Here is a 144,179-nt window from a genome sequence, read left to right as displayed (position 1 = left end):
GTTTCCTGCAAGTCCAACAACTTTACTAAAGTGTGATGCTCTGTAACTGGAGTAAAATACACAGGATTCAGATTTACAGTTCAGATTCTCTTAGTTAAATTCAGTGGTCCAGTGGTTAGCCCTGTGGCCTCACAGCACGAAGGTGCCGGGTTCGAGTCCTGGTCGTCCTGGGCCTTTCTGAGTTAGCATGTTCTCCCCCCGTGTCTGCGTGGGGTTTTCCCCGGCTGCTCCGGTTTCCCCCACCACTAAAAACATGTTCCCCTCCCTCTCACTTAATTGGAAGTCACCTTGCATAAAAGCGTCAGCTAAATGACATGACATGTAATGTAATCTAATGGTTATTTCTATTCTCACAAGTTTGCTCATTTCTCTCTTTCTGTCCCTCTTGTCTCTTCTCCTCTCCCTCAACTTTTATCTCTCTTCACTTCCCCTCGCAATTTTCATGCCTTTGGGTATTTTTTTTTTTTTAAAACTGTTCTCCTCACTTCTCTTTCCTTTCACTCTCTTCTTCGCCCGTTCCCTTCCTTGACTTTCCTTTGATACTTTATCTTCTGTTGTTTCTTGATCCTTCTCTCCTCCTCTTCCTCCATCATGTCTTCTCTCTTCCTTTCCTCCCCTCCCCCTTCTTTTCCCTCTCTTCTCCCCTCAGCCTACATCCCGACGCCCATTTACTTCGGCGCCGTCATCGACACCACCTGCATGCTGTGGCAGCAGGACTGCGGCGTCCACGGCTCCTGCTGGGAGTACGACGTCACCTCCCTGCGCTTCGTCTACTTCGGCCTCGCCGCCAGCCTCAAGTTCTTCGGCTTCCTCTTCATCTTCCTCACCTGGTACTCCATCAAGTACAAGGAGGAGCGGGTGGAGCGCTGGGTCAAGCGCCACCTGTCGCCCGTCGACACCGTGGGCAGCCTCGTGTGTACCACCGAGGCCCACAAAGGGCCACCGCGCCCCGCTCCTGCCCGTCAACATCCCCCGCCCCACGACCCGCGCGGACCTTAAGCAGACGCGCATCGGTCCCTCAACCGGCCGGCGCGTCAAGCACCCAGAGCTGCCCCGGGGACGAACTGAAAGCAGTGAGTCCTCCCCCGGCGGCGCCGCCATCGCCTGCCGCGCCGCCTGCCCCACACCGGCCCGTTCGCTGGAACACGTTTCGGTCCGGGTCTGAGCTCCAGAAAGGGAGGGTGGGTGGTGAGGTGAGGCAGGTCTCCCCCTCTGACATCTGTTTTTATTCTGAAGTCCAGTCAGCTGATTTTTTAGCCAACTGTCAAAGGCACCCAGTCATCCCGTGGAGGTCCTGCTCTCATCTCATCCCTCTCGTTAGCCAGGACAACGATCTTTTTTTGCGCTGGCTTTTAAGTTCTGTCTGCATCACCGGCCTCTGTGGCTCAAAAAAACTATCAACTGGGCGTAAAAAAAATAATAATAATAATTTGGGAAACCAACCAGCCCTGGAGTCCCTCATCCGACACGAAGGATCTGCTCGGTGGGTGAAAAATGTTGAAAGCGACCAGGTGTTTTTCTTTGTGATCGGTCAGCAGGCGGACAAAGGCTTAGCTTCCCCCGCTTTGGATGGAGGAGAATTCATCGCTCAAAAAAAATTAAATAGATAAAAAAAACACCTTCCACCCCCTGCAACCCCACCTCCCCGGCAATATGTGCCTTCTGTCACCACTGTCCTCAAATGTACAGTAAACAGGCAAACACACTGGACGTCCCTCGGACTGAACTGTAGGAAACTATAAGTCCCCTGAACGGGTACCTCAGTCCTCCTGAGTCCCTCTCACATCACTGCTGTGTGCTTCTTCTTCTTCCTCTTTCATTTGCGTTTTTAATTTCTTCACCGTCATGCGAGTGATTATTGTTTTCCGGACACTGCATATCAGCGCTCTCATGGAACAAAAAAAAAAAAAAAAGAGAAAAAAAACCCTATGGAAATGTGATAACACTTCACTCAAGTGTTAAGAACTGGAAACCGATGGCATGGTGCTATGTGATAAACCTTGTTTAGTGTCAATTTTTTCCCCCTGTTCCTTTGCTTTTTTTTTTTTTTTTTATATAAGGGTTAAAAACATTTGAAAAGAACCCAACTGGACAACAGGTCACTGGGCTAAGCAGCTTGGCACGCAGCGACTGCATTCCTGTGCGATGCAAGGCCTTTTGTTGCCCCCCTCCCTGACACAATGACAGAGTATTACCGCTGGAAGTCGGATTGTTTGGCTTTCGCCAGCTCCATACAATGCGTCCATACATCCGAGCCGTTCCCCCCCCCCCTGACTCAGCCCCGTGATGAAGTGGTTTAACCTGAAATGAACAGGATCGGCACTTTCCTCCTGATGGGAAGAGTCACCGGGGATATATTCAACAACGGAAAATAAAAAAAATATTTCAAAAAGCCACGCTCGGAGACGTTTTTCCGAGCTCGGACTGGGAAAAGTGCTCGGGCATTCTCCACGGACTGTGTTTCTGACTCTTTAGCGGAAAGACGCAGCCAAGAATTTACCAACGGCAGCGCCGACGTTTCTACCGGACGCGTAGACAAGACGAGCAGTCGACCGTCGTAGTTGAGTCGTCTGTTCTTCCTCAGCTCCGGAGACGAAGGCTGCTGGTGAATTCCGGGGATGGTTGATTCTCAAGTCCCAATGATTTATGGGTAATGGCTGAATAGGCTTTGCAGTTTTTCTCTGCCACATATCAGACCAGACAGGCAAACACTTTGCACGTTAACAGTGTGGAAAGTCCAAAAGATAGCAACAGTTTCCAGTTCGTGAAAACGTTGAGACATTTAGCAAAAAATCACTCTGATTACGCTTTAAAGTGAACCAACTAATCTACAGAGAAACGGTCAAAAAGAAGTGAAAAAAATGCCCGTCACACATCACGTTTTTGTTCAACTAAATGAGATGAATTCCCTAAATAAGACGATCGGTTTTCAGTGTTGCAGAACACAGAAAAGCAGCCAATGCTCACATTTTGAGCGGCTGTACATTTTAAACGTTTGAGGTTTTTTTTGCTTGATAAATGACTTAAACCTTCAATCGATGATCAGAAATGTTCATTTAAATTCATGGTTAATGGTTTTTAGCACTAGCTCACAGTCCCCAGTTTAGGTTCCTGTAGTCAAAGAACCTAACGTGCAGAATACTTTTTTCGCTGCAGACATTTTAACACGCAATTATTAACACTGGAATCTCATCGAGACACGCAAACTTTTGACGAAGGAAATGTTACCTCAAGTTTCATTTCGTGAGCTGTATGCTTTTGATTTGAACTGTTCTGTAGTTTGCAGTCGTGTCACACAAGACTGTTGTTTTGCCAACTGCTAATTCCAACGGCATTAATGAACTTTACAGCTCAAAAATGTTCTACCAAGGAAATATATTTAAAAATAGAAGACCGAATCGGGCATCAGGACATTTTTTGAAATTTTCTCTATCACTGGCAGACTTCTTTTCACTTATTTCAAAGCTCTAGTGCGTAACTTTTTGATATTAATGAACGTCTGTTACATTCAAGCCGTCGCCAAATGAGTTGCTACAAAGCTAATTAAGACTCTCAGCTCCACACAACTCTCTCTGTATATTTCTCAGTGTGACTATGTTCAGAAGATTGTGGTGTCCGGTGACTTTGGCACGCAGAAACTCGAGTGAAGATAATGACCCCTTCTGAAGAGTCCATCATGTTTTTTTAATCCTCCGTGTCCTCCTTGGCTACTAGCAACTGTGTGGAGGCTGGTGTGAGATCACAGAAGGCTTGTATCATGTGGACGCGCCGACAGTGTTGTCATTACTTAGAATTCCTCATGGGGGGCGACAGAAACTACGCACTATAGCTTTAAATTAATTAAATATTCAGGATAACAATAACAAACAAAAAGGACTTTATAAGACATTTCGTTGCAGTGACACAAAATCCTCTAAATCTCGTAATTTTTCAAAGGCAGTCTCTTATTTTGAAAAGGAAGTGTCTACTCAAAGAAAGCAAGGATGCTTTTTAATTGTCGATATAAAAAATTCAATCACATTTAAATGTTTTATTCTAAAATGAGTTATTAGTTGGTAAAGTATTGAAATTTTGGGATTTAGCAGCCCTATGGAAGCAAAAAAAGTGCCGTAATAATTAGATTTCTTTTATAAGCAACTGAATGTGTGATTGTGAAATTGAACCACTACTAAACACTTTAAGTTAAAATACCGCTGAACTCATGGCACTAAAATACATTTTTTTGTGGTTTTGGCTTTGCATAATTCCTAGCGGTGCAATTTAAGAAACCTCATTTTATTTTTCGGGTTCACATATTCAAGTAACTTTAAGGGTAGCCCAGATGTTTTTTTGGGGGGGGTTGGTCTCTAATTTAAGCAACATGATTTTGACCTTAATTGAAAGTTATTGAATTAAGAGGGGACTTTAAACCACATAAATTCAGGAAAAAATAAATAAAAATGTTTTTCAAAGTAAAATATTTCATGTTCATATTTAAATTTTCAATATTAGGTATTCACTAATGGTTCCGTTTCACAGTTACATAATCAGGTAATTATAAGAACAAAGATTACCATGGCGATAATCTGCCTCCACTGTGGCTGGGGGTGCTGAACAATGTTGACTTCATGTGACAAAACATTTCATGTGACATTTTAAAGTATTAGTCCAAGGCATTTCTGAGCTGTAAGAACTGGAGTAAAGTACACAGAATGTATTTTTAACATAAAGCAGTATTATGTCCTAATATCCGTGTTACAGCAGTGTGGAATCTGCCCCGCTTACCCCAAATCTTCAGATGTTACTGAAGACACTTGTGTTAGGGGCCGTCCTGCGCTAGGGACCGTCCTGTGTGACATGTGACTACCTGATGCAGTAGTCCTGATGTGTCGCTGTCCTCTGCTGGAGAGAAATAGAGCCGCATGTAGAGAATTCAGCCAACAACAGCTGTGTTCAAAACCGTTCCCTCATTCACTCACTCACTATTCCCTATGTAGTGTTTATTAAATCGTGAACTGAATAGGGAACGATCAAACCAGATTTCGGACACTCACATGTGTGACGGCATCATGTAAACAAACCAAAACAAAAAATACTTCTTATGCGTCTCTGAAACAAAGCGAGCACCGAAGGAGAATAGTAAAAGGTTGCACGTTACATTTCCACTGTTTAGATACGAAAGCCCGCTCCATTGTTCCTTTACAGTTTTTGCACGGACTTCTGCTTCTTCTTCTCCTCCAGGAAAACGTGCCCGCGTTGCATTGTGGTATACGGGAGTAAAATGTAGGGTACATCGTATGTACACTCACATTAGCAGTGCATTGTGGGTATTTTATAGTGGACTATATAGTGAATGAAATTAACCGGAGAATTGGAACACCACTACCAAATGGCGAACATACTCTATATACATACTATTTCCGTGATAGGGAACGGTTTTGAACACAGCTGACATGTCTCAGATCAGCGTTATTGTGGAAGCCACGCAACTTCTAGGCAAGACCCGCCCTTCAATAGCATTCACGCGCTACCATTGGCTAGGCGTCCATGCTTACGCAAGGTAACGTAACCCGATATGTACAGGTCCAATCCCCTGACCAATCGGCTATCCTAACCCTAACCACTCGAGGTCAAATGCCTAACCCCAACCAATCGGGCTGCTTCGTAGGGCGGGAGTTACGTAATGAAGTTGGGATCCATAATAACGCCTCAGATCAGTTTACTTCGGAAGCCGAAGCTGGGAACGACGTCACACCCGAGTTGAATGCGTTCCATTTACAAGTCGGATTTTCATTGTTTTTTCGTTAGCTCTAGTCAGGTTAGCCACTGTTAGCAATGCCAGTTTATAACCACGCATGACACTGTTTTTTGTGCAAACAAACAGCGTAACAACATTGTCCACCGATAGAAGACGGACAGCGTACGACTGATTTTAGTGAGACGCAGATGACACAGAAGTGCTGATAACTGTACGTTACTACGGCTTTCTCAACTGGAACAAGAGAAAGAAGACATATATTTGTGATGATTTGTGATAAAACAACAACCAAAACAGTGTTTACATTACAGCTTGTGTCTCAGACAATCAGTACTTTTACATTTCTTCGCTGTCGGGCAGAAACCGTGTAGCTCTACGTTTCGTTTTAATATAGTTTTTCATAAATCAACGCCACTGGTCACCCTTTACGTCTGGCAAATATTTAAACCATGACGAGGCGATTTCATCTGACTTTGTCGAAGGTCTAAAATATTTTCAGTGTGTTTTTTTTCATTGAGGCAAAGATTATTATACAGACAGTAACGTAATAGAATCAGTGCTCAATTTTTGTAGGAGAGTGAAACTAAGATTACAAACACCAATCTGTTTATAGAACATTTTGGTTAATAAAAATACAGAATTAAAACAAAGAACCCAAATCAAATGTTTCCTCAAAAATCAATGGTTTTGGATATACAAGGTTTTCACCCGACAGCGACGACTTGAGACGTTTGAATTGATGTTACATGAAGATTGTTGACTATTTTCACCATACATTCTCTGGATTAATGGGTTATAGTTTTGTGTTTAAAATGTCGGGGGAAATGCCTGTTACAATGTCCCGAAGCTCAAGTTGATGTCTTTTTTAAAAATGTCTTTCTTTTTCTTTTCTTTTTTTGTCCGACCATGAGTCCAAAACCCTAAAAATATTCAATTTACAATCCTAGACGAGAAAAGCCAGAACACCATTGGCATTAGAGAAGCAGTAACCAGCGATATTTTGGCCGTTGATTATGAGATAAATCCTTTTTTTCACACTTTTTGAAAACATTTCTGAAATCCTTGTAAAATCGCTTAATCTGGTTTTTAAGAAAGTAGATTCAAACCAGTTTAACTCGCTGCGATCAAATAAAAATGGGTCAACACTGTACTGTTACCCCAGTAGTTAACATTTGTAACCAATATAGATACACAAGAGGAGTTATAGTTGACAAATACAGTAATACACACTTAAAAATGTCTTCACGGCTGCCTATGACTACATTATAGTGGGTTATAAATGCTTAATAATACAATTCAGGGGTTTCCCTGCCATCATAAAGGCTGATTTATGGTCGTGCGGAGGCTCCACGCAGAGCTTTCGCTGTAGCCGACGTAAGGGGCCTGAAGTTTATAATTGTGCGTTGGTGTGTGCGTCGAGACGTGTGTGTGTGTGGTAGAGCGAGGGAGAAGTGAGAGAGTGACGGCGATTAGCTTATGGGCGAGTAGCGACTCTAGACTCATAGTGAGAGAAAGTGTCTCCCCTGTTCTTTCTGACCACGGTGGGAAATCTGGAGCAGGAGAAGTGAACCCTCTCCTTGATTTCATGTTGTTAATGGAGAAGGAGAACCAGGAAATGAGTCGGGGGGGGGGGGGGAGCACGCGTCTTGTGAAACGGGATAAAAAGCGGTCTTTGAGGATTTCCGAAATGTCTTCAAAAGTGAAAAGTGTGCATGGATTTTCAGACTTTGAAAACACGTTGAAATCTCAAATGTTAAAGTGCTCATATTATGCTTTTATCCTTTATTGTGTTATATATATATCTTTTTTGTGCACGTTATAGGTTTAAAAAGCCCAAAGTCCCCCAAAGGGACTTACCATCTCCAACAGAAAACACTGTTCACCAACTGCTCCAAACAGCTCTATTGTAGTCCAGCCTTTACTTCAGAGACAAACGTGGTCACTTTGGAACACGTTACGCTTAATGCTTCGCCTAGCTGCTAGCCGCGCCCTCATACTCTGCTTCGACTGGCTAGTAGTCTTACCTAGACTGTCAGACCCCTTTGCTTCTGACTGGCTAGTAGTCTTACCTAGGTACTGTCAGGGCCCCCTTTTTTGTTCTTCGGACACGCCCTCATACTCTGCTTCTGACTGGCTAGTAGTCCTTACCTAGGTACTGTCAGGGCATGCCCTCATACTCTGCTTCTGACTGGCTAGTAGTCCTTACCTAGGTACTGTCAGGGCACACCCTCATACTCTGCTTCTGACTGGCTAGTAGTCCTTACCTAGGTACTGTCAGGGCACGCCCTCATACTCTGCTTCTGACTGGCTAGTAGTCCTTACCTAGTTACTGCTCATGTGTGACTCCCAACAAAGATGTAACAGAAGTGAGATGCCTCACTCTGTAGCTAAAACAGAGAGCTCAACACACAGGGTGAAAAGAGGAGCTGCAGCAATGTGCAGCACAAAAACAATATGGTGTTTTTTGAAAATTAAACCATGTAAACCTATTCTGATATAACCTCTAAATACAATTATGAACCTGAAGATGAGCATATTATGAGCACTTTAAAAACGATTCCAACGTGAGAGACCCATCGTGGAGCGCTGCTGTCGTGACGCGCTTCAAGGCCACAGCGAAACAAACGTTTTCTAAAGTGTGACGCGCGACGTTGGAACGTTCCACAGAGAAAGATTAGAGCTCACGTCCGTCTGTCTTTTGGTGTGAATTTTTAAGATGACAAATGGGGAGGGTAATAATCGTACATAACCGGTCAGTCAGACACGCACCATTGAATTAAAAAAAAATTAAAATGAAAAAAAAAGAAAGGTCTGAGGGACACAAAAGAACCTTGACGCATGGTTTCAGTACTCAACACAGTAGAGACAGTAGACTAGAGTAGAAAACACACACACACACACACACCACATTCCATTTTCATGTAAAAATGCGAAAGACAACGAGTACAAAACTGACTCCAGTGTTGATCCGTGTAGTGTTAGCGAAAGCACCGGGATGCTCCTCATCCTCCCACGTCCTGTTTCTCCGTGCCTACCTTCCACTGTTACTCTTTCGGTTGGTTTGTCTGTGTGTCTGTGTCTTTGTGTGTCTGTGTGTCTGTGTGTCTGTGTGTTTGTGTCTTTGTGTCTTTGTGTGTTTGTGTGACACTCCTCTTCAGCTGCCGTTTCAAATCCCGAGCGACGCTGAGAGGATGAAATGTTGAGTCCACCTTCCCCGCTAAGCTACACTCCGGGAATCCTAATCTCATTTCACGCAATAACGAGCCGCTGTGAAACGTCTTGATGAGAAAAACGACCCAAAACCAACAATTGCGCCGGTCCGTCCGTCTCGCCAAACTTTCGGACTTCTCTTCCCGGTTTGTTGCTTTCAGCTCCGAGCTCATTGGTTCCTACCGAAGACCTAAATATCTTGGGTTACACTTTACTTGAAAGTAGATACATAAGAGTGACATGCCACTGTCATGAACGTGTCATAAACATTATAAACATGTTATGACATAACGCTTCTTTTAGTAAGTGTCATTCGGTTATGGTTAGAGTTATGGTTAGGGTTCATGTGTTCATGACTGTGTCATGTCACTCTTATGTAGATACCTTCAGGTAAAGTGTAACCTAACCTTTCCCTAACGTAATCCTTGAAGACCTTGACTCGGTCATTTCCTGAAGCAGCTGGCGGCTGGAGGGAGCAGTGCGTTTATTGGAGGACTTTTCCCCGCGGCGGACTAATCCACATTTGGTCAAGCGTCAAAGTCTCGAGTCTAGGGAGCATTCCCAACATCCTCCCTCAACCATTCATTTTAAAACCCCAACTTCTGGGACCCAACCCGTCAGTACAAAACTTGTATCTTTTGATTCATTATTTATAGGGATGCACCGAATCCAGATTTTTGGGATTCGAATACCGAATCCCCTGGTTGAGATTCTGCTGAAACCGAAACCGAATCCTCCTCCCATCCTCAGTCCATCAACACAGTAAACCCATTAATGGAGGTAATGTACCTGAAGTTGCTGCATTCTGGCTGCTGTCTGGAGACTCCTTCACGCACAACTCGTATTCTTTCGGATGTTTCGTACCAGAGGTTGTAACAGGCGGCCATGTTGTGTATAGTTTAGGGTCCTCGCCACCACCAGACAAATCGGCGTTGCAGATTGAACATGTAGCTGGACTTGAATGGTCTTCTTTTGACTGAAAGTACTGCCAAACAAGACGTTTTCTGCTCACCAGTTCCATCTTCACTTTCTCACAGCCTACTGCGTTGAAAGTTCCACCTACGTAAACACCTTCCCGTAATCAACGGCAGCGTCGTTACGGCGACCAGCGTAGCGCAACCGTAGGGTTCGGTTCGGCAAAAAAAAAATTCTAAGGTTCGGCAGAAACCGAGCCCCGTCAAAAAGCCCAACATTCAGCCGAATTCGAATCCTGGATTCGGTGCATCCCTGATTATTTCACATTTGGTGGCTCAAACATACTCATTATTTTGTCGCTAAATGAAGCTGTAAAAGCCGTATTTTGGCATCATTTGTGTTTAAACCCAACATACCCTAAAACTCCCTCAGCAGTCGACAATAACGCTAGAAAAAATAACCATCTTCAAACTGCAGTTATGACATTAAGCGTACAGTCAGTCGCGCAGGCGGTCTCAGTATTTCATCCTCTGGTTGTTACTGGTCTCTGAATCCACTGATTGTATGGAGTCCAGCTCCAGGGTGTTTGTGTCCCTACTTTCTATCCTCCTTTCTCCTCCTCTTTGGGTCAAAGGAGGGATTTACCTCCATCCGGTATGTGGTGCAGTCGTTTTCATGTAGTGACGTGGCCTCATTTCCAGACTCTTGACTTCAGACACAAAGACTCCGTATGAGCTCCTTCAGGCTGATGTAGGTTAGACTATCCTCTGTTTACTTTCTTCTTTTCTTTTAAAAATCAGCATTGTATTTATTTCAAAAGGACAGTGTTTTTGACTGGTGAGAGGCAACATGTAGATGTGTGGAGACACGGTTTACAAAATGCCTTGGATACTTGACTTCTGTCGATTAAAAATGTGAAAAAATAATAAAACGGTATTACAGGAACTGCTGGTCTGTGGGTGTGATTTTGTGTGTAAGGTTGACGCGTTGCTCCCCAGTGGTTGAATATGAAGGGAGCAAAGATAAACACTATTATACTTCAAAGATTAACTTTGACATTGAATCACTACTGATCACTACTTGAAATGTTATCCAGTTAGGTTCTATGATTTTGTTTATTTAATTAATTTGAAAAAGGTTTGTAGATAAAGAAGCAGGATGAAATGAATAAATCGTTCCTCCCACTTTTCAGATTTTTATTTCAAAATGTTTTTTCAAAGTCTGTGTATCTTACCGAAAACTAAATAAAATGGGTCATAGTATAATATGTATAGTCATGTGTGATAGTACATATATAATTTTTAATTAATTTTTTCGACATACTATACTATGACTTTATTTTATTTTTCGACATACTATACTATGACTTTATTTTATTTTTCGACATACTATACTATGACTTTATTTTATTTTTCGACATACTATACTATGGCTTTTTTTACTTTTTCGACATACTATACTATGACTTTATTTTATTTTTCGACATACTATACTATGACTTTATTTTATTTTTCGACATACTATACTATGACTTTTTATTTTATTTTTCGACATACTATACTATGACTTTATTTTATTTTTCGACATACTATACTATGACTTTATTTTATTTTTCGACATACTATACTATGACTTTATTTTACTTTTTCGACATACTATACTATGACTTTATTTATTTTATTATTATTTTTATTTTGACATACTATACTATGAATTTTTATTTTATTTTTCGACATACTATACTATGACTTTATTTTATTTTGACATACTATACTATGACTTTTTTTACTTTTGTCGACATACTATACTATGACTTATTTTAAATTTTTCGACATACTATACTATGACTTATTTTATTTTTCGACATACTATACTATTACATTTATTTTATTTTTCAACATATTTTAAATTTTTCGACATACAATACTAAGACTTTTTTTACTTTTGTTGACATACTATACTATGACTTATTTTTTTATTTTTCAACATACTATACTATGACTTATTTTAAATTTTTCGACATACTATACTATGACTTTTTTTACTTTTGTTGACATACTATACTATGACTTTATTTTATTTTTCAACATACTATACTATGACTTATTTTAAATTTTTCAACATACTATACTATGACTTTTTTTTACTTTTTTCTACATACTATACTATGACTCTTTTTTTTTTCAACATAATATACCATACTTTGATATAACATACTATACTTTTTACTTTTTGGCGACATATTATACTATGACATTTTTATTTTTCGACATACTATACTATGACTTTTTTTTAATTTTTCAACATACTATACTATGACTTTTTTTACTTTTGGCGACATATTATACTATGACATTTTTATTTTATTTTTCGACATACTATACTATGACTATTTTATTTTACTTTTTTTTTATTTTTCAACATACTATACTATGACTTTATTTTATTTATCGACATACTATACTATGACTTTATTTTATTTTTCAACATACTATACTATGACTTTATTTTATTTATCGACATACTATACTATGACTTTATTTTATTTTTCAACATACTATACTATGACATTTTTACGGCACTCAAAACGCAGCATAACAAATACGTTTGTAAATTAAAGCACAGGCTTCAAAAGATGAAACGTTAATGTGGGCTAGTCGGACTTACGAGTTATCCATCACGATGCAGTCACAGATTCACAGAGATGTTCTGTATTAAATATGTATTTAATTATTATGATACAATGTTTTATTAAATTCACGTAATGTTACTCTGTGAATACTTCTGTTCTCCGGCTTTTAATCCACGCTGATTTCCCATTATAGGGAAGTAAAGTTGGCGTTAAATTACATCCTAGGTGCTTTTAAAAATGTCTTAAAAGTCTTAAATGTTACTTGGAGAACCGTGGAGGGACCCTGTTTTAGATGAGTGCTGTGCGTGGGATCAGTTCATGCCGATGTGAAGAATGGTTAACGTGGATCCATCATCATCATCATCATCATCATCATCCTCTGTTCCCGGGGGCGGCAGCAGCTCCAGCCGGGGACCCCAAACTTCCCTTCCCCCAGCCACATAGCCAGCTCTGGGGGATCCCGAGGCGTTCCCAGGCCAGGGTGGAGTGCTCAAACTACTTAAACAGCTATTTTGGATGTATTGTTTCTGTCTCTGTATTTATTGTTTATTCTTATGAATGTTAAATATGTTTTTGTATGTATACGAATACCATGTAGGGTAACTGGTGTGGCAATAAACTCCTTTTTGATTCTAATTCTGATATACACTCACCTAAAGGATTATTAGGAACATCTGTAAGATTTCTCGTTAATGCAATTATCTAATCAACCAATCAGATGGCAGCTTCTTCAATGCATTTAGGGGTGTGGTCCAGGACTAGACTATCTCCTGAACTCCAAACTGAATGTCAGAATGGGAAAGAAAGGTGATCTAAGCTGCTTTGAGCGTGGCATGGTTGTTGGTGCCAGATGGGCTGGTCTGCTCAGTTATTTCTAGGGTTTACAAAGAATGGTCTGAAAAAGGAAAAACATCCAGGATGCTGCAGTCCTGGGGGGTGAAAATGCCTTGTTGATGCTAGAGGTCAGAGGAGAATGGGCCGACTGATTCAAGCTGATAGAAGATCAACTTTGACTACTGGGCTACACCAGCAGAAGACCCCACCTCATCTCCACTAAAAATAGGAAAATGAGGCTACAATTTGCACGAGCTCACCAAAATTTGACAGTTGAGACTGGAAAAATGTTCCCTGGTCTGATGAGTCTCGATTTCTGTTGAGACATTCAGATGGTAGAGTCAGAATTTGGCATACACAGAATGAGAACATGGATCCGTCATGCCTTGTTACCACTGGGCAGGCTGGTGGTGGTGGTGGTGTAATGGTGTGGGGGATGTTTTCTTGGCACACTTTAGGCCCCTTAGTACCAACTGGGCATGGTTTAAATGCCACAGCCTACCTGAGCATTGTTTCTGACCATGTCCATCCCTTTATGACCACCATGTACCCATCCTCTGATGGCTACTTCCAGCAGGATAATGCACCATGTCACAAAGCTCACATCCTTTCAAATTGGTTTCTTGAACATGCCACTGAGTTCACTGTACTAAAATGGCCCCAACAGTCACCAGATCTCACCCCAATAGAACATTTTTGGGATGTGGTGGAACGGTAGCTCCGTGCCCTGGATGTGCATCCCACAAATATCCATCAACTGCAAGATGCTATCCTCTCAATATGGGCCAACATTTCTACAGAATGCTTCCAGCACCTTGTTGAATCAATGCCACGAAGAATGAAGGCAGTTCTGAAGGCGAAAGGCGGTCAAACACAGTATTAGTAGGGTGTTCCTAATAATCCTTTAGGGGAGTGTATAATCTCTCCACCTAGTCATGGGTCTTCCCCAACAAAGTAACCTAAGGCATTGAATGAATTCCCTGTATTTTTCTGTCATATTTTCAGGGCTCTTAGTAAGAGAAGCATTCTCAGCATTTCAGTTCATCATCCTGAAATAAATGGAAGATGTTTTCATTGTGATTGTGTGACTTCTTTCCTTGCCTATGTCGCCAAAAGTAAAAAGATTCATAGTATAGTATGTTGAAAATTTTAAAAAAAAGTCATAGTATAGTATGTCGAAAAATAAAAAAAAATGTCATAGTATAGTATGTCGAAAAATTTAAAATAAGTCATAGTATAGTATGTCGAAAAATTAAAAAAAATGTCATAGTATAATATGTCGACAAAAGTAAAAAAAGTCATAGTATAGTATGTCGAAAAATCAAAAAGTCATAGTATAGTATGTCGAAAAATCTAAATGTCATAGTATAATATGTCGACAAATAAAAAAAAATGTCATAGTATAGTATGTCGGAAAAAAAAAAAGTCATGGTATATTATGTTGAAAAAAATAAAAAAGTCTTAGTATAGTATGTCGAAAAATAAAAAAAAAAGTCATAGTATAGTATGTTGAAAAATTTAAAATAAGTCATAGTATAGTATGTCGACAAAAGTAAAAAAAAGTCATAGTATAGTATGTCGAAAAATAAAAATGTCATAGTATAATATGTCGACAAAAGTAAAAAAAGTTATAGTATAGTATGTCGAAAAATCAAAAAAAGTCATAGTATAGTATGTTGAAAAATGTCAAAAAAAGTCATAGTATAATATGTAGAAAATTGTAAAAAAAAGTCATAGTATAGTATGTTGAAAAATTTAAAATAAGTCATAGTATAGTATGTTGAAAAATAAAAAAAAATGTCATAGTATAGTATGTCAACAAAAGTAAAAAAAGTCATAGTATAGTATGTCGAAAAATTTAAAATATGTAGAAAAATAAAAAAATATAAAGTATAGTATGTTGAAAAATAAAAAAAAGTCATAGTATAGTATGTCGAAAAATTTAAAATAAGTCATAGTATAGTATGTCGACAAAAGTACCAAAAAGTCATAGTATAGTATGTCGAAAAATTTAAAATAAGTCATAGTATAGTATGTCGAAAAATTAAAAAAAATGTCATAGTATAATATGTCGACAAAAGTAAAAAAAGTCATAGTATAGTATGTCGAAAAATCAAAAAGTCATAGTATAGTATGTTGAAAAATCAAAGTCATAGTATAGTATGTCGAAAAATCTAAATGTCATAGTATAATATGTCGACAAAAGAAAAAGCATTCTCAGCATTTCAGTTCATCATCCTGAAATAAATGGAAGATGTTTTCATTGTGATTGTGTGACTTCTTTCCTTGCCTATGTCGCCAAAAGTAAAAAGATTCATAGTATAGTATGTTGAAAAATTTAAAAAAAAGTCATAGTATAATATGTCGACAAAAGTAAAAAGAGTCATAGTATAGTATGTCGAAAAATAAAAATGTCATAGTATAATATGTCGACAAAAGTAAAAAAAGTCATAGTATAGTATGTCGAAAAATCAAAAAAAGTCATAGTATAGTATGTTGAAAAATGTCAAAAAAAGTCATAGTATAATATGTAGAAAATTGTAAAAAAAAGTCATAGTATAGTATGTTGAAAAATTTAAAATAAGTCATAGTATAGTATGTTGAAAAATAAAAAAAGTCATAGTATAGTATGTCAACAAAAGTAAAAAAAGTCATAGTATAGTATGTCGAAAAATTTAAAATATGTCGAAAAATAAAAAAGTCATAGCATAGTATGTTGAAAAATAAAAAAAAGTCATAGTATAGTATGTCGAAAAATTTAAAATAAGTCATAGTATAGTATGTCGACAAAAGTACAAAAAAGTCATAGTATAGTATGTCGAAAAATTTAAAATAAGTCATAGTATAGTATGTCAAAAAATTAAAAAAAATGTCATAGTATAATATGTCGACAAAAGTAAAAAAAGTCATAGTATAGTATGTCGAAAAATCAAAAAGTCATAGTATAGTATGTCGAAAAATCTAAATGTCATAGTATAATATGTCGACAAAAGCAAAAGCATTCTCAGCATTTCAGTTCATCATCCTGAAATAAATGGAAGATGTTTTCATTGTGATTGTGTGACTTCTTTCCTTGCCTATGTCGCCAAAAGTAAAAAGATTCATAGTATAGTATGTTGAAAAATTAAAAAAAAAGTCATAGTATAATATGTCGACAAAAGTAAAAAAAGTCATAGTATAGTATGTCGAAAAATAAAAAAGTCATATAATAGTATGTTGAAAAATCAAAAAAAGTCATAGTATAGTATGTCGAAAAATAAAAAAAGTCATAGTATAGTATGTCGAAAAATAAAAAAAGTCATATAATAGTATGTTGAAAAATCTAAAAAAGTCATAGTATAGTATGTTGAAAAATGTCAAAAAAAAGTCATAGTATAGTATGTTGAAAAATTAAAAAAAAGTCATAGTATAGTATGTCGAAAAATTTAAAATATGTTGAAAAATTAAAAAGTCATAGCATAGTATGTTGAAAAATAAAAAAAGTCATAGTATAGTATGTCGAAAAATTTAAAATAAGTCATAGTATAGTATGTCGAAAAATAAAAAAAAATGTCATATGTCGACAAAAGTAAAAAAAGTCATAGTATAGTATGTCGAAAAATAAAAAAAAGTCATAGTATAGTATGTTGAAAAATGTAAAAAAAGTCATAGTATAGTATGTTGAAAAATCAAAAAGTCATAGTATAGTATGTTGAAAAATCAAAGTCATAGTATAGTATGTCGAAAAATCTAAATGTCATAGTATAATATGTCGACAAAAGCAAAAGCATTCTCAGCATTTCAGTTCATCATCCTGAAATAAATGGAAGATGTTTTCATTGTGATTGTGTGACTTCTTTCCTTGCCTATGTCGCCAAAAGTAAAAAGATTCATAGTATAGTATGTCGAAAAATAAAAAAAAATGTTATAGTATATGTCGACAAAAGTAAAAAAAGTCATAGTATAGTATGTCGAAAAATAAAAAAAAGTCATAGTATAGTATGTTGAAAAATAAAAAAAAAGTCATAGTATAGTATGTCGGAAAAAAGAAAAAGTCATAGTATATTATGTTGAAAAAAATAAAAAAGTCTTAGTATAGTATGTCGAAAAATTAAAAAAAAAGTCATAGTATAGTATGTTGAAAAATTTAAAATAAGTCATAGTATAGTATGTCGACAAAAGTAAAAAAAAGTCATAGTATAGTATGTCGAAAAATTTAAAAAAAAGTCATAGTATAATATGTCAACAAAAGTAAAAAAAAGTCATAGTATATATGTCGAAAAATAAAAAAATAAGTCATAGTATAGTATGTCAACAAAAGTAAAATAAGTCATAGTATAGTATGTCAAAAATTTAAAATGTCAAAAATAAAAGTCATAGTATATATGTCGAAAAATAAAAAAATAAGTCATAGTATAGTATGTCAACAAAAGTAAAATAAGTCATAGTATAGTATGTCAACAAAAGTAAAAAAAGTCATAGTATAGTATGTCGAAAAATTTAAAATGTCGAAAAATAAAAGTCATAGTATAGTATGTCGAAAAATAAAAAAATAAGTCATAGTATAGTATGTCAACAAAAGTAAAAAAAAGTCATAGTATAGTATGTTGAAAAATTTAAAATATGTCGAAAAATAAAAAAGTCATAGCATAGTATGTTGAAAAATAAAAAAAAGTCATAGTATAGAATGTCGAATTAATAATTTATGGTGGGGAGACCTTTATTTATCCTATGAGAAGGAAAACACAGATGACATTCAAAATATATAAAAATATAATGGAATATAAAGCAGTAAGGGGGCTTTCACATCAGGGACCTGAGCCCGGATCACAAAAGTTGACCCCAAAGCAAACTGAAGTATTTCCATTGTATGCTACTTCTAGGCCCAGCAGGATTACTCTACCACATGTAATGGATATATTTCATTTCTTTTGCCGCTTTAGATTATTATAAAATTGGCCATTTTGCATAATGCATACGTTTACTTTTGGTAATCTGACTGTAGTAAGATTTTTGACTCAGGACTTTGAGTATTTCATAGTGTCTTACTGTATTGCTATGTCTACTTGAGCTGAGTACTTTGGCGAAGGAGAATGTGAACGCTACAAACCAAAAAGCAGAATAAAGTATACAAAACACACACACAAGATTTCACATTTTATTGATTCTATTTTACAGACAAGCTTTTCATAAAAGCAAAACCACTTGGCTTGCAAGGCATGCATGAATATATTTTTACATATACATGTGTTTGTTTCTCAGCTCGTGGAGCTCCCTCTGTGTGGACTAGCAGCGATTTAAGAGCAGTTAACAGCTGACACAGAGCAGCTCAAACCTTCATGTTTAAGTGCCGCACGTTTTATGGCTCATTTAGTTTTAAAGTTAAATAATACTTCACTCTTCCAGGAGCAGGCAGTTTTCTTAAAATCTCCACACAGTTGTTTCACCTTCATTTTAAAGACCTCGAAGTAGTCAGATACATTTCAGAGTTACTAAACACAGTAAACTGTTAATATTTCGTCTCGTGTTCGCTACAAACGTGATCCATAAGCTCAATACTGGCCGAAAAAAAAATCATCTCTCTCCTTTTTTAAAATTTTTTTTTTTTTTTTATGCAGTCTATCGAACAAGCCTTTTTTTTTTTTTTTTGCGTTTACAGTGACTTCAAACCCAAGCATGTACAAATGATCCACGAATTAAAAGTAAACATGACATTGGAAGTATAAGACATTAATACCTTAGAGAAGAAATAACTGTGTAAAAAAAAAAAAAAAAAACACTGAATTATGGGTTCGACACTGAAAATAGATCTCAAATTTATTGACTTAATTCTTATTCAAATTCTTCCCATCTGAGACACGTGTCGTTTTGTGTATAAATATCCTTTCATATTTATTTCCCTCTAAGCTACAGAATTTAATTAAATGTGAGGGAAAAAATAATAACCACCCTGAAAACGAATGAGTCGTGATTAATGACGTTGCTTTTTAAGCGGCGCTTCTTCCAGTCCCGGGTGCACATGCAGCAGGCCGATAGATCAGAAACAGGTGCATCGGTGAGTAGGAATATACAGAGACGTCTTTGAGGCGAATCCAAGCTGAAACGGCAGAACGCGTAAGGCAGAGAGTCCCCTCAGTAGTACAACGGCGCTTTCGGAAACGGATATCCTGAGGAGAAGAAAAACAGGGTTCAGATCCTGACGTTAACGGCGTCATCTTCAAGGAGGACCCGTGACTCTCCGCTGCGTACGGTTTACCTGTTAGCTCGCTACTGGATGAGTCCTATTTCTGGATCGTGTTTGTCGTCCAGCTCCTCGTCAGAGTCTGAACACGAGAGAGAGAGAGAGAGAAACAAATCAGTGTTCAGAATCCAAATCTGGTCACGTACAAGGAGTTTGCTTTGGTGTTGTGGTTAGAGATGGTCGGTATCGGCTCCGATACTGCCTAAAACGCTGGTATCGGTATCAGGAAGTACTGGAGTTCATGCACCGATCCGATACCACGTAATAAAGCCCTAAAGAAAATCTACGTTAAAGTAGTTTATTTATGTTCTTTTTCCGTTATTACCGACTGTCAAACTGGAGAATAAAAGAAAGTTCTGTAGCGTTCATGTTTGTGTTTGTTGATGTTTCACAAAGAGTTTAACCTGAGACAGACCGACAAAGATAGAAATCATATCACATCCATACAGAGATAGTAGTATACAGCTGTTATACATCATATCACATCCATACAGAGATAGTAGTATACAGCTGTTATACATCATATCACATCCATACAGAGATAGTAGTATACAGCTGTTATACATCATATCACATCCATACAGAGATAGTAGTATACAGCTGTTATATATCATATCACATCCATACAGAGATAGTAGTATACAGCTGTTATACATCATATCACATCCATACAGAGATAGTAGTATACAGCTGTTTATACATCATATCACATCCATACAGGGATAGTAGTATACAGCTGTTATACATCATATCACATCCATACAGAGATAGTAGTATACGCGCTGTTATACATCATATCACATCCATACAGGGATAGTAGTATACAGCTGTTATACATCATATCACATCCATACAGGGATAGTAGTATACAGCTGTTATACATCATATCACATCCATACAGGAATAGTAGTATACAGCTGTTATACATCATATCACATCCATACAGAGATAGTAGTATACAGCTGTTATACATCATATCACATCCATACAGGAATAGTAGTATACAGCTGTTATACATCATATCACATCCATACAGGGATAGTAGTATACAGCTGTTATACATCATATCACATCCATACAGAGATAGTAGTATACAGCTGTTATATATCATATCACATCCATACAGAGATAGTAGTATACAGCTGTTATACATCATATCACATCCATACAGAGATAGTAGTATACAGCTGTTATACATCATATCACATCCATACAGAGATAGTAGTATACAGCTGTTATACATCATATCACATCCATACAGAGATAGTAGTATACAGCTGTTATACATCATATCACATCCATACAGAGATAGTAGTATACAGCTGTTATACATCATATCACATCCATACAGAGATAGTAGTATACAGCTGTTATATATCATATCACATCCATACAGGGATAGTAGTATACAGCTGTTATATATACATATCACATCCATACAGAGATAGTAGTATACAGCTGTTATACATCATATCACATCCATACAGAGATAGTAGTATACAGCTGTTTATACATCACATCCATACAGAGATAGTAGTATACAGCTGTTATACATCATATCCATACAGAGATAGTAGTATACAGCTGTTATATATCATATCACATCCATACAGAGATAGTAGTATACAGCTGTTATATATCATATCACATCCATACAGGGATAGTAGTATACAGCTGTTATACATCATATCCATACAGAGATAGTAGTATACAGCTGTTATACATCATATCCATACAGAGATAGTAGTATACAGCTGTTATACATCATATCCATACAGAGATAGTAGTATACAGCTGTTATATATCATATCACATCCATACAGAGATAGTAGTATATATCTGTTATATATCATATCACATCCATACAGAGATAGTAGTATACAGCTGTTATACAATCACATCCATACAGAGATAGTAGTATACAGCTGTTATACATCATATCCATACAGAGATAGTAGTATACAGCTGTTATATATCATATCACATCCATACAGAGATAGTAGTATACAGCTGTTATACATCATATCCATACAGAGATAGTAGTATACAGCTGTTATATCATCACATTCATACAGAGATAGTAGTATACAGCTGTTATATATCATATCCTCACATCGCATCAGGGATAACAGTATGCGTAATGTGGCTTTACACACAAAGTTAAAGTGTTATTCCACTTTGTCAAAATAGTTGAAAAGTGTACCGTTTTCTCCAAAGTGTATACAGAATTATATATCGAACTATAGAACCGTTAGAACCCAAACGATGCCCAACCCTAGGTAAGTGTGACATATTTTTAGGGTTCATGTCGGTGTGAGTGAACAGACCTGCCACGGACTCTGGTGGAGAGTAGAACTGTCCGTCAGATAAAGGACCCGGACCCAGGGGAGGAACTCGCTCCGTGGCGTCCATGATGGACTGATATCCTGAAACACACCGAGGAGAGAAGAGCATGAAGAGCAGCTTCTCTAACAGCAGGAGAGAGTCAACAACTACTTCACCATCTCATTAACCTTATTAACTCCTCCCTCATGGGAGATGTGGCCTATTTCATCTTTTTATTACTGCTTGCTACAGCGTTGCATGGTTGAACGGTGTGAGGAGATGGCTCGGCTCTGTGCTGCTCGGCTGTGTTCTGGTGCTCGCGTGGCTCCTTATACTGAATGGGGATGCTGTTGATGTGTAACCGTGCTAATGTCCTGCTGCTTCCTGTCAGCTCTGCATGGATAACTGAGAAAGCTTATTTGTTGCTCTAGCTGTCTGTGTGGTGTCTTGTTGACTTCTGTCTGTATAGTTTAACCTGAACTGATGTCTTCCTGTTTCCTGTTGCTCTGGTCTAAAATCATCTGGCCAAAGGACTACAGTTGAAAATTAGCCGGCTGGCTAACACTGGCACATTTACAGACATGTTAATTAATGTGTGTTGTCCTTTATAAAATAAAGAATAACAATAAGAATGGCGCGATCACTTTCCGCTGCCTCAAGATAGCAATAGTCCCAGAATGCACCTGAACACACCTCCCTGTAAGACCAGCACGCCCATGGGCCAAAGATGGGCGCAGGTGCATTTGCTATTTAAACGACATGGGCGCTGGACGGGAAATTGACAACTGCGTCGGTCTTAAACTAGCAAAGACACTTGCGCTGGGCTGCGCTGCGCCGCGCCGGGTGTGAGATAGGGCCCCATGTGGACACAGACTTCTGCAGAATTTTAAACTAATAAAACTAACGAAAAACCCAGAATGTTAACACATCTCCGAGCCAAGCAGAAAAACTAAATTAGTCCACTAAATTACGCAGATTTTCATTCTGCATCACCGCTGAAAACTGCCAAAAGAAACAGTAACGGCAGTAATAACAGCAGTAATAACAGTAGTAATAACAGTAGTAATAACAGTAGTAATAACAGTAGTACCAGCATTAATAACAGCAGTAATAACAGTAGTAACTGCAGTAATAACAGTAGTAACAGTAGTAATAACAGTAGTAATAACAGTAGTAACAGTAGTAATAACAGTAGTAACAGTAGTAATAACAGTAGTACCAGCATTAATAACAGCAGTAATAACAGTAGTAACTGCAGTAATAACAGTAGTAACAGTAGTAATAACAGTAGTAATAACAGTAGTAATAACAGTAGTAACAGTAGTAATAACAGTAGTACCAGCATTAATAACAGCAGTAATAACTGCAGTAATAACAGTAGATTATTAGCGGAGAGAAGAGCTGCGTGACGGTGACTCACGGTTTTCGTCTTCGTTCTCCTGAGGCAGAACCTTGAAGTCGAGCAGCCATGTTTCTATCCAGGCCAACACGAAGGAGATGATGGGCAGCAGGTACCCAAAGGCCCCCTGGGACAGCAGCTGCACACAGAGGAAGTGGAAGAGGAGGAAGAAGAAGAAGAAGTTTAGCTCTAGTTTTCAGGACACTCTCCATTAGGGCTGGGTACTGACTTCAATACTTTTTTAGGCACCGACAGAATAGCCTCTAAAGTATCGAGTATCAGGTGTGTTCTCGAATCTCTTTGGTTTTACTACGATTACATTATTTACTAAGGGATTAGTGTTTAGGGAGCCTTGCTGTGCTGTTTGTTCAATAACATCTATGTATGTATGTATGTATGTATGTATGTATGTATGTATGTATGTATGTATGTATGTATGTATGTATGTATGTATGTATGTATGTGTGTGTTAGAGATGCACCGATAGACCGGCTGGTGACCGGAATTGGCTGGTTTTCACGTGCTCGGCCATGACCAGCAGGTCAGTCTGACATATGCCGATTTCAAGTTTGTAATATGCAACACCTGCAAGGAAAAAGTAGGGTGTGGAGGGACGACACCAAAAACCAAAAATCACATTTTTTTAGTGCGATATTGGATGTGAAAAGAAGGAAATGGTTTTAACATTGCTCTTTAGAGGTGTGTGTGAATTTCCCACACCAGGAGTAATTTATATAGTTCTATTTCATAGTGATCCATTATCTGTCCAAACACGTTCTCTGTTCTGTGCAAAATGTTCTATTAAAGAAAAGATAGAAAATAAATATTTGTGTGTGCTGTAAAGTGGTTAGAAAAAATGAAATCGGAATTGGGTCTTTGTTCAGCTGGCCTAACTCAATGAAAATCGGAATCCGCCTAGAAAGTTGTAATCGGTGTATCTCTAATATGCGTGTGTGTGTGTATGTATATACATGCATGCAAAAAAAAACTACCTAGAAATGTGTCTTTTTTTTTTATTATTATTATTTATTTTTTTTAATCATAGTTGGTCAGTCGACTCTTACCTTTGATAAAATGACTTTGACAATCAGGAAAGCACAGCTGGCTGCAGTGGTGATCTGTCCAACAGAGGAAACACGGAGTAGAGACACTCGTAGTGCAGAGGCGCGAGCATCACGTTTTTATAAAATCACAATCAACATTAACCGTTCCTTTGTATGTACCATAAGAGAGAGGAAACTATTATATATCTAACTATAAAATCAAGGACACTCTGTGAGTGTGTCTTTCAAATGATTACATATATTACATTTATTTCAATGAGTGAATGATTGTAAGGCCCATGGAAAGTTTCCCAATGGGGACATCACAGTATATCATATCTCGATCCGGGACCTTAGACGGATAAAAGCACCAGTACACAGAAATACAGGAAACCCTGAACCCCTCATTTACACCCAGGTAATCAACAACAACAACAGTGTTGGTGTCGGACCTTTCACTGCATATAAACAAATACTGACCCCTCTTAAAAAATGAAAGTTCAGTGTTCATCATAAAAAACTAATCTCATTTCAACTACAGCTGTATGAGTTTGTTTCACCCAGCAGCGCCCTCTGCTGGCACAAAGAAACACTTTCATATTACAGTCTTCGAAAACCAGACAAGACAACTTACTGCGATGGCCCACCAGTGGCGAAGCTTACAGACGGCGTACGCCAGGATGAGAGTGGCGAACCTGAAAACAGCCAGGAGCTGAGGGAGGGAAGACGGGAGGAAGAAGTTCACGTTAAGGAATGAAAAAAGGAAGCAATGACAGGAGGATAAATAACGCAAAAGAAACGGAGAATGTATGAAGGAAGAAAGGACAGGTAGGAAGAAAAGGGGAAGATAAGAGAAAGAAAAATAGAAAGAAACAAAATAATGAATCTATTAAATATGTTCTTTAAATAGAGCCCCCAGAAGTACAGAATATTGCACATATTTTATCAACATTATTATTATTTATTGACTAATTTATTTATTTCTCCACATTCCTGGTCACAGTTAAAGTGCTCATATTATGCTAATTTTCAGGTACATAATTGTATTTAGAGGTTATATCAGATTAGGCTCATTTGAAAGCCATGATGTCTCTCTCTCATGGGTGGGCCAAATTCTTTGGGCGGGCACAGCAGAGAAAGGGGAGGTAACCTTCCTCCTTATGACCTCATAAGGAGAAGATTCCTGATTGGCCCATCTGAGCCACTGGGGGACCATAGGCAGGCTGGGGGAACTCATATTAATGTTAAAAAAACCTCATGAAGTGACATTTTCATGCCATGGGACCTTTTAGAAAACACAAAAAAGGACAAAAAAAAACTAATTAAAATGTGAAGGAAAAGTAAGAACTTACAAAGATGTCGAAGAAGGAGGCGTGGTAGTCGTAGTGCAGGACTTCTTTCTCCAGCTGCTGCTGAATGCCGCCGTTCACCTGTCAAACACAAACCACCGATGAGAACGCTATCTGAAACAGATGAAAGGGTTAGCCTCCATTTAACATATGTTGAGTCTCTTTAAGCCGTGTGTTGTCTTCCTGTCCACTGTGCAACTTAAAACTTTTCTGGGTCCAAATTTTTAATTGAAACTTGTTTTTTGGGTCGTCACTATAGCTTTGGTCAGCTTTTTTTTTTAAGACTTTTGTCCGTTTTCTGGCGTTTTACAAGCGTTTACGACGTTTTGGGTCACTTTTTTCGATGTCTTTGTCGATTTCTTCTGCACCTCATTTGAAGTTTTTGTTTTTTAATCCCACGTTTTAGAAGCTTTGTCACTTTTTTAACGTTCTTTTATCATTTTTTCCCCCCAAATACTATAAATTGAATGAAACACCCAAATTCAATGAAAGTAGTGAGCTGATCAGTTATTTTACTTGTGAAGAGTGTTGTATGGACCTTTAAGCCAGACTCAGTGGGGAGTCAAACCGAAGCAGAGGGACAGACACAGAGCTGTAGCCGAGCCAAAGTAGAACAATTTTTAATTCATTAACTTTATCGTTTATCAGGCAAAATAAAACGCTGATACAGATCATCTGAAAGCCAATAATCGGATAGGGCCAATAATCAGTCCATCCCTAGTTTTGGGCACCACCTAAGCCAAATTCAATACCAAATTACTTTTCTCAGATCTAATGATTGAAGTTGTAGGTGGACTTCTTTAGTTTTGTCTTTTATTGAGTGTTGTTTATTTACTATCTGCTTTATTTCCCCCCCCCCAACGTTTTAGACACAGAGTTATGGTCCAAAATGATGTGAAATTAACATAAGTAACATTTTCTTGATGGAGGACCCATAAACCCCTAGCCAAATGTCTGCACCTGAGGCTATATTTACACGGAAAAGATCTCAAGAGAAAACGCAAAAGTGGCGTTGCGTTCTCACTTTTTTTTCCGCGTTTAGACGAGCATTTTGGGGAAATCTGTGTGCATATGGTGACCCAAAAATGTGTGAAATTCGATGTGGTATGCAAACCAGGCGGCTAGGTGGTAGTGTAAAGCACTGCCGCACAACACCACCACTAAGCGCCTGCGTAGAACCTTCCTTTTACTTCTCTCCCTGGTAGCACGAAACCAAAACATGGCGAGGCGAACAACAAAAGCTGACAATTTTGGACAGACGAGGAGGTGGAGTTATTGCTCCAAACAATGCACACACAGCGTTTTTTACGTGTAAACAGGGCCTAAGTCTCCCGGGGGAAAACACTGGATGCCTGCGTCCCTTTTGGTGCATTCATATTTACTCTTCATCCTGTATTTCATTCTGTACAATACTCTGCACTTTTTGCACTTCTGGTCACATGCCGACCTGCTTCTCGTTGTCTCAGTACCTGCACTCTGTGCACTAGCAGTAAAGTTGAATCTAGTCTGATAACTCTATTACTTGTGGTCTCATGCACAATTTTATATTTGTTGCCGATTGTTTCCAAACCTGACCCTGGTCAGAACAGAGTGACGTCACAACCAAACATTTCACAGAGCTCACATTTAGCGTCACAGGTAAGAGAGTAGGGCTGCACAATATATCGTTTTTTTTTTTTATCGTTATCGCAATATCAACTGGTGCAATATACACATCGCGAAAAGCTGCAACATATCGCGAAAGACGCTGTGTTAGTTGAAAGAAAATATCTGTAGAAAATTACAGTTCAAAAAGATACTCATTCTTTTTTAGTGGTTCCTTTGATATTCAATTCTATGTTAAATTAGTTCAATAAAATAATGTTGGAAAACATTTCCTTTCATTTGTTTTAAATTCAACAAGCACTTTGTTGTATTTTAGCAGAATACTGAAAGCAGCAGAAATGCAGAACTGAGTACACTTTAATATCTGTTTATTTACTGCAAGAAATATCCTTATCGCGAAATTCAACAACCTTATCGCATATTTTCCTCATACCGTGCAGCCCTATGAGAGAAGAAGCCAGGCAAGTTTACAAGAAGGCAGGAAATCCTTGAGCACACATTTGAGTTGCAGTCCAACAGGTTTAATAGTGGTTTTGATAATGAAAGCTCCAGCGTTTGGATTGTGAGCACAGTTACTGTTCACTGGTTACTGTTACTGGTTACTGTTCATAGTTACTGTTCACTGGTTACTGTTACTGGTTACTGTTACTGTTCATAGTTACTGTTCACTGGTTACTGTTACTGGTTACTGTTACTGTTCACTGGTTGGAATGTTTCCAAATACAGTAACACAAAATGTACTGTACTGTATGTGCTTCAGTACTCAAGGTTCACTTTCAACTGGAGCATTCTGGGAATGTGTGTCACAGTGAAATCACTTCCTCCCTCAGGGCAAAATGTTTTATAACCTTGATTCACTGCTTGAGCAGTATCTGCCCTGTTTGTGTTCGGCCTCGACAAAGTTCAAACTAAAATGTTTGACCGTAAAGCCGTTACGGTGTGTACAGTTGTAGCTATATAACTTAAATTTGAGGGTGGCTTATCTGGTAAAGTGCTACATAAAATACAATGACTCATGATGAACAGGGTCAGCCCGATTCTTTTGAAAATACGTGAAAATGTTAATGTTTGGCTAATGTCTGTCTGACATTGTGTGTGCACAAGCCAATATGGTGGCATGCAAATTTCATATGTGCACAGATGATGTTAACACTGCCCTTTTTTAGAGCCTACTGTACTCCACTCTATACAGCCAACTTGTGGTGCAGCTATAGTTAGGGAAAAAAAGAGAAAGAATGTGAGTGATATGTTTGTGACTAGTAATGTTCCCACCATTCATGCTGTGTTGAGACATTTTATGTACAAATGTATGTGTCGCTTAACTTATTCAAAAAATATAATTAGAATGGCTTTAACTGAGCCCACGCAGAGTGACACAAGGCACACTTCTTGCTTTTGGAAGCACTGTATGTGCTTTGATCTTATGAAATTCAATTCATACAACTTTTTTTGTCTTGTCTGTGTTGTTATGTTACACATGTTTACACTGATATGGACCTGTGTGTCTGAAATAAAGCTGAATTGAATTGACAACTACTTTACAATTCTCTCTTGTTACAAGTCTCCCTACAGCCGAATTAAAAACCCAACTAGTTTCCCTTTGACATTGTGTTTTTGGCCTAATATTATTAGTGTCTGTTTGGAAATGAAAGAATATTTAGCCTCAACATGGCCATTTCAAAACCATCCACCCAAACACCCACCTGTAACTAAGTCTCTTAACATTGCCATCTCTGTTTAGGGGTTTTAAAAAAGCATAAAATCAAAATGGAAACTCTCATTACCTCTGAGCCAGGCATTCAGTGTGTGACACACATCCACAACGCAAACAGACGTCTTACATTGAGCTCTATGATCCAGAGCATCGTGATGAACAAGAGGTCAAAGGTGACGAAGAGGCAGAAGGTCCTCCTCACGTCCGAGATGCACTTCTTCTCCCCAGCTTCGTACGAATCCCCTCTCGCGCAGAAGGGCGTGCTGTTGTTGGACCCGGGCCCCCTGCCGGTCAGCCGCGAATCGGCGCTACTGCTGCATCGGCTGTCCATCTCTGGTCTCAACCCCCCACCGACACCCCCCCGAGAAGAGCCAGCGCCGCCCTGCTGGTCAACAGAAGGTGCACTCTGCTGGAGTCACAGGAGGCGGGACATTGGAACAGGAAGCCAGGCCGGTTTTATAGGATGTGGACTCACTCTTTGGAGGTTAACTTCATCACTGCATCTGCAGGAAGGAAGACACAAAAGGTTAAAAAAAAAATGATTTCACAACGACAGATTTACCCACTTTACAGCAATGTTTTATTTCCGGGTTGTTCAGGTGCCACCGGATGTCCCTCTTTTCGGCCGGATGTCTGTCCCTTTCCTCTGTCTCTGTCATAGGACTATGGTTAACTTAACCATAGCAACGGACAGAGCTGACCATAAACCGTAAACAGGCAAGAGGCCGTAAACTGCGTTAAAAACTCAGATTGAGACACATGTTCCGAATGCGCTGTATCTGTGTCTAAAGAATGCCTCTAAAACCCGAATAATACCAGAACATCCCGTACGTTTGAATCCGAAAATGCTATATTTGGAATATCCAACCAGAATAAGCCGTTTACATGACCATGATCAAATTCTGAATGTCATATTCAGAATAATAGTGGAACATTGGTGTGCTTTGCAAACATACTCACTGATGTTTCTTTTAATGTTGGTGACTAACTGGAAAAACAGATGTGTTACATGACCCGAATAACAGAGTTTATATTGGTCTGGGTGCTATGACCTTAGACCATAACCTCCATAACACTTGTCTTTGTTATAGGAAGTGAAACTAGTTGCTCTTTTGCACTAACTGTAAGTCACACATGCAGTTTGGTTCCAGCGTTATTAGCTGGCTGTGTGGTTGGCTGCACGTGATCTCATGGTTTTCATGTATATTGTGCATTATACTCTAGTAGAAAATCCGCTTCATCTCAGCATTACTTTGAATAGGTTTTCAGAACTACGTGACCATAAATCCATTGCAACAACTCTGTAAGAAGAAGTAATTATTAGAAAAAAATTTACATTTCCAACTTGACAGCACACAGATTATCCAGCTGAACACCTAAGCGTAGGACTGCATTTTGTAAATGATTAGTAAACTGTCCTGAGGTTTACTGGACAGCGTCAACGTGAGCTACTGAAACTTTTTATCAAAATAGGAAGGCTGACAAATAGCCAACACGCTGTAACACATGTCAAAACAAATACTGTAATTTCCCCTGAAAGTTTCACCAGCTTCCTCTTCACATTCCTTTTACACTTTTTGTTTATCCTGATTAAACCGTTTCCTTTTTTGATAGCTCTTTTGAGGCTTTCTATGACCCCCCCCCCCACCCCCTCAAAAAAAAAGAATCTCTATTTCACAATACAGGTATTACTCAAGCTTTTATTTTCTCAGGATATCTCATGCAAGAGAGACAACATACACAGATGTATACCACAAGAAAGTATCCCAAGCAGTGTTTCCTCTATGTTGATTTGACCGTGGTGGCCCCCCCACGGCAACATTTCTGGCCCCCACAGTATCAGAAATAGGGCTGCATTGTTAGAATGTCGGAGAACGTTTGTATTTTAGGTGCATCATTTACATTATTTACATGCTGAAGTAGTTACACTGCATTAAGATAATGTAATTAATAGTGGGTTTATGGTTATTAGCTACAGAATGCTTAGCCTATATGTCAAGATCAAAGTTGGCCTATATAGGAACTCAAAAAATACAGTTCAACCACAACTGAAAATATGCCTCATTGTGTGTGTGAATAGAGGGGAATAAATATATTAGTTTGTGTTGCAGCAAAGTGTCAGGACCGTTTCATGGGGGGTAAAAAAAATCCTAAAGGAAACACTGCCAAGTAAAGTAAGATCACAACAAGATTATTATTTATAGCTATAAGCTAATAAAGCTTTAAAATCCCTCAGAAGAATGAGTGCCTGTAATTTCAAGATGTGGTGCAGTTTATTGCACCATTACAAGAAGCCAATCTTTCACAGTTCAGAGTTAGGTATGAGGTAGAGCTGTAATCGGGCCTTAAAAGTTTGGCCCGACAAGCGGCCCGACAAGTTTTTTGATTGACAGCTTTTTAAAAGCCCGAACCCGTTTACAGCCCGACATTATTCAAATGTGTGCACGCACACACACAGCTCTTTTGCCTTTTGTCAAGAATCAGTCATTTATACACTGGCTCATTATTCTCAGTATGCACGTGGTCAAAAGTTCTCCACACCTCAGACTTTGCTTTCTTGCTGGTGCAACAAAACGTAATCGCCAGAGGCCAACCTCAACATGCAAAAGATTACAAATAAAAATATCACGGTGCAAATCCGCCATCATAACGATGCGCCAAGGTCCAAACGCGCCTGGCTTTTAAAGGGAACGGGAGATGACACTCATATAGGGCCCACCATCTATCACAACAGAAGCAGAACAAAATCCACAAACCTTCACAATAAAATGTCCTCTTTATAGCAGAACTCCTTTGGACTTATTTGGGGCACACAAAAGGTGAAATAACTTTTATTGTTAAACTTAAATCTTAGTCGCCTGCTGGTCACAGGACTTGTACGGATTAGTGACCAACACTGAAACATTTGTGAAACGGTTTCTCCAGCGTAATCGTCCATCTGCAGATGAATGCAGTCATGCAGAAGAAACCCTGTAAACACCATGCGCTTATTTAAAAGCGAAGCATATGCTGTGACTATCAGTTTATAAGCATGACTAAAGACCACCAGCTCATTCTTTATAAAAAGATTATCAAGATAACGCGTTTAAAGGTCCGATGACATGGTGCTCTTTGGATGCTTTTATATAGACCTTAGTGGTCCCCTAATACTGTATCTGAAGTCTCTTTTATATAGGCCTTAGTGGTCCCCTAATACTGTATCTGAAGTCTCTTTTATATAGACCTTAGTGGTCCCCTAATACTGTATCTGAAGTCTCTTTTAATATGGCCTTAGGTGTCCCCTAATACTGTATCTAAAGTCTCTTTTATATAGACCTTAGTGGTCCCCTAATACTGTATCTGAAGTCTCTTTTATATAGGCCTTAGTGGTCCCCTAATACTGTATCTGAAGTCTCTTTTATATAAACCTAAGAGGCCCCCTAATACTGTATCTGAAGTCTCTTTTATATAGACCTTAGTGGTCCCCTAATACTGTATCTGAAGTCTCTTTTATATAGACCTTAGTGGTCCCCTAATACTGTATCTGAAGTCTCTTTTATATAGGCCTTAGGTGTCCCCTAATACTGTATCTAAAGTCTCTTAATATAGCTTAGTGGTCCTGTAAGTCTCTTTTATTAGGCCTAGACCTTGGTCCCCCTAATACTGTATCTGAAGTCTCTTTTATATAGACCTTAGTGGTCCCCTAATACTGTATCTGAAGTCTCTTTTATATAGGCCTTAGTGGTCCCCTAATACTGTATCTGAAGTCTCTTTTATATAAACCTTAGTGGTCCCCAAAGACTTCCTCACTAATAGACCCCAGCGTGTCAGGATCAGCCATCATACCTCCTCTAGCATTATTCTCAACACCGGCGTCCCCCAGGGCTGTGTCCTCAGTCCAGTCCTTTATTCACTCTTCACCCACGACTGCACCTCCTCCCACAACTCCAACACCCTCATCAAATTTGCTGATGACACAACCATAGTTGGACTCATATCAGACAATAACGAAATAGCTTACAGGAAAGAAGTCCAGACCCTGTCAGCTTGGTGTAAGGACAATGACCTCAATCTCAACACCAAGAAGACAAAAGAAATAATAATTGACTACAGAAGGAACAAAATAAACCACAACGGACTGTGTATCAACGGGAAGGAGGTGGAGAGGGTGGCAAGTTTTAAGTTCTTGGGAGTGCACATTGCAGAGGACCTGACCTGGAGCCAGAACACCTCCCATACCATTAAAAAAGCCCAACAGAAGATGTTCTTCCTGAGGACCCTGAAGCGTAATGGGCTCCCTCAGGAACTCCTGATGCGCTTTTATCGCTGCACTATTGAGAGCACCCTGACATACTGCTGCACCGTGTGGCACTCCAGCTGCACTGCAGCAGACAGAAAGGACCTGCAGCGGGTTGTCAAGACGGCTGAGAGAATAATTGGCACCCCCCTACCAAACCTGAGTGAACTATACTCAAGCCGTCTTCTTACACGGGCCACAAACATCAGGCAGGACACATCGCACCCCGGACACTCCCTGTTCACCACCCTCCCCTCAGGCAGACTGAGAACCCCCAGTACACGTACAAATAGACTTCGAAACAGCTTCTTCCCCAGAGCTGTGAACATATTACAAAAATCCCACATACAGCCACGCATACAAACATAAAATCTCTCACCCCCTCAGTGCAATCGTATTCTGTGCAATAACTGCTGTGACAGTTTTTAGCTGTTTTATCTATTTATTGAGAATATAGATTAGTAGTATTGTTATATGTGTGCAGGAGAATTTGTATGTATGTATGTATGTATGTATGAATGTATGTGTGCAGCATCGTATGTATGCATATGGCAGCATGAATGTGTATGCTGTATATATACTCTGTACCGTATGTATGTATCTGTATTGTAGCGCAGCTATATTTTCTTTTTTATTTTTTACTGTCTGCTATTTGGAGAGGATTGCTCCAACAGAATTTCGTTGTATTGCATACAATGACAATAAAGATCTATCTATCTATCTATCTATCTATCTATCTATCTATCTATCTATCTATCTATCTAATACTGTATCTGAAGTCTCTTTTATATAGACCTTAGTGGTCCCCTAATACTGTATCTGAAGTCTCTTTCCCGAAAATCAGCCTTGGTGCAGAATTACAGCCACTAGAGCCAGTCCCACAATGAGCTTTCCTTAGGATGTGCCATTTCTGTGTCTGTAGCTATTGAGGAGGGAGAGGGGGCAAGGTGGAGGGTGGGGGTGTGGCCTTGACCAACTGCCACTTTTCTCGTATGAAAGCCATGATGTCTCTCTCTCATGGGTTGGCCAAATTCTCTGGGCGGGCAAAGCAAAAGGGGAGAAAGGGGAGGTAACCTCGCTTGTTATGACCTCATAAGGAGCAAGATTCCAGATCGGCTCATCTGAGCTTTCATTTTCTCAAAGGCAGAGCAGGATACCCAGGGCTCGGTTTACACCTATCACCATTTCAAGCCAATTGGGGACCATAGGCAGGCTGGGGGAACTCATATTAATGTTAAAAAACCTCATAACGTGAAATTTTCATGCCATGGGACCTTTAAATAAAATCCAATTACTTAGATTTGGGTTCCTGAAGCTGTATTAATTGACTCGGAGTCCGCTTTGGCCACTTAATTTACAAGGAAGAGGAACTCGTCAAGCTGACTGTCACACAATTTACACAGAGAGGAACTAACTTGTGTCCACATGATGTGTTTAAGTCTGGTAATCAATCTCTTTTCATCTTAGGTTTGGTCTCCACTGATTACTGATGAAAAAACACTGTCTGACTGCTGTTTGGGTCTGAGCAGGTAGTTTACAGTCAGTTTATCAGAGCGTGCTGGAAAACCAGACTGTTGAATGCACTGAGACTGAAGCCAAATGTCTCCCCCGAAATATGATCAAAACGAGGTTAAGACTCAAAACTGGGACACTAAATAGTGCATTTAAACATTAGGGGTGTCACGATTCTCAAAATCCTCGACTCAATAAAATTTTCGATTCGAAGGTCACCGTTCGATTCTCGATTTTTACATTTATTTTTCTTAAAGTGCCCATATTATGAAAAAGAAAAGATCACTTTTTCTGGGATTTGTTATATTGTGTCTCGGGTGCTACCACACACATACAAACATTGAAAAAAAACCATCCATGCTGTTTTGAGTGAGATACGGTTTCTGAATGTGTCCTGCCTTCAGTCTTCGGGTGAGCTGTTCAAAATTTGCACGGCTTTCTACGTCACTAGCCGAAACCAGGGGCCTAGGGGGCTAACCGTTAGCATGCTAGCTCGTTCTCAATGGCAAAACACTGCTACAACACACACTAGTTCACCCTAATCTACAAAATTAATTGTATAGAACTACTATGTCCCTGTTCTGCAGTTATTCCCCGCAAAGTGTGAAGTGCGCCATCGTTTAGAAGAAGTCTCCCGGCTAATCCTGCCTTGACCAAAATTGGAGAAACAGCTAGCTAGCTCATGTAATCCTTACCTAGCTACTGCGCATGTGCGACTGACAACAAAGATGTTACAGCAGTGACATGTCTCAATCGGTAGCTAAATCAGAGAGCTCAACACACAGGGTGAAAAGAGGAGCTCCAGCAATGTGCAGTACGACAAAAATATGGTGTATTTTGAAAATTAAACCATGTAAACCTATTCTGATATAACCTCTGAATACAATTATGAACCTGAAAATGAGCATAATATGGGCGCTTTAAAGCACAGGTTGCTATGTCATTATTCAAAGATTTAATGCTCAAATGCAGCCTGTTATTAATATGTACTACACTACTCAGGCTTATGCATTGTCACAATAAGCATGTGGTTGTTGTTGTTACACGTTCTGTCCACTAGAGGGACTTCCAACATCAGCCTGGCCTTGAAGGGGACCTACGTCACAGCGCATTGCATTTCCGACATGCCGCTCTCTGTTTACACTCATTTCCCACCACGAGAACCGAGCAACAAACCCAAACCAACAGAGAACTCTGTAACGAAACATGATCTAACAAGTGTAGCTCTGTTGTAAAGGCGAAACGGTGCTCGGTTAGCACAATGACATCATGTTAGAAAGCACAGCCGAAACGATTTGTCAAAAAATAAAGTAACAAAAGTGTTAGCCACGATGCTAAGGGCATTGATAACTAAGCCAAACGGTGCGTTCACTGCTATCGAACGTTGTCACTCGCTGGAGATCCAAAATACTTCCACACCGGCGACTTCAGTGAAAGAGGAGGGGGTTCAAGTTCTGTCGATGGGTCTCCTGCATCTGCAGTTGCCGTGCTATCTTTTGACTGGCTGGAGCTAAGTTAGAGGAGTTTGACTCGCAGCACTTCAACACGTGTGTTTTTTTCCGCAAGTCGACCGCACGTGACACAGGGGCGTGGCAGCATCGACGATTCCATTTTTTTATTCAAAGTTTGAGATTGTGGCTTAATTTCGGTCGATTTCAAATTAAAATAAAAATCGTGACACTTGTAGTGAACATACTGTTACCTTCAGTGTTTTGGATTTCACCAATCCTAACATGATCCATATTGTCTGGCTCTCAAGGCCCAATAATACCCAAACCATGAATTATGCTGCACTTAACCCTTGTGTTGTCAAATTTGACCCATTTACAAAAGTTTTTTTATATTAGAAATATGAGTTTCTTACAAACAAATTGCCCCAAAATAACTTGGATGCGTGCATGTTATTTGCAGGTAAAATTAATGATTATTTCCATTGAATTTGGGGTGTTTTATTCAATGTCATAGCATTTGAAAAAATGTGTTTAAATGGTTTTAAAAACAACATCCTGACTAAACTTTGACATAAACCAGTCTGTGATTCACTCAACATCCTCTGATCTTAAATATTAGTCAAAATACTTAGGTTTTATATAATTTAAATTAGGTTTATTGACCATGTATAAAAAAAAAAAAAAAGCATTGAAAAGGAGGGACAAAATGTTTGAAAAAGTATCAAATGAAAGCGACAAAAACGTCGCAGAAAAGCGCAGGAAAAAAAGACTATTTTCAATTTTGTTTCCCCGGAAGGACAACAAGTTCATGGCCGAAGGGAAGACAACACAAGGGTTTAAAAAAAAAAAAAAAAAGCTTGTAAAACAGGATGTACAGTGCTGGCTGTGACCCTCCTCTGCAGCTCTGAAGCCATATCAGTTTACAACAGTGCCGGAAGAAGTATTCAGATCTTTTACTTTAGTAAAAGATCGCTGCGAGGGACAACTAATCACTCAACAAAATCCCGACCGTTTGCTGTCCTGGCTCCTAAATGGTGGAATGAGCTCCCCATTGACATCAGGACGGCCGAACAGCCTACGCATGTTCCACCGAAGGCTAAAAACACATCTCTTCCGATTACACCTTGGATAAACATACGTCTTTTTGTAGTTTTGCTTATTTGAAGCTAGGGCTGCTCGATTATGGAAAAAAACATAATCACGATTATTTCAGTCAATATTGAAATCACGATAATTTGACACAATTACTCTTTAACTTCTGGAAAGATGTTGCAATTATTGAACTTAAAAACAGTGGAAAAAGTTAAATAAATCAACAGTAAAAAACAAAACACATACATCTGTGAAATTTGCCTCAATACTTTTCCTATTTAAACTTTTTTCATTCAGAACACGAGAAAATAAAAGTTTACTTGCAAAACGCAATGAGCTAAATAATTGTCTTTCTTGATTATTCGGTTTTTGTGATCATTGGGAGCAGAAATCCTAATCACGATTACATTTCGATTAATTGCACAGCCCTATTTGAAGCTAATGTTCTTGCACTTACTACTTGTTTTCTGGAGTTTGCACCTTCAGGGTTGAAAGCACTTAATTGTGGAAGTCGCTTTGGATAAAAGCGTCAGCTAAATGACATGTAATGTAATGTAAAAGTTAAAGTAGCAATACCACAGTGTAAAAAATAATCTGTTACAAGTATAAATTCATTACTGAAAAATACTTCACACATTCATTACATGAGACAGGCGTGTCGGAGAGAGACGAGTAGTTCAAAAGTTGCAAATATACGCCCTCACACTGTCTAACTTACAAAAGATAAATTTCATAGCAGGCAAATTTTCGATGAAAGAAATGTTATAGTATCGAAGCGCTGCAACTTGCCAACCAAACATATTTAACTTTGCAAGTTAGACAGTGTGAGTGGGAGTTTCTTTGCAACAAGTTAAAGTTCAAAATCTTACTTAAGTTAAAGCACACAAGGACATTTATTTTCCCCCTCTGATTTCAAAACTGCTGTTTCTGCTCTCAACAGCTGCGTCTTTTCTAATCTTTGAAGATCTGCTGTTCTGAGGGAATTACTGTAATTGTTGGGGTTTTGGAATTTATGGAGTGTGGTCTAGACCTACTCTATCTGTAAAGTGTCTCGAGATAACTCTGTTATGATTTGATACTATAAATAAAATTGAATTGAAATTGAATTTTACCTTGTTACATGTTCTGCTCGGCGGTTTGTTTGGTTGCTGATCTTTTTGCTTCTGTGCCCTGTCTTGTCATGTGCTCGTGTCTTTTTTTCTTGCTTACTTGGGTTTTAAAAAGTCTTTTTAGTATCGAGGCCAGGGGGGACTACAGATTAAAAATAGTCTTTTGGCTAATTGTGGCATTTTTATCCCATGTAAAATCATGAGTTTTATTCATCTGCACTGCCCCCTTCTTAAATAAACAGAACTGAATGGGATTTATATGTTGAATTAGTAATCTGAATCTGCCAAAGTAACTAAAGCTGTCAAGTAGCCTTAATGTAGTGGAGTAAAAAGTACAATATTTGCCTCTGAGATGTGGTGGAGTAGAAAGTAGAGCTAGTAGCATAGAATGGAAATACTAAAGTACAAGTTTCCTCAAAATTGTACTCAAATACAGCACTTGAGAGTAAATGTACTTAGTTACTTTCCACCACTGGTTCAGCAAACGACGATGACATCACACAGAGGGTGACCTAGCTACAAATTCAAATGTGCGCTGCATGACGTTCTCCCCTGTATCACTATGATAACTTGACATTTTCGGATTTCTTTAAAAACACAAGCAGGAAAGGTGCACGAGGAAACAGCTGAGGCGGAGAGGAGGCCGACAACAAAAACAAAAACAACAACAAAAACAACAACAGCAGCAGAATTACGGACTCCGTAGCTTATAACATTTGAGCTACTTAGCGCGGCGTACGGGCAAATAACGAACAGAAGATGAAAGGAAATAATGAAGGATGGCATAAAAGGAAACACATAACTATGCTGCAGCTGTCGTTCAATTATTATACCATAATAAAGAATAGGCGTTGTTTACCAGCGGTTCATCATTAACAACTAAGCTAGCTAGTTAGCTGGAAGACGTGTATTAAAACCGTTTTTTTTTAAGTCTACATTAGGGTACTTACCTTTTCAAACTAATTAGCTCCTTGGAGAGTTAATAATTTGTCTGAACCACCGTTAGGAAAGTTTCAGTCAGCAGGTTTTAACTTCAACGCAGCAGACGAGTCATCCGTTTCTCTGTCGCCTGGCTCGGACAGGATGGAAGGTAGCCGGAATATGGAAGGAAGAACCGGACGCGAAGGATTCTGGGATATGAAGTCTGTAGCCGGAGCAATCGTTGACATGCGTCTTTCAGTTGACGTAGCACTCCCTGGTGGCTATTTTGGAGATCAGCAGCTGTTGGGGGATGATTGATTGATTGATTGATTGATTGATAGATAGATAGATAGATAGATAGATAGATAGATAGATAGATAGATAGATAGATAGATAGATAGATAGATAGATAGATAGATAGATACTTTAATCATCCCGAAGGAAATTGTAGGCATCCAGTAGCTTAGACAAACATAACACAGCAAACACACACATATACACATATATATCACATACATAAAAATCACTCACAGAAATTTAAATAGTTAACAATTTGTGAAGTGAAGTGAAGTTTATTTTCATACCAATTTCAACTTTTTCGAACATATTTTTTATTTATAAAACGAATGTCAAATAATCAGACAATCAACACTGGTATAAAAAAAAAAACATACCAAAGGAAATGATATAGGCTAATAATAATAATTTGTATTTATTTATTTAACCAGGAGAGTCCCATTGAGATTAGAAATCTCTTATTCAAGGGAGACCTGACAGGCAGCAGCATAAATAAAACACATAGCTACAGACAGGAAACACAACAGGAGACAAAAATTAAAAGGAAGAAAATATCAAGAATAGGTGTCAAACCGTGTAAAGCTAGTCTCGCTTTGCCAGACCTTCCTCTACAGCGCTGCGGAGGAGGGTCTGGCTAGTCCACACTAGAGCTGTCAATCTTCCTCTATAATACCATTCAAATTTTTCTAGAAGGACTGATTGTCAGTGCCACTACAACCATGCGGTTGTTGTTATACGTACCGTCCACTAGAGGGACTTCTAACATCAGCCTGGCCTTGAGGGGACCTACACGCAACTTTGTTTAAATTCATAGAGCCGAAGAGAGCCGAAACGATTTGTCATAAACTAAGTAAGTAACCAACGATGCTAACTGCATTAATAACAAAGCCAAACTGTGCTGTCACTACTATTTTAGTGATTTATAAGCTATCTGTTTCCTTCAGATTGTCACGTTACTGAGAATACTCAAGAGAATACGTTACTGAGTCAAGGTCCTGCACACTGCAAGACACATAACATTTATAACAATGACATCTAGAAAAATGTATCTCCCAACACTGACAAAAGGTGGTGCTCCTAAAAATTTATTTACAAGTTAGGTCCCTACAAATTTAACTGAAAGAGGTTGACCCCCTCAAAGTGACTACATTACATGTTTAGGTGGTCATTTCAAAGTTTTTTTCCCAACAAAGAAAGCAGACTGGGGCACCTTTCTTTGTTACAGGATAATGTATCCTAGTAGGCCTACAAACCTTCTGCTTAGAAAACCTTCATTCAGAATAAAGTTCCACTAATCTCTTTCAACATCTTAGGTACATCTAAAAACCTTTGTCACATATAAATAAAATAATAACATCTAACAGTGACGTTAACGTTAAATGCATTTGTTTACCAGGCTGTAACGTTAGCAACGGAATGTTCGATTAAAACATTTTCATAGACTACTATCAAATAAGCTGAAACATGAACTTACATTCTCCGCTTTCTATCATCTTCTTCCAGATTTAGCTGATGAACCACACACTTGGATTGTAGCTCTGTGTACTCTTTAAGAGCTAGCGCAATCGCAACTTTCCTTTTCCTGGAGGCGTCCATCTTTTACGTTCAAAGGTTGTTTTAGTCTTGCAACAGAAAACTCAGATTGGACAGATAGTCTAGCTAGCTGTCTGGATTTACCCTGCAGAGATCTGAGGAGCAGTTAACCATAGTCCTCACAAATCCACCGGAGGTTAGAACTTTTAGAAAACACAGTTTTTGGACCAACTCTGGGAGGCAGTCAGTCTTTTCTGCCAAAGGTTGGCCGTCGGGTTGGTGTGTCAGAGCCTTTAATGTCCCTGTCCAGGATGGAGAATGTCCTTGTTGGTGTCAGGAATGTCCCATTGTCTTTCAAAACAACAGTAGAACTCATTCAGGTTATTGCACAAGTCGTTATAGTGGAGTGGGCAGTTTTGACCTCTCTTTAAAAAAAAATTTTTTTTTTTTTTATTATATTTGTACATAGCAAATATTTGTTAATTGTTGTTGTGAATGTCCAGTACTGAACTTTTAAAAATTTCTAATTAAAAAATCTGAATCTGCCTTTGATAACTCACCAATGCAAATGGTGCAAAATAGAGCCACGCGTATATTGTGCATATAGAACAAATGTTGTTACAACGCACAAATGTTTAGGTTGCTTATCTGTAAGAAGAGATTACTCTATTGATTTTTTTGGAATATTCTTGTAACAAAAAAACAATCTTGTGTAATAATTTACCTTTCAGTTTAGATACATGACTATGCGACTAGACATGCCACAAGAGGTAACTTTACTTACTACCAAAAGCAAAAGACAAATACTGTTAAACGAATGGTCATGTATAGAGCAATGCATGAATGGAATGTGTTACCTGAACAAATAACACAAGAAAGCAGTAAAAGGAGATTTAAAAGCTTAGTTCAAACATATCTATTGATTAGAGAAGTTGAGTAGACAAAGAAACAACATTGGTTGAGGTTTAACAATATATGTATGTTTGTTCAATTGTGAGATGTGTCCAGAGAGGATGAAAGAGGTGTTATGTCTTAAAAATGTGTTCAACCTAAATGTAAGGAATGCCCGGTAACTACACTGCTGGAGCTGTCTGTGTGTCTGTCTTGTCTTATGTGTGTATTTTGTTATTTTATATGAGTTGTGTCATGAAATTATAGTGTATGTTTAGTTTTTGTCTTATAACTTTTATTTTTTATTGTTTATGATGTTGTTATGTGTATTTATTCTTGCATTGCCACATTTTCAAGCGAGTTGTAAGGACTTCAGGAAGAGAATGCAGGAGCTATTCGTTGTTTAAAACTTCAAAACTTTCACAAACATTATCAAGGCCATGCAAACCTCAATTTACTCAGTGGTAGCTACAGCCCTGATTTTATCTTTTGGGCAAAATGAGGAACGTTTTTCTCACCTTTCACATATGTATAAGGCATTTGATGCAGATATTGTCATGTAATATCGCAATGCTGGCCCTAGTTGAGAGCACAATTTCTGTATTTGTACTGGCATTGTCCGATCAAATATACATGACAACTAATGCTTCATTTGCAGGGTTGAGTGCTATTTTGCACCATACAGTGATCACAGCCACGGTGCCGCTGTTCAAAAGTAGTTTTAGTCATGCAACAGAAAACTCAGATTGGACAGATAGTCTAGCTAGCTGTCTGGATTTACCCTGCAGAGATCTGAGGAGCAGTTAACCAATTAGTAAAATCCGGCGGAATTTCCGTCAGCAACCCGGAAGTGGAACGCCGTGAAAATCTTTGTTGTTTCTGTTAATGTTAGTAATAGTTGCCGAGTAGTGAAATGGAGGGCCATGTTTTCATTTTCTCCAACATCTAACTCAGTGGGGGGTTAGTAATTTGTCAGTAACGGTTCTGAGATGATGCAACAGAAAACTCAGATTGGACAGATAGTCTGGATTTACCCTGCAGATATCTGAGGAGCAGTTAACCATAGTCCTCACAAATCCATCGGAGGTTAGAACGCCAACACAAAGAAAGAGGAAGGGGACGGACATTCGGCCGAAAAGAGAGTGGAATTTCCAGCGGCCGGAGCAATCCCGAAAGTAGAACGTCGTGGATATAGACCACAGCAAGGATAATGGTGCAAGAAGATGTAAATGAATGATAGTCCAAAAAACTGTTATTTTCCCCTTTAGAGCAAAAAAAACATTACACTTGCTGCACAGCGTGTTGGTTTATTTTTTATTGTAGTGTTTCATGTGGAACTTGAATGCTACTTAATTTCCCCTTTAAGGGAATCATCATCTTATCCACAGAGTTGTACTCTTCTGATACCACCTGCATTTCTCTCTGAATGAATCAAGCCATGTTTGCCTCCCAATACGTGCAGACTCCAGACATTTACTGTAAGTCCGTCATAAAATACAAATAATATATAAAAGTATTATTTCATAAAATGTAACTTTAAGAAATAGATAGGGTGATGGACCAGGAGTTCAGGGTAGAGAGTTTACCTCAATAATGTCAATGCAAATTAATTAATCCTAATCCATTGTACACATTCCACTGAATTCACACAATACTGTGTGGCTATCCTATTTTGCTCTTTACTTAACATACTAAAAGCAATACCAGCATCCCCCGCCAGAACACGTGCATCCCCACATTTAGGACTATTCTCACCTGTCCCTGAACAATTCAACAAGCATCCGCCAAAACATTCCCCAACATTCAGAACCTGTTTCTGCCGAATGCAACGGGCCGCTACAAACAAAGCCCAGTTCAGTTAAATGCATTTTATAACTGATATGATACAGATACAGTTCAGTTACGGTCAGTGTATCTTTTGTTCACTCGATTGTCCTTTCATAAAACGGGTATTAAAAAACTAAAAAACAGAGTGGTTGTTTGATTTTCTTTTTAAAATACAAAATTTGAAATTGAAATACAAGGCGTTTCTTCCTTTTCACTGTCAAAAGGGGGATGAGAGAAATTTAAAACATGCTTTGATTTTCATTTTCTATTTCATATAACAAAAAATAAAATAATTAGAAAACTGATATGAAAAAATGCCAAAAAAATGTTTTCTTTCATATTCTGAGAGCGGATGTTGCATTTCCAAGGCAACAGCACCTGTGTAGCCTACCAGTACCTCTTTACATAAATATACATAAATATGGCTATGAAATACATCATGAAATACATAAATGAGGCAATAAATATAAACATATTCATTCAAGTCATTATAGTTAAATACATACTAAATACATATGTTTTACTTTTATTTATTTCAGGGGACTTTTATTTTATATGTACACATTCATTTCCGTCTCTATTTATTTGCACGTTATATTCAAAGGAAGTTTGGTCTGGACTCAGACTAAAAGCAACTAGCACCAACAATTTTGAAATGAGATCTACAAAGATAGTGGCTGGTAATAATTATTTACCACAACAGCACAGGCATCAACAGATTACTAATGAAACAATATTTTATTTGTCTCTTAACATTATAAGAAATAGCCAAACAACAATGACATTAATCACAACTTACTGCCCTAAATATAAAACAAAGGTTGAGATTTGATCGTCATGCTGCTAGAAAATGGGAGGATAATCTGATGCTTTGTTCAAGACTCACTTTCAAGCTTTTCCACCTTATTTTAGTATGGATTTTTAGAGATGGTTCTGTTTAAGACACTATTAAATTGAATTTAAAACAGTAATGCAAGGATTTAATCTTTTCGCAATGTGTTCTTTATGCTATTATATGTGCTCATGGCAACTCCAGTGTGATTCAGATTTTATAAATTGCTTTGTCCTTGATATATATATAATCTATTTTATTCCATTCTCTTTTCTTGGTTATGTATGTTCTTTGTAACAACATATTAAAAAAGTGCTGGGATGTGAAGGAGCTGCCTTTCCAGAGAGAACATTAAAAACTCTTTTATAAATGATATTGCTTATCGTTGCAGTGTTAGCTTCAAGTGCTGGGAGCTGAAAGCAATTGAAATGACTCCCCATGTCAATATATAATTTCATTTTTGTTCTTATCTTCACTGCATGTTCAAAAACAGTGAAACTTGCACTGCCCCTTTAATGCTGGAGTGCATGAAAGCTTGCTAACCCCTACCTCTTCTTCCTGCTCTCAAACAACTGTCCACTTGTTCCCTCCCCCTCATTAATATGCAAATGTAAGAAATGGTTGTAACTAACGTGTGAACAGGAGCTGATAGGACCTAATTAGTAAACAGAGTAAGGACAGAGTTTATATTTAAGTCAGAACACAGACTAGCGGACACAGTCACTGCCAGTTGAAATGGCACAGTCAGGAGTTCAGCTGGACCGAGAAACCTTCTCTTGTCCGATCTGTCTGGATCTACTGAAGGATCCGGTGACTATTCCCTGTGGACACAGCTACTGCATGAACTGTATTAAACGCCACTGGGATGAAGAGAATGGGAAGAAAATCCACAGCTGCCCTCAGTGTAGGAAGACCTTCACACCGAGGCCTGTCCTGCTGAAAAACAGAAAGTTAACCATTGTAGCGAAGGAACTGAAGAAGACTGGACTCCAAGCTGCTCCTGCTGATCACTGCTATGCTGGAGCTGAAGATGTGGCCTGTGATGTCTGCACTGGGAGAAAACTGAAAGCCCTCAAGTCCTGTCTGGTGTGTCTGGTCTCTTACTGTGATCAACACCTTCAGCTTCATAATTATGACTCCTCTGCGTTTGAGAAACACAAGCTGGTGGAGCCCTCCAAGAATCTCCAAAATAACTTCTGTTCTTGTCATGATGAGGTGATGAAGATGTTTTGCCGAACTGATCAGCACTGTATCTGTTATCTCTGCTCTGTGCATGAACATAAAGGCCACGACACAGTCTCAGCTGCAGCAGAAAGGACTGAGAGGCAGAAAGAGCTCGAGGGGAGTCAACAAAACATCCATCAGAGAATCCAGGACAGAGAGAAAGATGTGAAGCTGCTTCAACAGGAGGTGGAGGCTATCAATCGCTCTGCTGATAAAGCAGTGAAGGACAGTGGGAAAATCTTCACTGAGCTGATCCGTCTCATGGAGAAAAGACGCTCTGATGTGAAGCAGAAGGTCAAATTCCAGCAGAAAAGTGAAGTGAGTCGAGTCAAAGAGCTTCAGGAGAAGCTGGAGCAGGAGATCACTGAGCTGAAGAGGAAAGACGCTGAGGTGAAGAAGCTCTCACACACAGAGGATCACACCCAGTTTCTACACAACTACTCCTCACTGTCAATACTCAGTAAATCTACAGACTCACCCAGTAAAGATCTCCGGCCTCTGCGCTACTTTGAGGATGTGACAGCGGCTGTGTCAGAATTCAGAGATAACCTACAAGACATTCTGGGAGAAAAATGGACAAACATCTCATCAGTGGATGATTTACTGCCACAACGAGAGCCCAAGACCAGAGCTGACTTCCTAAAATATTCATGTGAAATCACACTGGATCCAAATACAGTGAACAGGCATCTGTTATTATCTCAGGGGAACCGAAAAGCCACATTACTCATAGAAGAACAGTCTTATTCTCGTCACCCAGACAGATTCACTGATTGTCGACAGGTCCTGAGTGGAGAGAGTCTGACTGGACGTTGTTACTGGGAGGTGGAGTGGACAGAAAGAGGAGTTCATGTAGCAGTCGCATACAAGAACATCAGCAGAGAAGGGAGCTCGGGTCAATGTGGATTTGGATTGAATGACAAGTCTTGGGCGTTAGATTGTAACAGAAAAAGTTTTTTGTACAACAAAGTCCAAACTCCCGTCTCAGTTCCTCTGACCGCAAGAGTAGGAGTGTACCTGGATCACAGCGCAGGTCTTCTGTCCTACTACAGCGTTTCTGAAACCATGACTCTCCTCCACAGAGTCCAGACCACATTCACTCAGCCGCTCTATGCTGGACTTTGGTTTTTATCTTGTGGCACCACTGCTAAGTTCTGTAAACTCAAATAGACAGTCATTTAACAGACAATGGGTTACATTCAGTGTTTTAATTCTGAAACTCATTTTATGTCCATGTTCATTGCTAAGAGATGTTCTTCACTGCTCAGAGATCAGCTGTCAATCAAATCAATCAAACATTGTGGGTTGTCATTTGACATATTCTCATTAGTTGTTCTGCAAATGCTTGAGTTTTGTTTCTTTAGGTTGCACTTCTTCCTTGTAAATGTGGATGGGGGAAATCTGTACACGAAACCATTGAAATAGAGTCATTGAACAGACGTTACTGATGGGATGTGTGAACAAACTGAAGGTTGACATGATCAATAAACAAACATAAACAAAGTATTTTCTTCTTGTCCTCATTCCAGGGTATCATACAAAGCTAATGTTGCAGATGTGTTGTATATTTTGTAAACTCTGGTTCACAGCAAGCTCAGACAGATAAGGTCAGAAAAGGAAGAATCAATCCGATAAAGAAACAAGAATGGGGACATGGACAGGTTTGAAGAGCCAAAGTACAGGATAGGCTAGGCTGTGAGAGAAGTTAAACAACTGAACTCCCAGTTCTCTTTGATAAGCAAAGGCAAATGGAGTTGCTTAGAATTTCTTGAACACATTTCGCATTGTAGTTTCTCAGATGACGGTATGTCTGTAAAGGTTCTCCATCATCCAGGTCCTGGTAGTTCTCTGTGACAAGCAAAGGCAACTGGACTGCTAAAATGATCTTGAAGACATTTCGCCTCTCATCCAAGAGACTTCTTCAAGTCTCAGAACCACCAACTCTACCACCGTCAGTTCTCAGAACTGAAGAAGTCTCTTGGATGAGAGGCGAAACGTCTTCAAGATCATTTTAGCAAGTCCAGTTGCCTTTGCTTGTCACAGAGAACTACCATGACCTGGATGATGGAGAACCTTTACAGACATACCATCATCTGAGAAACTACAATAGCCATTCTCAGCAAACGAGATCAACTGCCATCCTGAAACCGCCCACTCCACTAACGACTTATGCACGGACAACGACCTAAATGAGTTTTACTGTCGTTTTGAAAGAAAATGGCGCAGTTCTGACACCAACGTCAACTTTCTCCATCCTGGAGAGGGACGTTAACAGGCTGTTCAAGAGACAGAACCCTTGCAGAGCAGACGGACCAGACTATTCCTGTGACAGAAATCTCTTACTTCTCACTTCGCCATTTTGTATAGCTGTCAAAATGTACAGTGAAAATTATAATACCATATATAGCAGACTCAAAGTATCCCACAATACATCATGAAAAGTAGTGGACAATAATCACCTGAGCACTATATACCATTATGCAGTGCGCTGAAGGAAGTTTGTTTTACCAATGTATGCAATAAATTGTGAATGTAATGCCTACGCCATTACTGCACGAGTCAGGGCTTGCCGCCCAGCTCGTTAACATTAGGTAGCCCTCTTCCGTACATTAGGTGCCATTGGCACCGCAGCCAAGTTAAAAATAGATGGTGTAAAAACTTGCTATTACATTGGGAGTTACAAAGCACTGGAGACATATCGATTGTAAAGTCTTTATATTATCTTTTGGGGCCGATGATGGTGATGTAAACAAGATAGGCTACTGCGAGGTCTGGAAGTGGAGGTCTGATCACGGGTCACGTCAGGAACTTTGGGGTTCAATGCATAATTCTGAGATGGTTGTTCACGCTGTAAATACATTCATTAAACTGATACCTGTGTCATGACATTAACTATGTAACTAAATGCATTGTGACAAGGTGTGACTGTATGTTTTATGAAAACGAAATTGTGGCAAAATTTTTCCAGGAGGGTGTGGTCTGAAATATATATATTTTAAATATAAATGTAAAGGTATTCCATCATCTTCGTCTTTTCAGTTTCAGATGACACCTTGCAAGGGAAGCAAGAGCAGCAAGTCTCAGTTTTTCGTTGTCTAGTTATTCTGTTCCTTCTCATAATCAAAACAATTTTAATGATCTTGAGAACTAAGAAAGAAAGATTGATATCGTCTATTATAGCATTTCCACAGAGCTCTTAAAGCTGTTTATAAAAAGTATGATTAAGTAAGACTTGCGATGGAAGTAATTGTTTTCGCATATGGCGGAATGAAAACAACGGAAAAAATGTTTAATGTGAGCAGAACAGCGCATCACAACACAAGCGGTCACAGCGTACTTACTAATTTGAGAAAAAAAATTTCAGTACATGTATTTATCCAAAAATGCATGTCTGTATTTATTATGGATGATCCATCAGCCATTGTTAATCTGAGACGTTTTAATGATTGTAGTTGCAGTGTTATGAAAAAGGAGAACCAGGAAATGAGTCGGGTGGGAAACGCAACGCTACCAAACCTCAGCCAAGCGACGTGCGTCGCCGCGACGTGTAGTTAAATTTTTTGAGAAGTGCACGTCAGGCTACGTCGTAGGGTACAGGCGTAGGTTCGTGTCTCCACGTACCTATGTACGTAGCAAAGGTGTAGATTTTACGCAGAAGTATAAAACAGCCTTTAATCTCAATGAGTATTTTCCTGTTTAAAGCTATAGTGCGTAGTTTCTGTCGTCCCCATGCAGGGCCGGACTGGGACTCATTTTCAGCCCTGGAGTTTCATGCCTTAGACCGGCCCACTTTAGTTCACAACTGACTATATTAAAATAATGTAATTAAAATCTCAGAATATAAGTCTATTTGCATTTTTACTAAACAAGTATGAAAAAACACCTCAAAATTAAGTGATTTTTTGCTTAAAACAAGCTACATTATCTGCCAATGGGTTAAGAAAAATAATTCTTTTATATTTAGCTTGTTTTAAGCAACAACAAAAAAAACAAAATCACTTAATTGTTAGTTGTTTTTTTTTCTCCAGAAAACAAGACATAATTTCTTATGCCATTTCACTTGTCTAGTAAATGTATCTTGAATTAAGAATATTTTGATATTTGAACTGGAAACAAGTAAGATACTAAGTAAGAAAAGCATTCTTTTCAGTGATAATGTTTGCTTATTCACACACTATGGTACAACAGCAGCTTACCTGTGTCTTTCACAGTGAGAGCATTAGTCTCCTCACAACTGGGTCCTGGCTCTGTTTCTGACACTAAATTAAATTGTTTACATTTATTTTTCACCACAAATATCCCCTTTTTACAAAGCTTTCAAATCAAGTCAAGTCAGTTTCATTAATGTATTGCTGAATCATCAGGTATCATTAATTATCTCAGGGCATTTTTCATTGAGCAGGGCTCTTCATTACTATTAGTTCTTCTGAATGACAATCCTACCTGCCCATTCTGGTGTGTTGGGCTCATGACTGGAGCTTGGTAACATTACCGGGCCTTGCTCTTCACTGTTAGCAGCAAACCGGACTAGAGACGGCTGCTGCTGAAGAGCTACAAGAAAAGGTTTGATACATGAACGGTGGTTTGCAGACAACGTTGTTTTGCACGGTTGCTAGCATCTTGCACTGCTCCTAACTACCTTAACGTTAGCTTACTTACCGGCCTCGTCGTCTTCATTTGTTTTTTTGAGGAAAAATGTGCTCAGCTTTTTGAACATTTGGCCGCGTCAGTTTCCAAAGCTTTCTTCTTTTTTATTCTGGCTTTTTCAGCGCCGCCTTTGCGCTTCCTGTTATCCATTTTTACTGACTTTTTTTATTTTGAGCAACTTGCAAGGTGCCGTGTCAGGGGCGGGGCCAGAGAGTCAAAAGATAATCACGTCCTCATTAACCTGCAGAAACTCTGCCAGAAAATATTAAATAAAAAAAGAGTGGGGCTGCGGTAAAATAATAAATAAAAATGTATCCATATTTCAACCAATATTTCAATGACAACAACGGCCCTCGCGGCCAAAAAAACAGACCGGCCCACCGGGAATTTTCCCGGTGCTCCCGATTAGCCAATCCGGGCCTGTCCCCATGAGGAATTCTAAGTAATGACAACAAAACTGTTGGCGCATCCACTTGCTAGTAACCAAGGAGGACACGGAGGATTAAAAAAAACATGATGGACTCGAGTTTCTGAGCGGGAAACTCCCCGGACGCCACAATCTTCTGAACATAGCCATAATGAGAAATCCAGAGAGAGTTGTGTGGAGCTGATAGTCTGAATTAGCTTTGTAGCAACTCATTTGGCAATGGCTTGAATGTAACGGACGTTCATTAATATCAAAACGTTACGCACTTAAGCTTTAAATGAAAGCTAAATTTAAAAAATTTCAAAGTTTACCAGAAAGTAAAGACTGCTGACCTTCCAACTAGGAGCATTTAAGGGTTTTATTTAGATTAGATTAAGATTTTTAAGGAAAAGATCCAAAATGTACTTAAATTATTTCAAAGCTGGTTTTGTGGTGTGCATGCCTTCAACTGTTCTCGAAATAAACATCAGATCCTGACCTGTGACTTCTCAGAGAAGGTCAAAGGTCAGGATCGACTGATGCAAGTTTTCAGGGTTTGAGCTGATTTTCATCAGCCCTAGAGGGCTGTGACAAAGCACCGGTATTTGATGAGATGGAAAAGAGAACACAGACTGTGTTTGTTTCGCAAAACTATGTTTTCTCCTTCTTTCCTGCCCCATCAGGCCCTGATCAACCAGATTGTGTGCGCAGGTTGCAAAAGGCAAGGCACACTGCACTGCCTTTTTTAGTTAAAGATGCCTCGATCAGACCAGTTACGTCTTTTTGTTGATGAATCATAGACATCACCCATCCTCACCCTACTGTTATTCTGCTGTGAAGTAAAACATCGTTGTTTTTTGTTCTGTTCTCTTCCTCAAGTTGTTTAGCGCGCTCCTGCAAAAAAACGCAAGGCTCTTAGAAAGAAAAAGGCTGCGAAGGAAGTAGGGCTGCACAATTAATCGCAATTGTACTGAAATCGCAATATGAACTAGTGCAATATCCAAATTGCAGGGGGCGCAATATTTGTTAATGGCAAAATGTGTGTCAAACCATTCTGATTTAAGTATTGTGGTGCTGCAGAGACGTCAAGGCCCACAAATCCCATCCTACAGACTATTTGGTACAGATCCTTGCAAAAAATCACACTATAATCATTTTAATTTCTTTCAATGTTAATAATTTTCAATGAAAATGAGAATAATGATACAAAAACGATGATTCCCTCCAATATCGTGAATCATATCGCAATCGCAATATCAGTCAAAATAATTGCAATTAAATATTTTCCTCATACCGTGCAGCCCTACAGGAAAGTGCATCATCATTTTCATTGATAACATTTCCATTAAGCCGCCCTAGCAGCTCAGAACCTGCTTTGTCCTATCGGGAACCTTGATCATCTCGTGGGGGTTCTTCTGTCTATTGAAGTCCTGTTTACATCCCTCTCCTCGTTGGTGTCAGGACTGTCCCATTGAAACGATAATAGAACTCATTCATTAGACATGCACAAGCCGTTAGTAGAGTTGGGGGGACTTAAGGTTGGCCATTGTTGATCTCTCTGAGACCCTTTCAGACACAAGCAGAGTCGTTGGCTGTTGGAGTTTCTCCGAGTACAGTCGTTGAGCTTCTGTAACAGCCTTGCACCCACTCCTGAATGCTTCTTCCCCCCTGAGCTGTCTGAGCTTAGCTGTGAACCAGGATTTACTTAATGTTCAAAAAACTATTTTATCAATACAAATAAACATATTGGATTTCTATCCAAATTTTGCTCAAAACTGAAGAGAATGTGAAGGCCACACGTCACAACAATGCCTGTATATGTCTACAAGTCTGTATTAGTTCAGATTGTATTGTTTTATTTCATTCATTTTCCTTTTTGTCGTACACGTCAACTTTAAACATATGGAATCAGAATCTGCCTTTAAAAACCTTATATCATTTAATTTAAAAACTCCCAAAACTTCAGAAACAATATTATCTTTACATCGTTTTTTCAATGATCATACAATTTTTCTTTTTCATATCTTAATTATATTTGAATTAGAAAGTATATTTTATAGTTTATTAACTCATAATGGTTTAGTAACATCAATATAATATCTGCCACAAATTTGTGTAGCTAAACTGTATTGTTTCCTTCTCTCCTGTCCCATAAATAATTGAATTGAATAATATCTTTACCACATGAAAGAGCACATTGTCATATGTATTAAAAACTACAAACAGTGAGTTTTGAACAGAATTTACTATTATCTTGTGGTTGCTCAAAATGTGTCCCACATATTCGCATATTCGTCACCACCGTCAGATATTTACAGTATAAAAAGCAATAAAATCAGGCAACTACAAGGTTATCTACATTCCTTAGGACCCAATTTTCAAACCTGCAGCTCTACTGCACGCTTCAAGATCACTCACTGTTAAAAGTGAGAGAGAAAAATGTGAAAACAACCTCTTGTTAATAGTATTGTATTTGTAGTTTGCAGTGGAAGCTTTAATTGTCGTGAACTAAAATTGATTGAATGAACTCCACATGTAGATATATATATAGATACATGTAGATATATATACTGTAATTCCATTTTTGTTCTAATCTTGACCCAGTGAAACCTGCGCTGTCCCTTTAAGAGAAACCTCCTCCTGCTGGAAGCATGAAAGCCTGATAACCCCTCCCTCTTCTTCCTCATCTCAAACACAGGCAGCTCCCATAGACAGTATATAAGAAAGCAGCTCCACGCTGAGCACGTTGGCTTCCCGCTCACTGATCTGCTGAAGTGGGAACAAAAAGGAAGAAAAGGACCTGAGTTTTGTTTGAGCCACGGACTTCTATTTGTGTTTGGAGAAACTCACAGTCATTGCCACGAGGTGAAATGGCACAGAAACGTGTTAGGCACTTTCTCTTGTTCGATCTGTCTGGATCTACTGAAGGATCCGGTGACTACTCCATGTGGACACAGCTACTGTATGGACTGTCTTGAAGCTCACTGGGATGGAGAGGATGAGAAGCAGATCTACAGCTGTCCTCAGTGTAGAAAGACTTTCACACCGAGGCCTGTACTGATGAAAAACACCATGTTAGCAGATTTAGTGGAGGAACTGAAGAAGACTGAACTCCAAGCTGCTCCTGCTGATCACTGCTATGCTGGAGCTGAAGATGTGGCCTGTGATGTCTGCACTGGGAGAAAACTGAAAGCCCTCAAGTCCTGTCTGGTGTGTCTGGTCTCTTACTGTGATCAACACCTTCAGCCTCATCATAACTCCTCTGCGTTTAAGAAACACAAGCTGGTGGAGCCCTCCAAGAATCTCCAGGAGAACATCTGCTCTCATCACGATGAGGTGATGAATATTTTCCGTCGTACTGATCAGCAGCTTATCTGTTATCTCTGCTCTGTGGATGAACATAAAGGCCACGACACAGTCTCAGCTGCAGCAGAAAGGACTGAGAGGCAGAAAGAGCTCGAGGGGAGTCGACAAAACATCCAGCAGAGAATCCAGGACAGAGAGAAAGATATGAAGCTGCTTCAACAGGAGGTGCAGGCTATCAATCGCTCTGCTAATCGGAGGACAGTCAGAACATCTTCTACGTTCTTATCCATCGCCTGGAGTACAGAAGCCGTGCTCTGGAGCATCATGTCAGATTCCAGCAGAAAAGTGAAGTGAGTCGAGTCAAAGAACTTCAGGAGAAGCTGGACCAGGAGATCACTGAGCTGGAGAGGAAAGACGCTGAGCTGAAGAAGCTCTCAGACACAGAGGATCACAACCAGTTTCTACACAACTACTCCTCACTGTCACCACTCAGTGAATCTACACCCAGCATCGATATCCGGCCTGTGCGCTACTTTGAGGACGTGATAAAGGCTGTGGCAGAAGCCCACGTTAAACTAATTGACGTTCTTAATAACACATGGGCAAAAATTTCACTGACTGTGCCTACAGTGGATGTTTTACTGCCAAATCCACAACCCAAGACCAGAGCTGAATTGTTAAAATATTCAAGGAAAATCACACTGGATCCAAACTCTGCATGGCCAGGTGTGATGTTATCCGAGGGGAACAGAAAAGCAACATTATTGCAAGAAAGAAAACCATATTCCAGTCATCGAGACAGATTTGATACTATGCCTCAGGTGCTGGGTAGAGAGGGTCTGACTGGCAAGTGTTACTGGGAGGTGGAGCATAAAGGGGGGAGCATGTGTTTAGCAGTCGCATACAAGGATATCATCAGATCAGGGAGGAAATTAAGTGTTTTTGGATGGAATGACAAATCGTGGGCGTTATATTCTTACGAAGGGGGTAAATATATATTTTTCCACAACCGTAGAGATGCTGACGCCCCAGGTCCTGTGTCCTCCAGAGTAGGAGTGTACCTGGACCACAGCGCAGGTCTTCTGTCCTTCTAATGCGTCTCTGAACCCATGACGCTCCTCCACACAGTCCAGACCACATTCACTCAGCCTCTCTACGCTGGAGTTCGGTTTTACTGTTATAGAAGCACTGTTGAGTTCTCTTAAGCAGAATTTGTTTAAGTAACTCTGCTGAATTAGTTGTTGTGTAAATGTTTGAGTTCACACACTACTAGACACTTCTACCCTGTTTAGTCTTGAAGGACTGAACTGACATTTTCATGCATGAAAATGTTAACCTCTCTGTGCTCTAAATGTTTAATTCATATTTGTATCGATGCATTTTAAGGCTGTAGGTTCCCGTTATTGTAGATTTTTTTTTTTTCTCACCGCTTTTCTAAATTTGTAAAGAAATCTACAATGACATTTACATTCATTTTGTTTGGTAGACCTGTGAGCAATTGTTAAACTGTAATTATCTTGATCATGAACAAAAAGGGGATAATTAATTCTTCTTTTACTTGGCTGAGATTCTGGTCAACATATTGGTTGTTTGGGATGTGGGAACAAACTCGTGGGCTGTCGCACAAAACCAGAATAAGGGATTAAGCCGGGGTATTCATGTTATCCTGGATGAATTTAGCTTTGACTTTTGTTGCACAAAAGCAGGTTGAATTAAACCCCAGCCAAGTAACCATGGTGTTAAATCAGCTGCCGCTCTGATTCAGAAATAAACGTGTTTAACAGTTATTCCGTTGTCTTTTGAATGTGTTCTGCTTTATTTTTATTAACATGCATTACTTGTCCTACTATTGCAGTTGTTTAGATGGTTAGAAATGGTTGTACTGGCACCGGAGATAAACTGGCACAATGCAGCTATATTCCCAGATGACATTAATGGCAGACTGGTACATTCATGATTTCATTTTCTTGTTGCTTGTCCTTCTCTAATAAAGGATAGTTTGTGTTACTCCTTAATACGTAGGCCTAATGTTTTTTTTATTAGGTATTATAGCTTACTTTGGTTCGATAACCTTCTCAATTACTCTCACATCACTGGACCAATAACTTCTATAGTGTAGTGTACATTCATCACACAGGGAACGCCAGACTTGCTTCCTAATCTTTTTATTTTGGTGCTGTCACTTGTCAGCTTGGAGCTCGGGAGAGAGAAAAAAACCACATGATTAATACATTGTTTTACAGATATGCTTACAGTGTGTATTGAAGTCACTTCTTTTTTCTAGTTTTTGTCCAGTCATGTTTGTTCCGTATGAACATTAATTGTAGAAAGATATTTAGAATTAGACATAGCTTATAGAGATTGGCGCATATGGTTGTAAAACATATTCTCGCATTATGAATAAGGGTTTGAAATTAAGCCCAGTCCCTAAATTTCCCAAGGAACATTAATTCCCTCTGCTCACTTTTAAGGCAAAGTAGGCTAAATCATAAAACATTTTATTTATATAGCTTTACATGCTAGGCTACTCAAAGACACTTTACAGTAAAACCAGCACATTTAGCACATCAATAGATATACAACAATAAAACCAACACATAAAACAAGCATATTAAAAGCAATTAAAACAGAGTGTACAACTTTGTAAAAATGTGGAGTGACTAGTAAGTAAATCTTTTTAAATCCTTACGCATTCAGTCGGTCCGTTATTGTCTGTCGGGCTTTTTCTCTCTGTCTGGTAACGAGCCGTATTTCCCTTTTTGCAAATTATATGCTTCCCCTCCTCGAAACTTTCCATTAGAAGCTGCTACTCAGAGGGTGAAACAGATGCCGCACGCGTCTTCTCCATTTCGGCATATAGTTATTCTTTTTCATATCTTAATTATATTTAAATACATTCTTGAATTAGAAAGTATATTTTATAGTTTATTAACTCATAATGGTTTAATAACATTGATATAATAATATCGTCACAAATTTGTGTAGCTAAACTATATTTTTTCCTTCTCTCCTGCCCCATTAATCATCTTACAAACGATTTATTTTGTGACCTGACACAAAGGTTAGGAACCACCAGACTAATCCTTAATTGTATATAAAGTAGTTCAAATCAGCTCCGCCTTAACCGGCTACAACAGTGTAATGCTGTTGTAAAAAATGAAAACCGGAAACGACAAACGCGTCACGTTTTAAGCTAGAAATAGGCCGTGCAGTTCCTGAATCTGTCTTCATTTCAGATCGACAAAGGTCAGTTTGAAAGATTTTCGTCAGAATTTGAGAGGCGTTAGTCAAGCTCATCCCGCTCGCCATTTTCGGGTTAGCAAGCCACCAATCAGATGGGTCATTGAGTCCGACTGCCCGCCCTCCGATTATAACAGACAGACTCGAGTCACCGACCTCACCAGACTGTCTGACAGCCGATTATCGGGTTGGTGTGTCAGGGCCGTAACAGAGACAAAGGCTGTGGAAATAGTTCTGGACTCCTGGGCCTTTTACTCAGTAGTTGTTTGCACAAAAACAAACGAAGGGGAAAATAATCCATTAATGGTGTTTTTTAGATGGAGAAAATGTAGCACCAAACAAGAACATTAATATTAGACCATTCTGCAAAACTGGAATATAACAATTCTTTGTTTTCTACAATATCAGCACATGGAAACTACAGTGTGATTACGTTAGGGAAAGATTGTGGTTTTATGGGTTTATGCTTTTATAAAGTTGTGTCTGCACACTTTGTACATTATACATGATATTATCTCTCTCTTTTATTCACTCTTATTTTTCTTCTGTAGCCTACATCACTTTTTAACAACTCAATGATTCCTGAATATGTCCCACTAAGTAAAGTGCTAATTCTGTTGGAAATTAATAACATTTTCATGAATAAAGAGAATCAAGGTTATAATCAGGGCGTCTTTTGCACATATGTAAGGTTCTTTTATAGGTTTATTTTTTATTAATTTAATGACTATATGCTGGCCCATTGCCTACAAAATCAGTTTTCCTCGGATAGGAGATAATCATTTCAACTTGATTAAAAAAAACAAAAAGTAATAATTGAATTGAATAATATCTTTACCACATGAAAGAGCACATTGTAATATGTATTAAAAACTACAAACAGTGAGTTTTGAACAATATTTACTATTATTTTGTGGTTGCTCAAAATGTGTCCCACATATTCGTCACCACCGTCAGATATTTACAGTATAAAAAGCAATACAATCAGGCAACTACAAGGTCAACTACATTCCTGAGGACCCCATTTTCAATTTTTTTTTTTTTTATTTACTAAAGAACATAGGTACATCGCCAGTACATGTACAAATAGTCAATAGCCTACCAGAGGTGCATATACAGAGAAAAATACATGTAGAAAATAAATAAAAAGTAGAAAAGAAAAGTGTAGTACATATTAAGTAAAATGTAACACTGGTACATGAGAATTTTTTCAAACAAGCTTCCAGTCTTAATTGCCTTCTTATTTTTAATGTCTCTTATAGTGTTGTATTAGTGCATATATAAGAGTTCAAAGCTTGGTTTGAAGTCCCATTTTAAAACCTGCAGCTCTACTGTATGCTTCAAGATCACTCACTGTTAAAAGTGAGAGAGAAAAATGTGAAAATAAAAACCAGTATTTTTTTTTTTTTTATCTTTGCGGAAAGCTTTAATTGTTGTGAACTCAAAATGATTGAATGAACTCCACATGTAGATATATACCCATGGGCGTCAGTTTGGTTTGAAATGTGCTGGGGACAGAGACGCATCATCAGGAACTACATTTCCAGAAGTGCTGGGTACAATGACGCATTCATCTTTTTTTCTCTTTTGCGCAGGTCATGTTTTGAAAGACGCTGTCCTGTAGCTTACTAATGAATAAAAACGAGGTTTAATGTACCTAAACAGTGATTGATCAATGATAAGCAAATTTCTCTCTAATATTGCTCCTCATAACCACTGAAAACTGTCAACAAATCTAACCCAAAGTCCAATTAGTATAAGGACGTTATCTGAAAGCGTTTCTGCTTCCCATTTTCAGCAGGGCAGCGGAGCGGCTGTGGGTTGACTCCCAACGGTTCTCATGGGCTTTATAAGTCCTAACGTGAAAAAGCTTAACGTGGTTTAATGTACCTAAACAACGATCAATCATCACCACATTTCTGGTTAGATTTTTTGACAGTTTTCAGTGGTTATGACGAGCAATATGAGAGAGAAATTTGGTAATCACTGATCATTGTTTAGGTAGGCTACAAGCTTTTTCCTCGCCATATGCGCCAATGAAGAAGAAAACGCTTTGTGAGATAACTTAATCGTTGGATTTCGGTTTAGTTCTTTTGACAGGCTTAAAGGTACAATATGTAACATTTCTGCTTTAAAATGTCTAAAAATGACCATACCTATATTAGTATATATTTTATGAGTTGTGTTCTTACACTATCCCAAATGTTTCCACCAAATGTCAAACCCAGAGAAATCTGTTATTTTATTTTCAGACAAGGCACGTTTCCTTTAGTCGCCCGTCAGTGGCGTCATATAACCTTTCACTCGTGTATTATCTAACTTCCGTCTGAACACTGGCACCAAGATGATACGTTCAGGAGTAATTGTAAATCATGCAATGTCACAGAAAAAAAATACTTGTAACCGTAATACTGCTTTTTTTTTGGCCATAAAGCATCATTTTGTGATTAATTACATCCCACTTTTTATCACAGTAATACAACAGATACCTTATTTATTTTGAAAGTTCAATATCGACAAGTAGCTAACATTGATGCTAATGCTTTGTGGGTAACATTATGAGGTTACAACATCATTCAACACGCTTTAGTATGACTGTTTCGGACCACAGTTAACAGGACTGGGCTAACCCAAGAATAACTTCACTAGTAACGTTAGCTGTATAGACGATTAATCTAATGCTAATTTAGCCAGCTAGAACACCCCGGTCTGTCTGCCTCACTCCCCGGCAGCAGAGAGACTCAGTCGGGAATGACAGCTGACAACAGCCCCGGGACATATAGCTAGGTAGCTATCGTTAGCCCCCAGTCAGCTATCAGCCAGCTACTTTTATTACAGCAACCCCCGGCCAGAACTTATCTCCAGTGCCTGGTGCTTACGTACCGCTAACGGCAGTTTAATTAAACGTCGGAAACGGAGACATATCAGAGCAGGCACCGGTCACATCAGCGGCCATCCATAGAGTTAGCTAGCTACATCTCCGCAGCGCTACCGGGTTGTATGCTGAAAATCTCCTCCCTGCCGATTTCTCCCCTCTGCGTTGCGTCTGTCTTTACGGTTAGCTAAATTAACCTGACAAAAGGTGAGTTAAGCACCAAAACGAAAAGTTAAGATTACTGAAAAGGAAGAAGGGAGATAATTCCGGGCAGCTGGGAGATGTTCTGCTGCTGCACAACCGGCATCGAACGTCCTGGCTCGCTGTCGCGGAGATTCCCCGACAGTCCCCACCCACACCTGTCTCTCAGCCTCGTTTTAGTAGCTAGCGTTACAAGCCAAACCCGTCCCGCCCGGTGTTGAAACGATCCAAAAGGTGACACTGATATGTGAAATATTTTGTGTTTTAGCTGCTGCTACTGTTAGCTTGCTGGCTCACGAGCCAGCAAGCGCGGTGTGTGTGTGTGTGTGTGTCTGTGCCTGCCCTGTGGGGATAGATTGTTGTGGATTTTTTGGCATCTGTCGCTCAAGAATTATATGTGTTATGGACTTTTTTTTTAACTAAATTGAGCTCGAGGTTTTCAAAAAAAGTGGTGGGTACAAAATGACTCATGACGAAATCTGGTAGGTAGGCTACGCGTACCCACCGTCCCCACCGAAAATGTAATTACATTTTTGTTCTAATCTTGACCCAGTGAAACCTGCGCTGTCCCTTTAAGAGAATCCTCCTCCTGCTGGAAGCATGAAAGTCTGATAACCCCTCCCTCTTCTTGCTCATCTCAAACACAGCCAGCTCCCAGCTCCACGCTGAGCACGTTGGCTTCCCGCTCACTGATCTGCTGAAGTGGGAACTGAAAGGAGCAAAAGGACCTGAGTTTTGGTTGAGTCAGAGCACGGACTTCTATTTGTGTTTGGAGAAACTCACAGTCACTGCCACGAGGTGAAATGGCACAGAAACGTGTTAGGCTGGTTCGGGAAACTTTCTCTTGTGTGATCTGTCTGGATCTACTGAAGGATCCGGTGACTATTCTCTGTGGACACAGCTACTGTATGGACTGTATTAAAGCTCACTGGGATGGAGAGGGTGAGAAGCAGATCTACAGCTGTCCTCAGTGTAGAAAGACTTTCACACCGAGGCCTGTACTGCGGAAAAACACCATGTTAGCAGATTTAGTGGAGCAACTGAAGAAGACTGGACTCCAAGCTGCTCCTGCTGATCACTGCTATGCTGGAGCTGAAGATGTGGCCTGTGATGTCTGCACTGGGAGAAAACTGAAAGCCCTCAAGTCCTGTCTGGTGTGTCTGGTCTCTTACTGTGATCAACACCTTCAGCCTCATCATAACTCCTCTGCGTTTGAGAAACACAAGCTGGTGGAGCCCTCCAAGAATCTCCAGGAGAACATCTGCTCTCTTCATGATGAGGTGATGAAGATTTTCTGTCGTACTGATCAGCAATGTATCTGTTATCTCTGCACTGTGGATGAACATAAAGGCCACGACACCGTCTCAGCTGCAGCAGAAAGGACTGAGAGGCAGAAAGAGCTCGAGGGGAGTCGACAAAACATCCAGCAGAGAATCCAGGACAGAGAGAAAGATGTGAAGCTGCTTCAACGGGAGGTGGAGGCTATCAATAGCTATGCCAATGAAGCAATGGAGGACACAGAGAATCTCTTTACTCAGCTGATCTGTCTCATGGAGACAAGACGCTCCGATGTGAAGCAGCAGGTCAGATCGCAGCAGAAAACTGAATTGAGCCGAGTCAAAAAGGTTCAGAAGAAGCTAGATCAGGAGATCACTGAGCTGAAGAGGAAAGACGCTGAGATGAAGAAGCTCTCAGACACAGAGGATCACACCCAGTTTCTACACAACTACTCCTCACTGTCACCACTCAGTGAATCTACAGACTCACCCAGCATCAATATCCGTCCTATGCGCTACTATGGTTATTTGATAGCAGGTGTGTCAGAAGTCCGAGACAAACTACAGGACACTGTGAGCGAGTTGTGGACAAACCTGTCGACGCCTGCGACCGAAGTGGACGTCCTACTGCCAAATCCACAATCGGAGCCCAAGACCAGAGCTGAATTCTTAAAATATTCGCAGGAAATCACACTGGATCCCAACACAGCAAACACACACATGTTGTTATCTGAGAGGAACCGAAAAGCAACATTGCTCATAGAAGAACAGTCTTGTTCCAGTCACCCAGACCGATTCACCGGATGTCGACAGGTCCTGAGTAAAGAGAGTCTGACCGGATGTTGTTACTGGGAGGTGGAGTGGACCGGGAGAGGCGTTCAGGTAGCAGTCGCGTACAACGACATCAGCAGAGGAGTGAGCTTCCGTGAATGTGCATTTGGATTGAATGACAAATCCTGGGCGTTAGACACTTATTCAAATAGTTTCTTGCACAACAAAGTCAAAACGCTCCTCTCAGGTCCTGTGTCCTCCAGAGTAGGAGTGTACCTGGACCACAGCGCAGGTCTTCTGTCCTTCTACAGCGTCTCTGACACCATGACTCTCCTCCACAGAGTCCAGACCACATTCACTCAGCCTCTCTACGCTGGCCTTCTGTTTTTCTTTTGTGGAGCCACTGCCAAGTTCAGTAAACTCAAATAGACAGAAGTCAGTCAACGGACAATGGGTTAAATTCTGTGTTTTTGAATTGTCAAACAAGACCCATTTTTGTCTACATTATTATAGATTAGAGCTCATTGTTGTCTGCTCAACAGAGATCAGGTTGCAGTCAAACATTATGGCTGGTACTTTCAGTAGTACTTTTGTAAATGTTTTTTTTTTAACTGGCACTTCTCCCTTTTATTTTTTTTACATCGCTGAGATTTTAATCAAATATATTGGTTTTGTGAACAAAACTGAATTTACAAGATCAATAATTTACACGAACAAAGTATTTTCTTCTTGTCTTCATTCCAGGGTATCATTACAAAGCTGAAGGAGAAAATGTGACAGTGATATGAGAGTATACGGATTATTTTTTTTTTTTTTTAGTCCCTAACTGAAAATTTTTGTGGCACAGGCAGACATTTTTTGGGGGCGCACATCTTGAACTGCAACGTCATTTTTCACATTTTCCCATTTTTTACTAATAAATGCTTCGGTAATAAACCCAGGAACTAAAATGTGCCGTTTTATTTTAGTTCAGTCCTATTTTAATGGAATGGTGCTTAACAAATGCCCATTCAGATATGTAAACAATGCATTATTACTGTTAATGTCCTGTATTACTGCCTCTGCCCCATACAGGCTCTCCCTCCCTTCTGTTTTTTTCTAGTTAACACTGAAATAACAACCATATCTATCTTTTTCATGACTTGCTGCTTTTTACAACCAACGTTTTTCTTTGTGCACTGAGTCAAAAAAGTGGATTTATTACAGACTTGGAAAAGTGAGAATTAATTTGGTGAAGTTAACATCACAACAAATCAAAATGTGAACCCTGATTAGATTAGATTAGTTAATACTTTATTCATCCCACAATGGGGAAATTCACTTGTTACATCAGCAGTTTTACAACCGACAAACAATGTGCAAAAAGTACTGAATGAATGTAAAGTGGCATTATATAAAAAGTATTTTAAAGTAAAGTAAAGTGAGGTGGCCATAGTGCGAAAAATATTGTAATGTAAGTAAGTAATTGACGTGAAATTAGATTGACTAATATGTAATGAAATAACATAGTAAAATTAATTAACCATAATACAAAGGATACTGAAGTGTGACCAGTAATTAGAATGGAAACATTTAAATACAGATGCACAACACAAGAGGGCGCCTTCCTCCTGCTAATCACAGACGTAGTGGAGGTTAACTCAGGTCGACTCAGCATGTTTTAGTTATTAAGAACATGTTTTATAAAATTAAATATATATCATAAAAACACCAGGTGTAGTACATCATGATTAGTGGCTTTAAGTCATTTTGAGTTCCTCTTTTAGGGAACTAAAGTCAAGAAATGATTGCTTTTCTTTTGTTTTTTGGAAATTGGTAGTAACACAGAGATCTTCAACAGGGGGTCCTCAGAGTTACTGCAGGGTGTGGGGGTGGGGAGGCTCCAAATTATTGTTGATTTTTAAAAAGTACAGAAAAATACTTCTAAGCCCATCTATAAGGTGAGACAGGTGCACCAGAGGGGGTTAAGTAGGTCAAAAGACTAACTTTCAAAAATTAAATTTAATAGAAGGCAACATATTTGGTACTAGACCTTCATCTGGAAAAATGAATGAAGGGAGATTCTTTGCAACTTTTGAATTTTCTTTCAAAAATGTAAATGTGTTAACATGAATTCAACATATTATTAGCAAATGTAAGTCAGCCTATTTGTGAAAGGTAGTCACTAAGATCCACAGATCCAGTTCATCCTATAGGATTCACTGTCACATGTATGTTTAATATTAAAACAGGATTTATGAAATCATACCAACAATTATTTTTTTATAGCTTAGTTTTCTATGCACTAAAATGTATATGTATAAAGGCTTTAGGCTTTTATAGTAGGCCCAGTTAAATATGCAACTTAATTTTATAAAATATGTAGTAGGGGAATTTAAAAAAACATTGAAGACCCCTGATTTAGAAATGATGCAGTTTGCGTCCAACCAGAAGTGCAAAGAAAAGCAGAAAATACAATGTGATATTCAAGTATAGACAGGTGGTGCATAGCAGGACAAGAGATATAGTGCAGTGTTATAAGAGCTGAATAAATATGTAAAATGCACAATGTACAAACAACATGTACAGATATGTGCAAAGTAATAGCAGTGACATTGTACTAGTAGTAAGAATAATATAGATGTAGATATATGCAGTGTATTAACAGAATATATAGTAAGAAAAACAGAATAAATATAGATATACTGAATGAACCCTAACCCTTCTAACCCTCCATTGAGACAGCAGCTGGTGATGCACCTGTCTCTCAAAAATCTCTCATATCAGTTTAACATTTTCTCCATCAGCGTTGTATGATCCCCTGGAATGAAGACAAGAAGAAAAATACTTTGTTCATGTTAGTTTATTCATCATGTAAAACCTTGAGTTTGTTCACACATCCCATCAGTAAGGTCAGTTCAATGATGTCATGTACAGATTTGATATGTAAAAGAGAAAAATAATCTGAATTATTACAGTTCTATCATACCTCATAACAACAATAACCACAACAACTTTGGCCAGCCAAACAAATGAATGTGATATAGATTCCTTAACAAAAGAGAATATATAGAGGATAAAGGAGGTCTGGTGCTTTCTTCCTTGAGACACATGCAGTGGAGGAAAAAGAAGAAACTACAAATGCATCAAAAAACATTTAGAGCACGGAGAAATTCACATTTTTGCGAAGAAATAACAGTTCAGGTCAACAAACGTCACCGTGAGCAGTGATAGCCTCCATGACCTCTGTCAGGCCCGTAGACAGGGGGGGGGAACCGAACCGAAAGTCAGTTGTTTTTTTGTGTTAACTAGTTTTTTGTGTGTCTTTTAAAATAACGACTGCCAACAATTTGAATCCTCGTCAAATGAAAAAGAGCTAAACCAAACTGAAGCCCTAATCAAAAGCATTTCTGTGAATTTGTTAACTGGCGCGCGACATGGAACAATCTAACGTCTAATGCAGGGGTGTCAAACTCACATTCCCAGAGGGCCACACTGGAAAAAAAGAATCACATCAAGGGCCAGACATGTACATGTTATTGACATGCTTTATTTAATCGAAAAAAGTCAAACATCTTTTATTGTATTATTGCATGTCTCATATAGTCTTCTCACTTACAGCTTGGTCGATATAAAGTCCCTAAAAATGTAACATTGGGAAAAAAACGTCTGAAAAAGTGGCAAAAATGCTGAAAAAAAGTGATAAAAACTACAGATAAAAGCAACAAAAAGTAGTTGGGCCAAAATGTATTATGAACCTGAATTGATATGCGGGTCGGATCAAAATCTGCGAGTGGCCGGATTTGGCCCGCGGGCCTCGAGTTTGACACATGTGGTCTAATGTCAATCAACAATTCACGCAACTAACTTCATGCAATCATAACAAAATGCTTGAGGCGTGCGTGCATGTGTGCGTGCGTTAGGGCTGAAAAAGGTGGTACGTGATCTTTGGTAAGCAATTTGACAACATCGTAGTAAATATTTTTGGTGGTGCTCATTAAGATACCAGCGGACAAGCTAATCCAGCACAAATTAGTGCATACAAATTCACCAAAATTAAGTATTTGAACCTCATAATTACTTACAAAATGAGGGGAAAACTGTAAAAAGGTCCACTTTTTTAAACAATAGAAAGAACCGAAACCCCCTTCCACTAGGCTGCATGGCTACGGGCCTAGTCTGTCTATCTGAGTTAAGATAACTCAGCAGTGCCTCCATCAAAACAAAGCCACAGTCCAGCGTAGAGCGGCTGAGTGAATGTGGTCTGGACTCTGTGGAGGAGAGTCATGGTGTCAGAGACGCTGTAGAAGGACAGAAGACCTGCGCCGTGGTCCAGGTACACTCCTACTCTGGTAGATGGAGGACCTGAGATGGGAGTTTGGACTTTGTTGTGCCAAAATGTGTAACTGATTTTGTCACAATCCAATGCCCAAGATTTGTCATTGAATCCAAATCTACAATCGGTCGATTTCCCCCCTCTGCTGATGTTCTTGTACGCGACTGCGACGTAAACTCCTCCTCTCCCTCTCACCTCCCAGTAACAGTGTCTGGTCAGACCCTCTTTACTCAGGACCTGACAACATGTAGCGAATCTGTCTGGGTGACTAGAATAAAACTGTTCCTTACTCATTAATGTTGCTTTCCTGTTCCCCTCAGATAATAACAGATATGTGTTCACCGTGTTGGGATCCAGTGTGAGTTCAAGTGAATATTTCAAGAATTCTTCTCTGGTCTTGGGCTCTTGTTGTGAATATGGCAGTACAACATCCACTTCAGTCACTGTTGTTGACCATAGCTCTTTTAGAACATCCTGTAGTTTCTTTTTGAATTCTGACACGGCCGCTGCCATGTCCTCAAAGTAGCGCAGAGGACGGATATGGATGCTTGATGTAGATTCACCGGCTGGTGCGAGTAAGGAGTAATTTTGAAGAAACTGGTTGTCATCCTCTGTGTCTGAGATCCTCTTCAGCTCAGTGATCTCCTGATCCAGCTTCTTCTGAAGCTCTTTGATTTGATTCACTTCAGTTTTCTGCTGAGATCTGACCTTCTGCTTTACAGCATTGCGTCTTTTCTCCAGGAGACGGATCAGCTCAGTGAAGATCTTCTCACTGTCCTCTACTACTTTATCAGCAGAGCGATTGATAAACTCCACCTCCTGTTGAAGCAGCTTCACATCTTTCTCTCTGTCCTGGATTCTCTGATGGATGTTTTGTTGACTCACCTCGAGCTCTTTCTGCCTCTCAGTCCTTTCTGCTGCAGCTGAGACTGTGTCGTGGCCTTTATGTTCATCCACAGAGCAGAGATAACAGATACACTGCTGATCAGTACGACAGAACATCTTCATCACCTCATCATGAAGAGAGCAGATGTTCTCCTGGAGATTCTTGGAGGGCTCCACCAGCTTGTGTTTCTCAAACGCAGAGGAGTTATAATGAGGCTGAAGGTGTTGATCACAGTAAGAGACCAGACACACCAGACAGGACTTGAGGGCTTTCAGTTTTCTCCCAGTGCAGACATCACAGGCCACATCTTCAGCTCCAGCATAGCAGTGATCAGCAGGAGCAGCTTGGAGTCCAGTCTTCTTCAGTTGCTCCACTATATCTGATAACATGGTGCTTTTCAGCAGGACAGGCCTCGGTATGAAAGTCTGCCTGCATTGGGGACAGCTGTAGATCTGCTTCTCATCCTCTTCATCCCAGTGAGCTTTAATACAGTCCATACAGTAGCTGTGTCCACAGGAAGTAGTCACAGGATCCTTCAGTAGATCCAGACAGATGACACAAGAGAAGGTTTCCCGGTCCAGCTGAACTCCTCTCTGCGCCATTTCACCTCTCAGTGAAAACAGCACTGTCTGAGTCTCACTTCCTGAAAACTGAAAGTAGTTTGAGCTCCGACCTAAACAGGGCGTGTTTTGCAGTGAATGGGGCCTACATGGTTAGCAGGATGAAGGCGCCCTCTGGTGTTGGGCATTCGTTTTCACATTTTTAACCTGTGATATTCACTGCAGGGAGAGATGATGAAACTTCAAACATCAGTAAAGAGACATTTTAATAGATGTAATATCACACTGTGTAAATTAAGCTGTGTCTTCTCCTATTATTACAAACACGGGGTCTCCACAAGGAAGTACAATCTCCCCAGTCTTATTTACCCTGTACACAAATGAATGCAGGAGCAACACACAGGAACATGTTACAATCAAATTTGCTGATGATACAGCGATCATAGGTTTGATACGGGACAACGATGAAACCAAATACCGGGCTTGGGTAGATCAGTTTATAGAATGGTGCAGGTCCAGTTGTCTTCTGCTAAATACAAACAAAACTAAAAAAAATAATATTTGACTTTAGAAGTGGGGGCTCGACCCACCAGCAGATGACTATAGAGGCGCAAGGGATTGAAGTGGTAGAGGAGTATAAATACTTAGGAACAATAATAGATGCTAAGCTATCATGGAACACCAACACTGATGCCATCTATAAAAAGGGTCTGCAGCGATTGTATTTTATGCGGAAGCTGAGACAGTTCAGAGTAGAGAAAGACATGATGGTCCTTTTCTATCGCTCTTTTGTTGAGAGTATTTTGACTTTCTGCTCCATTGTCTGGTATTTGTCTTTGTCAGTGACGAATAAAAGTAAATTACACCGGATAGTTAACATGGCCAGCAGGATTGCTGGACTTCAGTTAAGTTCTTTGACCACAAACTGCGAAGCTAGGGTAGTGAGGAAAGGACAAGCTATTTGCGGTGATGGGTTTCAGGCGTATGAGGTGCTGCCATCACGCAGAAGATATAGGGTGCCGTCTTTACAAACCAACCGGGCTCGCAAATCATTCATTCCTACCATCATTACACTACTGAATAAATTGGGGAAAATAACTTGACCCTTTCTGGGTAATAATATTGAACGTTGGTATAATACTAAAACGCCACTGATGATGATGCACTTTACTGTTGATAGTCCATTGGTGCTAATGACATTGCACTTTGCTATCTGTGTATGATGTGGTGATATTTGGGATTGTGTATTAGGGTTGTGTGGAGAGGAAGGAGGGTTTGGTGGTCTTGTTGTTGTCTGTTGGTTATGGTTTGTTGTCTGTCTATTTGATGAGCTGTATGAGCTTTATGGACTCAATGCACAAGAAAATGTTAGTTGTAATAAAATATTCAGCTTTTTAAAACTGTTAGTTATAATGTAACTCAATGAAGAAAATCTTCAAATCCTCTTTTAACCCATCCCATTTTGAAATGCTACTTCTCCCATTTCATTTACATGCTTTTTATCAAACCTTTTCTGATTTTATAATAGGTGTGTATTGCACTTCTTTAGATTGATAGCTTTTCAGCATTCACACACATTTTCTGCAGGAAATGCATTTTTCTATTCATATTACAAAGGTTTTCTATCAAACATATTCTCAAGTAAAACATGCAGGCAACGTGAGTCACCAGCTTTAACCTCCACTACACCATTGGTTAGCATGATGAAGGCGCCCTCTTGTGTTGGGCATCAGTTTTCACATTTGTAATCTGCTGTGAAGACATGTCCAGACTTAAGCAACATCAGCAAAGACACATATAAAAAGATATAGTATCGCACTGTGTCAGTTTGTTCACACAAACGTTAAAATGTCTCTGGCTTCTTGAATTCTGATGAAACGTGGACATACTTGAAACCAAATGTAAAGAATCAACTACCTGTTGTCTTATGTGTGCCATTACTTTAAAGTAATTTAAAAAATCCTCTTTATTGACTCAGTGCAGAAAGAAAATGTATATTGTCAAAATCAACAAGTGATAGAAAACTCTGCTCATTTCTCTGTGACAAAGCAATTTTATTTGGAAAGTTGAAAGGGCCGAGACTGACTGATTCTAAACATGAACACTTTGTGGTGTTTCAGGAGGAAAACTGCCTATGTTATACTCTCATATCCGTTTCATATTTACTCCATCAGCTTTGTTTAAACCCTGGAACGAAGACACGAAGAATATACCTGAAAGTTCAAGTTTGTTTATTCGTCACGTAAAGCTTCAGTCTGTTAAATTACTCTTGTTCAATGGTTTAATGCAGTGGTTCTCAAACTTTTTTCAATAATGTACTCCATTTGAACTGTGTTTTTAAGCCAAGTACCCCCTGACCAGCGATAGATTTACCAAACAACAGCCATGTAACTGAAAAACATTTAAATAATTATGAAAAAGGCAACAAAAACTTAAAAAAATAAAATAAAAAAATGGAAAAACATGGAAAAAGTTGGTAGAAAGAAGGAAGTAAGGCATGAATAGGTGGAAAATAGTATATCAAAAACATAGAAAACAGTGACAAAAACAAACAGTAGAAAGAAGGAAGACAAACTTCAAAAAAAGTAACCAAAACTTGGAAAAAGGCGGATTTTTTTTTTTTAAGCGAATAAACTTTGACAAACTTACAGAAAAATAGAAGACCGTAAAAAAAAAGGAAGGAAGGAAGGAAGGAAGGAAGGAAGGAAGGAAGGAAGGAAGGAAGGAAGGAGGAAGGAAGGCAAGAACAGGTTGAAAACTATATTGAAACAGAATCTCAGCTATGTTGAAGAGAATATGAAATTATAGCCTTATTGATTAGGATAATTAGTTTTATAATAACTCACAGGTCTGCCAAACAAAAATCTATGTAAATGTGATTATCGATTTCTTCACAAATTTTAAAGTGGTGAGAACAAAATATCTATGATAAAGGAACATACAACCTCACAAATGTGTACACATTTATGTGTCGCGTAACAAAGTAATTATAATGGCTTTAAACTGAGCCCACACCGAGTGACACAAGGCACACTTCTTGCTTTTGGAAGCATTGGAACAAATGTGTGTATGAGACTTATGGACTGCAATGCATATAACTTTCTTGTCTTGTCTGTGTTGTTGTGTTTTATATATTTTTATACTGATATGGACTAGGGCACAATATATTGTTTTTTTAAATCGTTATCGCAATATCAACTGGTGCTTTGTACACATCGCGAAAGGTTGCGACATATCGCGAAAGACACTCAGATTCTTTGTGTAAGTTGAAAGAAAATATCAGTTCAAAAAGATACTCTCATTCTTTTTTTGTGGTGCATTTTATATTTAATCCAATGTTAAATTTGTTCAATAAAATATGGTTGGAAAATATTTCCTTTCGTTTGTTTTAAATTCAACAAGCAATTTGTTGTATTTTAGCAGAATGGTTTTCCATTTTTAGTTCAAGTCAACAAACATCAGCACGAGCATCGATGGCTGACGAGAAACAAACAGCTCTCCGCAACAAACATTCACAGTCCAAAACTCTGGAATTCAACCATGATTTCTGTCTATTCTAGTTCACAAAACTCAGCACTGGATCCGTACCAGAAAAACCCAAGTCCAGCGTAGAGCGGCTGAGTGAATGTGGTCTGGACTCTGTGGAGGAGAGTCATGGTTTTAGTGATGCTGTAGAAGGACAGAGTACCTGCGCTGTGGTCCAGGTACACTCCTAGTCTGGTGACCTCGTGCCCTGAGACGGGTGTGTCCTCTGAGTCGTACACAAATGTATATTTGTGTTGGGAACAATCTAACACCCAAGACTTGTCATTGAGTCCAAATGCACATGCAGTTGCTTTCTTTTTTCTGCGGACACCCTTGTATGAGACTGCGACATAAAATCTCCCAAAGCACTCCACCTCCCAGTAACAACGTCCAGCGTAACTCCCTCTACTCATGACCTGTAAAGTAGTGGTGTATCTGTCCTTGTGACGACGGTAAGGCTGTTCTTCTTCCACAGCTGTTGCTTTTCTGTTCCCCTTGGATAAAACCAGCTTTGGGTGTGCTGTGTTTGGATCCAGTCTGATGTCACGCCAATATTTTAAGAAGTCAGCTCTGGTCTTGGGCTCTCGTTGTGACAGTAAAACATCCACTTCAGTCACAGCCAGTGAGATGTTTGTCCATGTGTCTCTCAGGACGTCCTGTAGTTTATCTCTGGAGTCTGACACGGCCGCTGTCACATCCTCAAAGTAGCGCAGAGGACGGATATCGATGCTGGATGTAGATTCACTGAGTGGTGACAGTGAGGAGTAGTTGTGTAGAAACTGGTTGTGATCCTCTGTGTCTGAGAGCTTCTTCATCTCAGCGTCTTTCCTCTTCAGCTCAGTGGTCTCCTGCTCCAGCTTCTCCTGAAGCTCTTTGACTCGACTCACTTCAGTTTTCTGCTGGAATCTGACCTGCTGCTCCACATCAGAGCGTCTTGTCTTGATGAGACGGATCAGCTCAGTGAAGATCTTCCCACTGTCCTTCACTACTTTATCAGCAGAGCGATTGATAGCCTCCACCTCCTGTTGAAGCAGCTTCATATCTTTCTCTCTGTCCTGGATTCTCTGCTGGATGTTTTGTTGACTCCCCTCGAGCTCTTTCTGCCTCTCAGTCCTTTCTGCTGCAGCTAAGACTGTGTCGTGGCCTTTATGTTCATCCATTAAGCAGAGAGAACAGATACACTGCTGATCAGTACGGCAGAACATCTTCATCACCTCATCATGATGAGAGCAGATGTTCTCCTGGAGATTCTTGGAGGGCTCCACCAGCTTGTGTTTCTCAAACGCAGAGGAGTCATAATGAGGCTGAAGGTGTTGATCACAGTAAGAGACCAGACACACCAGACAGGACTTGAGGGCTTTCAGTTTTCTCCCAGTGCAGACATCACAGGCCACATCTTCAGCTCCAGCATAGCAGTGATCAGCAGGAGCAGCTTGGAGTTCAGTCTTCTTCAGTTCCTCCACTAAATCTGATAACATGGTGTTTTTCAGCAGGACAGGCCTCGGTGTGAAAGTCTTTCTGCACTGAGGACAGCTGTAGATCTGCTTCCCATCCTCTTCATCCCAGTGGCGTTGAATACAGTCCATGCAGTAGCTGTGTCCACAGGGAGTAGTCACCGGATCCTTCAGTAGATCCAAACAAATCACACAAGAGAAAGTTTCCCGGTCCAGCTTAACTCTTTTCTGCGCCATTTCACCTCGTGGCAGTTACTGTTTGAGAGTTTCTCTGAACAGAAATATGAGTCTGTGCTCTGACTCAAAAATAACTCACTTCCATTTGTTCCTGTTCCTTCCGTGAGTTGGAGATAACAAGTCCGCTTGTGCTCAGCGTGGAGCTGGCTGTATTTATCAGCAGGAAGAAGAGGGAGGAGTTATCAGGCTTTCATGCTTCCAGCAGGAGGAGGTTTCTCTTAACGGGGCGGGGCAGCGCAGCACACTGGGTTTCAACATGCTATGAAGAGAAGAACAATCATTAAATTATATATAGCGTATACATTAGGGCTGTGTATTGGCAAGAATCTGGCGATACAATACGTATCACGATACATGGGTCACAATTCAATATATTACAATATTACAATATATTTCGATACTGTGCATACGATTTTTTTTAAGTATAATTTTTAGAAAAAGACATGATGTTCATAAAAGTCAAAGAAGTTTACTTTAGGTAAACAATTCAGTACACAGAAAATCAAACTGCCAGTTTGGGATTGTGGTTTAACAGGTTCTTAGTGAGCTAATGTTTATATGCTAAAGTAGGCCAAAGTTTAGCCATAGCTACGTTGTTAGCTTCTAGCAAAAAGTCAGACACTGCTAGGCACTGCTAGGCGCTGTCGGGCACTGCTAGGCGAGGACACTAGTGGTGAGTCTCAGCATAGCCATCTAGCGGTAGGGCGTTTAAACACAACATAAACGTGAACCACTCTCTTACATGAATATTTTTGAAGGTAAAAAAATAAAAAAATAAAATCGATATTGCCTTTTTAAAAATCAATACAGTATTGCAAAATAAAATATGGCGATATTCAAGAGTATCGATTTTTTCTTACACTCCTAATATACATTTTTATAGTTAATTCAGTCTGTAAAAAAGGCCATGTCCCTGTGAATGCATTCCCATTCTGTATCCACTGTGCCTGATTACGTGCTCTGCAGACTGATGGACAGTTTCTTTCTAGCGTGTGTGTCCATGGAAATATAAGTTTAATTGTTGTGTTAGGTAACACACAGTGTTTATTAGCCGTGAATGTATTTAGGTTTCTGTTAGCTTACAACGGGATTCAGAGCTAGCAGGCTAGCTTGTAATAGTCTGTTTAACTGTGTTTTTACATTATAATAGCTATTGTTTCTATGCTGTGCACTGAATATTTCGGTTGTTTATTCTGTTTAAATGCTTATTATAATTCTTATGACTGTCATTTGTATAGGTTACATCAGAGGTGTCAAACTCAATTCCACAAAGGGCCACACTGTAAAACAAGAATCCCATCCAGGGCCAGACATGTTTAGTTTATTCACACGCTTATTTCATTGGAAAAGTCAAGCATCTTTTATTGTATTATTGCATGTCTCATATAATCTTCTCACTTACAGCTTGGTCGACATAAAGACCCCAAAAAGTCAGCAAAAAAGTAACTTTTTTTGTAACGACAAAAAAGTTGAAATAAAAGCAAAAAAAAAATTCTAAAACTGGCCAAAAAACATTGGAAAAAGTGACAAAAAGTCGGAAAAAAACATTGAAAAACGCTACAAAAATTATGTGGGCCAAAGTCTATTGTGAACCTAAACTGATATGCATCCCGGATCAAAATCTGCGAGCCCAGATTTGGCCCGCGGGCCTTGAGTTTGACACATGTGGGTAACATGAATGCCTTTGCGTTTGCTAATCTTTAATTGGTAGCTCGTTACATTCTAGTTATTAATGTTAGCCATTAACGTTGCTCTGTGCATGCTATTCGTAGATGGCTGTTTAGCTTAGGTTTGCCTTTGCCATTGGTCTGTAATACCACACACACACACACACACACACACACACACACACACACACACACACACCTATTTGTTTATACACATTATCTGAACTGCGAACCTGGATCCTTTCTCACACACTCTCACCTGAACAATGGAATAGTGTCCTAACCTGACACCCTGAACGGATTGCTGCCACACCTATTAACCCACATTTACACATTCTATCACACACGGTCACTTACAGTTCACAGCAGTTGAAGCTAAAACTGGAAAGATAAACAATTCCATACTTTTTTTTTTTTGTCGGGCAAGGACAGGTTTAAAGAGTCAAAGTACAGGTTTAGCAAGTGTAAAGTGGACAGGGTATGGAAACAGACAACTTCAGCTGACGGTTCTCCAAAATGTATAGGGCTGCAACTAACAATTATTTTCATAGTTCATAGTTGATTAATCCGCCGATTATTTTCTCGATTAATCAATCAGTTGTTTGATCTATAAAATGTCAAATCATGTTGAAAAATATGGATAAGTTTATTGTCACAGAGGAGAGAAGAAACTAGAAAATATTCACATTTAAAAAGCTGGAATCAGAGAAATCTTACTTTTTATATATATATATATATTTATATTTATTATGACATGCCGTTTAGGAAATTATTATATATATGTGAAGTTTGAATATATTGGAGGATTCTTATTCTGAATATATTGAATGAAAGTCTGAATATGTTGAATGAAAGTCTGAATATATTGAATGAACCTTGAATATATTGAATGAAAGTCTGAATATATTGAATGAAAATCTGAATATATTGAATGAAAATCTGAATATACTGAATTAAAATGTCTGAATATATTGAATGAAAGTCTGAATATATTGAATGAAAAGCGTGTTGAGTGAGCCTGATGAAAGGGACCTGCCTGACCGAAGAGGTTCCTTTCATTTAGTCTTACATAATGAAGAAGTGAATAAACAGTGTTCTGGCCCGTACATACATTCGCCAGTGTGTTAATAATCTCTTCATTGCTCAAAATTGCTGACACTAGATTTCTTGCTGATTTGCTCATAGTGTCACACTTCGGTTAGGATTAATCACAACGAAAACACAAGATGGTGGCAGACAATGGAGTCAGATTCCATTTCAACTTTCATTCAATATATTCAGAAATTCATTCAATATATTCAGACATTCATTCAATATATTCAGACTTTCATTTGTATATATTCAAGGTTCATTCAATATATTCAGACATTCTTTCAATATATTCAAGGTTCATTCAAAATATTCAGACTTTCATTCAATATATTCAAACTTTACATATATATATATATATATATATGTTATATATATATATATATATATATATATATATATATATATATATATATATAATATTTTGAACTGCCTAATATTTTTTTTTTTTATATAATTTTTATTTGGGAGCCAGAGGGAGCCGAGCTCCCATAGAGTGAGGACTGGCTCCCATGAAAGCACCAAAGTCAAAAATCTGAGGGGGTCTCTCATATCTGAAGGTGTCTGCCATATGTAGCATTGTAATTTAATCTTAATCAATGCTCATTATCCATCCCTGTGCGATCACTTACCATTAAAGACATTACAGTTTTTCTCAATTGTTTACACACAATTACTGGTACTTGAGACACAATGACCACAACATGTAACTCATGCTCCAACCCCCTTAACCAATTCTGCTGAACTACAAGCACAATTCCTGCTTTACACTCAAATTTCAGTTCTAAAACACACTTTTTTCAAAACACTACACACAATTTCTCTGCATTTGGCACAATTTTCATGCAGAAAATCTCTTGTTTTCACAAGAAACACACTAACATTCAAATATGAACACTGACTCATCACATGGGCAAACACCCATCACACAGTTTTACAATTAGCAATCAGAGCTTTAGCATAAAAGGGCAACAGGTGAGCTCTTCTGTTTTGGAGCAATGGATGCCAACATTGGAAACAGAGGCAGAGCCAGAGGAGTGAGAGTAAGAGGAGGACGGGGAGGACGGGGAGGACGAGGACGAGGAAGGGGAAGGCCAAGGACCGTAATCTCTGATGAGATCCGAGCCACTTTGGTTGATCATGTGATCAACCATGGTCTAACAATGAGGGAAGCTGGGCAAAGAGTACAGCCAAATTTGAGCAGGTACACTGTAGCATCCATCATCCGGACTTTCCGAAATGAGAATAGGTAAGAAATATTCTCACTAGAAAATTGCAATACTACATATAAATACAGTACTCAGTGAGTACAGTAGTACAGTATTGCCTGTGGACTGTTCTGTAGGACTGTAAAAATAAAGTATGTTTCAAGTATTTGGGAAATGTATTCCTACTTTGTATTTACAGTATTTTACTATTTGTTTGGCAGAACTGAAAGATTACCAACACAAGGTGGTCGGGAACGTCTTCGGTCTCCTGAACAGGAAACTGAAATAATCAACATGGTCCTAGAAAATAACGCCATAACATTACGGCAAATACAAAGAAAAATCCTAGAAAACAATGAGATGTTTCAAAATATTGATAGGGTAAGCTCATCAACACTGGACCGTGTCTTGCGCAGAAATAATCTGAGGATGAAGCAGGTCTACAGGGTGCCATTTGAACGCAATTCAGAAAGAGTCAAAGAATTGCAACATAACTATGTGCAAGTGAGTCCTAATCAATAATCCTAATCCTAATCAATCAATACAATCCCACAATTGATGCATAATCTCAACACTGTATAAATTATACATATTTCAGTATTGTAATCATAATGATTGTGCTCCACAATAGTGACCACTCCATGTCTATTTCTGATATTGTCATGTGTGTTACAGAGAGTCCTCGAGCTAGAGGTGGCTGCAGTGGAGCACCAGTTCATCTTCATTGATGAGGTTGGATTCAACCTCACAAAAAGACGAAAGAGGGGAAGGAATATCATCGGCCAGCGTGCCATTGTTGAAGTCCCTGGCCAGCGCGGAGGGAACATCACAATGTGTGCAGCGATTACCCACCAAGGCGTCATCCATCACCATGCTACCCTTGGCCCCTACAACACTGCCCATCTGATCACATTCCTGGACACCCTACACCACACACTCATTCCACCAGATCAGGTAGATGGCCCAGAGCAGCTCAGGTATGTTGTCATTTGGGACAACGTAAGTTTCCACAGGGCTGCTCTGGTTCATAACTGGTTCACTGCCCACCCACGCTTTTTAGTCCTTTATCTCCCTCCATATTCTCCATTCCTCAATCCTATTGAGGAATTTTTTTCTGCCTGGAGATGGAAAGTATATGACAGAAATCCACAAACGCGTATACCTCTTCTCCAAGCTATGGAAGACGCATGTGGAGATATAGCAGCTGATGCTTTTCATGGCTGGAATCGCCATGCTAGGCGATATTTCCCCCGCTGCTTGGCCAGGGAAAACATTGCTTGTGACGTGGATGAGGTGCTGTGGCCAGACCGAAACAGAAGAGAGGATGCAACATAGTTTTTTTTTTTTTTTTTACGGTATTATTTTATGTAACTGTATACAGTAAATTCTTCTGTTTTGTATGTAGACCACTGTATGTGAAACTTTGTGATGGTTTGGAATGGGATGTACACGGTGTACATTGTTTTTGTGGGAAAAATAAAATATATTTCTTACCGTGTATTTGTGTTTTGAGTATAAGAACAATATTCTCAAATTCTTTTACAACACACTTATGTACTGTCTGTAGCAAGTGTAACACTGAACCAAAAAAAAGGCCTAAGTCATTATGATGAATGGAGAAGTGTTTTCAGTGTTTTACATTGAGCACATCAGTGTTCATCTGGTTCTTATAAATGTCTATTCATATGATGGTTTGTGTGTGTCATTTGAAAACAAAATACCCTTTTGAGAAGAAATAACATTATTTTGAATGTAAAGTTTAATTTTGCAAGAGCATTGAGGAGTTTTGCCCATTGTGTGAGTGTTCTTTGGAATTGTGTGTAGAGTTCTGAGAATATGAGGCATGCTTTCAGAAAATGTGTGTAAACAATCGAGGAAAAACTGTAAATAAAAATATACGGACGTAGACCTGAGCATACCCTACGCTCATGAACGCAGCATGACTGCACTTCACCACCACACCACCAGGCTATGTGAGCAAACCGCATACGATTGATTTCACAGCACTCGCAAGTCCGAAGAAGTGACCTTGCTTTAAGCTTAATGTGCTTTTGAGGTAAATACCAATACATATAAATATCACTGTCAGTTATGCCACCGAAAAAAAGGTCACCTGCGCCGAATTCATTTTCGGCCCTGACAAGTTTCGGTTTTACCACCAAAAAACTAAAAATAGTTGCAGATTTAGAATCAGAAAATACCAAGTCCTCCAGGAGTTGTGCCTTTTGTCATTAGTTTCGCTTTCAATAACTTGGTAAACAGTGGCAGTAAGCTAACAGCTACATGCAAGGTATGTGGCACCAAGGTAAACATCGGACTTCATCAGGCATCTCAAAACGCACCTAATACAGTGCCTTGCGAAAGTATTCGGCCCCCTTGAACTTTTCGACCTTTTGCCACATTTCAGGCCTCAAACATAAAGATATAAAACTGTAATTTTTTGTGAAGAATCAACAACAAGTGGGACACAGTCATGAAGTGGAACGAAATTTATTGGATATTTCAAACCTTTTAAACAAATAAAAACTGAAATATTGGGCGTGCAAAATTATTCAGCCCCCTTAAGTTAATACTTTGTAGCGCCACCTTTTGCTGCGATTACAGCTGTAAGTCGCTGGGGTATGTCTCGATCAGTTTTGCACATCGAGAGACTGACATTTTTGCCCATTCCTCCTTGCAAAACAGCTCGAGCTCCGTGAGGTTGGATGGAGAGCGTTTGTGAACAGCAGTTTTCAGTTCTTTCCACAGATTCTCGATTGGATTCAGGTCTGGACTTTGACTTGGCCATTCTAACACCTGGATATGTTTATTTGTGAACCATTCCGTTGTAGATTTTGCTTTATGTTTTGGATCATTGTCTTGTTGGAAGACAAATCTCCGTCCCAGTCTCAGGTCTTTGCGCAGACTCCATCAGGTTTTCTTCCAGAATGGTCCTGTATTTGGCTCCATCCATCTTCCCATCAATTTTAACCATCTTCCCTGTCCCTGCTGAAGAAAAGCAGGCCCAAACCATGATGCTGCCACCACCATGTTTGACAGTGAGGATGGTGTGTTCAGGGTGATGAGCGGTGTTGCTTTTCGCCAAACATAACGTTTTGCATTGTTGCCAAAAAGTTCGATTTTGGTTTCATCTGACCACAGCACCTTCTTCCACATGTTTGGTGTGTCTCCCAGGTGGCTTTTGGCAAACTTTAAACGACACTTTTTATGGATATCTTTAAGAAATGGCTTTCTTCTTGCCACTCTTCCATAAAGGCCAGATTTGTGCAGTATACGACTGATTGTTGTCCTATGGACAGAGTCTCCCACCTCAGCTATAGATCTCTGCAGTTCATCCAGAGTGATCATGGGCCTCTTGGCTGCATCTCTGATTAGTCTTCTCATTGTATGAGCTGAAAGTTTAGAGGGACGGCCGGGTCTTCGTAATTTGTAGTGGTCTGATACTCCTTCCATTTCAATATTATCGCTTGCACAGTGCTCCTTGGGATGTTTAAAGCTTGGGAAATCTTTTGTATCCAAATCCGGCTTTAAACTTCTCCCACAACAGTATCTCGGACCTGCCTGGTGTGTTCCTTGTTCTTCATGATGCTCTCTGTGCTTTACCCGGACCTCTGAGACTATCACAGAGCAGGTGCATTTATCGCCGGAGACTTAATTACACACAGCTGGATTCTATTTATCATCATTAGTCATTTAGGTCAACATTGGATCATTCAGAGATCCTCACTGAACTTCTGGAGAGTTTGCTGCACTGAAAGTAAAGGGGCTGAATAATTTTGCCGCCCACTTTTTCAGTTTTTATTTGTTAAAAAAGTTTGAAATAGCCAATGAATTTCGTTCCACTTCATAATTGGGACCCACTTGTTGTTGATTCTTCACAAAAAATTACAGTTTTATATCTTTATGTTTGAGGCCTGAAATGTGGCAAAAGGTCGAAAACGTTCAAGGGGCGAATACTTTCACAAGGCACTGTATATCAAAATATAATAGATTGAATAAGATATCAATACAGTTCACATTAATTGAATGAGGTTTATTTCAAAAGCAGCAGCTGAAGGGACATTGACCTGAGAACAAACAGAATGAAAGGCATGTCACCATGGTTCCATCTGAAGCTTATGTACACATAATGTGCTCGGAAAATGGCAAACTGGTTTGCTGGTAGGGATGTGCAGATACACACAAGAGTTAATTTTGTTATGGTTCAGGGAAGTTGAGGACCCAAAGGCAGAGAGCAGGAAGGCAGGCGGGACAAAGTTGATGTGAAGATTTATTCCAAACACAAAAGTCCAGGGTACAAACCAGCAGGAATCCAAAATAAGGAAAATGTAAGAAACAACACAAGGAGTAAAAACTGAGGTAGTCAAAAAATGCAAAAAGGGAAAACAGAGCCGGATAACAAAACCAGAGCACAGAGACCGCAGGGAGAACTAACACAAAACTCAGAGACAGGAGACGAAAAAAACAGGAACACAAGGACCACAAACAGGCGACAAGACACACAACGATCTGACACAGGACAAGGTGAACACCAAGACTAAATACACAGGCTAACGAGGAAACACAAGACAGGTGGCACAAGGCAGGGAAACAGGTGAAACACATTAGGGCAATCACAAGGGCAGGAAAACACAGGAAGTAAAACAAAGACAAGACAAGACAGAAAACAAGACTGTCAAAATATAACAGGAAACAGAGCAAAAATACTAAACAGAAAAAACAGATTACCAAAATAAGACAAAACACACCAAACCCATAACAAATTTTCAATGTACAATGTTGGCTAACAATGTTGACTGTGACAGTTAAGTATTCGTATTAAATCTCCAAATCTTATATCCAAATCTTAGCTGACATTCTTCAATTTATGACTTTTAAAATAAGTGTTTAATGTTTCACTGCTAATTAAAAATTCATACAGCGAACGTTACTAGGCCAATAATGCAAAAATCTCAACAGGATAATTGCTATCATGATTAATGTTGCATGACTAACCAAGCAAAAAAAAGAAATAAGCACTGTACTTGCCTGCCAACTGCAAAATGTGTGCTGGTTCAACCAGCCACCCATTAGTAGGCCTCTTGCCACCGATACTGTGGCACTCGATAAGATACTCCTTTTTAGAGTTTTCAGGATCAAAGTCTACGATCCAATTTTACAATTTACAGGGACTATACTGAGAGCATCTTTATCCTTCCCCTTTGACCAGCTCACTAGCGCAAACTTCATTTTCTTTTCTTATTGTCTCGTCTCACCGCTGAGCGTAACGAGTAGTAACGAAGTAGAACTACTTCTCTACTCTACTTAAGTACTAAAAGGCTGTATCTGTACTCTACTGGAGTATTATTTTGTTCTCCTACTTCCACTTTTACTTCAGTACATATTTTCGATGAGTTTAATACTTTTACTCCGATACATTTTTATGTGCTGCATCGTTACTCGTTACTGTTGTGAATGCCTCACGCTACGGAGACTGTGGAGGTTACAGTGTGTGTAGTTACGGCTACGTTGGTTACGTATGATAATCACGTAAGTTACGTAAGAAATCCCAGAGTTTCTTTTCATTACGGCGATCGCCTGTTCAGAAGTCAGAGACGATGTAAGTTGTACTCTTTATATTTAGCTGTTGTTGCAGCAGATTAATCTATTCCTGAGTTGTTTCAGTCTGAAATGAGTCCTGAATGTTAACCGTTTGACCCTGTGATGTGAAGCTGATCTAGTTTATCTGGATGTTTGACCCTGTGATGTGAAGCTGATCTAGTTTATCTGGATGTTTGACCCTGTGATGTGAAGCTGATCTAGTTTATCTGGATGTTTGACCCTGTGATGTGAAGCTGATCTAGTTTATCTGGATGTTTGACCCTGTGATGTGAAGCTGATCTAGTTTATCTGGATGTTTGACCCTGTGATGTGAAGCTGATCTAGTTTATCTGAATGTTTGACCCTGTGATGTGAAGCTGATCTAGTTTATCTGGATGTTTGACCCTGTGATGTGAAGCTGATCTAGTTTATCTGAATGTTTGACCCTGTGATGTGAAGCTGATCTAGTTTATCTGGATGTTTGACCCTGTGATGTGAAGCTGATCTAGTTTATCTGAATGTTTGACCCTGTGATGTGAAGCTGATCTAGTTTATCTGGATGTTTGACCCTGTGATGTGAAGCTGATCTAGTTTATCTGGATGTTTGACCCTGTGATGTGAAGCTGATCTAGTTTATCTGGATGTTTGACCCTGTGATGTGAAGCTGATCTAGTTTATCTGGATGTTTGACCCTGTGATGTGAAGCTGCTAGTTTATCTGGATGTTTGACCCTGTGATGTGAAGCTGCTAGTTTATCTGTATTCTGCTAGCTTGCTAACTTTCCACTACATCAACCCACTGTTATAGTAGTTATAACAGCTGTGACATTAATATACCTTTTGGGGTTTATTTCAGAAACTTCCTTCATATCCAGCAATTTACAACTTGTGACTGCCTGTAATGCTCCATCTTAATACCAAGTAAAATGTTGAACTCCAACAATATGATATTCAAAACTGCTTTTTAACTACATGACACAATACTTGTACTATTACTATTAGTACTTGAGTAGTATATTTTAAAATAAACTACTTGCAATACTTAAGAACAAAAAAGGTTGAATACTTTAGTACTTCTACATAAGTGTGGTGCTTAAAGAGCACTTCTACTTCTACTCAAGTCACTTTTTTGATAGAGCACTTGTACTTTTACTCAAGTATGGGTCTCTAGTACTTTACAGACCGTGGCTTGTGTCATAGACAGGCTTGTGTGTGCTGCCGGCACGAACCGTTATGCGTATGCGCAAGATGTTCGCACGGTGCAAAGGCGGACACAAAGAAAAAATTTAATTTAGCTGTTAATGATGATTTAATTTATAATACTCTGTCATCTACATTTTACAATATACTGTATGAATCAATACACAGCCATATATGGTCCATCCATATGGCTATATAATGTAAAATATAATGAATGTCATGCAAAAATGTGATTTGGACTATTGTTGATCAAGCTCTGTAAATCTATGCATGAGCTTAATTGCTTAACTCTTTTTTTTCAATAAACATACATGCAATAATGTAATACAGTTTGGTTTGCACATCAATGTATTTTAAAATATATTAATCAATATATAGCAATAGGTTGTCCATCCATATGTTGCTATATATTTTCAAATATATGAGGAAGTTTCTCATATATTGAAATATATTTTCTAATGTATTGCAATATAAATGCTAGTATATTGCAATATACGTTTGTTTCGTAAGAGTTGTTAGGCTATGTGCGGGGTGTGCCAACTTTTTTTATGAGATAGAGAGACCTCCTTAAAGACGATGCTGATTAATTTAATAGTTGACAACTAATCGATTAATCTTTGCAGCTCTAAAAATGTATTTGCTCTGCAGAAGACAATATCACATTAATTGGCTTCCAGTCTACTGTTTCCTACTATCCTCACCTCTGCTCCTCAGCAATACAGGACGGTATAGACCTTTTTCACGGCAGACATGTTGACATGTCATAGTAGGAAAAGCACAGGTGTATTAAACCATTAATGATGGCTGCATTCCACTTAGGAGAGACCCTGGTATTAAACCATTACTGATGGCTGCATTCCACTTAGGAGAGACCCTGGTATTAAACCATTACTGATGGCTGCATTCCACTTAGGAGAGACCCTGGTATTAAACCATTACTGATGGCTGCATTCCCCTTAGGAGAGGTCCTGGTATTAAACCATTAATGATGGCTGCATTCCACTTAGGAGAGGTCCTGGTATTAAACCATTAATGATGGCTGCATTCCACTTAGGAGAGACCCTGGTATTAAACCATTACTGATGGCTGCATTCCCCTTAGGAGAGACCCTGGTATTAAACCATTAATGATGGCTGCATTCCACTTAGGAGAGACCCTGGTATTAAACCATTAATGATGGCTGCATTCCACTTAGGAGAGGTCCTGGTATTAAACCATTAATGATGGCTGCATTCCACTTAGGAGAGACCCTGGTATTAAACCATTACTGATGGCTGCATTCCACTTAGGAGAGGTCCTGGTATTAAACCATTACTGATGGCTGCATTCCACTTAGGAGAGGTCCTGGTATTAAACCATTACTGATGGCTGCATTCCACTTAGGAGAGACCCTGGTATTAAACCATTAATGATGGCTGCATTCCACTTAGGAGAGGCCCTGGTATTAAACCATTAATGATGGCTGCATTCCACTTAGGAGAGGTCCTGGTATTAAACCATTAATGATGGCTGCATTCCACTTAGGAGAGACCCTGGTATTAAACCATTACTGATGGCTGCATTCCACTTAGGAGAGGTCCTGGTATTGTGCATGCTGACTCACTGAAATATCTTACTGGGACACTTGATGGAACTGAGCCATCGTTAAGGTTATCAATCTCAGCTGGGCTTTTCCTACTATGACAAGTCAACATGTCTGCTGTGAAAAAGGTCTATTGTCTAAGAGTGATCTCATTTTCTACCATACATACATAAAAATGACATTACAGTATAGTGTCTTATTCAACTCTTATTGTGCACATTGCTAGCCAACAGGAGCCATTAGAATAGACTGGGGAAACCTTACTTGAATTATAACAATATATGTGAAAAACACGAGAAACAATGTTTTTATACTTCCTGACAGTTTTACTGGGCAAAGTTAAACAGTACGTGGGTTTGGACTGCACAGATAACAAAAAGAATATAACGTCTAACGAAGAGTTACACATACCTTCAGGAGACAATATGGCATTAATTGGCTCCGCACCTCTGCTCCTAAACGTGAAATAACAGAATTCACACCCTCAACATGGACTGTAGAGCCTCCGTTATTTACATTATACTGTAACAGCGCCAAAATGGAGCGAAAATAAAGTTAAAACATCGTTAAAACGTATATTTAACCGTAAAAACTGCTACTTAATATTGTATTAACTTTGAGACAACACATATTGAAGGGTGACAACACAACTTTAAAAGAAAACAATCAAATAGCGCAGCAGCATTTAACCCACGACCTACCTCATTAGGTATATATATATCTATGCGACCTACCTGAGCAACACAAGACGGTGTCCTGAGGAGGACACGAAAGCTACGGCAACTTACGAGGTACAATAGAGGCGCAGGCGCAGTGCATCTCCGCAGGAAACAATAGCAATACCATAAATAAATTAAACTCAATAAGATCAAAATTCACAAATGCCCAACACATCATTAAATGATTACAATTAAATAAAATATAAATTGGAAATTAGAATTAATAAAGTGCTTTTTTAACTCTTACACAAGGTATAGTCTAATGTATTGCAGTGGGTATACTGTAGGATATATATATATATATATATATATAGATATATATATATATATATCCTACAGTACAGTATATATATATGAATATAATGAAGTGAAAACAATGCGAAAGGAGTCGCTTGAAGTAATGAACCTATAGAGAGTCAACAGCTGAATCTGCAGCTCATCTCAGCTTTACAGAGCGTAATAGTGAGTTTCAGCACTTTGTTCATCTGTCCAGCAGATAACTTTACCGTTACAGTCACTCTCAGCGCTCTCATGTTGTTTTCAAAGAAAAAAAAAGTCCCTGTAAACCTGCGCTGCAGCAAACATATACATAAGCTAGCTGGTGATAGATCATTTAGCAGCTGAAGACACGGATACTTCCCTCAGGAGTGGAGAAACCAAAAACAGCTAAAAGAGAGAAAATATTGGACTAAACAGTCAGGTGAACAAACACAAAGACTCCTGATGAATGATAATGTTCATCTGTAACTGCTGGATACGAATCGGGCTCGTCAGCTGCCGCTCTATCCACGTACGTACCAGCGAGCGAGAGGAAACGAGGGGACGTGAGCACAGAGTTGAACTGGCTGGGTTTCAGAGCAGAGAGAAGCATTCATGCTTTTCAGCTGGAGGGATTTTCTCTCAAAGGTGCACAGTTTTTAAACGCATCATCTACTCATTCACACTCGCAGCTAAAAACTGAATTCAGACTTTGAAATGTTTATAATCTTTCATACATCATGGCTGCATTTCAACTTTTAAATCCCTTAGAAAGTTGTTTAAATATTCAACCTTTTAAGTTTAGTCAAAATGACCTCAGATTTTTACATTAGTGTGTCTGCTGGATGTAATCTTCACAGCTAGAGGGGTAAGGACCTTCTTGAACTCTCAGGGCTCTCATTTGCACAATTTTCATTCTTTATAAATCATTTTAAGTCAAAATGTAGGGATTTATGTGCTGATTGCAGAAATGTTAGCAGGGAAACAAATGGACTTAAACATTTGGCCATGTGAGCCTAAAAGTGACAGGATCTCCATGTTGTTAATGACTGATGAATGCTGTTCTGCTCTAAATATTAACAGTTTTGTAGTTTTCAGAAGGAAGACAGCCTCAGTTATTACTCTCATATCAGTTTCACAAGTTGTCCATCAGCTTTGGAGGACTCTGGAATGAAGCCAAGAGGATAATACTTTGTTCAATGGTTGTTTCTTCATCATGTTACCTTCAGTGTTCACAAATCCCATCGGTAACATCTGTTAAATGACTCTTATTTGACAATGTTATGTACATATTCACTTCACCCAGACAGTCAATATTTTTGACCAGAATTTCTGCGATGTAAAAGAGAATGATAAATGGTCCCCTTGATTGATCAACTTCCAACTTTATTTGTGTCCCCGAAGGGCGATTAGGTGAGCAGCAAGTATAAAACAGAAATACATACAAGTTCTACACACAACTGTAACAGTACGAGGACAAATAAATACCAGTACAAGGTGCATGGATAGCAGCGTCAAAGTCACCTACACAGGGTAGGAAAAAAGTGCACATCAGCCTCCAAAGTTGACAAAATACAATCCACAATGACCATCGTCAACAACAACAGCCTCCATTACATCCCCAACATTACGATCAAGATAAAATTTGTTTATAACACAGGTCTGCCAAACAAATACATGTAAATGTGGTTATAGATGGAGAAAAAAAATATCTAGAGAGCACAGAGAAGTTTACATTTTTATGCAGAGGAAGGTCCGTTCAGGTAAAAAAAAAAAAACAACAAAAACAAAAAAAACATCACGAGCAATGATTTAGCCTCCGTGGCTGAACAGACAGCAAGCCACCTAAAGAAACTCAAACATTTACACAACAGCTAATGAGAAGATGTCAAAGGACATCCCATAATGTTTGATTGACAGCTGATCTCTGTGCAGCAAAGAAAAGCCACAACGATCAGCTCTCAGCAACAAACATGGAGAAGAAAAACCAAGTTTAAGAGTTAAAACACAGATTTCAACCCTTAAATAACATCTGTCTAGTACATTTTATAGAACTCAGCAGATTCTCCAAAGTTGTAATAAAAACAAACTCCAGTGTAGAGAGGCTGAGTGAATGTGGTCTGGACTCTGTGGAGGAGAGTCATGGTGTCAGAGACGCTGTAGAAGGACAGAAGACCTGCACTGTGATCCAGGTACACTCCTACTCTGGAGGACTCAGAACTAGAGAAATTACCTGGGATGCGAGTTTTGACATTGTTGTACTCAAATCCAAAACTATAATTTCGGTAAGAAAATAAAGCCCAGGATTTTTCGTTTTCTCCAAATTCACCCAAGTCCCCGACTCTGCTGATGTTCTTGTATGCGACTGCTACATGAACTCTTCCTCTCCACTCCACCTCCCAGTAACAACGTCAAGTCAGACTCTCTCTACTCAGGACCTGATAGTTTACAGAGAATCTGTCTGGGTGACTATAATAACCCTGATTATTATCTGTTAATGTTGCCTTTCTCTCCACCTCAGATAATAACAGATGTTCATTTGCTGTGTTGGGATCCAGTGTGAGTTCACGTGAATATTTTATTGGTCTTGGGCTCTGGTTGTGGCAGTAAAACATCCACTTCAGTCACAGCCAGTGAGATGTTTGTCCATGTGTCTCTCAGGAAGTCCTGTAGTTTGTCTCTGGTGTCTGACACGGCCGCTGTCACATCCTCAAAGTAACGCAGAGGACAGATATCGATGCTGGATGTAGATTCACTGAGTGGTGACAGTGAGGAGTAGTTGTGTAGAAACTGGGTGTGATCCTCTGTGTCTGAGATCTTCTTCATCTCAGCGTCTTTCCTCTTCAGCTCAGTGATCTCCTGCTCCAGCTTCTCCTGAACCTCTTTGACTCGCCTCACTTCAGTTTTCTGCTGAAATCTGACCTGCTGCTCCACATCAGAGCTTCTTTTCTCCATGAGACGGATCAGCTCAGTGAATATCTTCCCACTGTCCTCCACTACTTTATCAGCAGAGCGATTGATAGCCTCCACCTCCTGCTGAAGCAGCTTCACATCTTTCTCTCTGTCCTGGATTCTCTGCTGGATGTTTTGTTGACTCCCCTCGAGCTCTTTCTGCCTCTCAGTCCTTTCTGCTGCAGCTAAGACTGTGTCGTGGCCTTTATGTTCATCCATTAAGCAGAGATAACAGATACACTGCTGATCAGTTCGGCAGAAAATCTTAATCACCTCATTATGACGAGAGCAGATGTTCTCCTGGAGACTCTTGGAGGGCTCCACCAGCCAAATGGAGCTATAGCTTTGTAGAGACCGTGGGATTTGCCAAACTGAATAAATCCCGCACGCACATATAAACACAAAACTGCTTTGATAGCTCCATCGTGTTGTAACTAAGACATCTGCTGAAAAACGCATCATTGTATTCATTAGCATGATCGTTGTACCGTTTAGTTCAAAAACACCAAAGTACGAAGACATAGCGGACCAGACGCAAGCTTTTATTTTTAAAAGTCAAAGCCCGGGGACGGTGTGCCAGTTTAGCTGGTGATCCTGTTAACTGGTGATATTTGCACGAACCTTGGATGTCATGGACAAAAAAATTGACAGATTAGCTTCTACATCATCTATACCACTACACTACACACCGCTGAAAAGATGTTTTGATTTCTATCTATATATTGGACTTTTAGTCTAAATTAACACAGGTTAACATAGGAGAGAAATATACGCCCATGTTAACTGGTGATATCACAATTTAACATGGGCAAATGCAAGCCTCCAAACAGTAAAGTAGGTTCATCTTTGCCTCACATACCGAAACCTAACTGATGTACAACAAACAGGCATGACCCCACTTAATGCTTTATTCATTAACAGGATCACCAGCTAAACTGGCACACCGGCACCAGCCGGGAGGTCTCCAGGCTGCAGCCGTACCGACTCTTTCCTATAGCCTATCTAAAGGAATAAACCATTAGTTTCGACATATGTCCATTAATGGACTTTTTGTTTCCATGCAGACAACTAACTAAAGAATCACAAAAGCCGTGTTTGTCAGGGCCAGGTGTAAGGTCTACGAAGTAATGTAGCTACATGCTACGGTTGTAGAACTGTAAAAAGGTATGGCCATTATTATTTCATTTTATGATTTAACGATGATTTAATATTAGCGCTTATTTCATGTCCGATGTGAAGTAATTACGGCAAAGTGCCATTTCCTCCAATGTCAACTCTGTTCAGTTTCTGTAAAAGACTCAAACGATGATCAAAATTATTTACGTTCATCATTTTTATACCTGGCGATGTAGTTTCACTTTACTGTCAGTAGTATTTTAAGTAGTGTGTTATTTTAAAGTATTTCTGCACGTTTAAAACTACAATGTCTCTGCATTCTGTTATGTATTTATATATTATAAATGGTGTGGTGAGTTAAATAAATTCCACTAAAGGAGCCTTTTCAGCTTGTGTCTGTGTGTAGTGTGGCGGGGCTGACCTGTGAACACAACTTACATTTTTAGATAACTATCTTAAATAATAAAAAAAATTATATATATATATATATATATATATATATATATATATATATATATATATATATATAAAAAAATAATAATAATAATAATAATAATAATAAATTATATCATACCTATTTAACATATTTAAAGTTCTATTATTTCAACCAACACCATACAGAACATCAAAAGCATTAGAAATGAGCTGATATTAGCCCTTGGTCTCACCATGTTCACTGCCAAACCTGAAGCAGTGTGCACTTTTAACCCTCGTGTTTTTCTGCGCATCTTAACTTTTTTTTTATCTTTTACCGACATTTGTCACTTTTTCTACCGTTCTTTTATCGTTTTTTTTCCCTCTCCAAATGCTATAAAAGTAGAAAAATCAATGAAAGTACTGAACTGATCATTTACTTCACCTGTGAAGAACGTTGTATAGGGCACCATCCAAGTTAATTTTTTTTTGACAGTTCGAAAGAAACTAGGGCTGAACGATTTTTGAAAATAATCTAATTGCGATTTTTTCCCCAAATATTGCGATTGCGATTCGATATTCGATTATTTTTTTAAGCTCTTTGTCTTCTGTATTATTCAACAAAGACAAACAATAAATCATTGTATAGTATGAACAACTAACGTAACGATAGCCTCTCTGAGCAAGTGCAGTGTTGGCGGATGTCAGCAATAATATGTAATGTGTTGTGTATATATATATATATATATATATATATATGTATGTATATATATACATACATACATACATACATACATACATACACACACATATATTTTTTACAGTGCACAGAGAGGAGCTGCCTCCAGCCCCTCCCCTTCATGAAGTTGCGTGCCGACACCGTCCAACACTGCACTTGCTCGGAGAGGCTATCGTTACGTTAGTTGCTGTGGTCTTGCCGTGGGATTAACTGTACTAATAAAACCGTTGAAACACCGCGGCCACGCTGCTGTGAAAGCTCCCCAAACCGTCATTTATCAGTCTGATTGTTACCCCTCTCAGTGGCAGCTCCTCCACCCATATCTTTATATCTTGTTTATAACGGAGCTAACCGCTAACCGGAGCTAACCGCTAATCAGAGCTAGCTCGGGCCAACCGAGCCTTCAGTTCTGCGTGCCTGTATCCATTAACTGCATGTATGGACTCGAGCCCAAACAAAACCCTTCATTTTATTAAAATGGCTGTAAAAGTTTTAAACTTCAACTCAGAATTGTTTGAATGACAGAGATCAGCTCAAGGTACAGTGTAGCGTTAGCGTGCTAAGTTGATGCTTTCTCTGCGTAGTGCAGACTGATTTGCTCTTGCGAGTCATCAAATCGAGACCAAATCGCAGCCTTTGCGATTAGGAAATCGCGTTTTAACATATCGCGATATTATCGCAAATGCAATTAATCGTTCAGCCCTAAAAGAAACCCAAATTTCTGATACAGAAACTTTTTGAAAACGGGTCAGGTTTGCCCCGAGGACACCAGGAGCGTTAACAGTTACCAGACACTACCTCCACCCATTGATTAGTTAACAAACATTAACAATAGTTGAACACATTTGCAAGCAACACCGTTAGCAGACAGGTCTCCCAGACATTAACTGGTTAAGTGACGTCAGAGGACGGTGTGGCTACCAGCTAAGCTAATGTTTACAACAGCAATACTGACACGGTCTCAGCTCACTCAGGGCTCCGCTCCTTACCGGCTGCTATCCGGCTGCTGTAGGTCATCAGCTCCGCATGCTTCTGCTGGACATTACTGCAGCTTTTTGTATCTTCTTTTCTCTTACCGCTATATTTGCTGCTCGTCAACTAATGTTGCTCTTTACTTCCGATGTTGTCTCCAGTCCTTTTTAAAGCCCCGGGCGGAAACTCGGCAGGGCACGTTGGTTCCGCCCACTTTAACAATTGTCCGCTTTAATTAAACAGCTGCTTGTGATTTCTGAGTCTTTACTCCAGTATGACTTGACAATAACAATTTAATTGTCCAAATCAATGGAGCAGATAAAAGTGTTTAAAGTGCTTCATACATTTCCTAAGACTTCACACAATCACTTCAAGTGACAACAAAACGGTTGGTAATGTCCACACATCCCAGGACAGTTGTAGAACTTCTTCTAGTTCACAACAGCATTCTGACTAAATTTTGATATAAACAGTCTGTGATCAACTCGACATCCTCGGATCTTAACGATTACTCAAAATAATTCATAGTTGCTTTTTAAACAACAAAATTAGGTATAATGTCATATACATTAGGTTTAATGACCATGGATAAAATTAAAATAAAAAGCTCTGAAAAAAGTCACAAAAAGTTTTCAAAAGCACAGAAGAAAGTGACAAAAAAAGTTTTACAAAAAACATTTTCAAGTTTGACAATAATCTATAAAAGTTATTCTCCAGCATAGAGAGGCTGAGTGATTGTGAAAACACCCAGACTTGACCAAATTAATTAACTATTTAACAGTTTTTAAATATGTGTAATAAATCCTCTTTATGGACTCAGTGCATGAACTAAATGTTGGTTTTAAAAAGTGATCAGCTGTAAAGATGAAGACTGTACTGTGTGGTGTTTCAGGATGTAAACAGCCTCAGATAGACTCTCATATCAGCGGGTTCCATTTTCTCCATCAGCGCTGTATGATCCCCTGGAATGAAGACAAGAAGAACTAGACTTTGTTCCCGTTTGTTTATTGGTCATCTAGACCTTTAGTTTGGTCCCACATCCCATCAGTAAAGTCAGTCTGTTCAATGATATCAGATTCACTTTATCCACATAATCAGTTTGGTTGAGAATAATCTCAGCTGTGTAAAAGAGAATAAAGAATCATCTCCCTTATTGATTACCAGCATTGTAATCCTGATAAACAAATACATGTAAATGTGATTATAGATTTCTATACAAATGTACGAAGTATTAAGGACAAAGTATCTATGATAAAGGAACCTACAACTCCATCAATACAAATATTCATCAGACATTTAGAGCTCAGAGAAGTTGACATTTTCAGTTCAGGTCAACAAACATCATCATCATGATGAGCAGTGATAGCTTCCATGGCTAAACGGACACAGGAAGGAGCTAAAACATTTACAACAACAACCAATGAGAAGATGTCAAAGGACATCCCATAATGTTTGATTGACAGCTGATCTCTCTGCAGTGAAGAAATCAGCTCTCAGTTTTTTAAAGTCTTAAAACACAGAATTTAACCCTGAAATGATTTCTGTCTATTTCAGTTTACAGAACTCAGCTGTGTCTCCAAAATGATAATAAAGCTGTAGTCCAGCGTAGAGCGGCTGAGTGAATGTGGTCTGGACTCTGTGGAGGAGAGTCATGGTGTCAGAGACGCTGTAGAAGGACAGAGTACCTGCCCTGTGATCCAGGTACACTCCTACTCTGGAGGACCAAGGACCTGGGACGAGAGTTTGGACTTTCTTGTGCCAAATTTGATAACTGTTTTTGCCGCATCTTAACACCCAGGATTTTTTGTTTTTTCCAAATTCCCCCAAGTCCCCGACTCTGCTGATGTTCTTGTATGCGACTGCTACATGAACCCCTCCTCCTGTCCACTCCACCTCCCAGTAACAACGTCCAGTCAGACTCTCTCCACTCAGGACCTGAAAGTATACAGAGAATCTGTCTGGGTGACTAGGATAACCCTGATTATTTTCTGTTAATGTTGCCTTTCTCTCCCCCTCAGATAATAACAGATGTGTGTCTGCTGTGTTTGGATCCAGTGTGAGTTCACGTGAATATTTTAAGAAGTCAGCTCTGGTCTTGGGCTCTGGTTGTGACAGTAAAACATCCACTTCAGTCACAGTCAGTGAGATATTTGTCCATGTGTCTCTCAGGATGTCCTGTAGTTTGTCTCTGGTGGCTGACACAGCCGCTGTCACATCCTCAAAGTAGCGCCGAGGACGGATATCGATGCTGGATGTAGATTCACTGAGTGGTGACAGTGAGGAGTAGTTGTGTAGAAACTGGGTGTGATCCTCTGTGTGTGAGATCTTCTTCATCTCAGCGTCTTTCCTCTTCAGCTCAGTGATCTCCTGCTCCAGCTTCTCCTGAAGCTCTTTAACTCGACTCACTTCAGTTTTCTGCTGGGATCTGACCTGCTGCTCCACATTAGAGCGTCTTTTCTCCATGAGACGGATCAGCTCAGTGAAGATCTTCCCACTGTCCTCCACTACTTTATCAGCAGAGTGATTGATAGCCTCCACCTCCTGTTGAAGCAGCTTCACATCTTTCTCTCTGTCCTGGATTCTCTGCTGGATGTTTTGTTGACTCCCCCTCGAGCTCTTTCTGCCTCTCAGTCCTTTCTGCTGCAGCTGAGAATGTGTCGTGGCCTTTATGTTCATCCACAGAGCAGAGATAACAGATACACTGCTGATCAGTACGACAGAAAATCTTCATCACCTCATCATGAACAGAGCAGATGTTCTCCTGGAGATTCTTGGAGGGCTCCACCAGCTTGTGTTTCTTGAATGGAGCCACATCATTATGAAAATGGAGATGTTTCTCACAGTAAGAAGCCAGACACACCAGACAGGACTTGAGGGCTTTCAGTTTTCTCCCAGTGCAGACATCACAGGCCACATCTTCAGCTCCAGCATAGCAGTGATCAGCAGGAGCAGCTTGGAGTCCAGTCTTCTTCAGTTGCTCCACTATATCTGCTAACATGGTGCTTTTGACAACAACAGGCCTCGGTGTGAAAGTTTCCCTGCACTGAGGACAGCTGTAGATTTTCTTCTCATCCCAGAACTCTTTAATACAGTTCATACAGTAGCTGTGTCCACAGGGAATAGTCACCGGATCCTTCAGTAGATCCAGACAGATTGAACAAGAGAAAGTTTCCCAGTCCAGCTGAACTCCTTGCTGCGCCATTTCTCCTCTCACTGACTGAGTTTCACTTCCTGAGAATTGAAAGTAGTTTGAGCTGTGATCTGAACAGTGAGTGTTCCTGCAGTGAATGGGGCCTGTCAGCTCCTGCACTTCACCACATGTTGGTTACGCCCATCTTACAACTGTAGATCTAAAAGGGGAGGGAACAAGGAAATATGGAGGGAGGAGTTATCAATCTGTGATTCATTCCAGGAAGAGAAGTGCTTTGACAGAGATTGTGTGTTCAGCAGTTGTTTACAACAGAGCTCATTTCTCATTTAAAACCCTGCTCACTTTAGCTTTCAGGAGCTAAACTCTTATTAGAATCCAAGTCTTTTTCTCCACAGTTTTTAGAATTAGTTCTTTTTCATGATTAGAAGGACTTAAACACAGCAGATGAAAAATAGAGACATGAACCGGTTGTAGGTGTAATGATATTGTGGTTTGTGGAAGACTAGTTGCATGTATTTGGCAGGTGTTTTAGGGTTCCTCCCTCAAGAAAATGTGACAGTTTTTGCAGAAAAAAAATGCAATTTCACATCATTTTGGACCATTATTATTTCCATATCTGTGTCTAAAATGTTGGAAAAGCTAGAGCAGATGATAAATAAATAGCACTCAAAAAGCTTAATGACAAAACTTGCTACAGAAGAGCTCTGGGGCCCGACTACAATCATTAGATCTAATTAAAGTCATTTAGTTAGCTTTGATGCTAACATTGATTTTACATTCATTCCCTGTCCAAAACGGCTTAAGGCTGATTTATGCTTCTACGTCGAATCAACGACGTACCCGGCAGACCCCTCTGCATCGCTGCCAACCCCCCTCCCAGCCCTCCGCCGTAGCTCGACATGCACCTCCGAAAATGTGTGACTTGGCGTCGAGGCGGCGCAGACCGGAAGGACTGTGATTGGTCAACTGGTCCTGTGTGTTGAGACGTAACGTCTCTTTCACTCCAAAAAATGTCTAATGTCGAAGTGGATATCAAGAGAATAGTGGCAGCGCCACACCAGTTACAGAACAACATGCATCTCAGTGTTAGTCCAAATTACGCACAATAAGCAGTTTGAACTCACTGATCTAAAGCAATTTATTTATTTTCTAAGTGTTAGTAGGCTCAGTGAAACTGAGTCCAGCACGAGGGAGATCCGACTCAGAGGAGGAGAGGTTAGTGAGGCCAGCGTCTCCACGGCAGCTGACAGTGCGCACGGATCCGCTGCGCCACGCATGGATGAAATAATGAAATAGTAAATAGGACTACAGTAACAGAAATATGTGCAGAATCAAGACAGTCAAGATGGCCCAGTGTTTGGTGAACCGGGTACACCTTGTACACTTAATAGTCTACAAATCATCCACGGGATCAATTACGCATCACGTCAGTTTGCCCCCCCCCCCCGACACAGCGTTTGTTCCTGGGGAGATGGATCCGTGCGTCCTGCCTCCTGTGCGCCACGGATGTCTGAACCTCAGCAACTACTAACTATAAAGATATCATTTGCCTGTTCCCAGCATTAGCATGGAACTTTGCGATGGTTAGCTTGTTACCTATGACAATATATGCTAAATGTAACATCTCTTTCACATTAGCATGTGAGTGACTGACCTATCTGGGTGCGTTTGGAGATGCCTGATGAAGTTTGGCGTTGATTCGGCATCATTTATCTTGGTGCCACACACCTTGCATGTAGCTGTTAGCTTACTGCCACTGTTTACCAAGTTATTTAAAGCAAAACTAATGACAAAAGGCACAACTCCGGGAGGACTTGGTGTCGCCATCGTCAATGTATTTTTTTTATATGAGAGTGCGCGCACACAAGGCATAACGCATGCATTACGTTGCACATTATGGCAAAGGGCAATGGACATGCAGCTCGTCATACGTTTCCCCAACGTATATGCGCCAATGAAAGAAAATAGAAATACATGAATACATTTAGATTTAATAAAAAAGCAATAATTGCATAAAAACATGTTGACGAGTCTCGAAGCCCGAGTCTGAAGTCTTTTGGGTCGAGTACGAGTCAAGTCTGAAGTCAGCTGTTTGTGCGACTTAAGTGCGACTCGAGTCCGTGTCTCAGACTTGAGTCCTCATCTCTGCTATTTGTGTATTTGTGTTATTCTGATGAGTGTAAATTATTATATATATTTTTCTTTCGAGCTGCTGTAGCACAGGAATATCCCCAATGACAAATATAGTCACAGATGACAATAAATCCCCCCTTAGCGTTTGGTTGTCTCCATGTCTCCATTTCTGCGTCGTGAGCGTTTACAGAGGCTAGCAAAAGTATTCCTACCTACTATTCCACATTTTGTCATGTTACAACCACAGATGTAAATGTATTTCATTGGGATTTTATGTGATAGACCAACACAAAGTGGCGCATAATTGTGAAGTGGAAGGAAAATTATACATTTTCAAATTTGTTTTACAAATAAAAAAAAACTGAAAAGTGTGGCGTGCAAAAGTATTCAGCCCCCTTTACTCTGATACCCCTAAATAAAATCCAGTTGCCTTCAGAAGTCACCTAATTAGTAAATAGAGTCCAGCGGTGTGTAATCTAATCTCAATATGAATCCAGCTGTTCTGTGAAGGCCTCAGAGGTTTGTTAGAGTCAACATTAGTGAACAAACAGAATCATGAAGCCCAAGGAACATACCAGACAGGTCAGGGATAAAGTTGTGGAGAAGTTTAAAGCAGGGTTAGGTTATAAAAAGAAATAACTGCAAACCTACTGAGACATGGCCCCCACCTAAACTGACAGCCCGGACAAGGAGAGCATTGATCAGGGAAGACAGACAGACACTTAATTGATCCCAAGGGGAAATTCCAGGTCCGAGTAGCTTAAAGACATCACACACAACATACACATACATCATAAACAGGATGATAAAATAACAAATCCGCATGAATAATATGGACAATAAAAGAAAAGATATTAAATATAAACTCATGAATGTACTAAGGGATGTATAAGCATGAGAGGCTTGTAGTGACAGGGCAGGTAAGGTGCTCTATGAGAGGGTGCGTCATGGTGGTAGTGCAAATAAGTCCAATAGTGGAAGGATAAAGTCTAGAGACCAGCATTAAATATGGACATTATAAAGAGAATAATGTAGACATAGTAATATAAAAACTATAGCAGAGCAAGGATAAAGTTTAAAAAAAAGACAGCATTAAATATGGACATTAGAAGGGAATAAAGTAGACAGTAGGATAGACTCAAATCAACAGTCAGTATTAGAGGTTTGAAGTAATAAGGTTACAGCCCTTGTTCAAGTATTAAGTTAGACCTCAGACCAGGCTGGGGGGAGGAGGGAGGGAGGGGTTGTGCATATGGGCTGATATATCAGTGATATAGGTTTCTTTCAACCAAATTGCCCCCAAAATAACATGGATGTACATTCTTTGCAGGTAAAATAAGTAATTATTTTCATTTAATTTTGCATTTTGGGTGTTTTATTCAATTTCATTTAAAAAATTTTTTTAAATGGTTTCAAAACAGCATCCTGACTAAATTTTGATATAACCAATCTGTGATTCACTCGACATCCTCTGATCTTAACTATTACTCAAAATAATTAATAGTTCCTGCTTTTTTTTTTTTTTTTAAACAGAATTAGGTATAATATCATATACATTAGGTTTATTGACCGTGGATAAAATAAAAAAAAGCTCTGAAAAAGTCACAAATACGTTTACAAAAGCACTGAAGAAAGCGCCAAAAAAAGTTTTCAATTTGACAATAATCTATAAAAGTTATTCTCCAGCATAGAGAGGCTGAGTCATTGTGAAAACACCCAGACTTGATCACATTAATTAACTATTTAACAGTTTTTAAATATGTGTAATAAATCCTCTTCATGGACTCAGTGCTCAAAACTAAATGTTGGTTTTAAAAAGTGATCAGCTGTAAAGATGAAGACTGTACTGTGTGGTGTTTCAGGATGTAAACAGCCTCAGATAGACTCTCATATCAGCGGGTTCCATTTTCTCCATCAGCGCTGTATGATCCCCTGGAATGAAGACAAGAAGAACTAGACTTTGTTCCCGTTTGTTTATTGGTCATCTAGACCTTTAGTTTGGTCCCACATCCCATCAGTAAAGTCAGTCTGTTCAATATTAAGGACAAAGTATCTATGATAAAGGAACCTACAACCTACAAATCCATCAATACAAATATTCAGACATTTAGAGCTCAGAGAAGTTGACATTTTCAGTTCAGGTCAACAAACATCATCATGAGCAGTGATAGCCTCCGTGGCTAAACAGACACAGGAAGGAGCTCAAACATTTACAACAACAGCTAATGAGAAGATGTCAAAGGACATCCCATAATGCTTGATTGACAGCTGATGTCTGCAACAAATCAGCTCTCAGCAACAAACATGGAGACAATATAAGATTTAAGTCTTAAAACACAGAATTTAACCCTAAAAAGATTTCTGTCTATTTCAGTTTACAGAACTCAGCTGTGTCTCCAAAACTATAACAAAGCTGTAGTCCAACATGGAGAGGCTGAGTGAATGTGGTCTGGACTCTGTGGAGGAGAGTCATGGTGTCAGAGACGCTGTAGAAGGACAGAGTACCTGCCCTGTGATCCAGGTACACTCCTACTCTGGAGGACCAAGGACCTGGGACGAGAGTTTGGACTTTCTTGTGCCAAATTTGATAACGGTTATTGACACATCTTAACACCCAGGATTTTTCGTTTTCTCCAAATTCACCCAAGTCCCCGACTCTGCTGATGTTCTTGTATGCGACTGCTACATGAACTCTTCCTCTCCACTCCACCTCCCAGTAACAACGTCCAGTCAGACTCTCTCTACTCAGGACCTGATAGTTTACAGAGAATCTGTCTGGGTGACTATAATAACCCTGATTATTATCTGTTAATGTTGCCTTTCTCTCCACCTCAGATAATAACAGATGTTCATTTGCTGTGTTGGAAACCAGTGTGAGTTCACGTGAATATTTTATTGGTCTTGGGCTCTGGTTGTGGCAGTAAAACATCCACTTCAGTCACAGCCAGTGAGATGTTTGTCCATGTGTCTCTCAGGACGTCCTGTAGTTTGTCTCTGGTGTCTGACACGGCCGCTGTCACATCCTCAAAGTAGCGCAGAGGACGGATATCGATGCTGGATGTAGATTCACTGAGTGGTGACAGTGAGGAGTAGTTGTGTAGAAACTGGTTGTGATCCTCTGTGTGTGAGAGCTTCTTCATCTCAGCGTCTTTCCTCTTCAGCTCAGTGATCTCCTGCTCCAGCTTCTCCTGAAGCTCTTTGACTCGCCTCACTTCAGTTTTCTGCTGAAATCTCACCTGCTGCTCCACATCAGAGCTTCTTTTCTCCATGAGACGGATCAGCTCAGTGAATATCTTCCCACTGTCCTCCACTACTTTATCAGCAGAGCGATTGATAGCCTCCACCTCCTGCTGAAGCAGCTTCACATCTTTCTCTCTGTCCTGGATTCTCTGCTGGATGTTTTGTTGACTCCCCTCGAGCTCTTTCTGCCTCTCAGTCCTTTCTGCTGCAGCTAAGACTGTGTGCGTTGGCCTTTATGTTCATCCATTAAGCAGAGATAACAGATACACTGCTGATCAGTTCGGCAGAAAATCTTAATCACCTCATTATGACGGAGCAGATGTTCTCCTGGAGACTCTTGGAGGGCTCCACCAGCCAAATGGAGCTATAGCTTTGTAGAGACCGTGGGATTTGCCAAACTGAATAAATCCCCGCACTTGCCTATACATAGGCGGGGGAGTAGGGGTGCTGGGGAGTGCGGCAGCACCCGCGTTGGCAAACTCGCGATCAAGCCCGGTATTACCCAATGGGCATTAATCATTATGGTGATAATTATCCAATCAGAATAAAATAAAAGTTGTTTAATGTAATGATTGGGAGAAGGCCGCATGCACTGTGTAGATTGGCTAAAGATAAAGGTGGGTGGGCATAGAGCAGGTTGTTTACATCGCACTGAATCAAGATCAGTTTTCTAAGAACGAGTTGAGATTGAAAGAGTGGAATTAATTTGTAACTGATCCCCGGTCAGATTGGGTTGTATCAGCGAGTGAAAGTGTGGAAAAGGGAGAGAAAGAAGCGGCTGGTATAAAAAATGTACCGCGAATAAATAGCTTTTTAAAAAGAGCTGGGAATGATGAAGAGGAGGATGTCGAGGAGCTAGCCAACGTTAGCTTGGAAGAATCGCTGCCTTCTACCAGCTACAATCTGCCACAGCTAACGGTGGCTAACGTTAATTTTAGCAAAGTTGTTGTGGAAAAAGACAGAGATGAGGCCGGTCATCAGCATTACAGAACAAGGTAATGGCCCCTCAGGTACCATCATCTCTGAAGAGCCTGCACTACGGGGACCGATTACAGAGAACCGTCCGGAGTAAGTTATACCCAGAGGGATATCAGCCTTTCAGAATCGGGCGGCTAAATGTCCAGCATCTCGGAGGGGGACGAGGCTGGTGGCAGAAAGACCCGCTCTCTCACCAACGAGGCACTGACCCGACACCTTCACAACGGTGAAACGCGGTTTACCACGGGAGTGGATTCTATATTCACTGTCCACGGAGACATTTGTTGCGCGTTGCCTGTAAAGTTCTACCAACACACAGCAAGCGCATCTGTAGTAGGTTTAGCGAGCTGCTAGAGCTGGACTTTGAGGATTTGATCTGCGACTTTGCAAAAAAAAGACAAGAAATTAGAACTTCTAAAGGTAAGAGCTATTATGCTATCTGTAAATTGAGTAGGTTAATATAATCTGTTGTGACCGTGTGACCAGATAATGTACATATTTAGTTTAGTTTATTGAAAAGCCATGCATATCAGACGTATTGCATCCATAATTTTGTGATGCTGCTATAGGCCTGTGTGAGACTTAGTTGTCAGTGCAGTAGCCTATATGTTGGCTTTGCAGTTTGTGAAGTAGCAGCTGACTAAGTGACTGTTATTTAACAACCTGCACTCAGCTGTGTTGTTTGATGGCATTGTTGTATCTTCAGTCAATCACGTTTCAGAATTACTATTGTGCTTTCTGCTTGGGTGATTTACAGTGAATACTATATCGCCATAGTCTTGAGCCATACAACGCTTTGGTATGATTTAATTAATTGTAACACTGTCTTGTGATGTGTGAGTCAGATGGCAGTACTTGGTTTATTGAACTGGAAAGGCATACTTGACGCCTGCTCAGCTGGACTAGTCATTCATCTTTTTATTATTTTTTATTCGATAGTGACAGTGGATAAAACAGAAAGGGGGGAGAGAGAAAAAAGGGAATGACACGCAGCAAAGGGCCGCAAGGTCGGTTTAAACCTGGCCGCTGCAAAGGAATCTTTGACCAGTAGTGATTGGCATGTGATTTAGTGCCTATATAGTTCGCTGTGCAGTATATAGCAGTATGTAGCCTACTTCATGGAGGGTGGTGGGGTGGGGAGGCAGAGGTAGAGTTGTTCTGCGCACCCCCGCCAGCACCCGCACCCCTGCTGGAAATGACTTCCCGCCTCTGCGCACATATAAACACAAAACTGCTTTGATAGCTCCATCGTGTTGTAACTAAGACATCTGCTGAAAAACGCATCATTGTATTCATTAGCATGATCGTTGTACCGTTTAGTTCAAAACACCAAAGTACGAAGACATAGCGGACCAGACGGAAGCTTTTATTTTGAAAAGTCAAAGCCCGGGGACGGTGTGCCAGTTTAGCTGGTGATCCTGTTAACTGGTGATATTTGCACGAACCTTGGATGTCATGGACAAAAAATTGACAGATTAGATTCTACATCATCTATACCACTACACACGCTGAAAAGATGTTTTGATTTCTATCTATATATTGGACTTTTAGTCTAAATTAACACAGGTTAACATAGGGAGAGAATATACGACCATGTTAACTGGTGATATCACAATTTAACATGCAAGCCTCCAAACAGTAAAGTAGGTTCATCTTTGCCTCACATACCGAAACCTAACTGATGTACAAAAACAGGCATGACCCCACTTAATGCTTTATTCATTAAAAGGATCACCAGCTAAACTGGCACACGGTACCAGCCGGGAGGTCTCCAGCCTGCAGCCGCTTACCGATTCTCCTATAGCCTATCTAAAGGAATAAACCATTAGTTTCGACATATGTCCATTAATGGACTTTTTGTTTCCATGCAGACAACTAACTAAAGAATCACAACAGCAGTGTTTGTCAGGGCCAGGTGTAAGGTCTACGAAGTAATGTAGCTACATGCTACGGTTGTAGAACTGTAAAAAGGTATGGCCATTATTATTTCATTTTATGATTTAACGATGATTTAATATTAGCGCTTATTTCATGTCCGATGTGAAGTAATTACGGCAAAGTGCCATTTCCTCCAATGTCAACTCTGTTCAGTTTCTGTAAAAGACTCAAACGATGATCAAAATTATTTACGTTCATCATTTTTATACCTGGCGATGTAGTTTCAGTTTACTGTCAGTAGTATTTTAAGTAGTGTGTTATTTTAAAGTATTTCTGCACGTTTAAAACTACAATGTCTCTGCATTCTGTTATGTATTTATATATTATAAATGGTGTGGTGAGTTAAATAAATTCCACTAAAAGGAGCCTTTTCAGCTTGTGTCTGTGTGTAGTGTGGCGGGGCTGACCTGTGAACACAACTTACATTTTTAGATAACTATCTTAAATAATAAAAAATAATAATAAAAAAAATTATATATATATATATATATATATATATATATATATATATATATATAAATAAAATAATAATAATAAAAATTATATCATACCTATTTAACATATTTAAAGTTCTATTATTTCAACCAACACCATACAGAACATCAAAAGCACATTATTTTGCACTTTTAACCCTCGTGTTTTTCTGCGCATCTTAACTTTTTTTATCTTTTACCGACATTTGTCACTTTTTCTACCGTTCTTTTATCGTTTTTTTTCCTCTCCAAATGCTATAAAAGTAGAAAAATCAATGAAAGTACTGAACTGATCATTTACTTCACCTGTGAAGAACGTTGTATAGGGCACCATCCAAGTTAATTTTGTTTTGACAGTTCGAAAGAAACCCAAATTTCTGATACAGAAACTTTTTAAAAACGGGTCAAACTTGCCCCGAGGACACCAGGAGCGTTAACGGTTACCAGACACTACCTCCACCCATTGCTTAGTTAACAAACATTAACAATAGTTGAACACATTTGCAAGCAACACCGTTAGCAGACAGGTCTCCCAGACATTAACGGGTTAAGTGACGTCAGAGGACGGTGTGGCTACCAGCTAAGCTAATGTTTACAACAGCAGAAGCGCTCTTCAGCGGTCTTCAGCTCACTCAGGGCTCCGCTCCTTACCGGCTGCTATCCGGCTGCTGTAGGTCATCAGCTCCGCATGCTTCTGCTGGACATTACTGCAGCTTTTTGTATCTTCTTTTCTCTTACCGCTATGTTTGCTGCTCGTCAACTAATGTTTGATCTTGCCCCTGTTTAATGCCGGCAGAACTCGAGCAGGCACGTTGGTTCCGCCCACTTTAACAATTGTCCGCTTTAATTAAACAGCTGCTTGTGATTTATGAGTCTTTACTCCAGTATGACTTGACAATAACAATTTAATTGTCAAAATCAATGGAGCAGATAAAAGTGTTTAAAGTGCTTCATACATTTTCCTAAGACTTCACACAATCACTTCAAGTGACAACAAAACGGTTGGTAATGTCCACACATCCCAGGACAGTTGTAGAACTTCTTCTAGTACAGGCTTTATGCAACATGACCCCCACACAACTTAACCCTCGTGTTTGACCCGTTTTCAAATTATTATTTTTTTTATATATATCAGAGATATAGGTTTCTTTCAACCAAATTGTCCCCAAAACAACATGGATGTACGTTCTTTGCAGGTAAAATCAATAATTATTTTCATTTGATTTTGCATTGTGGGTGTTTTATTCAATTTCATAGCATTTGAAATTTTTTTTTAAATGGTTCCACAACAGCATCCTGACTAAATTTTGATATAACCAGTCTGTGATTCACTCGACATCCTCTGATCTTAACTATTACTCAAAATAATTCATAGTTTCTGCTTTTTGTTTTTTAAAACAAAAGTAGGTATAATTTCATATACATTAGGTTTATTGACCGTGGATAAAATAAAAATAAAAAGCTCTGAAAAAAGTCACAAAAATGTTTACAAAAGCACCGAAGAAAGCGCCAAAAAAAAGTTTTCAAGTTTGACAATAATCTATAAAAGTTATTCTCCAGCATAGAGAGGCTGAGTCATTGTGAAAACACACAGACTTGATCACATTAATTAACTATTTAACAGTTTTTAAACATGTGTAATAAATCCTCTTTATGGACTCAGTGCATGAACTAAATGTTGGTTTTAAAAAGTGATCAGCTGTAAAGATGAAGACTGTACTGTGTGGTGTTTCAGGATGTAAACAGCCTCAGATAGACTCTCATATCAGCGGGTTCCATTTTCTCCATCAGCGCTGTATGATCCCCTGGAATGAAGACAAGAAGAACTAGACTTTGTTCCCGTTTGTTTATTGGTCATCTAGACCTTTAGTTTGGTCCCACATCCCATCAGTAAAGTCAGTCTGTTCAATGATATCAGATTCACTTCATCCACATAATCAGTTTGGTTGAGAATAATCTCAGCTGTGTAAACGAGAATAAAGAATCATCTCCCTTATTGATTACCATCATTGTAATCAGAATAAACACATACATGTAAATGTGATTATAGATTTCTCTACAAATGTACGAAGTAGTAAGGACAAAGTATCTATGATAAAGGAACCTGCAACCTACAAATCCATCAATACAAATATTCATCAGACATTTAGAGCTCAGAGAAGTTGACATTTTCAGTTCAGGTCAACAAACATCATCATGAGCAGTGATAGCCTCCGTGGCTAAACAGACACAGGAAGGAGCTCAAACATTTACAACAACAGCTAATGAGAAGATGTCAAAGGACATCCCATAATGTTTGATTGACAGCTGATCTCTCTGCAGTGAAGAAATGCCCCAACAATCAGCTCTCAGCAACAAACATGGAGACAAAACAAGTTTTAAAAGTGCTCATATTATGTTTTGTCTCTCTTTCACTCTGTAGCTAAACATAGAGCTCAACACACAGGGTGAAAAGAGGACGACAAAAAAAATTACAACAAAAATATGGTGTTTTTAGAATATTAAACCATGTAAACCTATTCTGATATAACCTCTAAATACAATTATGAACCTGAAAATGGGCATAATATGAGCACTTTAAGTCTCAAAACACCAAATTGAACCCTAAAATGATTTCTGTATATTTCAGTTTACAGAACTCAGCTGTGTCTCCATAACGATAATAAAGCTGTAGTCCAGCATTGAGAGGCTGAGTGAATGTGGTCTGGACTCTGTGGAGGAGAGTCATGGTGTCAGAGACGCTGTAGAAGGACAGAGTACCTGCCCTGTGATCCAGGTACACTCCTACTCTGGAGGACCAAGGACCTGGGACCGGAGTTTGGACTTTGTTGTGCTGAATTTGATAACAGTTATTGTCACATCTTAACACCCAGGATTTTTCGTTTTCTCCAAATTCCCCGCAGCCCCCCACTCTGCCGATGTTCTTGTATGCAACTGCTACATGAACCCCTCCTCCCTGTCCACTCCACCTCCCAGTAACAACGTCCAGTCAGACTCTCTCTACTCAGGACCTGAAATTTTACAGAGAATCTGTCTGGGTGACTATAATAACCCTGATTATTTTCTGTTAATGTTGCCTTCCTCTCCACCTCAGATAATAACAGCTGTGTGTGAGCTGTGTTTGGATCCAGTGTGATTTCCCGTGAATATTTTAGCAATTCAGCTCTGGTCTTGGGCTCTGGTTGTGGCAGTAAAACATCCACTTCAATCACAGCCTGGGAGATGTTTGTCCATGTCTCTCTCAGGACGTCCTGTAGTTTATCTCTGGTGTCTGACACAGCTGCTGTCACAGCCTCAAAGTAGCTCAGAGGACGGATATCGATGCTGGATGTAGATTCACTGAGTGGTGACAGTGAGGAGTAGTGCGTAGAAACTGGGTGTGATCCTCTGTGTCTGAGAGCTGCTTCATCTCAGCGCTCTTTCCTCTTCAGCTCAGTGATCTCCTGCTCCAGCTTCTCCTGAAGCTCTTTGACTCGACTCACTTCAGTTCTCTGCTCAGATCTGACCTGCTGCTCCACATCAGAGCGTTTTTTCTCCATGAGACGGATCAGCTCAGTGAAGATCTTCTTACTGTCCTTCACTACTTTATTAGCAGAGCGATTGATAGCCTCCACCTCCTGTTGAAGCAGCTTCACATCTTTCTCTCTGTCCTGGATTCTCTGCTGGATGTTTTGTCGACTCCCGTCGAGCTCTTTCTGCCTCTCAGTCCTTTCTGCTGCAGCTGAGACTGTGTCGTGACCTTTATGTTCATCCACAGAGCAGAGATAACAGATACACTGCTGATCAGTACGGCCAGAACATCTTCATCACCTCATTATGATGAGAGCAGATGTTCTCCTGGAGATTCTTGGAGGGCTCCACCAGCTTGTGTTTCTCAAATGCAGAGGAGTCATAATGAGGCTGGAGATGTTGATCACAGTAAGAGCGAGACACACCAGACAGGACTTGAGGGCTTTCAGTTTTCTCCCAGTGCAGACATCACAGGCCACATCTTCAGCTCCAGCATAGCAGTGATCAGCAGGAGCAGCTTGGAGTCCAGTCTTCTTCAGTTGCTCCACTAAATCTGATAACATGGTGTTTTTCACCAGTACAGGTCTGTGTCGAAAGATCTGCCTGCACTGGGGACAGCTGTAGATTTTCTTCTTGTCCTCTTTAGCCCAGTGCCGTTTAATACAGTTCATGCAGTAGCTGTGTCCACAGGGAATAGCCACCGGATCCTTCAGTAGATCCAGACAGATGGAACAAGAGAAAGTTTCCCGGTCCAGCTTAACTCCTTGCTGCGCCATTTCTCCTCTCAAGGACAAAGCCTGTCTGAGTTTCACTTCCTGGGAATGTAAACTACTTAAAGCTGTGATCTGAACAGTGTGTGTTCCTGCAGTGAATGGGGCCTGTTAGCTCCAGCATTTCACCACATGTTGGTTACGCCCATCTTACAACTGTAGATCTAGAGGGGGAGGGAACAAGGAAATATGGACAGAGTGTTGTTGAGTGTCGTGTTTTTTCATGCGACTGCTACATGAACCCCCTCCTCGTCTCCTCTCCACCTCCCAGTAACAACGTCCAGTCAGACTCTCTCCACTCAGGACCTGCTGCCATTCAGAGAATCTGTCTGGGTGACGAGAATAAGACTGTTGTTGATACATGAATGGTGCTTTCCTGTTCCCCTCACATAATAACAGCCATGTGTTCACTGTGTTTGGATCCAGTGGGATTTCACGTGAATATTTTAAGAATTGAGCTCTGGTAGTCGGGTCTTAATGTGGATTTGCAATGTAGTTTCAGTTTAGTTTTTATTTACTGTCAGTAGTATTGTAAGTAGTGCGCTATTTTAAACGTATTCTGCACGTTTAAAACTACAATGTCTATGAATTCTGTTATTTGTTTATATATTATAAATGGTGTGGTGGGTGAAATAAATTCCACTAAAGGAGCCTTTTTCAGATTTTGTCTTTGGGTGTAGTGTGGCGGGGCTGACCCGTGAACACAACTTACTTACATTTTAGATAACCATTTAATTGTCCAAATCAATGGAGCAGATAACAGTGATTAAAGTGCTTCATACATTTCCTAAGACTTCACACAATCACCTAAAGTGACAACAAAACGGTTGGTAATGTCCACACATCCCAGGACAGTTGTAGAACTTCTTCTATTACAGGCTTTATGCAACATGACCCCCACACAACTTAACCCTGGTGTTTGACCCGTTTTCAAAGTTTAAAAAATATATACTTCAGAAATATAGGTTTCTTTCAACCAAATTTCTCCCAAAACAACATGGATGTACAGGTAAAATCAATAATTATCACATGCATATGCAAAACTGTATTTACTCCCCACCAGTGTTGCTACAACTTGTGATCATACAAATGTTTCTTCTTTTGTGTTGCACATCTACTACCCTTCTCTACACTTAATTCACCATTCAGACCACGACCTGCACTAACTATATTCCGACTCTTTACTACATTTCAGCATTTAAATATTTCTGTATTGAAATATATTGCACTATGCTTGTTCAACATCACTATCTAGTCCACACTTTGCACATGCTGTATGTACATTGACTCTCTACTTCATCTCAGCATTTAACATTCATATAGACTGTCTTTTCATGTATACAGTGTTATTCATGTTTCTACCTCACTACCTAGACAAACATTTGCACATACTGTACATTGACTCTTTACTATATTCAGCATTTTGACATACTGTCTGTTCACGTTCATTGTTATTACTGACCCACATCACTAACTAGACTACATCTTGCTCTTCCTACTTCCCAGCACTCATATATATATATATATATACACAGTGCCTTGAAAAGTATTCGGCCCCTTGAACGTTTCGACCTTTTGCCACATTTCAGGCCTCAAACATAAAGATATAAAACTGTAATTTTTTGTGAAGAATCAACAACAAGTGGGTCCCAATTATGAAGTGGAACGAAATTCATTGGCTATTTCAAACTTTTTTAACAAATAAAAACTGAAAAGTGGGCGTGCAAAATTATTCAGCCCCTTTACTTTCAGTGCAGCAAACTCTCTCCAGAAGTTCAGTGAGGATCTCTGAATGATCCAATGTTGACCTAAATGACTAATGATGATAAATAGAATCCAGCTGTGTGTAATCAAGTCTCCGTATAAATGCACCTGCTCTGTGATAGTCTCAGAGGTCCGTTTAAAGCGCAGAGAGCATCATGAAGAATAAGGAACACACCAGGCAGGTCCGAGATACTGGTGTGGAGAAGTTTAAAGCCGGATTTGGATAAAAAAACATTTCCCAAGCTTTAAACATCCCAAGGAGCACTGTGCAAGCGATAATATTGAAATGGAAGGAGTATCAGACCACTACAAATCTACGAAGACCCGGCCGTCCCTCTAAACTTTCAGCTCATACAATGAGAAGACTGATCAGAGATGCAGTCAAGAGGCCCATGATCACTCTGGATGAACTGCAGAGATCTACAGCTGAGGTGGGAGACTCTGTCCATAGGACAACAATCAGTCGTATACTGCACAAATCTGGCCTTTATGGAAGAGTGGCAAGAAGAAAACCATTTCTTAAAGATATCCATAAAAAGTGTCGTTTAAAGTTTGCCAAAAGCCACCTGAGAGACACACCAAACATGTGGAAGAAGGTGCTGTGGTCAGATGAAACCAAAATCGAACTTTTTGGCAACAATGCAAAACGTTATGTTTGGCGTAAAAGCAACACAGCTCATCACCCTGAACGCACCATCCCCACTGTCAAACATGGTGGTGGCAGCATCATGGTTTGGGCCTGCTTTTCTTCAGCAGGGACAGGGAAGATGGTTAAAATTGATGGGAAGATGGATGGAGCCAAATACAGGACCATTCTGGAAGAAAACCTGATGGAGTCTGCAAAAGACCTGAGACTGGGATGGAGATTTGTCTTCCAACAAGACAATGATCCAAAACATAAAGCAAAATCTACAATGGAATGGTTCACAAATAAACATATCCAGGTGTTAGAATGGCCAAGTCAAAGTCCAGACCTGAATCCAATCGAGAATCTGTGGAAAGAACTGAAAACTGCTGTTCACAAACGCTCTCCATCCAACCTCACTGAGCTCGAGCTGTTTTGCAAGGAGGAATGGGCAAAAATGTCAGTCTCTCAATGTGCAAAACTGATAGAGACATACCCCAAGCGACTTACAGCTGTAATCGCAGCAAAAGGTGGCGCTACAAAGTATTAACTTAAGGGGGCTGAATAATTTTGCCGCCCAATATTTCAGTTTTTATTTGTTGAAAAGGTTTGAAATATCCAATGAATTTCGTTCCACTTCATGATTGTGTCCCACTTGTTGTTGATTCTTCACAAGAAATTACAGTTTTATATCTTTATGTTTGAGGCCTGAAATGTGGCAAAAGGTCGAAAAGTTCAAGGGGGCCGAATACTTTCGCAAGGCACTGTATATAGTCCTACTTAATCTGGACCTTTGTAGCCTATTGTATTCTGTTTTCTTGTACTATGTTGAATGTGAAACTGTATGTTGTCTTGTATGGCTTATGTTTTTTCTTAGCCAGGTCACCGTTGTAAATGAGAACCTGTTCTCAACGACCTACCTGGTTAAATAAAAAATAATTTTCATGTAATGTTGCATTTTGGGTGTTTTATTCAATGTCACAGCATTTGAAAAAAAAATGTTTAAATGGTTTCAAAACAGCATCCTGACTAAATTTTGATATAACCAGTCTGTGATTCACTCAACCTCCTCTGATCTTAACTATGAATTACTGAAAATAATTCATAGTTTCTGCTTTGTGTTTTTTAAACAACAAAATTAGGTATAATGTCATAAGGTTTATTGACCATGGATAAAATAAAAAGCTCTGAAAAAAAGTCACAAAAACATTTACAAAAGCACTGAAGAAAGCGCCAAAAACATTTTCAAGTTTGACAATAATCTATAAAAGTTATTCTCCAGCATATAGGCTGAGTCATTGTGAAAAGACTTGACCCAAATTAATTAACTATTTAACAGTTTTTAAATGTGTAATAAATCCTCTTTATGGACTCAGTGCATAAACTAAATGTTGGTTTTAAAAAGTGATCAGCTGTAAAGATGAAGACTGTACTGTGTGGTGTTTCAGGATGTAAACAGCCTCAGATAGACTCTCATATCAGCGGGTTCCATTTTCCATCCACAGCTGTATGATCCCCTGGAATGAAGACAAGAAGAACTAGACTTTGTTCCCGTTTGTTTATTGGTCATCTAGACCTTTAGTTTGGTACCACATCCCATCAGTAAAGTCAGTCTGTTCACTGATATCAGATTCACTTCATCCACATAATCAGTTTGTTTGAGAATAATCTCAGCTGTGTAAACGAGAATAAAGAATCATCTCCCTTATTGATTACCATCATTGTAATCCTGATAAACACATACATGTAAATGTGATTATAGATTTCTCTACAAATGTACGAAGTAGTAAGGACAAAGTATCTATGATAAAGGAACCTGCAACCTACAAATCCATCAATACAAATATTCATCAGACATTTAGAGCTCAGAGAAGTTGACATTTTCAGTTCAGGTCAACAAACATCATCATGAGCAGTGATAGCCTCCGTGGCTAAACAGACACAGGAAGGAGCTCAAACATTTACAACAACAGCTAATGAGAAGATGTCAAAGGACATCCCATAATGTTTGATTGACAGCTGATCTCTCTGCAGTGAAGAAATGCCCCAACAATCAGCTCTCAGCAACAAACATGGAGAAATAACAATTTTAAGTCTTAAAACACAGAATTTAACCCTTAAATGATTTCTATCTATTTCAGTTTACAGTAGAAGTGTTGAAATTAATCAAATAAATCGATGCATCGAATCGTGGACAAACCGTGGACTAACCCTAAGCATAACCCTAACTCTAACCCTAACCATAACCATAACCATAACCATGACCTTAACCTTAACCATAACCATAACCATAACCAGTGCCTCCCAACGGCACCTTCCAGGCAGCGCTGCCTGAAAGGCACCGTTGGGGGCAAAAAACACAGATAAACATGCTGCATTGATAATCGACCGGGCTATAATTGATTATTTCTGTTTATATATTAATGTAGGCCTAACAACATTTCTGTTTACATATTCTGTTATGTTTTGCACATTCAGGAAGGGCTGTAGTTTCATGTATCCAATTTATTTAGTATTAGAGCACTGCAGAATGTTTTGTTTTTGAAGCTTGAAAAGCTATGAATTAAATATCCTACATGGCTTTAATAGAAACATTTATTTGATGCATCGTGATATCAAATCGAATTGAATCGCTGACATGATAATCGTAATCGAATCGGGAGATCAGTGGAGATTCACACCTCTAGTTTACAGAACTCAGCTGTGTCTCCATAATGATAATAAAGCTGTAGTCCAGCGTAGAGAGGCTGAGTGAATGTGGTCTGGACTCTGTGGAGGAGAGTCATGGTGTCAGAGACGCTGTAGAAGGACAGAGTACCTGCCCTGTGATCCAGGTACACTCCTACTCTGGAGGACCAAGGACCTGGGACCGGAGTTTGGACTTTGTTGTGCCAAATTTGATAACTGTTTTTGACGCATTTTAACTCCCAGGATTTTTTGTTTTTTCCAAATTCACCCAAGTCCCCCACTCTGCCGATATTCTTGTATGCGACTGCTACATGAACCCCTCCTCCTGTCCACTCCACCTCCCAGTAACAACATCCAGTCAGACTCTCTCTACTCAGGACCTGATAGGTTACAGAGAATCTGTCTGGGTGACTAGGATAACCCTGATTATTATATGTTAATGTTACCTTTCTCTCCACCTCAGATAATAACAGCTGTGTGTGAGCTGTGTTTGGATCCAGTGTGAGTTCACGTGAATATTTTAGGAAGTCAGCTCTGGTCTTGGGCTCTCGTTGTGACAGTAAAACATCCACTTTAGACACAGTCAGTGAGATGTTAGCCCATGTGTCTCTCAGGACGTCCTGTAGTATGTCTCTGGTGGCTGACACAGCCGCTGTCACATCCTCAAAGTAGCGCAGAGGACGGATATCGATGCTGGATGTAGATTCACTGAGTGGTGACAGTGAGGAGTAGTTGTGTAGAAACTGGGTGTGATCCTCTGTGTCTGAGATCTTCTTCATCTCAGCGTCTTTCCTCTTCAGCTCAGTGATCTCCTGCTCCAGCTTCTCCTGAAGCTCTTTGACTCGACTCACTTCAGTTTCCTGCTGGAATCTGACCTTCTGCTCCACATTAGAGCGTCTTTTCTCCATGAGACGGATCAGCTCAGTGAAGATCTTCTTACTGTCCTCCACTACTTTATCAGCAGAGTGATTGATAAACTCCACCTCCTGCTGAAGCAGCTTCACATCTTTCTCTCTGTCCTGGATTCTCTGCTGGATGTTTTGTTGATCCCCCTCGAGCTCTTTCTGCCTCTCAGTCCTTTCTGCTGCAGCTGAGACTGTGTCGTGGCCTTTATGTTCATCCATTAAGCAGAGAGAACAGATACAGTGCTGATCAGTACGGCAGAATATCTTCATCACCTCATCATGATGAGAGCAGATGTTCTCCTGGAGATTCTTGGAGGGCTCCACCAGCTTGTGTTTCTTAAATCGAGCCACACCATTATGAAAATGGAGGTGTTGAGCACAGTAAGAGACCAGACACACCAGACAGGACTTGAGGGCTTTCAGTTTTCTCCCAGTGCAGACATCACAGGCCACATCTTCAGCTCCAGCATAGCAGTGATCAGCAGGAGCAGCTTGGAGTCCAGTCTTCTTCAGTTCCTCCACTAAATCTGCTAACATGGTGTTTTTTACCAGTACAGGCCTCGGTGTGAAAGTATTTCTACACTGAGGACAGCTGTAGATTTTCTTCTCATCCCAGAACTCTTTAATACAGTTCATGCAGTAGCTGTGTCCACAGGGAATAGTCACCGGATCCTTCAGTAGATCCAGACAGATCGAACAAGAGAAAATTTCCTGGTCCAACTGAACTCCTTGCTCCGCCATTTCACCTCTTAAAGACAACGCCTGAGTTTCACTTCCTGAAAATGTAAACTACTTAAAGCTGTGATCTGAACAGTGAGTGTTCCTGCAGTGAATGGGGCCTGTCAGCTCCTGCACTTCACCACATGTTGGTTACGCCCATCATCAAGGGAACAAGGAAATATGGAGGGAGGAGTTATCAATCTGTGATTCATTCCAGTTAGAGAAGTGGTTTGACAGAAATAGTGTTTTCAACAACAGAGCTCATTTCTCATTTAAAACCCTGCTCACTTTAGCTTTTAGGAGCTAAACTCTTATTAGAATCCAAGTTTTTTTCTCCACAGTTTGTAGAATTAGCTCTTCTTTTTTTTCTTTTCTAAAATGCAGTTTGATTAAAGTTCTTTTTCATGATTAGAATTACTTAAACACACAGTTGATAAAAAATAGAGATATTAATCGGTTGTAGAAGTAATGATATTCTGGTTTGTGGAAGAGTAGTTGCATGTATTTCAATAATATAGTGAGAGTAGAGGGAGGCAGGCCAGTACAGCCCGATCCGGTTGGGGAGAGTTCTTGCCCGACCAGTCACCACTCCTTAACCTGCCTCTCTTAGTCATGCTGTTACAATTCTAGACTGACGGGGAAATTCCTTCATTCCTATGACACACTGCTCTCTCCTCTCTCTTTTCATTTGTTTCCTTTTGTGTTCATCCTTGTCCCAGAAATGCTTGTTACTAACCTAGCTCTGGGGAGTTCACTCCCTGGAGTCCATTTGTTTGTTGTCTGCTGTGCCACGCTACACCCCATAACGCCCTGCTTTGCCCGGCTATGACATGAACTACTACGACTACCATTGTAGTCACTGTTCCATTATCTTTAATGTGACTATTATTGCCACTGTTCATCACACCCCCAACCAGCCCCGTCAGACACCGCCTACCAAGAGTCTGGGTCTGCCAAGGTTTCTTCCTAAAGGGGAGTTTTTCCTGTCGCAACAGCCACTGCTAATGCTTGCTCTTGGGGGAATTACTGGAATTGTTGGGGCTTTGTAAATGATAGAGTGTGGTCTAGACCTACTCTATCTGTAAAGTGTTGCGAGATAACTCTTGTTATGAATTTATACTAAAAACAAAATTGAATTGAATTGAATGTATTTGGCGGGTGGTTTATGGTTCCTCCCTCAAGAAAATGTGACGTTTTTGCAGAAAAAGAAAATGCAATTTCACATTGTTTTGGACCATTATTATTTCCATATCTTTGTCTAAAATGTTGGAAAAGCTAGAGCAGATGATAAATAAATAGCACTCAAAAAGCTTAATGACAAAACTTGCTACAGAAGAGTTCTGGGGCCCAACTACAATCATTAGATCTAATTAAAGTCATTTAGTTAGCTTTGATGCTAACATTGATTTTACATTCATTCCCTGTCCAAAACGGCTTAAGGCTGATTTATGCTTCTACGTCGAATCGAAGGCGTACCCGGCAGACCCCTCTGCATCGCCGCCAACCCCCCTCCCAGCCCTCCGCCGTAACTCAACGTGCACCTCAAAAAATGTGTAACTTGGCGTCGAGGCGGCGCAGACCGCAATGACTGTGATTGGTCAACTGGTCCTGTGTGTTGATAGTCGGTGTTTCAAGCAGCCTACTGTGTGAGTAGCAACATGCTAGTTCACTGACATTAGCTCTGCATATAAACTCAGACAAATTTTGGTTAGAATGACGGGGTTATCCGTCTGTAACGTGTCTATATGTCAGTAACGTTTTGAAATTAGCACTTCGCCAGCAAGCAGTACTTTGTGGGCAGTTGTGCTAAAGTTTGCTCGCTAACATAACATAAACTGGCTGGCAGACACCTCGCAAATAACCTCAGACTTATCGTCCCCTAGCATTGTGGCGGTGAAATGAAACGCACCGCAATGCAAAGCAACCCCGACGCAGAACTCCAAAAGGGTCACGGCACCGTAGGAGTTGATGCAGAAGCATAAAACAGCTGTTTGGTGCTGCAGCTTAGTCTTATAATAGTAGGGAAAGTCTTGGATGCATTTAAACAAATCTAGTATACTCTGAATCTCACAGGACATGAATGCACACATGATTTGTTAAGTGGAATACTGTAATGACGAGATGTTTTATACATATCCCTTTATCGTTTTGTCACAATGACCAAACTTTACCACGACGCGCTTGTACAACACATAAGCGTTGATCGCAGCCAGGTCCAGCATGTTAAAGAATACTGCAACAGGCAGTATTTCATATTTAAAACGTACACAAACAGAACATATTATCTACGATAAAAGAGGTCTGGTGCTTTCTCTCTTCAGACCCATGCAGTGGAAGAGAAACAACAACCTACAAATACAATCAATACAAATATTCATCAGACATTTGGAGCTCAGAGAAGTTGACATTTTCAGTTCAGGTCAACAAACATCACGAGCAGTGATAGCCTCCGTGGCTGAACAGACACAGGAAGGAGCAACTTCTGTCTTTTTCAATTTACAGAACTCAGCAGTGTCTCCATAATCATAATAAACCCCAAGTCCAGCATAGAGAGGCTGAGTGAATGTGGTCTGGACTCTGTGGAGGAGAGTCATGGTGTCAGAGACGCTGTAGAAGGACAGAGTACCTGCCCTGTGATCCAGGTACACTCCTACTCTGATAGATGGAGGACCTGAGATGTAAGTTTGGACGTTGTTGTAAAGAAAGATAAAAGTGTTACCTTGACACTGTAACACCCAAGATTTGTCATTGTGTCCAAATCCACATTCATTCGCTCTCCCTGTTCTGCTGATGTTCTTGTATGCGACTGCTACATGAACCCCTCCTCCTGTCCACTCCACCTCCCAGTAACAACGTCCGGTCAGACTCTCGTCACTCAGGACCTGATAGTTTACAGAGAATCTGTCTGGGTGACGAGAATAAGACTGTTCTCTTTTCATGAATGTTGCTTTTCTGTCAGAGAACCACAGCTGTGGGTGTACTGTGTTTGGATCCAGTGTGATTTCACGTGAATATTTTAAGAATTGAGCTCTGGTAGTGGGGTCTGGTTGTGGATTTGACAGTATAACATCCACTTCAATCACAGCCAGATAGATGTTTGTCCATGTCTCTCTTAGAAGGTCCTGTAGTTTATCTCTGGCATCTGACACAGCCGCTGTCACATCCCCAAAGTAGCGCAGAGGACGGATATTGATGCTGGATGTAGATTCACTGAGTGGTGACAGTGAGGAGTAGTTGTGTAGAAACTGGATGTGATCCTCTGTGTCTGAGAGCTTCTTCATCTCAGCGTCTTTCCTCTCCAGCTCAGTGATCTCCTGCTCCAGCTTCTCCTGAACCTCTTTGACTCGACTCACTTCAGTTTTCTGCTGCGATCTGACCTGCTGCTTCACATCAGAGGGTTTTTTTCTCCATGAGACGGATCAGCTCAGTGAAGATCTTCCCACTGTCCTCCACTGCTTTATCAGCAGAGCGATTGATAGCCTCCACCTCCTGTTGAAGCAGCTTCACATCTTTCTCTCTGTCCTGGATTCTCTGCTGGATGTTTTGTTGACACACCTCAAGCTCTTTCTGCCTCTCAGTCCTTTCTGCTGCAGCTGAGACTGTTTTGTGGCCTTTATGTTCATCAACAGGGCAGAGATAACAGATAAGCTGCTGATCAGTACGGCAGAACATCTTCATCACCTCATCATGAAGAGAGCAGATGTTCTCCTGGAGATTCTTGGAGGGCTCCACCAGCTTGTGTTTCTTAAACGCAGAGGAGTCATAATGAGGCTGAAGGTGTTGATCACAGTAAGAGACCAGACACACCAGACAGGACTTGAGGGCTTTCAGTTTTCTCCCAGTGCAGACATCACAGGCCACATCTTCAGCTCCAGCATAGCAGTGATCAGCAGGAGCAGCTTGGAGTCTCGTCTTCTTCAGTTCCTCCACTAAAACTGCTAACATGGTGTTTTTCACCAATACAGGCCTTGATGTGAAGGGCTCCCTACACTGGGGGCAGCTGTAGATTTTCTTCTTGTCCTCTTTATCCCAGAACTCTTTAATACAGTTCATACAGTAGCTGTGTCCACAGGGAATAGTCACCGGATCCTTCAGTAGATCCAGACAGATTGAACAAGAGAAGGTTTCCCGGTCCAGCTGAACTCCTCTCTGCGCCATTTCACCTCTCAAGGACAACGCCTGTCTGAGTCTCACTTGAAACTACTTTGAGCTCTGATCTAAAAACAGCATGTGTTTCTGCAGTGAACGGCGCCTGTCAGCCCCTGCACGTTGGTTACATATATGGACAGAGTGGAGTTGGCTGTGTTTGAGACCAAGAGGAGGGAGGAGTTATCAAGCTTATTCATTACAGGAAGAGGAGGAGTTGAGAGAGACAGTGGCTGCTTCCCAAGTATCTGATTTGATAGCTCCTTGCTTAACCCTTGTGTTGTCTTCGGGTCAAATTTGACCTGTTTTCAAAATTTCTATATCAGAAATATGAGTTTCTTGTTAATTACCTAATTTTTAATTACCCAAAAATAACACGGATGATTCAATGCAACGCGCTTCGCAAGTGCAACAAATGATTGGATCTCTACTCTCATTGAATTTTGGGCGTTTTATTCTATTTTTTAGCATTGGAAAAAACATTTGAAATGTTTCAAAACAGTATCTCAACTGAACGTTTACATATAGCAGTCTGTGATTACCTTTCCTTTAATATTAGTCTAAATAATTCATAATTGCAGCTTTTTTAACTCAAGTATTTGGTATAATTTTCTATAAAAGAGGTTTATTGACCATGAATTCCAAAAATAAGTGTAAATCTAGGAACAAGTTGGTGTTTGTGGTGTTTATACATGGTAGTGAAAAGAAGCGTTAAACGTCAAAAAACGATTTTGTGCATGGTCGAATGGAAGACAACACAAACCGGAAGTTGTTCTGGTCCACCTTGGTGAAGGCCGTGAACCCTTTAGAGGTGGGGGAACAGAAATGGATTACTCTATAAAAATGATTAATTATGGCCAGTGGAATCAGAAGTTCTATGTTCGACTCACGGAGCCCAGGATTAACCAAACAATACGCCAGGAATGACTCAAACAAAGTTATACTTTCTTGAGAAACAAAATCGCTTCCCTTTTATTACATGGGTGGGAAGGATAGCCAAAAACATATGAAAATTACACACTTTAAAATTGCACAAATCTTACCCGGTAAGTTAGAAAAATAAAAAATGTAAACAAAACTCACAGCTGTGATTTAAAGTTTGGAATTTCACCCCCGTTCTCAGTCACTTCAATTCTGTTTCAGTTTCAGTTCGGTCCACTGTGGAAGTGGAGAGTTTATCCTACCGCACAGTTGGTGGTGGGTGTGTGTGTATGTAATGAAGTGTTGAATTCTGCAGGCGCCGTATCTCTAGTTCTCCTCTGGGCGCGGGCTGCGCCATCAATGTCTCGATCCAGGCTCCAACATCCAGGTAGATCAAAGGTTCAAAGGGTCCAACAAAAAACCTGACCGGCGTTTCTTCTGGAGGACACGTCCCGCTCTCCGGCTGCACTCTTACAGGTCCAGGGCTCCACACTGGATTGTTTTAAGAGTTTTTAATTCGAACTTTAACAACTTTTATTGGAATGTCTTGACGAGGTAGGTATCGTTCGACGCGGGGTTTGCTCTCTGTTCTTCCAACAGCTCAAGGGGAAGTGAACTCTGCTCCGTGCAGGTCAACAGTCCGAGCTTCTTCCTGATTGGCTGACAGCACGTCCCAACCCACCTCCTTCAAAATAAACTTCCTATTTATTTTCTCTCACATTTGAATTGGTTTTTAGACAAATATGTTTTTAATCTTTTGCATTAATAACATACTGAATGAATTGACTTTTTAATATAAACTTAGCTCTTAATATAGATTTTAACCTTGGTTACACCCTCCCCTCTTGAATTCATGCACGCCTCTGTGCATGGGAGCGCGCTGTTTAGTAACAGGTCTGAAGGATGAGTTCAGGTTTGTTCTTGAATCCTCAACTTCCAACAAAGCATCAGTAAGAGCCGTACTGAGGCCTTGAAACAGAGACTGGACAATGGATATAAGCGGGCTTCCAAGATGTGAATACTGCAGTCGTTCGTTCTTTTTCTCTGTTTCTGGTTGAACGTCTTACAGTGCTGCTTTGTCCATCAGTGTCAATACTTTCAGATGGCACTGTATCACTGGTAACTTGTGCACCATCATCCATCTCTCTCTCTTTTCTTTCAACAGGGACATCCTTTTCAGGAGTTTGTATAGTTTTCTCAGTAAGGTCATCTCCAGCAGATCCAGGGACACTGAAAGGTAAGTATACACTTGTCGTATCTTTTTAGCCCTCGTTTCTTTTCAGGTGTTGTACGAGAAGCAGCAGGCGAACATCCACTCCCGACAGCAGCTGGCAGAGCATCAGGTAGGTCTCCTGTATCCGCTGCATAAGATGAGCCCCAGATGAATTAACGGGTAAGCGATCTTCACCCACTGGAGCATCCACAGGTTTGGATATGTTTCTTCCCTCGTTCTGAGAAGGTGGACTCCAGGATTGATGTTTGATCTGGGAATTTCATAGACAGTTGTAAATCTTCCAATTTCTTTGTCTGGCTGTTCGTCTGAACCACTACCGTATGGAATGTCACCCTCGAGTCACACTGGTCATTGACATCATCAGACTGTTCAACTGACTTGCGTGTTCGGTGGCCTGCGTGCTTTTGGCAAATCTGGCTTTTCAACACTCAGTGGGAGAGAACCACAGGGAAGTAGGAGGTCTCTGTGAAGAGTCCGCAGCGGGCCTTCCCTTGCTCTCTGGTCTGAGGATGTAGACTGGAAGATCCCCAGCTTGCTTCACCACCACATAAACATCCGACCCCCACTCTGTCAGCAAGCTTATGTTTGCCGCGCAGACGGACAGCTCTCACTAACACTCTGTCGCCAGCCTCTAACTTGGAGGATTGACGTGCGTTTGTCGAATCTTGCCTTGTTCTTTGCTGCTATCTTTGTGGCGTTTTGGGTGGCTATCTTGTAGCTCTCTTCCAGATGAGACTTGAGCTTTTGTACATACTGTGAGTGAGACTTGTACTCACCATCCCTCAAGGGTAAACCCAAGTGCCAGATCGATGGGCAGCCTTGGTTGGCGACCAAACATGAGTTCATAAGGTGTGAACCCTGTTACATCATTCTTCGTACAGTTGTAATGCGCATGTACTAAGGGTTTCACAAAGTTTCGCCACTGTGATTTGTCTTTATTGTCAAGTGTTCCCAGCATGTTCAGCAATGTTCTATTGAATCGTTCGACTGGATTCCCCCTGGGATGATAGGGAGTCGTACGGATTTTGTGGATTCCAGCAATTTTGCATAGCTCTTTGATTGACCGCGTGACTCAAAGTCAGGTCCTTGGTCACTGTGCAAGCGCTCAGGGATTCCATAGTGGACCATGAAGTTGTCCCAAAGGCACCTGGGCACGGTCTGAGCTTTCTGATTTGGCGCCGGGATGGCAACTGCATACTTTGTAAAATGATCGGTGATTACCAAGATGTCTTTTGCACCACTTCTGTCAGGCTCTAAAGACAAGAAGTCCATACAAACAAGTTCCAGAGGCCTGGTGGACTTTATGTTCACCAACGGTGCTGCCTTTTCTGGCTGTGCTTTTCTGCGGATGCACCGATCACAGGTCTTAACTTTTCTTTCCACATCAGCTGCCATCTTTGGCCAGAAGAATCTGGTCTGTACCAAATCCAAGGTTCGTTCAATGCCTAGGTGGCCCATATCATTGTGAAGGCTCTGCAGAACTACAGTCCGGAGCTCCTCAGGTAAGACAAGTTGATATGTGACTCTGCCATTGTCTTGACGTTTCCTGTACAGCACTCTGTCATGCATTTCAAGACGATTCCACTCCCTTAGAAGGAAGGGGGATACCAGAGAGTTCTTTTCTGACTGTTGGAGGTACTTTTTCTCCACTCTCCATTTGAGCTATTACCTCCCGGAGACAGGGGTCAGCTCGCTGTTTGTCTCCAATCTCTCTCTCGGACAGATGGGGAAGACCAGGTAAATCACCATGCTGCTGTTCGTTCACAAAGCTGTCCGGTAAGGCCTTAGGAGAGATTGCCAGAGATTGCACCAGCGTCATGCCTCCATCTCTGTCTCCACATTCATCAGGTACACCACAAACAAGATGCCTCTCACAGATGGCGTGCACAATGTCTTGGCTCACAACACTCCCAAGATCGGCCAAATGTGTTTGTGTGAACTGACTGATGCGCCCTCCCTGTTCTTTCTGGGACTTTAGGTCATTTGAAAGCTCTCCGTGTGGTCTTCTAGAGAGACCGTCTGCATCAGAGTTCAGTTTGCCGGGTCTATACTGGAGCTTGAAGGTAAAGGCTGACAAGGCTGCTAGCCATCTGTAACTGGTGGCGTCCAGTTTGGCACTGGTGAGAATGTACGTCAAGGGGTTACTGTCTGTCACGACAATGAACTGGTTTCCGTACAGGTAATCATTAAATTTTTCAACGACAGCCCACTTTAAAGCTAGAAATTCTAACTTGTGGGCAGGGTAACGTGATTCACTGCGTGATAGCCCTCTGCTGGCGTATGCAATCACCCGCATGTGACCGTCCTGCTCTTGATATAGGACTGCCCCAAGGCCCAGGGTACTGGCGTCTGTGTGGAGGACGTAGGGCAACTTGGGATCAGCGAACCCAAGAACAGGAGCTGTGGTGAGCTTTTCAATGATGGTGTTGAATGCTAGCTCACATCGGTCAGTCCAGCGATCACCGAAGGGCCTCTTTGGATCATGGTATTGGTTAGTCTGGGTCTTGTTTTTGATGTTCTTGTGCAGTGGGGGATAGCCAGATGTCAAGTTGGTGAGGGGTTTGACAATGGCGGAATAGTCTTTTATGAATCGTCTGTAATAGCCTGAAAATCCGAGGAAAGACCTTAGCTGTTTCAGGTCTTGGGGCCTTGGCCACGTTTTCAGGGCTTCCACTTTTCCAGGGTCAGTCCCCACTCCATCCTGTGATACGATATGCCCCAGGTACTTGACAGATGTTTGAAAGAACTTGCATTTCTCCGGGGAGAGCTTAAGGCCGAATTCTCTGAGACGGTTCAGGACTTTCATCAGCCTCACCTCATGTTCTTCCAAAGTCTTGGAAAAGACAATGATGTCGTCAAGAAATACAAGAACCTCCTTCAAATTCATATCTCCCACACATCTCTCCATCAACCGCTGGAACGTACTCGGAGCATTTGTGACTCCTTGAGGCATCCGGTTAAATTCCCAAAATCCCATGGGACAGACGAAGGCGGTTTTGGGTTTGTCTTTTTCCTCAACCTGGATCTGATAATAGCCGGACTTTAGGTCAAGGACGGAAAACCACTTTGACCCAGTGAGTGAGGAGAACGCCTCTTCCATATTCGGGAGGGCGTAAGCATCTTTCACAGTCTGGAGATTGAGTTTCCTATAATCAATACAGAGACGGACCTCTCCGTTCTTCTTCCTCACTACCACTATGGGCGTACGAAATGGAGACTCAGATTCTCTGATCACTCCAGCTTGAAGCAGTTCTTGTAAATGCTTACGGACAGCCTCCACGTCATGGGGATGTATGGGGCGGGTTCTGTGCTTGAATGGCGTCTCGTCTGAGAGCTTGATTTGGTGTTTAACCCGATCAGTTTTGCCGAAGTCAAGATCATGCTGTGCGAAAACTTCAGGCATGCTGTTCAGTTTCCAGGTGATATGCTCTTTCCATTCAGCAGGAACTGGAGAATCACTGAAGTTGAATGTGATGTCTGACTTCTGGAGAGATCTGATTTTGAGGTAAGTACACTATGCTCTTGTGAGAGAACTTTCTGAAAGACACTGATCTCACCAATAATACATCTTTGGGGACAATAACATCGTGGTCTGACTCATTAGTAAGTACTACTGGGACTTTGCATGGCTTTGTAGTGGGCAAATCAACAAGGCAGGTTTTCACCAGTAGACCACCTGGCAAACGAAGATGAGGAAGGGTGCTCCAGAACTACTGATTTCTCCATAGTGAATCCACTGACTGCAACACAACCTTCCAAGACCACGGTCTGGCCAGCTGGGACCAACTGGGGTCTTTGCCATGCATCTTCACCAACCCAAGGTTACCATCCTTACTCTGTTGCTGCCTGAGCTCAAGGACTTTGAGCACTGCCTTGTAGCCACGTGCGGTTGGCGTTGTGCCTTAGGCGGTGCCTCAGGAGGGTTTCACAGTACATCTCATATAGTACATCAAGCTGTTGGTACCGATCAGCATGAGTGAGTCAGAAGCAGCGTGAACATCTGGAACCACCACAAGGAGAGTGTTGGCACCTCGATCTCCGCTCCCACGAACTCTTTAGGGAAAGTGACACTCAGCTCAATGTATCCAAGATAAGGTACACACTGACCATTGGCTCCTTGAACTTCCAGTAAGTCGAACAGTGGTTTGATTTCATGTCCAGAAAGGTGTTGCTGATAGAAAGACTGAGGGACCGTGGTGACTTGGGAGCCCGTGTCCAATAAGGAGATTGTGGAGCTCCCCTCCACTTCCACTCGTGCGTGCTCTTTGTGCCTACTAAGCCTTTAGGTAGCTTGGAAGGGACGACCTCTTGTATAAGACTGTTTTAGCATGACACGTTGCTTGGGTTCAGTGGGACATGGTTGACTATTTTATTTTTTTTTTTTAAATATTTTTTTTTTTTTTTTTTTTTTTTTTTTTTTTTTTTTTTTTGTTTTTTTATCAGTTCTTCTCTTTTTTTTTTTTTTTTGCCACAAAAAGAACACTTTAATAAAAAAAAAAAGGGGTGTTGTTCTCTTCTCACCACCCCTCTTTTTTTTTTTTTTTTTTTTTTTTTTTTTTCCCCCCAAACAGGGTTTGTTTTTCTCAACACACTCAAAAAGGTATGCAACCGCGTGCCCATCCTCCCCACAACGAAAAGCAGTACCAAGGCTTTGGCTTGGAAGTTGTACCCTTGTGAGAAGGTAAGTTGGTTCCTGTGGTTGCATGGTCAGGTTTTTGTGTGTTCACCGTTGTTGAAGTTTCTCTTTTGGGAGACACGGTCTTTTTCTTTTCATGAAGGATGTTAGCTGACTTTTCAAGTCTGCAACTTGTTTCCTTAGCTCATTTATGCTGCTAGTGTCAGGCTCAGCTTGGGTCTCACCGCAGTTACACACAGTTTGCCGCGTGGGGACACAGCTTTCTGCTTCGTGGTGCCCAAGTGTTGTTTCATTCTCATGGCCTTGGCTTCTTGCCTATCTTCCTCGAGTGCGTAAAAGCATTAAGAGTGCAGCGAATGATGGGGGTTCTGTTTTTATGTTCTAGGCAGAGGTCTTTAAGGAGAACGTTGTCCCAACAGCCCCTGCAGAACTGTCGAGTAGGTGACCGTCCACGTCCTGTGCTGGGGCCTCCTCTGTGCACAGCTTTACACAGGGAAACTTGAAGACGCTGCAGGTAGGAAGACGGGTTTTCTCCAGAGTCCTGGAACGTGTTCATGAACCGAACAAACAGTTCCTCCCCATCTTCAACAGTGGCAAATGCAGAGTGTAACATTTGCAGATATGCTGTAGGGGATGCTTCAGGACCAAGATGTCTAACAACATCAGAAGCTGGGACAAGAAGACTCTCAAGGATTTTCCTTGTTTTCTCAAGATCAGAAACAGAAACATCTTTCATCATTAAATCAACATGAGACCGCCAAGTGTCGTAATCAACCTCACTGTATGGTCTAGGGATTTTCCCAGAGAAAGCTCTCAACCTCAAATTGGAATGAGAGTGTGATGGTTTGTCTTCGCTCTTTACAATGTGCTCCACCACTATCTTTTGCACCTCAGGTGGGTTGAGTTCACTGGGGCTCAGAGTCATGGGTGTCTTTGAGTTAAATGAGGGAGCAGTTGTTCTCTTATTAACATCCAAGAGATCAAGTTCGATGAGAGGGGAAACATCAACCAGCTGTTGTGATGGAACGTCATGCTGGCTGGTCTCTGCAGCCTGCTCACTCCTGTAGGTGTTGGAGGGAAGTAGGATCCTCACTGGGTCCAGCACCCCAATAGACTGCTCTATTTGGGACATTACCTCCTTTAACACCTGCTCAAAATCCTTTCCACTGAGCTTGGCTATTTCCTTGAGCTTGTCAAGGTAAGTTTGTGTGACATTACTGCCTGCTTGTTGTGTGTAGACACTTGCAAGGGCTCGAACATAGTAGGTGATATCAGGACTGTCTGGTAATGGGTGAGTGTAAGGCAAAAGAGGTTCTAATGCTTGTACAGCAGTGCCGTGGTTATACTCTACTATCATGTTTGTATGAAACTCTGTAGTTGGGTCATCTATCTTTACAGTCCTACTGATTGAACCATATTTTTTCAAAAGTCAAAAATGTTTTCATCTTTCGGATCCTGTCAACCCACTCACTAGAACTGCATTTGGGACCTTGATGCTCAATTTATCAATAATATCCATTTTCTAGTGGTGTGTCGAATTATCATGCAGTAAACAAAAGCAGTTAGTTCCAGGTAATTGTTTGGCAATGAACTGGGCTCCTGGCTGGCTCGCCAAATTTTATGTAACCCTTTAGAGGTGGGGAACAGAAATGGATTACTCTATAAAAATGATTAATTATGGCCAGTGGAATCAGAAGTTCTATGTTCGACTACGGAGCCCAGGATTAACCAAACAATACGCCAGGAATGACTCAAACAAAGTTATACTTTCTTGAGAAACAAAATCGCTTCCCTTTTATTACATGGGTGGGAAGGATAGCCAAAAACATATGAAAATTACACACTTTAAAATTGCACAAATCTTACCCGGGTAAGTAGAAAAATAAAAATGTAAACAAAACTCACAGCTGTGATTTAAAGTTTGGAATTTCCCCCCGTTCTCAGTCACTTCAATTCTGTTTCAGTTTCAGTTCGGTCCACTGTGGAAGTGGAGAGTTTATCCTACCGCACAGTTGGTGGTGGGTGTGTGTGTATGTAATGAAGTGTTGAATTCTGCAGGCCGTATCTCTAGTTCTCCTCTGGGCTGCGGCTCGCCATCAATGTCTCGATCCGGCTCCAACATCCAGGTAGATCAAAGGTTCAAAGGGTCCAACAAAAAACCTGACCGATGCGTTTTCTTCGTGAGGGACACGTCCGTTCTCTCGGCTGCACTCTTACAGGTCCAGGGCTCCACACTGGATTGTTTTAAGGTTTTTAATCCGAACTTTAACAACTTTTATTGGAATGTCTTGACGAGGTAGGTATCGTTCGTGCGCGTGGTTTGCTCTCTGTTCTTCCAACAGCTCAAGGGGAAGTGAACTCTGCTCGGTGCAGGTCAACAGTCCGAGCTTCTTCCTGATTGGCTGACAGCACGTCCCAACCCACCTCCTTCAAAATAAACTTCCTATTTATTTTCTCTCACATTTGAATTGGTTTTTGGACAAATATGTTTTTAATCTTTTGCATTAATAACATACTGAATGAATTGACTTTTAAATATAAACTTAGCTCTTAATATAGATTTTTAACCTTGGTTACACCCGTCTCTAAGCTCTTCTTCCCGGCCCGAGGAGCGAGGATGGAGGAGGGGTCTCTGATCTCTTGCTAGCAGACTGCTGCACCCTCAGTGCAAGAAGGAGCGCTATCTCAGGTCCTTCATCCCAGCAGCAGTCCAGACTCGTTAATGCAACATCATAATGTAGCACTGCTAGCTGCTTCTGCAATATGAGCCATCACTGGACAATGTTCTGTACTATGCATATTTATTTATTTATCACTCTGTGTCACCTCCAACTGTGCAATATGCCGTTTCTACTCAGCAATCTATTCTGCAGTGCTGCTCATACGTTTATGAACCCATCATCACATACCCTTCACCATACCCCCACATCATCACATACCCTTCACCATACCCCCACATCATCAATACCCTTCACCATACCCCCACATCATCACATACCCTTCACCATACCCCCACATCATCACATACCCTTCACCATACCCCCCCCATCATCACATACCCTTCACCATACCCCCACATCATCACATACCCTTCACCATACCCCCACATCATCACATACCCTTCACCATACCCCCACATCATCACATACCCTTCACCATACCCCCACATCATCACATACCCTTCACCATACCCCCACATCATCACATACCCTTCACCATACCCCCACATCATCACATACCCTTCACCATACCCCCCACATCATCACATACCCTTCACCATACCCCCCCACATCATCACATACCCTTCACCATACCTAGAGATTGGCATGGGGTACTTTCCATAAAATCTCTCAATTCAAATCAAATCAGCTATTAGGCTAACTGAGATAAAACCATGCCAGTCTCTAGGTATGGTGAAGGGTATGTGATGATGTGTGTGTGTGTGGGGGGGGTATGATGAAGGGTATGGGTATAGGGTCCAGGTTGAATAAAAAAAGACACAATTACCCTTTTAAGATGCATTTATAGTTTCAGTGTGGCACTGGCTGACAGCTGATAGAGAAAATAGACACTGCATCATGTTAGTTTCCAGACAGTTGCTTTATTGCTAAAATAAAAACACAATGTTCATATAAGTTATGGTGACATTGTGGCAGTGTGTTTCTACCTTCTACTCCCCTGTGTTAGTTTATAAATCACTGAATGGTTTCTTTCTGATCTGCAGCTACATTATGAACCAGACAGCTCTGCTTTCTGTCCCCAGAGTCAGAACAAACATGGAGCAGCAGCGTTAGCAGTTTTTATGCACCGCGTATCGGAAACAAACACCCAGAAAACTGCAGGGTGCGCTGCAAACTCTCACTTCTCTTAAATCAAGGCTTTTAAAGACATCAACCTGCTAGAGACTGAGGATGAAAATGAGCCTGCATGGCTAAACCTGGCCCATTTACTGTACATGTTGGACTTTGTGCTCACATTGATTAATGTGCGTTGTCCCTTTTTGATGCTGCACTTTTTTAAAGTAATTGTTCATTTCTTACACGGCTCTGTAACTTTTCTTCTTGCATTCTACATCTGTCTTAATCTATGTTAGCTTTTTAATATTCTCTTTAATCGCCTTGTTGTTGAAATGTGCTGTATAAATAAAGCTGCACACGCATTAGTTTGTGACTGGGAAACACGTCTTTTAAACCGCAATAAGACCACCGAATGTCTGAGAAAATATGCCTGGATCTCAATGAAAACACAACCCATTATGCCTGTGTTACGTTCAGTAGTGCTAGGGGGTATCAGGACATAAACGTAAACCAGATGTAATTGGTATTTGAAAGGATATTTATTTAGATCAAGGTAAACAGGACTCGCAACAGAAAATGGGTCAGTGGGTGCTGTGGAAATCAACAAAGGGATGCTAACAAAAGGAGATCCTCAACAGGAAGATTACTACTCCAACCACAGGAAAAGAAAAAAGGGATAAACCAAAACCCTCTCGATCTAAAATACACGACACGCACAGCACCCCTGAACCTAGTGTAACTAGACTAAACCAAACTGTTGAGTGCAAGAGCGATATCAGTATTGGAGCTCAAACCCTGGCTCACTTCCTCACAACACACACACACACACACACACACACACACACACACACACACACACACACACACACACACAACGACGTCTGTCAAGACTAGGAAGCACCCACTACAAGAAAATCGCAACAGCTTGTGAGGCATGTAGGGACCGAGGCGAGCTAATCGGGTCTGCCAGTCGAGCGGGCTAGTTGAGCAGGAGGTGGACTTCACCGAAGCTCCTCGATTGGGGCAGCGGTGGCATGCCGCACCAATCAGCGTCACCATCGGAGCTAGGCGGGACTTCCCTTAGTCAACAAATCCGCAACATGGAATGGCACAGCCTGCTCCGCATATCAGATCAAACACAATCGCAGTTAAATACACACGAGGGCGCCAGCGGTAGCCGCGAACAGACTGTGATGTTAGTGTCTGCTCATGTTCTTTATGAGGCGCTTCATGTGTTTGATTTGGATTCATCAAGCTGCCTGTCGTGAGCAAAGAAATTAGCAAACGCTCGTTAGCATGTAACGGAAACGGCTCACTGAAACCCAACTATACGCTAGCCTAGTTAATTAATACTACGACATGATTGCTATACCAACGCTTCATGTCACTGTTTTTTAAGCGTGAAGCTAATCGTTTAAGGATCACAATGAGCTAGTTTGTTAGATTGCAGCATGAAGGGCCATGATTGGTCCTGAACACAGTTGCAGCAAATTAGCAGCAAATAAACAAACGGTTCTATAAAACATGAGACAAAGACTGCGTCCGAAATCACTCCCCTTTTTATTTTACAGTGCTCTATATTTACCCGGCGCCATTTCATGTGACCGTCTGAACTCTTAGTGTGAAATATGTGCACTATATGACCTAGTGCAATAGAATGAAAAACATAATGTCCAGGGGTCTCATTTATAAAACTGTGCGTAGGATCCTTACTAAAAGTGTACGTTCGCCCAAAAAGCCAAAAATGGTGTACGGCAGATTCATAAAACCGTGCGTACGCACATCTGTGAGCAATGTTCCCTTTATAAATCACAGATTACCCACAAGCGTGCGTACGTGGATCAGCCTCTTATCCCGCCCTGTACACGCCCATTTTAAACCATAAATAGTCAATGCAAAGCACCTCGTGAATGAGGAAGGTCTGGCTATGCGAGACTAGCTCCGGTTGCTCCGGTTTCCTCCCAACACGAAGACGTGCATGCTGGGTAACTAGGGGTACAGTTAGAGAAATCAGCCGGCTGGACAACACTGGCACATTTACAGAAATGCTGATTAATATCATAAATAAAGTGTCTGAGTTGACTGCTCACTGTGGAGTAAACTCTTGAGAGTCTGTTCTGTAGGTAGTAGTGACTGAGTGATGGAGGGCGTGATTTCGGACTCAGGAGTACGAAGGTCAATGTGGTGCAGAGCGCGAGAGCTTGTAGACTTGATGTGAGCACTTGCAGAACGAAAAATCTGCACTTGTATGTTAAAATTTGCACTTGTAAAAAAGATATATTCACACACGTGTGATCTGAATCGGACGTCACAGAAAGAAAGAAAAACACGTAAGAGCTTGTAGTAACAAAATCAGAACTTGTAAATTGAAATTTGCATTTTTCACATCCTAATTCTACAAGTGCTGAGATTGCTAAAGCGCACAATAAATCAAGTTCAGCAACATCTAAGGGCCCTACGCTTGTAACTACTTTATTTATATGAATATTTATATGTTTATATTAGGGGTGGGGGAAAAAATCGATACAGCATAGTATCGCAATATTTTCTGTGGCAATACTGTATCGGTACACAGACGCCAAGTATGGATCTTTTATGATATATGTGTTGGTCAGTTTGTCTGCTTGACAATCTGATTTTACAGCAATAAAATTGAAGTGAGATGAACAAACAGAGAAATGTATCTTTTTACATAAAACAGATTTTGACAAAGTTTCCTTTGGGGGCATCATTTGAAATTGGCAAAAATTTGAAGTTGGAAAAAAGGTAATAAAGTGCAATATATATCGTAGAATATTGCAATATGTTTGAAATCGCAATAATATCGTATCGTGACGCAAGTATTGGGATGATATCGTATCGTGAGGCCTCTGCTGATTCGCAGCCCTAGTTTATATGTATACAAAGATGTATAGGAATATTTATATGTATACAAAGGAATATTTATATGTATACAAAGGAATATTTATATGTATACAAAGATGTAAGATTTAACTTTTCTATATTCAGTGCTTATGTATTTACTGTAATATTTATAAGAGTATATGAAGAGGAATATGTATAGTTACAGTGCCTTGGAAAGTATTCAGCCCCTTGACTTTTGACCTTTTGCCTTTTCATTTACTGTTTTTTGTAGATCAACAAGTCACAATCTGTGAAATTTATTGTATTCATTTTACAAATAACTACAAATTCAGCTGTTACTTTAGCCCCTTTTGCGATACACTGTAAGTGTTGGGGTGTCTCTATCAGTTTTGCACATCGAGAACTCATTTTTGCCTTTCCTTGCAAAACAGTCAGCAGTGAGTTGGTGGAGAGGTTTGTAACAGCAGTTTTTTTTCCACAGTCTCCATTGGATTCAGGTCTGCTTTGCTTGGCCATTCAACATGTATTTTGTGACCATTCATTGTATTTTGCTATGTTTACATTGTTGTTGGCAATCTCCCAGTCGGTTTTGGCCTTTCTTCATGGTCTTATTTGCTCATCCTCTCCATCATTACCATCTTCCCTGTTCTGCGGCAGGCCCACATGTCTGCCACCACCATGTTTGCAGTGGGGATGGTGTGTTCAGGGTGATGAGCTGTGTTGCTTTTTACCAAATAAGTTTTGCATTGTGCCAAAGTTTGTTTTGTCTCTCCACAACCTTCTCCACATGTTTGGTGTGTCTCCCAGGTGGCTTTTGACTTTAAAACACTTTTATATATTTAGATGTTCTTTTGCCACTCTTCCATAAAGCCAATTTGTGCAGTAACATGTTGTGTTCGGTCCCTAGTTTCGTAATATTTGTATTCTGATGTGAGTGAGTGAGGCCTTTCTTTGTAGTGGCTATACTTTCCATTTTTTAGTTGCACAGTGCTTTGGTGTTTAGTGGTTTTTGTATCTTTTAAACTTCTCACAACAGTATCTCGCTGGGTGTGTTCTTGTTCTTCATATGTCTGTACACGCTGGTATCACAGATCTTTATGGGTGTACACACATTTCTATTTATCACATAGTTTAGGAACTTGAATCAGAGCACTGCTGGAGAGGGCTGCATGTTGTAATTTTGCACACTTTTCAGTTTTTTTTGTTAAAGTTGAAATAAATATTTCTTACTCATAGCCTTGTTGTTGATTCTTCACAAAAATTACAGTTTTATATCTTTTGTTTGAGGCCTGATGTGGCAAGGTCAAACGCGTTCAAGGCGAATACTTTCGCAAGGCATGTATATTTGCAAGAAAGAATAATGCTAGTTATACTGCTCTTATACTGAACTTGTGGCTGTTTTGCTGAAAACGTCTTATCTGTTGTAATATTTTGTGTTTTGTGTGGACCCCAGGAAGAGATGTTATGCATCAGCTTATGGGGATCCTAATCAAATCAAATCAAGTGCTCACATCAAGTCTACAAGCTCTCGCACACTGCACCAATTTCCCTCCACACAGAAGGCTGTTAAGTATCTAAGGTCAAAAGGCGAGGGCCGGCCGAGGCCTCAGCAGTCGGACTCGGCCATCCTCTCGGGCCGCGCTGATTGACAGGTGCTGGGCGGGATGAAGACGTTGGGGTCGCTGATGCCCAGCTGGAGGTTGAAGAAGCGGGTGGAGGTGGTGACGCTGCTGTTCCTGACGTAGGTCTCCTGCACCGGGTAGCAGTCCTTCAGGGTGTAAACGCCCACCCAGGTCTCATCTGGTGGAGAGACGAGCACACAGGGAAGCTCCAAGCTTTATTCCACAAACAGCTGCTCTTTAAATCAGGGGCGCGTTCAATCTTAACACGGTGTGCAGGTGTTCTCAACGGCTTTCCCTGCTACGAAAGCTTAATTATATTATTATATTATATAAAAGATTAGCGGGAAGCGTCCTATCTTTTAACATGACCATGTGGTATGGTAACCTCAACATCCAAAAGGAGGAACAAACTGCAGAGAATAGTGAGCATGGCCTCAAAAATTATAGGGAAGCCAGCTTAGGCAGTATTTATGAGGAACACATTGCAAACAAAGCTGAGAAAATTATTAGTGACCCCCCCTCCCATCCATTACTCAGCGAATTTGAACTCCTACCCTCAGGGAGGCGTTTTAGAGTACCAACAGCAAATAGAAACATCTTTAAAGAAATCCTTCGTCCCCAATGCTGAGAAGGTGCCAAATCTATGGAGCTAGAACAGCCTCAATAAAGATAAATGCACACACTACATTCACATATGCACACACAGGATTCATAAATACACACACAGGATACACAAATGCGCACAAAATTCACAAATACACACAAAATTTAAAAAGCACAGAAGATTCACAAATGCGTACAAAATTCATAAATGCACCCACAATTCAGAAATGCAAACAAAATTTACAAATGCACACAAGATTCAGAAATGCACAGGACAAGATTCAGAAATGTATTTCTGATGCACACACAAATATATCTTGATTTACAAACTGCTTGCGGTCTGTGAGCTGTGAAGCACTCCCCTGACGTGGCTCAACTCACAAATGCATTTTTTTAAACAGGGAATGATTTGCAACCAATCAGATATCTCCCTTGTTTTAGCCAATCACAAGAACGCACCCCACGTGACATACGTCACGATTGGGAAGGTGCCTATGGCCTGAGCCCGTCCACCATTTTTGCATACCCACCTTTTATATAGCGTCACTGTGTCCACATTCGGACACCACTCGCTGCTATTGGCCACATTCGGACACTTCCGACCTGACGCACCTTCCGGTCTTTTCGCGGTACTTGCGTTTGCGATCTTTACCAAAAATGTTAGCAGAATTGATCCATACCCATCTAAAAAAAAAAAAACCTCTACGGTATGAATTTTCCTATATGTACGTGGACATTTAGATGTCTTATTGGATACGAAAGTGACTTTGATGAGGAAGAGAAGTAAGAACGCTTGGGCCACGATCTTTTCCACTAAAAAGTTTCTATTTTTACTGTACTGGAAATTAAGGAGCTTTTATTGCATAGTTCAGAGTTGTTGAAGCATGTCATTTTATTGTGAAGGACGGAAGTACGATCCGGTAGTTTTGACAGCATTGATGGGACTTAACACCCCCCAAAAACCAGCAACGGTCAGTGTTTACAGCGAGGAGATGGGGGGGGGTGTCCGGTTATGGCCAAGGGTAGCGCACGGCTAATTCACCGGAGATAGCGCACTTTAGCCGGCTATTGTAAAGTAAAAACTAAAGTAAACAGTTAAAACTATATACCGTTAGAAAGGTAAGAAGCTACACTTTAGTTGTACACCATTAAATTAACTGAAAACATTAATAAATCATTTATATTTGTATTTGAACAGATATTTTGATAGAACGTTGGCCAGTAAGTGTCCGAACGTGGACACGGTGACGCTATGTCAATGATACCTACCAGGGGCAACCATAGACTGTATAGGGGGCAACAGTGTGAACGCTGCATTTCAAAACACTTGAAGAAATGGATGTGGAACTGTGAACTGGGCTGTTTAATTTGTTTTGTTGAGATGGAGAAAGTGAATCAACGTCAGTTTGCTTGCAGGAGAATATTCTGTAATGTGCGAAGGTAGGTAACGTTACCGACACCGATAGGCTATCGTTTTCTCTTATTTATCCCATGTCAATGAATTAAAAACTTTTCAAACGTTCATGTTTGTACTTTGTAGTTGTCATAACACTTACCGGTAAGGAGAATTGCATTGATTAATCTAAATTACATTAAGCTTAAAGTTGCTAACAGTTTGTAGTTTACTGCATGTATGCAACATTAGCTCATTGTCCAGTAGCTTCTAGCTTTCAAACAAATGCAGTGCAAAATATGATCAGCAACTACAACAAGGTAAACGCTACCAGCTAATGGAGGTTGCCACAGGTAGTATGATATGCAGTAAACTGCAAGTGGGAAAGGTTAAATAGTACTGTAAACGCACAAGCTACAATGCTACAACCAACATGTTAAGTGTGTTAAATGGTCAACAGTTGTCAGTTAAGACCATGATGAATAAACTACACAGTTACATTAAGTACCTTAATGTTACAGTATGCTTACATATATTTGTGATACAATTCTAATCTTACCAGGACAGGTTGGATAACTACTGGACTAACCTAAAGCTTTCTCCTTCTGTCTGCAGTCTGGAAGAAACACCATCATCGGCAGCTGAGTCTGATCGTCGCTTCATGTTGAATATACTTGTGTACAGTATATAGTCATGTTTGAATAAATGTTATAATAAAAGATACACGTTTCGTTAATGTCTTTTAAGAGCTTGTATGCCTAACTAGTTATTAAAACAGGTAGCATCTGAGTATAATTATTCAGCTAGAAGTTTCCTGTATCCAGGTCACAATTTGATGGAAAGATAGACATTGAAAAACTGTTTACATTATATATATATATATACACGTTAATCTCGCGATAAAAACATTGACGCCGTTAAAATGGGTTTGCGTTAACGCCGTTAATAACGTGTTTAACTGACAGCACTAATCTATATCTATCTATATATATATATATATATATATATATATATATATCTCAGTTAAACACTGTTAAGCACTAATATATATATTATTTCGTGGGGTGCGTTCTTGTGATTGGCTAAAACAAGGGAGATATCTGATTGGTTGCAAATCATTCCCTGTTTAAAAAAACAGTCTCAAAATCCACACACAAATGCTTCACAGCTCACAGACCGCAAGCAGTTTGTAAATCAAGATATATTTGTGTGTGCATCAGAAATACATTTCTGAATCTTGTCCTGTTCATCTTGTGTGCATTTGTAAATTTTGTTTGCATTTCTGAATTGTGTGTGCATTTACGAATTTTGTGTGCATTTATGTATCCTGTGTGTGTATTTATGAATCATGTGTGTGCATGTATGAATCCTGTGTGTGCATATGTGAATGTAGTGTGTGCATTTATCTTCATTGAGACTGTTCTAGCTCCATACAAATCACACTGGGAACCGTGCTTAAGAAAGGAATGAAGGGCGAGGCAGACTTCCGGGTTGCAGGTTTTATGCACACAGCAAGCATTTTTAGTAGGCTATATTTATTTACTTTTGTAAATGTAACTTTTGTAAAGTCACTTCTTTTTTAAATGTAGGCCTATTGCCTGTTATGTCCTTCTTGCCGTCTTGGCTATGTACTGTTTGTAATTTCCTGTCTGGCAGAACTCCAGGCGAACTCTCTGCTCCTCACCACGGGGCTTCTCAGGTGCTGCGAGCAAATCACTCCGCCCAAGTAGCAGAAGTAGCAGTGCTTCGCCTTTCTGAGAATATAGTTCCCAGTATGTATACGGTTAGAAGATGGCTGTGTGTCATGTGACCTTGTTATTTGTACACGCTGTGACTATACAAATCACAACATGTAAATAGGAACATGTTGGTGTTATTTTGTCACTTATTAGGAGCAGTAGACTAGATGGAGCCGGTTACCTCCAGGATCTGTGCTAAGCTAGGCTAGATGGAGCCGGTTACCTCCAGGATCTGTGCTAAGCTAGGCTAGATGGAGCCAGTTACCTCCAGGATCTGTGCTAAGCTAGGCTAGATGGAGCCGGTTACCTCCAGGATCTGTGCTAAGCTAGGCTAGATGGAGCCAGTTACCTCCAGGATCTGTGCTAAGCTAGGCTAGATGGAGCCGGTTACCTCCAGGATCTGTGCTAAGCTAGGCTAGATGGAGCCAGTTACCTCCAGGATCTGTGCTAAGCTAGGCTAGCGGTGGGTGCGTCAGACAGAGTTAGGAAACGGTATTTATGGACTTATCTAACTCTGGGGGTTACGGTGAATAAGATAAAGTCACAATAAGTCGGCATGTTCCTTTAAAAAAAAAAAAGAGTTTTAAAATCCAGACTTACGTTGGCGCGCTGGCTTCCTGTCCGACCACTCCTGGACCTCCACGTTGTCCCCGGGGCCTCCGATGATGTACTGGTCCTCGAAGGTGGAGTTGTTTGGGATATCGATGATCAATCAGGGACCAGAGCTATCTTCTGGTAAAAAAAAAATACTGGAGAGGGTTTAGAAAGGTGGGACACATTATTTTCAAAATATTTTCAGTGTCCCAATACTACAATATTGTTGTTATATTTCCAATCAAAACAATGTGTAAATTGTTAAATTTATATCACTGCAGAAAAACAATGGGTTATCAGATTATTAAGGCAGTTATTTAGCTTTAGATATACATCTCGGCTATTTCACTGCTACATTACATATTAAAACTGTGTGCAATAGGCTGATGTGAGCCCTGCTCAGACTATAAAGATATAATATTATTAATATATTATTATAATATGATTAGACAGGCGGATCTTACTTCTGACACGGGGTGTGTTTCTTGTTCTGCTGCAGGATCCGGAGCCTCTGATTCAGGCCGTCGTAGGAGACGGCGGACCGGCTGTTTCTCCCGGTGCTGTGGTCGTACAGCACCCATCTGCCCTCCCACTGCGGCGGGGCGAGGCAGGGCCCGGCCGCCGTGGACCCGATCAGCCTGGGGAGGCCGAGGACAGACGCCCCGGCAGCGGCCAGAAACACCAACAATATTCGGTGCATCGTGTCTCTAGTGTCCCGTTAGCTTATCCCGTTGTTATCGTTGTTGCTGAGGTTGCACCTGCCGCCGAAAAGCTAGCTAGAATTAGACGTAAAAGGCGCAACCGGAAAGTTGGGGTTTTCAAAATAAAAGATTGTAAAAAACAATAAAGTAACTGCAGGTACTACAGAAAATATATGGAGCTAAATCTGGGCCAAAATAATTTGATAATTTGAAAGAAATAGTAAACTGAAAGATCAAGTTTTGATCTTGAACTTTGAAAATAAATGTAGGAACGATGTTTTTAAGGTTAAATATAATTTTGAATCAGTTCTGACATTTTTTTATAAATACTTTATTTTCATTTTTCACTTTCAAACATATTTTTATTTTTGAGGGTTTCTTTTTCCCCCCCCTTTCTGTTGCAGATTTTATGTTTTAAGTTTCAGATCTTTTTTCACTTTCAGGTCTTTTTTTCAGTTTGAAAACATAAATATTCACATAAAACGAAAGAGAAACTACCAAACTAGTATTGACGATACTACATACATTTGCAAGTTTAACTGATTTCAAATTTTCTGAATTAAAATTATTGTAAAGCGTCAATAAAAGGACCTAAATTTGCTAAATTCTATCACATTAAGATAATTATTAAGTAAGTAATATAGTATTGTTCATGAGTGTTTAGTCTCGCTTTGCCAGACGCTCCGCTAAAGCGCGCAGAAGGAGAGTCTGGCTATGTGCTCTGGTTTAATGGCATTTCTTTAAACCAATCAGAATCGCCATGGGCGGTGCAAAGCTCCGCACAGAGCTGCTTCTGCTAAATAGTCGTGCAACAGAAAACTCCGATTGGACAGATAGTCTAGCTAGCTGTCTGGATTTACCCTGCAGAGATCTGAGGAGCAGTTAACCATAGTCCTCACAAATCCACCGGAGGTTAGAACGCCAACACGAAGAGAGAGGAAGGAAACGGAAAATACTGTACATGCATCCGGTGGAATTTCCTGCGGCACCGGAGCAATCCTGGAAGTGGAACGTTGAGGATATAGTATAATCAGTGTTTTTACTATTTTGCTTCTATGTTGCAGAAAAAAAGACATCTTGATAACTGTCAAGCCAACTAGAATGAAAAAAAAGCTGTTCCAGTCATATTATTATACACCATCAGGACCATAGTACGGCCTGTGGTATAGTATTGTACAGTATTTGTTGTTTGTACATGCTGTCTGTGTTTATTTGTTCTTACTATGGCTGCAGCATGGGTTGAGTGCCCAAGACAAATTTCCCACAATGTGGGACAATAAAGTTAATCTTGAATCATACTTTCCATTAAAATATAAAAATACTGAATGTATTAAACTTACGGTGTACATTTAAAGTAAAGAATAAATAGCTACATGTTTATTTTTTGTTGTTATTGTGATTCTCCTCTCTGCCACTAGAGGGCGGACTTTCCTTACGGTCACGTACTTCTAGCGTCACTGTGTGGCGCTGCGTGATGACGTGTACGTACTAGCTAGCAAACATGGCGAAGAAACAACGTGGGAAAAGCGCTTCGTCTACAAAGACGGCGGATATCAAACAACAGACAGACCATTTCAGTTTAATGCTCGAGTCCAGTGACGACGAGGGGCCCGAAGAGGTGACCTTTGAAGATTCAAAGGCTGAGGCTTTACGGAGCATGAAACAGGCGCTGGACACGGCCAGAAGGTAACGTTAGCTAACCGCACAGCCAAACTCCATCCAGAAAGAGCTGCCTTTTGGCGTTTCCACAGTAATAAGCATAACAAAATACACCAAAACGAGTTATTTAACACATATTCTGATTTCTTCTGGAGCACTTTTGACTTCGGCGTGCACATTCAGCACTGAGCAGATCACTATATGTCCAATTTGTTTCACAATTTAACTCCGTTCCCAAAAATGCGTAGTTTTGAAACGGCAGAAAGGCTGATTGGTTTTTGTAACGAGGCGCTGTTTTTGGACTTTATTCATGCCGATATGCAGGGCGTCTCTCACAAAGTCAGAATTTGTATCATGTCAAAAAAAAAAAATACGACGCTGAAGTTGGCTTCCGATTCGCAGCGTCTGATTCAGCGGGTTAAGGGGAAATTTAAGGGAAACTTAAAGCTGAAGTTAGCTTTCAGTTTTTTCCAGGTCCAGATCCAAAACCCCTACACCTAGACCTGTCAAATCTGGACCAAATTCTCCCAGAGAGGCTAAAGATTCTTAAAAAAACAGTTTCAGATTAGTGAAAGCTTTATTTATTTATATATCTATTTGTGAAAATGCAATAAAGGAACAATTCGCTTATTCTAATGTGTCTGATGTGGTATACATATGAAAAAAACCTGTGAAATCCCCCTCTATTGCACTTTCACAAATATAATAAGAATCTTTAGCCTCTCTGGGAGAATTTGGTCCAGATTTGACAGGTCTAGTTGTAGGGGGTTGGGATCTGGACCTGGAAAAAACTGTGAAAGCTAACTTCAGCTTTAAGTTTTCCTTAAATTTCCCATTAACCTGCCGAATCAGACACTGCGAATCGGAAGCCAACTTAAGCGTCGTCAAAAAAAGAACCGTTTAACGTTAAACCAGGATAACGACAACATTGGGTAACACTTCGTGTGTTTGCTTTTCCATGTTTTTAGGGAAAAAGAGCAACTGAAAGAGAAGAGGAGGAAGAGACAGGAACTGTTCCAGGAGCAGAAGGTGTGTGTTAAAAGCCAATAGCAGCTTTCAGTTCAGCTTCAACTCATTTGAATGATTCCAGAGGTCAACATCTAACCTCTCCCTTCGTTCTGCCGTTTCCCACAGAAAAGAAAACTCTTACCTGCCGACGTGTTGGAGGAAATCGACTCGGCTCCTTCAAAGTAGGTTGACTGGTCGGACTGATTCCGCAGCGCTTCTGTTTTACACATTTTTTCTCCTCCCATCTGCTTAAAGAACCCTTCACATCTGCTTTATTTACAGGATGCAGAAACAGTGTCAAGAAGAAGGTAAAAAAAAGCAAATTTCTGCCATCAGTTTTCAAACATTACGCTGACACACTTGTCCAGAAGGATGTTCACTGTTCAGTAGAGCAGCAGAATGAGCTTCAGATCCGTGTAACTTACGATTTCTCCCAACCTGTCCTCTCCCCCCCCCCAGCTGACGAGGAGCAGCAGGAGGCTGAAGAGGATCAGCAAAGAAAGAAGAAAAGGAAGAGGAGCGGCAAACTGGCACATGCCCGGAAGTATGTAAACTCCTCTTTTTCCACACCGGCTACATCTACACTACTACGTTTTCATATTTAAGCCGCGGTTTTGAGACAAAAATAAATGATCTCCGTCCACAAGAGTTTTAGCTCCAGTAGCAGAACTTATCGCCGTCCGTATGAACACGTCTGACATCACATATCCCATGGCCTCTCACACACACACACACACACACACACACGGTAACTCTGTGGGTGAAGATCATGGATGTAGAAGTTTAAAATGCAGAAAATACTTTGGAGAAAGAACAACGGTGTAAACTAAGAGCAGGGATTTATCAGCCTGGAGCGACGACGAGGTGGAGCCGTTACTGAAAGGTGTGTAAGCTACCTAAGGCCTCACACACCGCACACTGGCTGCGTGGCGTGTCCGTTTGTTTCGGGTCCCATGTTAACAGGTTAGAGCTTACACACCGCCTGCGTGACACGCACGTCTTGAGCCGCGCCGAAAACGTGTGCATGCTAGAAATAGGACAGACGCCTATTTTTCACGCGATGTCCAAGCGTGTTGGAAGAGTGTTCCAGGCAAAATAGAACAGGAAAAGATGTTTGTCATTTTGACACAAATACATTTAATAAATGACATTTTGAGTTTGAAAGTCTCTAGGTTTTGACATAAATGCAGATATAAATTGCACCTGTCAATACAGAACAAAAT

General features: G+C 40.2%; 9 protein-coding genes and 6 pseudogenes across 10 annotated transcripts in view; 6 read left to right on the top strand and 9 right to left on the bottom strand.

Moving 5' to 3' along the window:
- LOC120567956 overlaps positions 1 to 1,913 on the top strand; it is a 40,957-nt pseudogene extending 39,044 nt beyond the window's left edge.
- A 16,538-nt stretch (positions 1,914 to 18,451) lies between these two features.
- stard3nl (STARD3 N-terminal like) lies at positions 18,452 to 39,540 on the bottom strand. The gene is made up of 9 exons (XM_039816609.1): positions 39,374 to 39,540; positions 29,111 to 29,486; positions 25,668 to 25,745; positions 24,950 to 25,027; positions 24,337 to 24,390; positions 23,294 to 23,411; positions 21,876 to 21,974; positions 19,564 to 19,630; positions 18,452 to 19,474 (listed from the first exon to the last, which is right to left on the bottom strand). The coding sequence occupies exons 2-8, from the start codon at positions 29,312 to 29,314 to the stop codon at positions 19,575 to 19,577; spliced, it is 687 nt and encodes a 228-aa protein (XP_039672543.1). The 5' UTR covers positions 29,315 to 29,486; positions 39,374 to 39,540; the 3' UTR covers positions 18,452 to 19,474; positions 19,564 to 19,574.
- A 5,891-nt stretch (positions 39,541 to 45,431) lies between these two features.
- LOC120568672 (tripartite motif-containing protein 16-like) lies at positions 45,432 to 47,118 on the top strand. The gene has a single exon (XM_039816327.1). It carries the CDS (start codon positions 45,460 to 45,462, stop codon positions 47,116 to 47,118), a length of 1,659 nt encoding a protein of 552 aa, XP_039672261.1. The 5' UTR covers positions 45,432 to 45,459.
- A 6,753-nt stretch (positions 47,119 to 53,871) lies between these two features.
- Positions 53,872 to 56,014, top strand: LOC120568058 (annotated as a pseudogene).
- Positions 56,015 to 61,276: 5,262 nt separating this feature from the next.
- Positions 61,277 to 63,544, top strand: LOC120568053 (tripartite motif-containing protein 16-like). Its single transcript, XM_039815247.1, has one exon. The coding sequence runs from the start codon at positions 61,427 to 61,429 to the stop codon at positions 63,098 to 63,100; it is 1,674 nt and encodes a 557-aa protein (XP_039671181.1). The 5' UTR covers positions 61,277 to 61,426; the 3' UTR covers positions 63,101 to 63,544.
- A 3,240-nt stretch (positions 63,545 to 66,784) lies between these two features.
- LOC120568059 (tripartite motif-containing protein 16-like) lies at positions 66,785 to 68,511 on the bottom strand. The gene has a single exon (XM_039815251.1). The coding sequence runs from the start codon at positions 68,472 to 68,474 to the stop codon at positions 66,843 to 66,845; it is 1,632 nt and encodes a 543-aa protein (XP_039671185.1). The 5' UTR covers positions 68,475 to 68,511; the 3' UTR covers positions 66,785 to 66,842.
- Positions 68,512 to 71,008: 2,497 nt separating this feature from the next.
- On the bottom strand, positions 71,009 to 93,316 carry LOC120568054 (tripartite motif-containing protein 16-like). 2 transcript variants are annotated; one of them, XM_039815248.1, is made up of 2 exons: positions 93,161 to 93,316; positions 71,009 to 73,907 (listed from the first exon to the last, which is right to left on the bottom strand). In XM_039815248.1, exon 2 carries the CDS (start codon positions 73,646 to 73,648, stop codon positions 71,984 to 71,986), a length of 1,665 nt encoding a protein of 554 aa, XP_039671182.1. In that variant the 5' UTR covers positions 73,649 to 73,907; positions 93,161 to 93,316; the 3' UTR covers positions 71,009 to 71,983. The 2 variants fall into 2 exon arrangements, with proteins under 2 accessions (XP_039671182.1, XP_039671183.1); XM_039815249.1 differs by having other exon boundaries at positions 93,248 to 93,264.
- On the top strand, positions 78,017 to 78,947 carry LOC120568550 (insertion element IS630 uncharacterized 39 kDa protein-like). The gene is made up of 2 exons (XM_039816133.1): positions 78,017 to 78,116; positions 78,288 to 78,947. The coding sequence occupies exons 1-2, from the start codon at positions 78,042 to 78,044 to the stop codon at positions 78,945 to 78,947; spliced, it is 735 nt and encodes a 244-aa protein (XP_039672067.1). The 5' UTR covers positions 78,017 to 78,041.
- Positions 88,756 to 90,264, bottom strand: LOC120568060 (annotated as a pseudogene).
- Positions 93,317 to 94,127: 811 nt separating the features above from the next.
- Positions 94,128 to 105,819, bottom strand: LOC120568057 (annotated as a pseudogene).
- Positions 100,711 to 109,237, bottom strand: LOC120568549 (annotated as a pseudogene).
- Positions 109,238 to 114,317: 5,080 nt separating this feature from the next.
- Positions 114,318 to 116,459, bottom strand: LOC120568055 (tripartite motif-containing protein 16-like). Its single transcript, XM_039815250.1, has one exon. It carries the CDS (start codon positions 116,057 to 116,059, stop codon positions 114,401 to 114,403), a length of 1,659 nt encoding a protein of 552 aa, XP_039671184.1. The 5' UTR covers positions 116,060 to 116,459; the 3' UTR covers positions 114,318 to 114,400.
- Positions 116,460 to 117,891: 1,432 nt separating this feature from the next.
- On the bottom strand, positions 117,892 to 120,501 carry LOC120568052 (annotated as a pseudogene).
- A 14,482-nt stretch (positions 120,502 to 134,983) lies between these two features.
- On the bottom strand, positions 134,984 to 140,412 carry epdr1 (ependymin related 1). Its single transcript, XM_039815246.1, is given in 3 exon segments — positions 134,984 to 135,437; positions 139,595 to 139,726; positions 139,994 to 140,412. Coding segments are annotated over 3 exon segments (621 nt in total). The 5' UTR covers positions 140,289 to 140,412; the 3' UTR covers positions 134,984 to 135,243.
- A 1,318-nt stretch (positions 140,413 to 141,730) lies between these two features.
- Positions 141,731 to 144,179, top strand: part of nol7 (nucleolar protein 7) — a 5,258-nt gene continuing 2,809 nt past the window's right edge. The window contains exons 1-5 of the mRNA XM_039815245.1: positions 141,731 to 141,975; positions 142,917 to 142,977; positions 143,083 to 143,138; positions 143,239 to 143,264; positions 143,416 to 143,500. Of these exons, the coding sequence (XP_039671179.1) occupies positions 141,791 to 141,975; positions 142,917 to 142,977; positions 143,083 to 143,138; positions 143,239 to 143,264; positions 143,416 to 143,500 (413 nt within the window). The 5' untranslated portion in view covers positions 141,731 to 141,790. The remainder of the gene's footprint in view (positions 141,976 to 142,916; positions 142,978 to 143,082; positions 143,139 to 143,238; positions 143,265 to 143,415; positions 143,501 to 144,179) is intronic.

Source organism: Perca fluviatilis, chromosome 11 (assembly GCF_010015445.1).
Source record: "Perca fluviatilis chromosome 11, GENO_Pfluv_1.0, whole genome shotgun sequence".
In the NCBI taxonomy this organism is placed as follows: Eukaryota; Metazoa; Chordata; class Actinopteri; order Perciformes; family Percidae; genus Perca; species Perca fluviatilis.
The sequence above is the reverse complement of the archived record's forward strand: the minus strand, read 5'-3'. Positions and strand labels throughout refer to the sequence as shown.

Bases quoted from the DNA above. Each gene is read 5' to 3' on its own strand.
- stard3nl (XM_039816609.1), bottom strand. From the start codon at position 29,314: ATGGACAGCCGATGCAGCAGTAGCGCCGATTCGCGGCTGACCGGCAGG. The intron at 25,746-29,110 runs GTAAGACGTCTG...TGTGTTTGACAG, and splicing joins TCTGGATCATAGAGCTCAAT to GTGAACGGCGGCATTCAGCA. The intron at 23,412-24,336 runs GTAAGAGTCGAC...CTCTGTGTGCAG, and splicing joins TCAAAGTCATTTTATCAAAG to CTGCTGTCCCAGGGGGCCTT.
- LOC120568672 (XM_039816327.1), top strand. From the start codon at position 45,460: ATGGCACAGTCAGGAGTTCAGCTGGACCGAGAAACCTTCTCTTGTCCG.
- LOC120568053 (XM_039815247.1), top strand. From the start codon at position 61,427: ATGGCACAGAAACGTGTTAGGCTGGTTCGGGAAACTTTCTCTTGTGTG.
- LOC120568059 (XM_039815251.1), bottom strand. From the start codon at position 68,474: ATGGCGCAGAGAGGAGTTCAGCTGGACCGGGAAACCTTCTCTTGTGTC.
- LOC120568054 (XM_039815248.1), bottom strand. From the start codon at position 73,648: ATGGCGCAGAAAAGAGTTAAGCTGGACCGGGAAACTTTCTCTTGTGTG.
- LOC120568550 (XM_039816133.1), top strand. From the start codon at position 78,042: ATGAAGCAGGTCTACAGGGTGCCATTTGAACGCAATTCAGAAAGAGTC. The intron at 78,117-78,287 runs GTGAGTCCTAAT...TGTGTGTTACAG, and splicing joins TGCAACATAACTATGTGCAA to AGAGTCCTCGAGCTAGAGGT.
- LOC120568055 (XM_039815250.1), bottom strand. From the start codon at position 116,059: ATGGCGGAGCAAGGAGTTCAGTTGGACCAGGAAATTTTCTCTTGTTCG.